The sequence below is a fragment of the Taurulus bubalis genome (assembly GCF_910589615.1).
Source record: "Taurulus bubalis genome assembly, chromosome: 17".
Taxonomy (NCBI): Eukaryota; Metazoa; Chordata; class Actinopteri; order Perciformes; family Cottidae; genus Taurulus; species Taurulus bubalis.
In genome coordinates, this window is record NC_136605.1 from 6587357 (window position 1) to 6721127 (window position 133771).

A 133771-nucleotide genomic window follows, 5' to 3' on the forward strand; every position below is an offset into this window, starting at 1 on the left:
CCTCAGTGTTCTCATCGGGGCTCTTGGCGTCGCCGCCAACGGCTGGAAAACGGGGACGCGTGCGGCCGCGAAGGCCATACGAGAGACTGAATCAGCCAGAGCCCGACTGTTTACAACCCTCTCCAAAGACAACAAGTAGCGCTTCATTCCCACGAAATGAACATGTTTGACCGCTAGTTTTGTTTTGGAAGTGGATGAATACATGAATGAACAGCTTGAAATGTGTTATTTTTATATAACATGGGGGGGGGGAATTGGAAAAGAAACTATAAAATTATATATATTCGATATAATTTATTGCTGTTATATTCCCCTATCCATTGTTTCAGAAAAGAAAGAAAAACAACAAGATCTTTTAAATGTCAAGTGTTGCTGTTTAAACTATGGAAGACAATTTGTGAAAACCGAATTAAGCTTGACTGCATTTCCCTTAAGAAGCTGTGGTTTATTCCTTGAGCCTCTCACACACTGTGCCAGGAGGGGTGTGTTAACAGATGTTCAACACACAATGTCCTCTGAGTGCCATAATCATTATTTTAGAATGAAAGATATCGAGCGAACCCTTTAAATTCTACTGATTTCATTCTGGAGCTACACACACACACACACACATGGTGGTGTGACGTTTCCCCGACTAGCACCGTCTCTTTTTTTATTTTGTAACACTTTGTCATTTGTAGCTGGGCTATATCAATGTCACTAGCATGAAGCCATCCCATCCTTTTCTACTGGTATTCTGTTTCAGAAGAGTCCAAAGGCCCATCGTCGTCTATTTCACGCTGCCTCCACATTGTTGTTGGGGAAAAAACTCAAAACAAACCTCTACTACCTTCTCGCCATGTGGTTCTAAACAGCATTAACGGTTGTCTGATATTGGCAACCTTACTCACTGACATGCTCCTGCTTAAGGTGCACACTACACGGCTCACACCTGTTTGTGGCCACAACCCATTGATCAAGAGCTCTAGCCACATTCTCAGGAGATGTCATGTAGTTTGAAACGTGTCTTCTGATTCAACGACTGACGAGGAAACTATTTCTGACCGTTTGTCTTTCCTGAATGTTACAAAATAAAAAAGTCTCGTCGCTTAAATTGTTTTTTCCCAACGCCGACCATTAACGTACCGCAACTGTTTGCATGTGAAAGGGAACTGAGTGAGAGGGATCTGGTTTTAGCCTGCTGCACGGCCCCATCAGTGATGTGTGTTTAATTCGAATGGGGTGGGAGGGTTGTTTTCTATGATTTAAAAAAATGAAATGATTGAATGTTTTCCCCCCCCAAAAAAGAAGAAATGCTGCCTGTCTAGCAATCTCTATGACCGTGGACTGTTCTTAACATTTGCATACACTAAAAGGAAGAAGAGGAGAGAAAAAAGAAAAGAGAGTAAGCTGTTCATTTTCATTTTTCTACGTGGACAAGTGTATGCAAAGTGAAGTCCTCAGATGGTGCTTTGTACAGTAATAAGATATTGTTCATATATGTGGATCAGACGACCTGTAATTTATCGTTAACTTAAGTGGAAAAAGGAAAAGAGGAATTGCACACGAGCAGGATGAGGTTGCTGTGTGTATGTTAAAGGTGATTCTTTTTTTTAAAGCAGATATTAATTCGCCTTTAAGTCCAGTGCACAAGCTGATGGCTCTACTGGCCGTTCCTTCACTACAGCTCACATCGCTGAAGAACTTGTTCCTGAACAAGTGAAAGCTGAGAGATGCTCTTGTTTTGGGTTTTAGTTTTAGTTTTTTATCGCATGATCCACTAGCAGGACTATATCTCTCATAGCTGACTGATGCAATTTGATGTATGTTAACACTATCATTTTGTAAGAGTATTTTATTTTTGTGTGTCATTAGTTCTAAATAAACTTGCCTTTGTCTAACAATGTAAGGCCTTATACAAATGTATGTGCTTTTCCCCTCTTTGATTGGTTTCATATGTCATAAAAGCTTCTTTTTGTTCTCAATTTGAATTATTGCTAAGTTATTTACAATGGCCTCCTGGGAACTGAGGGGAAATAGTGTCTTCCAAATTCATATTTTTGTGATTTCCTACCTATTTAGAGTTAAAAAAAAAACATCTTACAATTTAGACTTTTGGAAAATTATTTTAATTTGTTATTTTACAGCATGACCACTGTAGCAGACCACAGGACAATTTTCGTGTGAAAAGACAGCCAAATATAGAAGATAAAAAAACTAATAAATTATGGCTATAGAGTGATATTAAACCAATAATACATTCAACTTGATTATGAAACAAAATTATTCTTCATCTTTGAATGAATGTTACTAAATCTTCAAATACTTTGTAGTCAATGTACTTGAAAAAGTATTGAATTGGACTCCAGTCTGCAGGTTGTAGAGTCATCTTGACACTATGGAAGCCCAGGTAGCACAGGTGTGAATCTATTATGATGAGAAATAACACCATTAAATGAAAGCTAATAACAGGAATAATAATTAAACCTCAGACAAATCTATTTGGATTAAATGCAGTCAGGTCGTAGTGCATCATTGGGATCAAACATCAGCCTTCGTGCTGCTCCTGGCCCACAGAGGACCACGTCGTTTCTGCTCATCCCCGTCTGTCTCTGAGTCTGTCTGCTCCTCTGAGCCTCCTGTATCTTCTTCCTCTTCTTCTTCCTCACAAGGCTCAAACTCATCCTCATCTCTCTCATCATCTGAAAGCTCCAAATCTGATTCTCCCTCAACTATCTGGTACAGCATCCTTTATGCTTGAGTTCTGTCTCCGACAGCAATGTTGAGTCATTAAACACATTAATTTTGTCCTGGTGTCCACTATAATTGACATTCATAAAATGACTATTATTTAAATAAACAAATAATTGAACTGTTTCAGAACTAAATATATCTTTCCTGACATGTTAATAAACAAGAAAATATATGAATATCATAGTAAAAACGACAATAATTTAGCAATATTTGACTTACCCTTTGACTTTCCATAAAATGTGCTGGCTGATCTTGTGTCGAAAGAAAGAGGAAGTTGTCATGATCCCAACCCTACCCATGTGGTATCAATGGAAAGCCCAGGATGTGCTCTGTATAGTACAGCAGGAGTTGATAGGATAACTCAAATGAGTAAAAGATGAGATGCAAAACCAAAGTGTCCACCACAGAGGACACAAATGAATGGGCTGGGTCTCAGGAGGATAGAGAAGTCCTTTGGTCCAGCAATTATTCACATTACATCCATAAATCAGGGGATTGTTCGCAGTGTACTGACTGAGAGTAAGTGTCAAGTGGGGGATGCAAATATTCTTTCTTTAAATCAAGATGCCCCACGTCCCTGACCACCTACTTTGGATTAAGACATCTGGCAGATGGGGGACAGAGGTGAAATGACAATGGATGCAGCTGTTGGAAAATAGATGTCAATTACAGTTTGTAGTGTTTGTAGATTTGCAATGGCATCATACTTACAGAAGGTCTGTCTACGCAGACTGGAAGAAGGGCAGACTTCATCAGGGTAATAATGGTTCATATTTTGCGGGTCTATATTAATATATTTTGAGGCCTATATTAAAGTATATACGCATTCCAACATAAGTTAGGTGAAATTAATTTGGTCTAATACAAAATAAAAAAGTGGCCTCTTTTCAACTTTGGGTTGGTCCTGATGACGTCACTTGCCGTAATAGATCCGAGAGTCGTCCTAGCCGGATTACCAGTTTCTGTTTCGTACATATCCTTCCGCCTCACTCTGCCAAGCGTTATTGTAATTTCTATCAAAAGAAAAAAAACATGAAACAATGTGAAGTGTAAGAGGAAGTGCAAATATGCATATTTAGTATCCTAGAAAAGAGTTATAGTTAATCTAAAGTATAGTTTCACCGGTCCGCAATGGGTCTATGTTTCCAGTCGGTAGAAGCTGAAGTAAACCGTGGGGCGGATGAATACATCGGAAGTGGGACTTCCTCTTGCAATATATACCGGGCCTAGTTTTCACATTACCGGCATACAGCACCACTGTTGGTCGAGCGTTTTAGTCGGTGGTCCAACCTCAAAGAAGGCTATTTATATTTTTTATTTGTACAACTCGTTTACAAAATGCCTGGATATTCCGACAGAGACCGCGGCAGGGATAGAGATAGAGGGTGAGTAACGTATATTATTCTGTACGGTTCCTTCTTCGTGTGATTCGTAGAAATGGCGGACGAGACTCGTAACCAAGAAACACCAACCGATGGCCGAAATAGTGTCACATATTAGAAAAATTATGATGTGGATATTGGCTTTATGTATTTATTTATTTTTCTATATGTATTCATTTAAACTGAGATTGCGCATTTTAAAAGCAGACCGTTGTCATCCACCCAGGCCCGGCAGTTTACGGGCCCGTTGTCTTTGGCTCGAGGCCTAGTTTGGCCTCGTGCCCCCGCACAGCGGCGTCTAGTTAGCCGACACGTAGCGACCTGTTAGCTCGGCCTTACCGCGGCCACACGAGACTCGATACAGACAGCGGGTATCGTTGGAGTACGTTAGTAAAACGGCCTCAACAAGGCCGCGCTGTAATATAGTCACTCTTCGGCTTACATAAGTCAACGTGCCGCTCAGCCGGCTAGTCTGCATTTCGCCATGTGGCAGCAGCGTGAATGCGGATACAAAATGCCGGCTGTTTTCCATTGTTCCTCTACTGGCTGGAAAGTATATAACAGCTAACGTAATACATTTTCACAGAATGACGCAGTTCGGATGGACTTTTTGTTCAATATTGCCGTTTTCCGTATTTTTCTTCTCCAAAACTCGACTCAACGGTTCATGTCAATTGCAGCTATGGTAGCGGCGGCGGCAGCGGTCCTCCTCGCTTTGGAGGGAACCGTGGAGGTGGTGGGGGAGGAGGAAAGTTCGGCAATCCAGGTGAACGACTGCGGAAGAAAACATGGAACATGGACGAGCTCCCGAAGTTTGAGAAGAACTTCTACCAACAGCATCCCGACGTTGCCCGGAGGTCTCCGGTATGTAGCGAGTCAGCACGGTCCAACGTTATGTAACGTTGACACTGCTTGAAATGTGCTCCCTCCTGCACGTGTTGAATTTATGTAATCCATCTTGACCGCAGAACTGAACCCGCTCTTCATTTTTGTCTTGCAGCAAGAGGTCGAACAATACAGAAGGTCCAAAGTGATTACATTCAAGGGGAGAGACTGCCCAAATCCTATTGCCCAGTTCCACGAGGCCAGCTTTCCATGTAAGTTTAAAAAAAAAAAGGATTGTTTGAAATGTATCCCAGTGATGGTATGGTGCATCCCTGTTAACTGGGTCCATCTTTCCTCCAGCTTATGTGATGGATGTGATCAACAAAATGAACTGGACTGAACCAACACCCATCCAGGCTCAAGGCTGGCCCCTGGCGCTTAGTGGCAAGGACATGGTCGGCATTGCACAGACTGGCTCCGGCAAGACACTTTCTGTAAGTTAAATATATGTATATAATGCGTTATGATCCCCCTTCAAAAAAAGCACTTTCTTTGTCTGCTAAGTGACTCGGTGAGTTGTCGATGAAGGGAATATTACTTCATCGCTGTGGGTGAGATGGCAGCATAACTGTGGCTGACTAATCTCAATCAGTGATGAGACAAATGCAACCATCAAACTTCCTGTAGAAATGCAGTGGTATTTGATAAAGAGAGTTGGCTTGTATCTTTAACAATTGAAACCTGGTTATCGAATAGTTGGCGTCTAAGCACAACTAACTGCTCATTTGAATGTTAATAAGTAATGTGAAAAAATCATCCGTCTACGGATTCCCCTGGTGTTTAAGTTTTATAGTCTGGCTTTAATTCATCCATCATGTAGCAAAGTTCTCAATTTCAACATTTGTCTAGCTCATTGAAGTGACTCTTGCATGTGTTTGTCCTACAGTATTTGTTGCCTTCAATTGTGCACATCAACCACCAGCCCTTCCTGGAGCGTGGAGACGGCCCCATCGTAAGTATTCACTGTGCAACTGTTCACATGCATATATATTAATTATGAACCCCCTTCAAAAAAGCACTTTCTTTGTCTGATCAGTGACTTGTGTGAGTTGTCGTTGAAGGGAATATTACCTCATCACTGTGGGTGAGATGGCAGCATAACTGTGGCTGACTAATCTCAATCAGTGATGAGACAAACTCACAAATACAACACTCAGAAACTCTTCCTGTTTTTCACTAAGTGGACTGAAAAGTGATATTTTCCCTCTCCAGTGCTTGGTGTTAGCCCCGACTCGTGAGCTGGCACAGCAGGTGCAACAGGTGGCTGCAGAATATGGCAGAGCTTCTCGCTTGAAGTCGACCTGTATCTACGGAGGAGCACCCAAGGGACCCCAGCTCCGTGACCTGGAAAGGGGTATTTAAACCTTCTTTTTTTTTTCTATAATACATTTTGAGAATTAATATTTTCGTGAGTTGAGTTCTGATCAACAATCTTCCCTTGTAGGTGTGGAGATCTGCATCGCCACTCCAGGACGGTTCATTGACTTCCTTGAGTCTGGGAAAACAAACCTCCGTCGCTGCACATATCTTGTGCTGGACGAGGCCGACCGAATGCTTGACATGGGCTTTGAGCCGCAGATCCGGAAAATTGTCGACCAAATCAGAGTAAGTTTTGGGTTTACCTTTTGATGGGCTGCAAATGTACAAGCAGTAGTTGAATGCCAGGTTAGTGTGTTACTTGGCGGTTGCTAACTGATGTTGTGTTTGTAGCCTGACCGACAGACTCTGATGTGGAGTGCCACTTGGCCCAAAGAGGTTCGTCAGCTGGCAGAAGACTTCCTGAAGGAGTACGTCCAGATCAATGTTGGTTCAATGCAGCTCAGTGCCAACCACAACATCCTGCAAATCGTGGATGTGTGTAACGATGGCGAGAAAGAGAACAAGTGAGTAAAGTGTTGTTGAAGCAGGTATTTCTATAATGGCCTTAGGTGAATTATTTTTGGAGTTTATCCTCTAACTTATTTTTTTAAACTTAAGACTCATCCGTCTGCTTGAGGAAATCATGAGCGAGAAGGAGAACAAGACCATCATCTTTGTAGAGACAAAGAGACGCTGTGATGATCTCACCAGGAGGATGAGGAGGGATGGGTAAGTGTTGACATTACATTACGGATTCTTTTGTACTGCCTTTATAGTTCTGAAGGTATTCTATAATATATTATGATCCCCCTTCAAAAAAGCACTTTCTTTGTCTGCTCAGTGACTCGTGTGAGTTGTCGTTGAAGGGAATATTACCTCATCACTGTGGGTGAGATGGCAGCATAACTGTGGCTGACTAATCTCAATCAGTGATGAGACAAATACAACAATCAGAAACTTTTCCTGTTTTTTTTTTTTTTTCCTTTTGGAACACTTGTCTTTTTTGATAACGACATTTTATTAGAAATTATTGACCCATATGATGTGTTGAGTAACAGTGAAACCTTTAATCCTGTCAGGTGGCCCGGTATGGGAATCCATGGAGATAAAAGTCAGCAGGAAAGAGACTGGGTTCTCAATGGTAAGCTTGCATCACCAGTTAACATCATGACATGTACAACATTCTGGTAATGTTTTTTTTATCATGTCTTGATTTTCTTTTTCTTATTTCAGAGTTCAAATATGGAAAGGCTCCGATTCTCATTGCTACAGATGTGGCCTCCAGAGGTCTAGGTCAGTACCCTCCCTGAACCGTTTTCTGCTCCTAAAGTATTTAAAAAAGAAAGTATTTTGCTTTCTTTAACTCTTCTGCTTCTTTCTGAGTTTCTCCCCTGACCTGAAGGAGCAGGCTGTATGGCAAGGCCTTGGCATGACAAGCCCAGGTCTCCAGAGGGGGAAGGAGGATTCTTGGAGGTGTCCTGACTGGCGAGGCACGGGTCTCCCAGTTGTGCAGATATACAGAGGTGACCAGGCCCAAGTGCAGCATAACGCACTGGCCTGCCTAAAAAGGGGGGGTGAGTTGAGGGCTCGCCACAGTTCCTCCCCCACACGCTCGTCTGTTCCCTGGCAATGGTTTCGACTGCTTCACACGCACCCAAGCTCTGTAACTGTCCCAGCTCAAAGCCCAGCTACACTGTCTCCTATTGTCTTGCATGTACGTTTGGCCACTGCATTGCAAGCTGTTCGAGCCATTGGAAAGGCGCTTTCCGTTGCATAGACTCGTTGTAAAGCGTGGGTGGCGTTAACGTGGCAGTTTCTAAACTTCTGTCGGAGGAGCAGGCTGTCAGATCGATCATACCTTCACCTCTGTAATGACATGGCTACTGGCGCTTTTGGTGACAGTGGGACATGCTAGTTGGACACTGGGACAAAAATCCAAGCTCACACTCCTCCCTCGCCTGCGTTTCAAAGTCATGTCGAGACCTGCCAACGAGAGACATTATGGTCACATGAACACTGAGTCTGGAAAATCTTGCCATGCCGAGAGGGGGTGCACTGTTTGTAGGCATCCTGCAAATTGGTTCAGATCTTCAGTTTCTTGGCAAGAGACACTTCAGTGAGCTTTAAAGCAAGCATCTCGTGAGCGCGTGACTGAGGGACCTTTTTTATACTAGTTGAAGCACACTAGGAGGCAGTAGTGTGCATAGCAGCCTGTGTAGCGACGTTTGACATTATGTGGAGTGTGCTGCAATGGGAATGGACTAGTGAATGCATACTCCAAAAAATGGTAAGACTTCTGATCCCTTCTTTCTAAGGGTGGCAGTGGTTGAAGAGGGGCGGGTTTTATTTTATCCCACTGGATTGGAAGCCAATGGAGTGTGCATCGTTCCTCTTTTCCCACCGTAGTTTCACCGAGGAGTAACTGTTATATAGTTTTGACTAATGCAAGTCTCTGTGGATTTTTACCACCAGTCGTACCTCATGACCACACTAACATGGCCTTTTTGTTTTTGATCTGGTTGTTGTGGTGGCACTGGCGCACATCTTTGTGTGCTGTCCTCCTTTTCCTTTATGCCACACCGCAACACAATCTTACAGATGTTGAAGATGTGAAATTTGTCATCAACTTTGACTACCCCAACAACTCTGAGGACTATATCCATCGCATTGGCAGAACGGCTCGTAGCCAAAAGACAGGCACAGCTTACACCTTCTTCACTCCGAACAACATGAGGCAGGCCAGTGACCTCATCGCTGTCCTCCGCGAAGCCAACCAGGCAATCAACCCCAAGCTCCTCCAAATGGCGGAAGACAGAGGAGGTAAATCTAATTGGTGAGATACAGAAACTGTGCCGTTAATTGCAGCCCCTCTCTTTCTGCTGCTCTCTTTTGTTCTCAGAAGTTGATGGGTTTACCATTGTGAACTTCTGTATCTCAAACTATTTTCACTTCAACTTTTGTTTAAAACCCAAAGATGATGGCGTCTGTTTTTTTAAAGTCTGTTTTTCTTTCCAGGTCGTTCAAGGGGAGGCAGAGGTGGTGATGACCGACGGGATAGGTATTCTTCTGGAAGGCGTGATTTTGGCAGTTTTAGGGACCGGGATAATGGTAGAGGGTTTGACAACGGACCAAATAAAACTTTTGGCACAAATACGCAGAATGGAGGCTATGGGGGTAACAGCAGCAGCAGCGGCGGCGGCAGCAGTGGCAGCAGCTTCCCTGCAGCCAGCTACAACGGTAATGGACAGTCCAGCTTTAACAACCAAGCTGGAGCCTTTGCAGGCCAGAATTTCCAGGCCCAACAGTTTGCTCTCGCTAAGGGTGCCGCACAGACTGGTGCGAGTCATCCCCCATTCCCCTTCCCCCAGGCACAGGCACCGCCGCAGCATCCTCCACCGCTGGTGCCATACGCCATGCCCCCACAGTTCTCTCAGTAAAAACACCATACACTTGAAGTAATGTATTGCTTTTTTGTCTTGTTGAGTTCTACACTTATTACAGATTTCTTTTTGTATTTACACAACAGGGTTACAAACGACTTAAGCCTCCTCTTTCAAGCCTTTTAAAGATCTGCAGTGCAACAGTAGTGGTGTTGCAGTTTTTGTTTCCTATTATTTAATTTGTTACATTCCCTCAGTAATGTTTAGTTATGTTTTGTACTAGGTAATTACAAATGTATTGGTTTTTTCATGTGTATCATTGAAAGTGATGTTCAGCTCCTAATTGGAAGTGCACTGCATGATCTTTCAAATAAAACATAAAAAGATATTTGCCTTGTTGTTTTTTTTTTTTTTTTTTTTTTTCTCAGCATGAGCATACCATCTAGTCTAGGAAACAGTTTAACACTGTCACTAACTCTTCAATGCCACAGGCAGTTGTTTTCAGCAACGCTTTGCAGGTTAATCTGGTGAAGTCTACACCTGATCATTATATTGACCAGTTCTGAAACTGCTGCTTTCTTTATCAAACGGTATGGAGGAATTATTTTTAATGTTTCAGTTATACGGCTCTGAAAATGTAACTAAAGATGTATTAAAATGAAGGCTCTAAATTAAATGTGCAGGGTCACATGACCAGAGCAGTTTACTTCCTCGCTCCATCAAAAGTTAATTAGTGTTCAGTGGGCCTCAACATCAACCCAATCGGGGAAAAGGCCCACCACAGGCTGTACTTCCTGCGCCAGCTCAGGAAATACAACTTGCCTCAGGAGCTGCTGCTCCTGTTTTACTCCGCCATCATCCAGTCTGTCCTGTTCTTCCATCACTGAGGTTTGGATCGGCCACCAAACGGGACAGACTACAGCAGCTAGTCCGGTCTGCAGAGAGAACCATTGGTTCCAGTCTGGACTTGTACACCTCCAGAGTCAGGAAGTGGGCTGGAAAGATCACTGCAGACAGCTCACACCCTGGACACAAGCTGTTTCAGCTCCTCCCCTCTGGTAGGCGCTACAGAGCTCTGGACGCCGAAACCACCACACAGGAACAGCTTCTTTACACTGGCCGTCACTGAACAATTAACCAGACCCCTCCATCTGCACTTACACTCTTCTGACTACGCTGTCTTTAATGTCTTTTTTTTAATGTTTAGAATATATATATATGTACGACGATAGCAACATGTAACCAAAGTCAAATTCCATGTAAGTGTACACACACGGCCAATAGAGCGGATTCTGATTTTAGTTTCCCTTTGAGTCAAAGAAGTGTCAGACTGGCTGCTTTGAGTAATTCACAAACTGCTTATCTCCCCTATAGTTTATATAAACTGTTAACTGGGCTGGGGTATATCATAATTTGTATTACTGCATACTAGGAGAGATGTGACCGAACATAAAACGGACTATTTCATACATTTTCATTAAAAAATTACAAAAATGTAGATAACTTTATTTGATTATTTCAAAGCGTTACTAATGACACAATTTGGATATGTTCATGTCTGGGAAAAGTTTGGGATTAATTGTGTTAATAGAAAAGTGTTAAGATAAACATTAAGATGTGTTGCTACACCTTTATAGTGTCTAGTATTAATATGCATTTGAAACTTAAGTGAGTAACGACAAGAGACCGGCGGGATAACACTGCATTACGTTCTTATACACACAAAGCTCTAGTTCTACCCAATGAGGGGAACAAGAGGGATAATCTGCTTTTATAGTAATGCAGGTTGGTGTACAGATGTCAGTGTTAAAGTAATCATGCAGCCCTCAATTAAACACTTTTAATAGACGGCAAATCATTCTATTCACCGCAGGAGTTTTCCCTCATTCATTCTGGCCGGTGTTTACATCCCACCTCAGGCCTGAGCAAACCTCAACAAAGAACTGTCAAAATACAGACAGCACATTAAGTGTAGCACCAGGGACATAAACACACTCGGCCACTAATACACTGTACTAAAGGACGCATATCGCTCAGTCCCTCGTGCAGCTTTGGGACTCTGATCATTGTCTGGTTCATCTCCCGTCTTACAGGCAGAAATTAAAATCTGTGAAGACTGTGAGAAGATGGACCAATGAGCTACAGTCCTGCTTTGCCTCCACTGATTGGAGTGTTTTTGAGGCTGCTGCTCCAGACCTGAATGAGCTCACTGACACTGTGACACCGTACATCAGTTTTTGTGAGGACGTGTGTGTGTGCCGACTAAAACCTTCTGCACATACAACAACAATAAACTCTGGTTCACTGCAAGACTTTGGCTGCTTTGTCGGGCTAAAGAGGAAACCTAGTAGTGGGGACAGGATTCTGTACAACCAGGCCAGAAACACACTGATGAGGGAGATCAAGGTAGATAAGTAGAGCTACACTGATAAGCTGGAAAACAAGTTTTCAGCCAACGACCCCTCTTCAGTTTGGAGAGGCCTGGAGGTACTCATGAACACTGAGGACATCACCCACCGGCTGATGACCTGAATGTCTTCTACTGCAGGTTTGAAAGGCCCACTTCCACCCCGCCCAACTGCCCCATCATCAAACAACCAGCTGCACTCTCTGCCTCACCTCTTCCATCCGACCCCCCACCGGCACTGAGGATCTGCGAAGAGGATGTGAGTTGGCTCTTTCACGGACAGAAAACCAGGAAGGCAGGAAGGAGAACACAAGGAGGATCACAAGCCACAGCAAAGCTGAGTTAGAGACCCTTTGTTTCCTGGAGGACACTCACAAAGACCTGCTTTCTCTTCAGCAGTGCTCACTTATCAAACTCCTTTTTGTTTGATTTAACACAACCCTCCCCTCTTCAGCTCCGGCTGAGAGACTTCTCGTTTACAGGAATAATATTCCATCCGCACAGGAGGCGGTTAACACCAGACATATTCGAGAAGTTAGTTGTTCTTAAAGCCTACTAAACTGGCTACTCAGTCGTTGGGTCTCAAGAACCAAAATGGAAGGATTATTATGTCATGAAAATGTCAGTGTGAACCTGTATGAGACACTTAACACTGTAGTGTAGAACAATGTGGCCAATGTAAGAGAGAAAGAAGTAGGCTACTCACTTGTTAAGTTACCTGTTCATGTTTGTATTGATTTACTATTTTGTTTTTATTTTTAATAATTTTTCTGTGCAGCACTTGATGTACAGTAATTTATCCAGACTCTTTACCTGTGTACAACTGGTTTTGATTCTATATTTTGCTTTTATAGTATACATAATAGGCCTAATGTGTGATGCTATTCATATGTGATGAATATTTTCTTGTTGATACAAAGCCAAAGTTTAAGTCCCATTATATATATATATTTTTTTTATTTTTTTTTGTGCCTATCTCTGCCTGCCCTCCCCTCAAGTTGGCACTACAGAGCTCTGTACGTCGAAACCACCAGACACAGGAACAGCTTCTTTACACTGGCCATCACTCTAATGAACAATTAACCAGACACCTCCATCTACATCTGCACTTGTACTACTCTGACTACTCTGTTGTCTGTTTTTTAAAAATATTTATATTGTTTATTGTATACAATATGTACGACGATAGCAACGTGTAACCGGAGTAAAATTCCATGTGTACACACACTTATACACACACACGCCAATAAAGCTGATTCTGATTGGTTATATTAGTTTCCCTTTGAGTCAAATTCGAGAAGAGTGCCAGACCGGCTACTTTGAGTAATTCACAAACTGCTTATCTACTGGGATTTGCATGCAAAACCACCCCTATAGTTTTTATAAACTATGTTTTAACATGGGCTGGTGTGTATAATAATTTGTATTACTGCATACTTGGAGAAATATGTGACCGAACATAAAACAGACTATTTCATACATTTCCATGAAAATGACAATAATAGTGATTTTTTATTTGATTGTTATTTCAATGGGTTACCAATGACACAAGATTTGGATATGTTCATGTCTGGGGAAAGTTTGGGATTAAATGTGTTAACAGAAAAGAACAAAAGTCTTAAAAAACATTTTGTGTCAGTAATGCGTTGGAGTGTAAATCCTCACCTCCTGGCTCTGACCCCCAGGTTCTGTGCAAAGTATAGGAAAACAAAATATGATATAATACTTTTTCAGGAAGCCAGTGATGCAGGTTATCTTTTCAAAGCACAGATGCTGTTCGTCATAAGTATTGGCAGACACTCAATATTAAAGGACTGACACCCTCTGGGCCTCTGGTAGTCATGTATTTGATGTCATAGTAGAACTGCTGCTCCACCTTCAAACACTGAAACCACCTGGCCACAGGTTTCAGTGTTGTTCTAATTAGTGGTAGGTTAATTTAGAACACAAATTGTGTTTTAATTAGTTTTAGGTTAGTTTTCTAATCTCTAACCACCAGGTTATTGATTAGGTTAGTGTTACACAAAAAAACTAAAAACTAAAAAGTGGCCTCTATTCTTTCATCTTTGGGTTGGTCCTGATGACGTAACTTACCGTAATAGAGCGTCGTCTGAGCCGGATCACCAGTTTCTGTTTCATACATATCCTTCCGCCTCGTTCCGCCAAGAGTTATTGTAATTTGTATCAAAAGAAAAAAACATGAAACAATATGAAGTGTAAGAGGAAGAGCAACACATGTACATATATCGCTTACATCACGTTAGACACGTATTCTGGATAGGCTCTCACGTTACTTAAGTGGTGATATGTTTTTTCTTCTGCCCTAATTTAATGTATATACTATATATATACATACATATATATATATAATATATATATATTCGGTGGAGGGATAGGGGATCCATATGTAGTATTCTCGGAAAGAGTTATAGTGAACTTAAAACTATAGTTTCACCGGTCCGCAATGGGTCTATGTTTCTAGTCGGTCGAAGCTCAAGTAAACCGTGGGGCGGATGAATACATCGGAAGTGGGTCTTCCTCTGGCAATATATACCGGGCCTAGTTTTCACATTACCGGCATTCAGCACCACTGCCGGTCGAGTTTTTTAGTCGGTGGTCAAACCACAAAGAAGGCTATTTATCTTTTTTATTTGTACAACTCGTTTACAAAATGCCTGGATATTCCGACAGAGACCGCGGCAGGGATAGAGATAGAGGGTGAGTAACGTTTATAATGTTTTACGGTTTCTTCTTCGTGTGATTCGTAGAAATGGCGGACAAGACTCGTAACCAAGAAAAACCAACCGATCGGCGAACTAGCTTAATTTGTTTTTATATATCAATATTTTAATTGAGATTCTACGCATTTTAAAAGCAGACCGTTTATCCACCCAGGCCCGGCGGTTGAACGGGCCCGTTGTCTTTGGCTCGAGGCCTAGTTTGGCCTCGTGCCCCCGCGTCGGCGTCTCGTTAGCCGACACGTAGCTAGCTGTTAGCTCGGCCTTCCCGCAGCCACACGAGACTCTTATCCTCAATACAGACAGCGGGTATCGTTGGAGTGCGTTAGTAAAACGGCCTCAACAAGGCCGCGCTGTAATATAGTCACTCTTCGGCTTACATAAGTCAACGTGCCGCTCAGCCGGCTAGTCTGCATTTCGCCATGTGGCAGCAGCGTGAATGCGGATACAAAATGCCGGCTGTTTTCCATTGTTCCTCTACTGGCTGGAAAGTATATGGCAGCTAACGCAATTAACAGAATGACGCAGTTGGGATAGACTTTTTGTTAAATACTGCCGTTTTCCGTCTTTCAATTTTTTCCCGCCAAACCACGTTTTAACTATTAATTAAATTGCAGGAGCTATGGTGGCGGCTATGGTGGAGGTAGCGGCGGTGGTGGTCGCTATGGAGGGAGAGGAGGTGGAGGAGGAGGAGGAAAGTTCGGCAATCCAGGTGAACGACTACGGAAGAAAACGTGGAACATGGACGAGCTCCCGAAGTTTGAGAAGAACTTCTACCAACAGCATCCCGACGTTACCATGAGGTCGCCGGTATGTAACGACACACGTTATGTAACGTTGACACTGCTTGAAATGTGCTCCCTCTGCCACGTGTTGAAGTTATGTAATCCATCGTGACCGAGGAACTGAACGAGTCTCTTCATTCTGGTCTTGCAGCAAGAGGTCGAACAATACAGAAGGTCCAAAGTGATTACATTCAAGGGGAGAGACTGCCCAAATCCTATTGCCCAGTTCCACGAGGCCAGCTTTCCATGTAAGTTAAAAAAGAAATGTATTAAATGTGTTGCAGTGACGGTATGGTGCATCCCTGTTAACTGGGTCCATCTTTCCTCCAGCTTATGTGATGGATGTGATCAACAAAATGAACTGGACTGAACCAACACCCATCCAGGCTCAAGGCTGGCCCCTGGCGCTTAGTGGCAAGGACATGGTCGGCATTGCACAGACTGGCTCCGGCAAGACGCTTTCCGTAAGATAATCTTCTCTTACGTTAGGTCTGCTCATCAAATACTGCATTAATCTGTACTGACTAACATCTCGGTGTATTAGATCCACACAATATATTTGTGTAAATGAGAAAGTATACATTTGGAAGTATTGTGGCAAGACAATGCTGATTAAAATGAGTGGTATTGGCTAGAGTTTGCCTGTAGCTTTTTACACTTGAAACCTGGTTATCGAATAGTTGGTGTACTTTAGCACAACTAACACTGCTCATTTGAATGTTAATGAAGTGGCTCTCTTACTAATGTGTGAAATAAATGTGCGCAAAGGATCCATCTATGGATTCCCCTTGCACATATTTATCCTACAGTATTTGTTACCTGGAATTGTACACATCAACCACCAGCCCTTCCTGGAACGTGGAGACGGCCCCATCGTAAGTAGTCATTGTGCAACTGTTCACATGTATTTTATCTGATGTATACATACACACATATTATGACCCCCTTCAAAAAAGCACTTTCTTTGTCTGTTCGGTGACTTGGTGAGTTGTCGATGAAGGGGATATTACTTCATCACTGTGGGTGAGATGGCAGCATAACCATGGCTGACTAATCTCAATCAGTGATGAGACAAACTCACAAATACAACACTCAAACTCTTCTGGGTTTTCACTAAATGGAACACCTAGAATAAACCTATTTGATAACTATGTTTCTGCACCATACATTATTCATTTCCATTCTGGGAACTGAATGAAATGCGTATCTGTCTGTTGCCTTAAGTGGACTGAAAAGTGATATTTTCCCTCTCCAGTGCTTGGTGTTAGCCCCGACTCGTGAGCTGGCACAGCAGGTGCAACAGGTAGCTGCAGAATATGGCAGCGCTTCTCGGTTGAAGTCAACCTGCATCTACGGAGGAGCACCCAAGGGACCCCAGCTCCGTGACCTGGATAGAGGTATTTAAACGGTTAAATAAAAAGAAAATGCATTTTGAGAATTAATATTTTCATGAGTTGAGTTCTGATCAACAATCTTCCCTTGTAGGTGTGGAGATCTGCATCGCCACTCCAGGACGGTTCATTGACTTCCTTGAGTCTGGGAAAACAAACCTCCGTCGCTGCACATATCTTGTGCTGGACGAGGCCGACCGAATGCTTGACATGGGCTTTGAGCCGCAGATCCGGAAAATTGTCGACCAAATCAGAGTACGTTTTGGGTTTACCTTTTGATGGGCTGCAAATGTACAAGCAGTAGTTGAATGCCAGGTTAATGTGTTACTTGGCGGTTGCTAACTGATGTTGTGTTTGTAGCCTGACCGACAGACTCTGATGTGGAGTGCCACTTGGCCCAAAGAGGTTCGTCAGCTGGCAGAAGACTTCCTGAAGGAGTACGTCCAGATCAATGTTGGGGCCCTGCAGCTCAGTGCCAACCACAACATCCTGCAAATCGTAGATGTGTGTAACAATGGAGAGAAAGAGACAAAGTGAGTAAAGTGTTGTTGAAGCAGATGCTTTCATAATGGCTTTAGGTGAAGGTGGGGAATTCTTCAGATTTTACCCTTTTTTTAACTTGTCTTTTAAACTTTTTAGACTCGTCCGTTTGCTTGAGGAAATCATGAGCGAGAAGGAGAACAAGACCATCATCTTTGTAGAGACAAAGAGACGCTGTGATGAGATCACCAGGAGGGTCAAGAGGGATGGGTAAGTGTTGACGTTACATTACGGATTCTTTTGTACGGCCCTTGTAGTTATTGTATAATACATTAGGATCCCCCTTCAAAAAAGCACTTTCTTTGTCTGCTCAGTGACTCGTGTGAGTTGTCGTTGAAGGGAATATTACCTCATCACTGTGGGTGAGATGGCAGCATAACTGTGGCTGACTAATCTCAATCAGTGATGAGACAAACTCACAAATACAACCATCAGATTGTCACTAAATGTGTGAACACTAAGAATAAACCTTTTTGTTTTGATAACGACATTTTATTAGGGACCCATATGATGTGTTGATTAAATGTGAAACCTTTAATTCTCTCAGGTGGCCAGCTATGGGAATCCATGGAGATAAAAGCCAGCAGGAAAGAGACTGGGTTCTCAATGGTAAGCTTGCATCACCAGTTAACATCATGACATGAACAACATTCAGGAAATATTTTTATCATGTCTTGATTTTTAATTTTTGTATTTCAGAGTTCAAATATGGAAAGGCTTTAATTCTCATTGCCACAGATGTTGCCTCCAGAGGTCTAGGTCAGTACCCCCTAAATGGTTTTCTTCTCTTAAAGTATTTCTGCTTTTGGGAAAGGGATAGACTCGTAAAGCGCGGTGGCGTTAACTTTGCAGTTTCTAAACTGTCGGAGGAGCTGTCAGATCGATCATACCTTTACCTCTGTAATGACATGGCTACTGGTGCTTTTGCTGACAGTGGGACATGCTAGTTGGACACGGCAGTGAGCTTTAAAGCAAGCATCTTGTGACTGAGGGACCTTTTTTAATACTAGTTGAAGGACACTAGGAGGCAGTAGTGTGCATAGCAGCCTGGGCGTGTGCTGCAATGGGAATGCATACTCCAAAAAGGCAGCTTTTATTTTATCCCACTGAATTGGAAGCCAATGCACCGTTCCTCTTTTTCCCACCGTAGTTTCAGAGGAGTAACTGTTTGCTTATATAGTTAACTAATCAAATGTTTCCAACCATTTGTACCCCATGACCACACTAACATGGCCTTTTTGTTGCAGATGTTGAAGATGTGAAATTTGTCATCAACTTTGACTACCCCAACAACTCTGAGGACTATATCCATCGCATTGGCAGAACGGCTCGTAGCCAAAAGACAGGCACAGCTTACACCTTCTTCACTCCGAACAACATGAGGCAGGCCAGTGACCTCATCGCTGTCCTCCGCGAAGCCAACCAGGCAATCAACCCCAAGCTCCTCCAAATGGGGGAAGACAGAGGAGGTAAATCTAATTGGTGAGATACAGAAACTGTGCCGTTAATTGCACCCCCTCTCTTTCTGCTGCTCTCTTTTGTTCTCAGAAGTTGATGGGTTTACCATTGTGAACTTCTGTATCTCAAAACAATTTTCACTTCAACTTTTCTTTAAAAACCAAAGATGATGGCATTGCGTCTTTTTTAAAGTCCGTTTTCCTTTTTCTTCCCAGGTCGTTCAAGGGGAGGCAGAGGTGGTGATGACCGACCACGGTATTCTTCTGGAAGGCGTGATTTTGGCAGTTTTAGGGACCGGGATAATGGTAGAGGGTTTGACAACGGACCAAATAAAACTTTTGGCACAAATACGCAGAATGGAGGCTATGGGGGCACCAGCAGTGGCAGCAGCTTCCCTGCAGCCAGCTACAACGGTAATGGACAGTCCAGCTTTAACAACCAAGCTGGGGCCTTTGCAGGCCAGAATTTCCAGGCCCAACAGTTTGCTCTCGCTAAGGGTGCCGCACAGACTGGTGCGAGTCATCCCCCATTCCCCTTCCCCCAGGCACAGGCGCCGCCGCCGCTGCAGCAGCATCCTCCACCAATGCACCAGCAGCAGCATCCTCCACCGCTGCACCAGCAGCATCCTCCACCGCTGGTGCCATACGCCATGCCCCCTCAGTTCTCTCAGTAAACACACCATACACTTGAAAGTAATTTATTGCTTTTTTTGTCTTGAGTTCTACACTTATTACAGATTGTTGTTGTATTTACACAACAGGGTTACAAATGACTTCAGCCTCCTCTTTCAAGCCTTTTAAAGATCTGCAGTGCAACAGTAGTGTTGTTGCAGTTTTTTTTTTTTTCTATTACTATTTAATTTGTTACATTCCCTCAGTAATGTTTTGTACTAGGTAATTACAAATGTATTGGTTTTTTCATGTGTATCATTGAAAGTGATGTTCAGCTCCTAATTGGAAGTGCACTGCATGATCTTTCAAATAAACCATAAAAAGAGATCTGCCTTTGTCTTTTCTCAGCTTTGACCTTACCCTCTTCTATACTCTTGAGGAAATGGATGATCACTGTCACTACCTTTTCTGTCCAGCAGGTGTCGTGGTTATCTATTGTGTCGTCCTTATGGTACCCTTTGATTTGTACAGTATCTTATTAATCTGCAGTACCAGCAGCTGACGGTAGTTTTCAGGGTTTGTGAAAACGTATGTAGCAAACGGAAATATTTAATATGAAAAGAGCTTCCTTCGCTCATGCATCAAGTAGTCTTCCTGCAGCAGAAAGGGATCACTAACTAGTTTAGTCTCGTAAGGGAGGTGTCTTGGCAACACTAAATTGCCTTATGACAGACAAGTTATGTTATCCCAGTGGCTAAAATCATCATACACATTCCACCAGCTGTAGTTGCACACAACAGGACAACTGTTTTGGGGAAATTAAGTTTTTGTTAAGGATTCACTGAGCATGCAGTATTCTAGGTCTTTTTCAGCAGCACTTTGCAGGCTAACATCATGGCAGTAATCTAGTCATGGTTAACCTGATGGTAGTACTAGACTACTGCCATCAGGGGAAATCTACACCTGATTACAAAAGGAGAACAGGCCCCAAAACCAGTTTTGTAAATCCTTCATCAAACGTTCTGCAAACTGTATGCAGGAATTCTTTAATGTTTTCAGTTATACAGCTCTGAAAATGTAACTAAAGATGTATCATATTAAAATGAAGGCTCTAAATGAAATATATATGCATGGTCACATGACCAGAGCAGTTTACTTCCTGGCTGCATCAAAGCACTCAAGGTAATTAAAGTGTTAAGATAAACATATTAAGATGTGTTGCCAAACATCTGTATTGTCTAGTATTAATATGCATTTGAAATTACTAAACTTAAGTGAGATCATAGAGTGAAGTGACCGGTGGGATAACAGTGCATTACGTTCTCATACACACAGAAAGCTCTTGTTCTTTCTATCTTTCTACTTTAGTCTTTTAGTTTCACTTTGAGTCAAATTCTAGAAGTGTGCCAGACTGGCTGCTTTCAGTCATTCACAAACTGCTTATCTACTGGGATTTGCATACTAAACCATCGTTTATGTTTATACACTGTTTCCTGGGCTGGGGTGTTTAAGAATTTTGACAACTGCACACTGGGAGAAATATGAAATATTAAACATAAAACACACTATTTCATACATACTTTGCTATTCCGACAAGGCTGCATGAAGAAGCTTTGCCTTTAAGTAGCACCTCTACTAGATATTATCAATGTGCGCTACGATCTTTCTAGCTCGCTTCAGAGTCCTGGAAGCGAACAAGTCCCGGAGGGACGGCAGATTGCAGCCAATCACCCTCTGAGCAGAGCGGATGATGCGCTGCAGCCTGGCCTTGGCAGTGGCTGCAGCGTACCAGACGGTGATGGAGGAGCAGAGGATGGACTCAACGATTGCAGTGTAGAATTGCACCATCATTTTCTTTGGCAGGTTGAATTTCCTCAGCTGCCTCATGAAGAACATCCTCTGCTGGGCCTTCTTTGTGATGGAGCTGATGTTCAGCTCCCACTTGAGGTCCTGGGTTAGGATGGAGCCCAGGAAGTGGAAGGAATCCACAGCATCGACGGGGGAGTCACACAGGATGAGAGGGGCGGGTAGGGCTGCATTCTTTCTGAAGTCCACAACCATCTCCACTGTCTTTAGAGCGTTGAGCTCCAGCTTGTTCTGGCTGCACCAGGTCACCAGGTGGTCAGTCTCCCACCTGTAGGCGGACTCGTCCCCACCAGAGATGAGTCCAATGAGGGTGGTGTCATCCGCGAACTTCAGGAGCTTGACGGACTGGTGACTAGAGGTGCAGCTGTTGGTGTACAGGGAGAAGAGCAGAGGGGAAAGAACGCAGCCTTGGGGGGAACCGGTGCTGATGGTCCGAGAGCCTGAGACGTGCTTCCCCAGCTTCACATGCTGCTTCCTGTCAGTCAGGACGTCTGTGATCCACCTGCAGGTAGAGTCGGGCTCCTGCAGCTGAGACGGGATGATGGTGTTGAAGGCAGAGCTGAAGTCCACAAACAGGATCCTGGCGTAGGTTCCCGGTGAGTCCAGATGCTGGAGGATGTAGTGGAGGCCCATGTTAACAGCATCGTCTACAGACCTGTTGGCCCTGTAGACGAACTGATCCAATATGAGGTCCCGGGACAGTGTACAGATCGTAAAGCCCTCCGAGGCAAATTTGTATTTGTGATTTTGGGCTTCACAAAATAAACTGAATTGAATTGAAATGAACTGTTCCATGAAAATTAGGAAAAATACTGATTATTGTTTTTTTATTTTATTTTAAACGGTTTCTAATGACACAACATAAGTTTGGGGTTAAATGTGTTAACAGAAAAGAACAAAAGTCTTAAAAAACATTTTGTGTCAGTAATGCTTTGGAGTGTAAATCCTCACCTCCTGGCTCTGACCCCCAGGTTGTGTGCAAAGTATAGGAAAACAAAATATGATATAATACTTTTTCAGGAAACCAGTGATGCAGGTTATCTTTTCAAAGCGCAGACATTTGTGACTGACACCCTCTGGGCCTCTGGGAGTCGTGTATTTGATGTCACAGTGGAGCTGCTGCTCCACCTTCAAACCCTTGTATTATAAGACACTGAAACCGGCCCACAGGTCAGCACCCGGTGGTTAGAGATTAGATCTCGGTGAGCAGGAGTGCTTTGGGTGCGGCTGATCTAAATTGCTTTCTGCATATTTACGGATCCGAGGCCTGGAAGTATGTGTGGAACGCTCGCTGTGTAAATACTCAAGAGTCAATTGCTTCTTTCTTCTTTTCTTTTTTTTTTTCCACAACCAGATATGTGACAGCCACACCCTGCAGTTAACATAACCATTTACATAAAGAATAAAAACACATGTTGAGCTTCAACTCTTGCCAAAGTGACAAATCTTATTCATAATGTGATCAATGTAATTTTGATCTGAGTGGGTTCGAGCCGCGCTTATCTCAGACGGATTGCGCAATGTGGAATTTAAACAGGTGGGTTGTGCTTGGTTGAATTGCAGGGGTGTACACAATAACGTGAATACCACGCCTCCACCATACATACGAGGCCTGGCCTGGACTTTGTCAATATGAACTAGTCCATATGTCCTATTTATGAACTCGTTCTGGATTAACAGCAAGTCGTCCATTAGCTGGGGAAAGTTGATCCAGCGGTCCTTATGTGGACCGGACCTCAGACCAGACACCCCTCATTGCTGCCGAAGGCTGTGCTCGGAAAGACCATTTTAACAATAGATCCTGTTGAGAATGAGGGAGTGTTGCCACGTAGTGTCCAGAGGGATTTAAAGACTATCAAGTACATTTACCACTGTGTCTCTTTGTGGCCCCTTTGTCTCTTTCGTAGTTATTTTGCGTCTCTTTGTCGTCGTTTCACGTGTCTCTGTGGTCGGTAGGTGTCTCTCTGAGTGACATTTTGGAGGTAAGGGTCAGTAATCAGGGGGGTTTATTATAAACAACGAGCTGAACGTCTCTCTAAAGAAAGCACCGTAAAGCAGATTCATGTAATAAAGCTCTGTCTCACTCCAGATTCACGTTGTCATTCTGCGAGGGACGAAGGTCAAGGTCGAGGTCATTGCGTCTTCTGTTCTCCATCATCACCGCTCTCTTGTCCTGTCACTCACCCACTGTCTCTGCATTATCTTCTATCTTTCTGTTCCCTCCCCGTAATCCCTCTCCCACCCCTGCAGGTATGTGTGTGTGTGTGTGTGTGTTGGTTTGAGTAGTAACTGCCCTGGGCGTGCGTCGGACGCACCCACAGCAAGCATGAGACGGAGGCCTCTGGAAGTCACATTGTTCTCCACACCAGCAGCGACGCCTCCAACTCCCACCCACCCACAATACTGTGCGTGTGTGCGTGTTGTGTGCCAACAATGACACACACACCCTCACATGAAATGCTATGCGTGCACTAGGGTACATACTATCTTTCTTATCAGTCGCTTTTTGTGTTGTTTTTTTTGGCTGCAGGTGACGTCTGCGTTCTTCTAGACCTTGACTTGTATACCTAAGGGGTGATTTCACAGGGTGTGTGTGTGTGTGTGTGTGTGTGTGTGTGTGTGTGTGTGTGTGTGTGTGTGTGTGTGTGTGTCCGATAACCACTGATACTCAGAAATTAGTATCTGAGGGCCGTCAGGTGTAGCAATCCTCGAGGTTACAGGATAATTATAATGATTCTCATAATTAATAATTACGTAATTCATTTATCATAGTTCTGCTGCATTTGCCAAACCTGTAACACGTATGTTGGAAAAACAAGTTAACCCACCCGCAATGAGATCTCGTGCTTCTCTGGTTCAGAATGAACAATAAGAGCAAGTGTTCGCTAATGATGCTGCATTTCGAGGGAACTAGTTCCGCCGCATTCCTCCGCAATCACACATGTCGAAACAGTGAGTGCTTCATAATATCCTGCCGCGGCTGAGTAGTATCATGCATGACGAGAACATGTCTGTAAGAAAACACAAATAGTGCGCAGATAATGCAGAAAAACTCGTTAAAGATTATTTAAAAACATGATTCTGCTCTCTCGGGGTTCCATCAAGCTGTTTCCTGGTCATGCATCTAAATAAAAATGCTTTTCCTTGTGACCATTTGTGATCAGGCAGACCCATTAATAATAAAACAAACAAAACCATGAGGATGATCGTGCTGGAGGAAGAGTTGTAAGAGCCTTTAAAAGTTTACAGGCAGAGCGGAACAGGTCCGCCCGGTCGGCTCCTCTACCGGTGACACACCTGCTGCTCCTGGGTGGAGCTGAGACAGGTGGACGCTCCTTAACTGGGAGGGAGACGAGAGACCAGAGGGCGTGAGAGGGAAGAGGAGAAGAGAAGAGGAGAGGAGAGGAGAGAGAGAGAGAGAGGTTGGAGGAAACAACACTCGGACTCCGATTACGACCCGAAGCAGGCTCCAGAGATGTCGAACAATAAGGAATACAGCTCTGTAAAGCTCAGCAAGTGAGTGTGCTCTGTGTGTGTGTGTCTTTATGTGTGTGTGTGTCTCTCTTTCTCTCTGTGTGTATGTGTGTGTATGTGTGTGTCTCTCTCTCTCTCTCTCTCTGTGTGTGTGTGTCGGGTTTCCTATAGTTTCATGATACTGTCCCCTCTCCACCGCTGTGTTCTCTACCTGAAATCTGCCTCATGCTGCATGCAGACTGCTCTTTTTTAATACCATGATCCCATAAATACAAGTATGCATAAATACACATATGCATATATATATATATATATATATATATATATATATATATATATATATATATATATATATATATATATATAAGAATCCATCACAAAATATATATAATATATAATATAATATATAATATATATGTATGTATATATGTATGTTTTGCACGGGGTTTCGTTTCCCGGGACCACACAGTCCATCCACCACAGCAGCAGGTGGTGCATACAGATGATTCTGCTTTGGGAAGCGATGGGACGAGTTCCTGTTTACTCTGGTGTGACCACTGTTCGTGGCTTTTACGTCATCCGTCGTCTTCTCGTCGCCTCATCTGACTCCTCCACCCAGCAGCACTTGTATTGGTTCTTATGGTGGGGGTATGACTCGCTAAGTCCGCTTCTGGTGCCACTCAGTGAGCTGAAAGATCAACAGTGTGCCTTTCAGAGCTCTAATCCAACACCGAGCCGCGCAATAACAGAGCTGGGCAGCTTGTTGTCATTGCGCTGTTTGACTTGCGACACAGGGAGTCGACTCGTGATCAATCGCGTTTTATGAAGTTACACATGGCAATAAATGCGTAGTTGCGCAACCTTTCACCTGGCTCCGGTGTTTATCTCCCTCACCGCGGGGCGTGCCGCGCGGCCAAAGGCTCCTGAGTGCTCCCGAGACAAGGATCGGGCTGAAGGAGTGGCAGCAGCAGCATCTCTCTCTCTCTCTCTCTCTCTCTCTCTCTCTCTCTCTCTCTCTCTCTCTCTCTCTCTCTCTCTCTCTCTCTGGTCCATTCAGTCTGAACCGGCTCAGTGAAACTTGCGTCTCAATGGAAGCGAGTGAGTCAGAGTGCGTAAAGTGGAGAACAGCTCTCGGTGATCATGCTGATGGGTCATTTATTATGGCGAGAAACGACAGCTGTGTGTGTGTGTGTGTGTGTGTGTGTGTGTGTGTGTGTGTGTGTGTGTGTGTGTGTGTGTGTGTGTGTGTGTGTGTGTTTAAAAAACATCTCTCAGCAATGAATGAACTCACACACATGTTTGCAGCAGATATAAGAGCCTGTTTGAGTGAAGGAGGAAGTATTCAGATCCTATACTTAAGTAAAAGTACCAGGTACTCAAACCACAAGTAAAAGTCCTGCATTGAACATTTTACGAAAGTAAAAGTATGGGAACAAATTATCAGGAAATGTACTTAAAGTATCAAACAAAGTACTCAGAAATGTACAGGGGCCTTTTTATAAAGGCCTTCTGCATCATAGGTTATTATTACTGTTGAAGTTGAGCAGATATTGAACTAATGATTACTTCCATTATTCATTCATTCATTGAAAGGAATGGCAGCATGAAAATGCAGATAATCAGCAAAAATAAATCCTCTCAATTTTCTTATCATTTCAGCTCTACTCCAATATGCTGTTGGGTATTAGCATACTATATGAGGTTGGATGTGTGTAGCATACAAAAGAGCCTGTAACGCGTAACTAATGGAAGTGTGTAGGAACATAAGAATAAAATACTCAAGGAACAGTATCTGGCTACACGTGCAAAGTCACATTCCACCATTGGGAGTAATAACAAGAAGTCACTGCAGGAAGTAATCCTACTCCGCCTACTACGAGCTACAATGTCTGCTAAAGTTGGATATTAAAGGCACTGATAAGCGCTGAATACCGCAGTGTGACACGTTTGCTCTGTCACACGCAGACCACATTCCTGCTGTTAATTACAGGGAACAGGGGACAGCCCCCTCCGTCCCGTCCTCAGCGTGTCCCCTGGTCCTGGTCCGGGCGTGTCAGAATACATAGTTGGCTTTCATATCACAGCTGAGGAGGAATGACAGAACAAACAATCCAAAGAGCACAAACAGGTCTGCAGAGAGCGGCTCATGAGTGACATGCCGCTGAGGAATTGAGTTGAGTGGGTGAAGGAATCTTCTTTGTTGGTGCCCTCAGTGGGTTTCATGTCCTGGAAGCAACAGCAACACGTTCAAGTTGAAGTGCAAAAGCAGCTTTAAAAAAAAAAGTTTTTTAGTATGAAAATACATTTGAAACCCAGAGGTGGGAAATAACTAACTGCGTTTACTCAAGTACTATACTTAAGTACAACGTTGAGGTATTTTATATCTTGTTCAAATACTTTGTCATCAATATAACGTCGTCATAGATATGTTCTCTTTAATATTGTGAACATTATTTAGGTTTAGGCTTCAAATAAGCCCAGTGGGGTTTTCTGCCTCCTCCGTTTGAGTATTTTTAAATAGTGCAACTAAACTTGTATGCTACTCCACTACACTTTAGATGGAAATATTGTGCTCCACTACACTTATTTGACAGCAGTGTTTAAATGAACAGTGTTTTATACACACAAAACCGCTGATTCACTTACAATATGAACTATACATATATAAACTACTTATTAGCATGGAAGTAGATTTGCTGATGTAAGTATTTAAGTACTTAAAAATCTATTTCCTCCCATTAACTAGTAAACCTTCTGACCATCACCTCTCTGTGCTCTAGGAGTCAGGCCAATGACCTGGCTGTGGTGGTTTCTCGCATGCAGAACAATGCAGACCAAGTCGAGAAGAACGTCCTGGGATCAGAGGGGCTGCTGAATGTGGTAAGAAGTCCATGTTGGACTTATGACTCGACTACATTGACACTGGCTTATTATTTTGATACCCGAAAATCGTCACTAGATCAGTTTTGCGCCATAAAATCGATAGTAGTACGACCACCTGCAACATTTCTATATCATTTATTGAACATACACTGCAGGGAGTTGGTCCTTTTAAAGTAAATAAAGCGGCGTTGGAAGGAAAACTACTAGTACTAGAGTCATGCAGCTCTTGATGTGATGCTGTATATGACACTTTAAATCAATTCCCCAAACCAGCTTAAATAAGACATGATTCAACAGCAATGTCAAAGCTTTTGAGAAATCAGAAGAGCTCAGACACACGTGATTGTTTTCCCTCCCCAGGACACGGAGCGTGACGGGAAGAAGCTTCCCCTGATCCACCAGAAGGAGAACGCAGACAACCTGGCGCAGGCGGAGGGGCTGCTGAAGGACCTCTTCATGGACGTGGACAAGGCCAAGAGGCTGCAGCACCCGCAGGCCTTCGAGATCGAGCGAGAGTGAGTTTGTTCTGGCGTGTCGCTCACGAATGCACACAGGCGGCGTGCCAACGGACACACCTAAAAACTCACATACCTTCAAGAATCCTGTGTCATTTCCACATTCCCCTTAAGTGCTCTCCACCCATCGACTCACCAGTCGCTGAAACCATTTTGTTTCCTCCTTTTCAGCGTGAAAAACCTCCACGACCGCTGGGTGAAGGACTGCGGCATCTACAGGGAGCTGTACGCCCAGGGGCTGGTTTTGGACCTGAAGCCAAAGATCGGCTGGGGTCCTCTGCTGGATGAAAAACTGGTGGGTTCAAGCTCAGTCCAATCTTTTGTTTGTTGTTTGTTTGCAGCTGATCATCCCCAGCTGAGTCACAAATGTCGCAGGTTGAACAACTTTCTGCTTGGCGATGCCGTGATTTACAGAAACAGTTAAAGGCGGATGCCTACGGGCCCAACCTGACGGATGTGGAGAAGCAGACGGCGGTGCACAACCTTCTGCACCAGGAGATCGAGGCCTACAGCGCCCAGCTGCAGCCCAGCACCACCGCCTCCAAGGTATAGCGGCACACACACGCGACACGCAAACGCACTCGGCAGGACTTGGTGCAGGATGAAGCGCTCACCTGTTGTCTTTTCCATATTTGTTCGGCAGGAGCAGTACGCCGCCCTCAAAAAGAAGTATGCTGAGCTTTATGTGAGTTGAGTTTTTTAAGGCCTTCGGTGTGTTTGAAGATACAGGGTTCTTACGGTCATGGAAAACCTGGAAAAGTCATGGAATTTTAAAATGGTTATTTCCACTGGAAAAGTCCTTGAAAAAAGGGCTTAAAATGTTGTGGAAGAGTCATGGAAATGTGTTATATTCATGTGTTCATGTCGTTCATTTACGCTGAGTTTGAAATAATGAATATGCTTTTAAAAGAAAGACGCTCAAAATATAAGCAGGCATACATACAGGCATCTATATAAATGTTTATTCTTTTAATCAAACTATTGTCTCATTCATTTGTGTCATTTAAGGTTTACTGTATGCTTTGTATTCTCATTGTTTGGATAAATACTACATTTACTCACTTTTTACTGTTTACACCGAGATTTCACAAAATGTTTGGTCATGGAAATTTGGTTTAAAGTCATGGAAATCCATTAGTCAGAATGTGTATGAACCCTGAGTCACTTTAAAAGGATGTGTGTGTGTAATGTGCACGTTGTGCGTTCTGCAGGAGAGCTCCCAGCTGAGGCGCAGCCACCTGGCCTCTCTGTACGAGTACGTGCAGAGCTGCAGCAAGGAGCTGGGCTACCTGTCGGGCCAGCAGGAGAGGATCCTGCAGAGAGACTGGAGCGACCGCATGGTCGACCCCCGGGGCGTCCGCATGGAGTACGAGGTGAGGGTGTTATCATTATCGACTGAATTCAAACTGTGGCGCCTTGGGATTAGAGGAAGGTGCAAGCAGAGCGGAGATATTTTGGAGGGAAGAGTACGACAACTTTGTTTGTCACACTATCACACCACAGGGACACAGCTGGTGTAACCAGTATGGTGCACACTAAGCTGCGTAGCTGCTGGCAGAATTTGATTTGAATACTTGAAACACAATGTCACGTCTTCCACGTCCCACTTTCATGTTGTTTCTGCTCATCAACAGAAATTTAAAAACAGCGGCCTGCTGGCGCACGAGAGTGAGATCAACAAGCTGCAGGAGGAAGGAGATCGCCTTGAAGAGAAACACCCTGGCAGCGCAACAATAAAGGTTAGCTGCGTCCGACACACATCTGTATGATAGCCATGATACGTCACGATAGGGCCCTGCATAAAGATAGATAAATGGACTTGAATGGCTTTAATGGAGGCGGTTGCTTTTGTCAGGCGCACAGAGACGCTGTGCAGACCGAGTGGCAATCCTTCCTCAACTTGTGCCTGGCTCAGGAAACACACCTGGACAGCATTGAAGACTACAAGAAGGTACGAGCCTCTGGCCCTGCGCCGCACTGGGACTTTATTTCTTCCAGTAAGTCAACCAGTTCACTGACGCGGCTATTTGTCCAATGCAGTTCCAGCTGGATGCGGAGACGTTGTCCGAGTCCCTGGAGAGGCTCAACTCCAACATGGACCCCAAGTCTCTGGCCGAGAAGAGCAACTCTGAGGTCCTGATGGCGCTGGAGGTACGGATGTTTTATTATGACGTCACGGTTTCTGTGCAGCTCAAAAGTCTTGAAGGGGATGGAAAACGTTGAAGCAAAGCTGTTATCAGCGTGTGAAGAATCCGACAAGTTTGTGTCACATGGTTGATGACAGGGATGCTGGGAAGAGCCAACCAAACACTACATATTGTTTGTTCTGCTATAAAAAAGAAACCAAAAAAACCTGTATATTTACTCAGTGAGATGTTATTCTGCATTTGTTTTCTAATAATTCTTAAGTATAAATTAACAGAGATAAGATAAGATTCAAAGTAATCTGCTATACATAGCAAAATATTAATAGAATAATAAAATACTTTAGTTCCATGTTGGCAAGTGCAGACAATGAGGAGGCAAACAAAATTAATGCCAGCTTTATTTATGTGGTTCTGACGAATAGATCACACATAAAACGACTTGTACAAAATTCATTACTTTTTAAATAATGTCAAACCAAAGGAAGTTTATAGGCTGAACCATTTTTTAATTGATGATTTTGTAAAATGTTCTTTAAATTGATGTACAACAAACAAAATGAAATATACTTATGTTAAATATTCCCCAAATGTCTCAAACAAAAATGTATATACAAACAAGTATTCATACCTCAGTTTTGCATTTGTTTTATCTTTGCATGCAAATTCCTTTTCCGTCGAACAGACTCATCTAATTTGGAACAACTTCTGAATACTGGATCCACCGGATCTCTAAACTTGCTTCATGCTCACTGTGTTACAAACATAACTAAACTCATAATTCACTGTCCCATTATATGTGCTTCAGTATATTGTAGCGTGCAGGAGGAAAGCTTGGAAAGATATTTTCATGTTGACAATGTTAATATTACAGTTGGTATATAGGATTTGATCCATAAACATGTTCTACGAGTTAAAGAATGAAATATTGTAGTTTTTTTACAGAGCAAGGAATGCAACCTTTTTGTAAAGTGTTTTATTATTTAGTGTCTTTGAAACCTTTCTGTGCTTCACAGCTCGGCTAATGTTCCTCTGGTACCTCTCGGGCTTCAACAACAGGTTTCAAACCTGCTTTCACCCGCTGAGCGATAACCAGTTCTCCCTCTAGAAAACGCTAAAGTTGGGGATATACGTTACATCCGTGTTTGTTTGCGTTGCTTCTGTTCTAATTCAACAACACCCCCAGGGAGACGAACCGGCCGTGAAGAGGAACGAGCAACGCCTGGCTTCCCTCAGGGAGCTCAGCAGCATCATCGTGCCTCTGAAGTTACGCCGAGCGAAGCCCACCAGAGACACCACTGCAGTGTCCCTGTGCGACTGGGCAGACAAAGAGGTAACGGTTAAGGCTTTGATGTAAAAACATGATGAGGAACATTCTTCTTCTATGGTCTTTATTTCATCATCTTCTCCGTTTGGTTCAGGACATAGTGAGGCGTGGCGAGTCGCTAAGCCTGAAGTCGAACTCTGACAATAAGAACTGGGAGCTTCAGAGCAGCAGCGGGAAGACCAGGACCCTCCCCGGGGTTTGCTTCATGGTTCCCCCGCCTGACGCCGAGGCGCTGGAGAAAGTAAACAGGTACAGAGTGCAACTCACCACCTGCATGCATGTGCTTTCCGTACGTTGTTTTGCTATGTGATGACAACAGAGACTGTGATGGATTTTAATGAAACGATGGGATGTGTATGTGTGTTCAGTCTGGACAGAGCACTGAAGGACCTGAAGAGCCACAGAGCTGCAGTCATGGCCTCCTTGAAGAGCTCCACTGTGGAGGTGGTCCGGCCTCAGAAGGCAGGTGAGAACAAAGACGTCTCAACAGGACAGCGTTATTTTGTCTTGCGACGATGGCAGAATTTTTGATCGAAGATTTGGGCTCATCTCAGACGTCATTGTAGAGGTGTTTTCTTGCTCCTCCTCAGTCGCTGTTCAAAGCGCTCCAGACGATCCCAGAGCCGCCGAGCTCGCTAGTGACATAGACAAGCTCAACAAAGCCCTGGATCAGAGCGAAAAAGAAGTCCTGAGTCGACTCAGAGCCCCGCTGGACAACCGCAACCCCACACAAGACCTGGCAAAAAGACTGCAAGAGCATGAGGTAAACATGATTTGAGCAAAGATTCCTCAAGTGGAGATTTTAGCGTCCCTAAATGAGGCTATCTTTACACAATCTGCTTTTTCTTGTATTGTTTTCGTACCTGTCCAGGGGCTGTAGATGGAAATGACTTGGTAGCTAAATCTGATACAATGCATCTTTTCTCTTCTTTTTTTTAGATCAATGGGATTTTGTATATGAGAAGCTAAAACTAAACACCTCTGTCTTGTAGTGATCCATAACACATGTGACTTTGTCCTCCAGAAATCTGCCTTGACCGTGAGAAAGCTGGAGTCTGAGAAGTCTGCGATTCAGAGAGATATGGAACCTATTCTGGCCAAGAAACCCCTGGGACCCATCGCCTCGACACTGCCTCTCAAACTTAGCGCTGCCAAAAACAAGATCGACAACATCAACACCCTCATGGATCTTTACAACAAAAAGTAAGACCAGTTTCCCTTTCATTGAATATTTTGAATTTGAAGCACATTTGTATTTTTTAAATCTTATCTTCTACGACCTTTTTGGATGTTTACCTCCCGTGTTTCTTTCCTCGTAACCAGAGCTACAGCCTCCATGTTCCTCGAGAAGCAGAAGCAGAACGTGGAAGGCATCGTCTCTGGGTTTGAGGACCAGCTTGTTAAAGATGGCGTCATTCTCGATCAGCCGAACGCCCTACCGAGTCGCTACCAGCAGCTGCAGGTGTTGTACTTCATAATGCAACCAAAAACAGTCAAAGATTCAACAATGTCACGGTTTATATGAGGGGATAGAGCATGGGATGCCCTAAAAGTAACGGACCACTGTCGGCCCCTCGCGGCTCCTGGATTAATTACAGTTTAAGTTAACGAGCACAGTGTGAAATAAAGTTGTCTATATGATCGCTATCTGCCAATATTCAGTCAAATATGCAATTAGGATATCGGCATTAATGCTTTTCTAGTCACCGACCTCTGATAGTGCTACACTGTAAACAAACAACACGTGTATAAATCAACAGGAGAGCTAGTAAGGTTAGCATCACCGCTAACGGTCAACAAACGAAGGCTACGTTATGATGCATTCAGGCTCTGATCAGGGAAAATGAGTACTGGGCATAGATGTTATTTAATTATGATGTTATCATGATGTGTTCTCATTTAATCTTGTAAAATGTAGTGTCGATGAGAAACATGATTAGTCAGTCTTGAAGGAGATGTTTTCACAACAACATAAATAAATATTAGAGATTAATTATGGCCTGTTTAAAATACCTCAAAGCAGTTTATGACAAGATTTGTTTTAATCCATGAAAATACAATATTGTTTTTCCTGATCATTTGAATTGTGTATTTTCATGAAGAAGAAAAACACCATACACAACCAAAATGAAGTAAAAATATAACATTTAGAATTTTGGATGGTTTAAATCATTTTTGGGACAGTGGTAAAATACAAAAATTGTCCGTAGCCTTGTAGATCAGCTGTATAATCAAACACAAAGGGATCTGTATCTGCCAATATGGATGATCAGATCCGTGACTGATCCGTGATCCGATCCGAGCCTGTAGTCTTCTTCATCTCAGATCTTTCTCCTTATGCCAAACAGCTTACGCGTAAGGAAGTCGCCTCAAAAAAGGACGAGTTGAATAAATTGGGCAGTGACTTGGACCAGACAGAGCAAGTATGCAGGACCTTGCAGCAGAGTTTCAATGAATACTGTCCAGACATCCGCCGCCAGGAGAATGAGGTGAAACGTCTGAGGAGCCGTTACATCAATGTCAACAATCAGCTCCAGGACCGGTGAGCAAAACAGGATTCAGGAATGGTTGTAACTGTATTTGTGGTTTTACTTTTATTTAAAATGGTTGTTTTTGATATTTTGCTAAAGGTCTGGTCTCATAAAGGAAGCAACCAATAAAAACCAAGAATTCCAGAATGCTGCTCAGTCACTGGATTTCTTCCTGGTAAATTTGCCCAATAATGCGATCAAACCTACAGACGACGTGGCGCAGATCACAACCAAGCAGAACGCTCAGAAGGTTAGTAGAAGTATTTCTGGACATACATGAACCTGTCTCCAACTGTCCATGCAAACTAACTCAAGTCTGTATGGATTACATGTGTTGTTTAGAAAGTGATCGAGGACATCAAGAGGAAATCCGGCGATTTGGACCAAGTCAAGTATCTCTCCCGCGATCTGCAGGGCGTTTTGAACGTGAGTTCAGAGAATATGATTATTCTCATCTACAGTTGATTAGGTATGTCCTTCAATGTTTAATTTTCTTTCAGGAGTATGGTGTTAAGTCAAACACTTACCGTAGCACTCTGAATGATGACGACGATGATGACGACGACGACGATGATGACGACAATAATGGACCTGTCCTAAAGAAACGTAATAATTCAACTATGACTCAGGCTGTACAGAGAAAGGTACACTCATAGACAAACACCTAAAGTAAACTAAGTACTCAAGACAACATTTTCAGTCTCTCGTCTTCATTTCTAAACTGACTTGTCCTTCTGCTTCTATGACAGGAGCAAGATCTAGTGAACCTTTTCTCTGAGATGTCTGCAGAAAACAACCAACTACTCAGCCAGTTGGGGACGGCGAAGAACATCAAAGCCATGGTAGGATATTATGGAATCAAAATAACGTCAACAACTCTCAAGTAATAGAAGAATAATTCCCAGTGTTTAGTTCCCAAAATAATCCTCTTCTTTTTATTCATGTGCAGAATGAAGATAAAGTTAGTCAGGTGGTGGTCAATCAGCAGCTGCAGCTACAGAGCCAGAAGACGGACTTCGCAAAGAATGATGTTCTGAAAAAGGAATTAAATGAGGAGATTGAGAGGCGCTTACATGCTGAAAGAGACCTGGAAACATACCGTAAGAGGTTTGTGTCTCTGAAGAATAGGAGAGGAGTGGAGAGGTTGGAGGAGAAGGAGGTGGTGCAATACTACCGTGACCCCAAACTGGAGGGGGAAATAAAGTCCTTTAGAAATCGGATCCAGGATGAAACATTGACAAGGTCAAGAACCCATTCAGAGATAGAAATTCTACATGAAAGGATTATCAAGATAGAAACACAGCTGATAAAAACCGAACCCAAACTGGTGACCAAGCTCCTGTTTGAATACGAGAGAGACCCACAGCTTGACAAAGATGCCGTCAAAATGAGAGAGGAAATGCGCAGGATACAACTGGAGCTCCAAACAAGAGATACTGAGACAGTTCATGTGAAAAGTGAGCTCACGGTTCTGTCTCAGCAGAAACAAAAAATCCGGGAGAAGATCGTCAAGAAGGAAGTGGTGAGGCTTGAAAAGGATCCGGAGATGCTGAAAGCTGTTCTCACTTTCCAAGGTAATATCTCGGAGGAGGAACTCCGGTGCAAGTCGCTAAACGATAACATTTTTAGCACAAGGAGCCAGATAAACACACTAGAGAGGATCATTCCCACCATCCAACCCAAGATCATCACCAAGGTGGTGAAGCAAGTACAGCAAGATAAAGCAATGGTGGAAGAGTCGAAGAAACTACGAATAGCCTTGGAGGAGGAGAAGGATGAGAATGCAATCTTGTTGAAGGACCTGACCACCCTGCAGCTACGTTACAGTGAGGTGGACCACATCAGGGCCAAAGTTGAGGTCAAGGAGATCATCAATGAGATCTACAGAATTGATCCTGAGACAGAAGTTGAGCTGGTGCGTCTGAAGAAAGAGCTGCAGGATTCCAGCCGTAACTGTGCAGACCAGGAAAAAAACATCAAGGTACTGATAACGACTCTGACTACCCTGCGTGCTCAGAAGCCCAAAGTAGAGTACAAAGAAGTGACCCAGGAGGTGATCAAAGAAGAGAAGAGCCCAGAGGTCACCAGGGAATTGCAAAGGCTGAACAACCAAGCCTCCCGTCTGCTAGTCAACTATGAAAGCACCCTGGAGCTGCTGACCCACCTTCGTAAAGAAAGAGATGAGCTGAAAGCTGAAAAATCAAAGGTGGAGACAAAGCTAGTCACTAAAGAGCTCATCAAATATGAAAACGATCCACTTCTTGAGAAAGAGGCTGACAGACTTCGGAGGAATGTGAGAGAAGAGACTCAACAACGTCGCAATGTGGAGGAGTGTGTCTTTGACCTCCAGAACCAATACATTGTCCTGGAAAGGCAGAAGCCAGAGGAAAAGATTGTCATGCAGGAAATGGTGCGTCTTCAAAAGGACCCCAAGCAGTTTGCGGAGCATGATAAGTTGAACAAGAACCTGGACGATGAAATGAAAAGCCGCAGAAAGCTTGAACTAGAGGTCAGACAGCTAAGAGCCCTAATTCAAGACAAAGAGAGTACCCTGGCTCAGATGGACGATCGTCAGAAGAAGATTCAAGTAGAGACAGAGCTAAGACAGATCAAATCCCGCATTCTTGAACTGGAAAACTCTCCGTCGCCCGTTGAGGAAAGGATTATCATCGAGGAGGTCCTCAAAGTGGAGAGGGACCCTAAGCTGGAAAAACTTACTGATGGTATACGTCTCGACATGGAGACCGAGGGCACCAATATGAGTCGTCTTGAGAGAGAAATCCGCAACCTGAGGGTCAAATTGGAAATTCTACAAAAGGAGAAGTCAATTGAGAAGGTTGTTTACAGAGAGGTTGTTCGCGTAGAGCCCGACCCGGCAGTGGAGGCTGAAAGGGAACATCTTAGAGAGCTTGTAACGCAGCAGAGGAACCTCAGGCGCAACCTGGAGGAGAGCACTCAGAGCCTCCACATCAGAATTACTCACATGCAGTCAACGCAGTCTGTAACTTCTCAGGAGGAGACCATTCTCATCGCCAGCAGAGATGCCCTGCTGAGAGAGAAGGAGGATGCGCTCAGACAGCTCAAGATGCTCGAGTCCCAAAGACAGACCATCAGCATAACGTTCCAGCAACAGTCGAGGCTGCTGAGTGAGAGGAACCAGACCGTACGGCAAAGGAGTATTAAAAGCTCCTCTGAGATACAGCGGCTGGAGAGCGAAATCCTCAAGGAGAAAGATAAAGTACACCAGAGAGACTCCCTCATCATGGAGCTGCAGAGCAACATCCAGAAAGACGAGCACTCTGAAACTCACACCAGGGAGACAAATATGTCCACGAAGATCACCATCCTGGATCCAGAAACGGGTAGAGACATGTCTCCCTATGAAGCCTACATGCAGGGGCTAATTGATCGCAACAACTACATTCATCTGGCGGAGTTGGAGTGCGACTGGGAGGAAATCACCTCAACTGGTCCAGATGGGGATACAACAATCATTCAGGATCGTAAAAGCGGGAAGCAGTACTCTATCAAGGATGCTCTGAGGGAAGGCCGCTTGACCCAGTATGACGTGATGCTCTACAAGGATGGGAAAATGCCCATTTCTGAGTTTGCCCTTCTTGTTGTAGGGGATACTAGAAAGCCCATCATTCCTCCAATCCCAATCCCAATCCCCAAATCACCCACCAGAGCCAACCCACCCAGTCCCTTGAGCTCCATGCCAACCTCCATGAGGTCCTCCTATACCAGCCTCAACACTCAACACAGTGGCAGTTTGAACAACCTCAGTGTTTCAGCAGGCGATGAGTATTTCCCCATCTCTGGTATTTTCGACATCACCACTGAAAGCCGCATGTCTGTGCGAAGTGCCCTGACCCGCAAACTCATTGATGGCGACACAGCTCTGAAGCTGCTGGAGGCGCAAGCAGCCTCCGGGGGGATTGTCGATCTCTCCAAGAAGGACAAACTGTCTGTCCACAAGGCAGCTGAACGTGGTCTCATTGACTCCAGTGACATGTACAAGCTTCTGAACGCCCAGAAGGCCTTCACTGGAGTTGAGGATCCCATGACCAAAGACCGTCTCGCAGTGGGAGAGGCTGCCAAGAAAGGGTATATTCCCCAAGATAAAGCCAGGAGGTACTTGGAGGCGCAGTACCTGACTGGTGGGTTTGTGAATCCCGCTAAAGCCGGCCGCCTAACTGTCGAAGAAGCTCTCGCCAGTGATATTATTGACAGCACAACAGCCAAGGAGCTGCAAGATGAAGCTTCCCACATAAAGGAGCTGGTAGACCCCATTACTAAAGAGAAGATATCATACAAGCAGGCGATGGATAGGTGTCAGAAAGACAACAGCACGGGCCTCTTGCTGCTTCCTGCAGCCTCTACTGACGGCACAACGGCCCCATCATACTCAAACTACCGTTTCAATTCCTACAACAAATACTAGATGTGAACTCTGAGATATTTTATTTGCTGCAGCTAATGATGCTCGAGGGTGTTTGTAAGTGATCCACATAAAGATAGAAATGATGTTTTACACACTTTTTGAAAACACTGAAAAAAACTAACTACATTTTTGGGTAAAGCTGTTTACGTGGATCTGCTTTTTTTAAAGTGCTGTTTTGGGCTCTGCTGTAAAAATGAGGGTAATGTTTGTTTTATATGGCAAATTGTGTTCTGGCAAAGCTAAATCCTGCATGAGTGCTTATTAAACGCCACAAACCTCACATTTATTTTTCTGTCTTGTTATTTGAAATATCAACAGTCGATTGGTGAAAAACATTTATGTGTAAATAGAGTCGTTTGGGGTGTTAAGACATAATAATGTTGACGATCAAACGATCTTCATTCTGACCTGCATGTCTGTAGACTCTTAGTCTTGCTATTAATATTAATATGGGTTTAGATCATTTATGACACTTGTTCCCATTTCCAGGAACACCTTGCTCCACTAGACAGGGACTCCTCTACTGTATCTAATACTTCAGCTGTGATGTACGATGCTCGTAAACCCTGGCGAGTCATGTGCTTGGAAATGATGGATTAAGGATAAAGATTAAATATGACTCAAGCATGTAGTGTGTTAAGGTAAACAAGGTCAAACTCTCGGGTTTACATGAATGTGTATAATTACATATATATAACAATTATTAAAGTGAAATCTATAACACTAGGACAGCGACCCACAGAGTCCATTTCCCTTTTAGCCGGCATACGAATCAGTAAATGACCTCCGTAGAGGATTTTACCCTCGTGGTCTCACAGAAAAAGGTATACAAAGGTCTGAAATCCCTTTTTCCTGGCAAGGGGTCGAAAGGTGATGTCGGTTGGGGAATTGTCCGAAAGACCCGATGTGACCCTACGGTGGAGTTTCCAGTAAACAGTGTTGATGTGAGCGTACGTTTGAAGCCTCTCTGCTGGGACGTCTGCCTGCCAGATTACCCGATGACTGGAAAGGACTTTATGGGATTACTGCACATGAGCCGGTCTGAAGGCTGAAGAGGCCCCACTGCGTCTAGAGGTGGTCAAAGTGTACTACTTGTAGGCTGGAATCAAATTCTGGATTATTTCCCCCACCTGTCAATCAATGGCACAGAGATCTAAACGCACGTGTGATGTCGTCCTTCCTAATAAAAAGCCTGCTAAACAGCCCAGAGTGCCACAGCGTCACATATGTGGAAGCACAAAGGGCTGACCACTGCCCGGGTGATGGTAATTGGCAGCTTCTTGTTTCACTGGATAATACTACACTGCAGTGCTGATGGGTTTAACCCCTGACAATGAGCATTTGCACATTTGTCTCTTACTCACTCCGTCTTTTAATGACGACAGCGACGCCTCCTGTGCGCCTGCCCTGCAATCATGCCAACGCCAAATCAATTAGTACTATTTTCCCTCTTCATAGCAATATCAGGAGCAGTGACAATATTCAGTGATGAAAGAACGTATTTGTTGCTGGGTCAGGGAGGTGCTTTATTATTGCTGTTCAAAACGGATCTTCAATACAAACATACATACAAGCACATCCACGTTAGAACAGAACATATGAGTCATAGGCATCAATCTGGCACTAAAATGCATTTATTAAAAGTGTCTTTTCATTGGTTGAATACGTCTGCCAGAGGAAATAAACTCCAGGAAAGCTCATGATTTCCCCGACAGCCAACTGTGCCGAGATGCCAGCTGGCAGCATCAGCTTGAACCCAATGATGCTGCAGGCCATCTTCATTCTGCACATTTCTGTCTATAACTTCATTTATACATCTACGAAATAAACCTCCACACAGTCCACTTGACCTGTGAGATCTACAAAATGAGTCTCAACCTGAGAGAGTTTAGATTACCGAGAGAAGCCAGTTGATTTGTGCTTTTTATGAATAGTACAGAGATGTTCTCTGACTTGTGTCATGATGTCCCAATACTTCCGGATACCACCCTGGTGAACAATGTGTGAAAGGTGGTGAATAAGTAACATTGATCCCTTGTTATTGTATCTAAATGTCAGATATAAAAGATACATTGACCAGTTTGTCTCTGACTTCAGCTTCATGAAAATCAATATATTAAAAAAAAGTTAATTTGTCATTTTCCACTTGACTTTGGAAGTTAAATTGTTTCCTTTCTATTTGTATTGCGTATACTGGGCAACATCTATTATTTGCTGGTAATATGATAAGTATTTGCTCACTATGTGCTGATACTGACAGAAGTTCTGGGTCATTTTTCCAGGTGACATTAAATCCGCCCTTCAGAGGAGCGGGAGCTGCTCACCCTGGCACGTTAGTGGATTAGACGGTGACTGTGTCATGGATTAAAGCGGCATTCAAGAGCATAAATAAGGCTTCCCACTGGCTGGCCTCCACAGGTACAGGTCATGTGAAGATATATTATACTACAGAAAAATACAAGTTAGTTAATGAGGCATGTTAGGGAATGTTTGATTTGATAAACTCCTCCATCAGTGCGTGTACAAGACTTATATTTGGGATCAGACAAAAATCGAAATCATAAATGTTTCATCGTAAAAAAATCAGTATAAAACATTTTATTGATATTGCGATAATGTAACAGACACACAGTTTTAAAAAACAAAACAAAAGAAACATCACAATACAAGACTAACAGATGAGCGGTCCTCTAGCTAAAGCCCCTAATAGAGCTGCAGGATGGTTGAGCAGCTAAAGCGCGGCGCTGACGTCCGTAGAGCCCAGGAAGGTGATAAGCAGCAGACGGCTTATGTCCGAATGTCTACACAAACACAACACAGCATCACCGGAAACTCAGTGACAGTCAACACACTGTGTACTCTACTCTGGGAGGAACAGGAGATACAAAGTGGACTAATACATCACATGTCAGTCTAGTACATTATCGTCTTTATTGTGCACAATAAGATGATTTCACAGGAGATAGATGCAGTGTGAGATTAGAGGAAGTCCAATTAAACAACCAGCAGCCGCTCAAAACTGAGAAGCACCTGACACACCCTCCGAGAGAATACACAACATGATGCTCCACCAAAGACATCTCAGAGGTCGGCGTGTTCGTCCGTCTTCGCCAGCGGCAGAGTCAAGGGATGCTGCGGGAAGCGGATGGCCTCGCTGTTGCGCCGCATGTAGGCGTGGCCGCTGATGGGGTACCACATCTCCGTGAAGGTGAGGTTGGCCACGGTGATGGCGCAGCGGCCCAGCACCTTGAAGCCCGACTTGTGGTAGAAGGGCACGAGGACGTCCTCGCACATGAGCACGGCGCGCCGCACGCTGGGCAGGCAGCGCAGGTACTGCAGGTAGCGCCACATGAGGATGGGCCCTTTGCCCTGCTGCCGGAAGGTGCGGTGCACCGCCAGGATGTGGATGTGCACGGTGGAGCCGCGCGGCTTGTGGAGGATCAGTGCGTCCTGCGTGGGGCGAAGGGGTCGGGCATCAGAATGAGCGGGTGATGATCAAGTGTGGTACATGTGTGATGATCGGTGGTACATTTGGGAGAGTGCGGTGCGCCTTACTTCAGTGAGTCGGTCCTTGTCCCAGAGGGAGCCGATGATGAACGCCACCAGCCGGCCCTCCTCGAACCAGCCCATGGACAGCTCTGGACACAAGGTGAGGAAGTGACGCACCTCGTCCAGGTGGAGGGGACACTCACCGGACACTGAGATGAAGGCTGAGAGGGGGAGGGAGAGAAAAAATAGTTTGGCACTACTTTTTTAATGTTTTGGCAATATTGTATTTTTTTTTTTAACATTCATGCAAGTAAGGCACTTTGAATTTGAGAGAGAGAGCGAGAGGGAGAGGTGGGGAGAGAGAGAGAGGGGGGAGGGGGGGAGAGAGAAAGAAGGAGAGAGAAGAAGGGAGAGAGAGAGAGGGGAAAGAGAGGGAGCGAGGCGGGGAGAGAGAGAGAGGCAGGGAGAGAGAGGGGGGCGGGGGAGAGAAAGAGGGAGAGAGAAGAAGGGAGGGGAAGAGAGAAAGAGAGAGAGGCGGGGAGAGAGAAAGAGAGAGGGGTGAGAGAGAGGGAGAGAGAGAAGGAGGCAGAGAGGTGGGAGAGAGAAAGAGGGAGAGAGAGGGAAAGAGAAAGAGGGAGAGAGAGAAAGAGAGAGGAGAGGGGGAGAGAGAAAGATAGAGAGAGAGGAGAGGGGGAGAGGGAGAGAGAGCTTTCTTTTAAAAAAATAGTTTGGCACTACTTTTTTGTACAATAAAGGCGACGTAAATTACTGAATAAACATGTACTATATGTTGAATACAGATTTTAAATATTTATATTGTGAATAAAAGAAAACTGATTGAATTAAATCCACAAAAAAAGCTAATTAGATCTTCTGAAATGAAATATCTCGACGTGGTTTTACGCAAAGACCCTGGACTCATTGCTTCCTTTCCCCTCAGTGGTGAAACTTCTCAGCGGACTCGCAGACTCTCTATATATTTATATATTGATATATTTCCTCTTCTTCACTCACCTTCTCGCTCGATCTCGAAGACGCTGATGGCGTCCTGCGTGTTGAGCGGCCGGACCTCGCTGGCCGGCAGCGTGTGTCTCCTCTGGATGCCCGGGGACACCGACGGGGTTCTCTGCATTGGTTTGATGGTGAAGGGCTGCGAGCCCAGCACGGACATCACACGACTGCTGCGCTCCGCTTCCCGCTTGGGAAGAAGAAAAAAAGAAGAGGAAACTTCTCCTCCTGACTCCTTCTCCTCCTCCGCTCAGCTGTCAGGCCCTGCGACGACAACAGGATGGTTTGTCTCTCTCTCCGTATTTATAGGATAAGCTGTCCCTCCGGCTGTGATCCGAGTCCGACAGCTCATTTGCATTTTGAATATTTGAGGTGTAATTGCAGGGTTCAGTAAATTGCCGACGACTGTGAGGGGCAATTTACTGAACCCTGGAATTACACATCAAATATTCAAAATGCAAATTGCGGTTATTTTTTTTTTGTGTCTTTATTGACTGATAACAACAATGTATATGAATATTTTTGCCACGCATGTTTGCAGAGAGGCCCGCTGTTCCAGGATGAGCACACAAAGTGAGTGGACAAAAGTTTGGGTAAAGTGCATGGATTTCAAGACAAACGTGCACGTGTTTCTCCCTCCATTTAAAAACCATTGCCCCACTGTGATGGGCTCCAACCCGCCGCCGGGCTCCGGCACACTTACCGGTGGTGAGGCTCTGCGGATCCGACCAGCTCCTCTTCTCTCTCTCTCCCTGGTGCCCGCACACAGCTCTTCATTATGAGGTGATTATTAGTATGAGTCACTGGAGGAAGGATTACAGGTGCACAAGTTGTTTCCACACCTCTGCGCATTACCGACACGTTGCGTCCTCTCTGACAGAGCACAGCGTGTTCGTGACCCGCTGCCTGCTTTCTCCTTTATTCTGCCCTCGTCTATTTAACTAATCTGAACAATTATGATTGAGTTATGGACAGAAACGTGATGGGTGTAAGGTCACAGATTTGAATTAGTTCCTCCTTGAGTTTGTGCCACATTTTTTAAAGAAAATTCTCTGCAGGTATTCCTTTGATGTCGTGTCCATGAGAATGGGAAGGAAGGACATCCCAAAACCAAAGATTCAGGCCACAACTGTTGCTGGAGGACGTTTCAGTAAAAATGTCAATAAGACAGTTAACATATACGTCAACAAGTCCTAAATGTCCTTCAAAATGAAGACAAACTACCATATGATGTCAAAAAATAATGCTAAAAACACATATTTTTCGGCTATACCTTGAATAAGGAAAGTAGCACTTAAATGTCACTGATAGCACTTTGTAGTTTAACGTTATTGAAGAAATTGTACTTTCTTGATTCTTGTTGTTCTGAGTTTGTACTCATGGTTGAATGCACTTATTGTAAGTCGCTTTGGATAAAAGCGTCAGCTAAATGTAATGTAACATAATAAAAATCAGTCATTCATAAAGTCTTTTCCTGTAGTGTTTGGTGGTTTAGTGCAGTGGTTTCCAATCTTAGGTTCGTTGACCCAAAGGGGTCACAAGATGAAACTGAAAGGTTGTGATTCATGACAGAGAAGTTAAAGAAAACTCCTGTTCCACAAATTTGTTTGATTTTATTTAACTTGTCTCTAACGAGAGGAAACATTATCCAATATATAATAATGTTAAATAAATGTGTAAAAACTACAATATTTCCACTGTAATGTTACAGCACTACTACAGTGCTGTAACATTACAGTAAATGTACTTAGCAACTTCCGATCACTGGTTTCTATAATCTGGATTTAAATGAGTGGAATCTGGAACACACACACACACACACACACACACACACACACACACACACACACACACACACACACACACACACACACACACACACACACACACGGTCAAACCTCAACTTGAGAATTGAAGAATCCTGGGAAACCTTTCGTGAAGCGTCGGGTCGTGCTGGCAGAATGGATGACATCACTAAAGTGATGACTCATACAATGTAGATGACATCATCAATGACTAATTCAAAGAATGGAGTTAGGACTCAGTGAATTGGGCTCCATAGACTTTAATGCATCATATGGCTCCTAAATAACTCAAACTGTACATGTCATGATAATTAGCGTAAAATGCAGCTGATCAATGTGCAATACTGAGCATTTTGAATAAGAATGAGTTTATACTGTATACAATAGCAGAGATATAAATACAGTGGGTGTCTATTGGATTGTTTTAAAATCTTAACTCAAAAAGTATAAAAGTTATCAATAAGAAAAGTCATAGCACCCGTCTACAAAGAACCCCGCCCGGTTTGACATGTCAATCATTGTGGTCACATAGAAACTGAAGCAGGACGTACGGAGACAGAGAATCAGTCCCTCCACTAAATAAGATCATTACAAATGCAACTGGTAGAATATTGAAGTTAGTCATGGCTCAATATATGAACAGTACATGTGGCATAAATGGGGTTTTGAGTTTCAAATGAGTGGGAAAGAAAGGCACAGAAGAAGCAAGCGAAAGAACGTGAGCGTGATCGCTGCTTTTGGCTCTCGCATCCCATAATTACAAGTCATCACAGACCTACTGTCGAACATCATCGCTAGAAACAGAAACCCTTCAGAGGAGCAACGTATTGCAGCGCTGCGTCGGCTCACGGTCACATTCCTAAATTCATATGCAAGCAAATAATCATCGGACTGGAGAAACACTACGCAGTTACATCACTACTAAACTGATTTATGTGAGGGGCAACCTGGAGATCGATGCAAGAAAAATAGTCAGAAAATGATTTGCTTTCTTAATAATCTGTTTCCGTTCCAACGTTGCGACGCTATCATTTTAGCATTTGGAAGCATTTTCAATTACGATCATTATTTTTTAGCTAACGTGCATTAAAAAAAAGAAAGAAAATCACCGACATCGGTGATGCAGCTCATCTCTCGTTCAGGTCACTGAAGTTGCTGATACATGATACAGGCTGCAGCTGGAGGAGGAGGGTAAGGCAGAGCAGGGCCTCGCACCACTTCCTGCTCAGGTTTGGGTGGAGGAGTGAGCTCAGGGATACAGGTGTGCAGCCGAGGTCATGCTGCGTGTGTTTGGCTCATGTCTGTACGCTCGGTTTTCTCCAGAGGGGCAAGGAAAGGGTCCGTATCCAAGTTGGGGAGAATCTAAGCATTGCCGTTGTGACTGAGAGGCGGAGCGTCGAGCAAAAGTTAAGGCTCCTCTGTTTCTACTCCGGCTGAGGCGCCGGAGTCTCGTTGGCATTGTTGTCGGTGGTTTTGTTCTCCAGCTCGTCGTCAGACAGGAGCTCCAAGGAAGTTCCCTCCACCTGAAGCGGGCGCCGGCCGGACCGACTGGAGGAGAAGCTGATGGGGCCGCCGCGTCTGCAGGGAGAGGACCGGTAAGAGAAGGTCAATGAGAAGCAAAAGGTTTCTACTTCTCTCTCAGAACTTAAAGCTGAACTCATTCCCACTCAGTGTTCTCATGCTTTAATGCTCTGAAATGTTTATTAAATTCAACACATCGCTGGTTTAATGTTTTTTTTCTTGAGACAATTAAATTAAATCTTATATTACCAACCCCAAATATACATATGTATCAGGGTTCATACACATTTTGACCAATGCATTTCCAAATGTAGTATTTAAACTAACAATGAGAATTCCAAAGCATACAGTAAACCTTAAATGACACAAATGAATGAGAGACAATAGTTTGATTAAAGGAATAAACATTTATATAGACGCCTGTATGTATGCCTGCTTATATTTTGAGCGTCTTTCTTTTAAAAGCATATTCATTATTTCAAACTCAGCGTAAATGAACGTCATGAACACATGAAAATAACACATTTCCATGACTTTTCCATGACCGTAAGAACCCTGATATATATTATAAATTATTCAGGTATGCCTAATTTAGTTTGTACGTTTTCTTCAAAAGGCTCTGTACATCCACACAAGTGGGGGCGAATACTTTCAGCGCTACAACTACTGACTTCATTATGCCCTTGATCAGGATGAAGAGATGCCATGTTGGACAGCCGGAGATATACAACCTCGCGGTTGTATATCTCCGGCTGTCCAACATGGCATCTCTTCATCCTGATCAAGGGCATAATGACGTCAATGCTCATCTGCTCCCGCGCACCTGAGGCGGTTCTTGAGGGTGTGAACCTCGCGGCTCAGACCCTCGCTGGCCTCGGTGGCGTCGTCCAGCTCCCTCTGCAGCTTCCTGCGTGAGGCGTTGGCCCTCGTGGCCTCTTCCTCCGCCTCCTCCAGCTGGCGCTTCAGCTGCTTCATGCGAGAGCTGGCCTTTTCCACCTTCACATACAGACAAAAATATATATATCACTCAAGAACAGCGCTTTAATGTAATTAGATGAGAAGGAAAAATCCCAAAACGGATCAAAACCCAGTGATGAAATGGGATCTTTGTGGGACTAAACAATTTGTGTAAAACTCAAAATCCCGTCAGTGTTAATGTCAGCGGTGTCAGACATACTTGTTCTTTAAACTGGTCGGCATGGCGGCGCTCATCCTCCACTTGCATGCAGATTTCTTTCAGCTTCTTCTCGGTCCTTCTCACGGTCTTGTTGGCTGCTGCTCGCTCCCTTTTAGTGAAGAACGAGTGAAGGTTAGAGGTAAACCCGCAAATGTCTTTCCACATTTTCGCCTCACAGTTAATCTATATTCTCACTTGGCCTCCTGCTCCAGCTGTTCCTCCAGCTGTCCTATCTTGGCCTCCAGGGCCGTGATGGAGGCCTTGAACCTGTTCTTCACAGAACCCTCCAGCTCGCCCAGCTTGGCCCGCAGCTCCTTGTTTTGACGCTCCAATTGCTGGCGAGCGTTTTCGCTCTTCTGGCCGGTGCTGCGCTCGGCACTCAACTCTGTCGTCATGGTGTCCACCTGAGGCGCAGAGAGGGAGGAGGCAAGCGGACGTCATGTTAGTGCAAAGATGTAATATTATGGAGGAATAAATGATCAGTGGAGAAGACCTCACCTGCAAGGTGGTCTTTCTGAAGCGGTCGTTGAGCAGCTCCATGTTCCCCTGCTCCTCCTCCAGCTCCTCCTCCAGCTGAGCGATGCGAGCCTCCAGCCTCCTCTTCTCATCCATCAGAGCGGACCTGACGCACAAACATATACTGGCTGGTACTTTGATTGTACATATTATGGAATTGGATGACCTTTTGACTATTTTAGGCTGAGCTGCTTTATCTCCTTTTTAATAAATTCCCCTTTTTTTCTCATGTTGTTGCTGTTTACCACTATTGTTATTATTAGGTTTTTTATTTTCTACATCTCGAGGACCAAAAATTATTGTCTGGTGCTCGCCAAGCAGGTTTAGCTTGCACAGTAACTTTGGTAAGAATGGTTCACCTGCCAGGTATTGTTTTTTTAAGGTACCTGCCCTTTTCCAAACCGTTTACAATGACGGCTTCTCGGATGGTTCTGTGTGACAAACCATCTGGCCGGTCAGGTTAAGAGCAGATTAAAATGAAAATAAACAGATAAGCATCTGTTGACGGATACTATGGTGCGGTCAAGCGGGTGAATGTAACTTACTTTCCAGAGGTGCTGTTTGAGATGTCATCCTGCAGCTCATCCCGTTCCTGCTCTGCGTGGCGGCGAGCCCTCTCCGATGCTGCCAGGTCCTGCAGAATAAAAAAAGTCAGTACTTCTTTGTGTACCATAATGCTGAGTAAATACTTTTTATCGTGAATATACAGCAAATACAAAGACATATCAAACATAAATCCTCCCTCCAACCCTAACTATGCACAGTGGCTACCATGTGACACAAACACTGTCCTGTACCTCATGAAGCTGTACAATCTCAGCCTCCAGACTCTTGAGTTTCTTCTCATTTTCCTTGGATAGGGCGAAAATATCATCTCTAGAAGCGCGGGCGTCTTCCAACTCCCGCTGGTAGTCCTTCGTCTGCGCCTGCAGGACAAAACATATGGCAGAGAATGGCTGGTTGATGTCGTGCTGAGACTGGGAATGGTTTGAATGGAGATTCAGACATCATATCCGTACCTGTAACTTGCGCAGCTGTTTGATGGCCTCGTCTCGAGCCTTGTTGGCTCCTTCTATGTGACCCTCTATGTCCTTCAGATCCATCTCCAGCTTCTTTTTCGCAGCTACAGCCAAACCTCTCTGCTTCCTCTCGTCCTCCAACTCTGTCTCCATCTCTCGCACCTGAGGGGGAGCCAGCACAGGTCGTTAGTGTGGTGGGAGGCAACTGTTGTTGAAGTGCTGCTTATGTCGTGTGGAGTGTGATTCTGCACCTGCTTGACCAGCGCTCTCTTCTTCTCATCGTTCTGGTCGTCCCGGCCCTGGAGGTCCCTCTCATACTGGGCTTTCATGGCCTGCATGTTGACTTCCAGACGCAGCTTGGCATCCTCTGTGGCCTGCAGCTCGTCCTCCAGCTCCTCCAGCTGAGTCTTCATCTCCTCCAGCTGCTGCTCCAGAGTACGCTTGGACTTCTCAAGCTCGTGGACCTGACGGTGAGGAGGTGACTGGTGAGAGTACTGCTCAAATGTCCCAGCAAATCAAACATGCGTTATTGATCCTAGCACTCACGTTCTTGCCCACGTCGTCCTTGGAGCTCATGAGATCTTCCATTTCAGCACGAAGCTGCTTGTTAACCCTCTCCAGCTCCTCTTTGGCCTCCAGCGCCTCGTCCAGAGCTCTGGTCATGGACAGAGCTTTGGTCTCCTTCTCCCGGGCCTCGGCTTCAGCGCGGTCACGTTCTTCAGCGTAACGAGCCGAGATGCTCTTCTCCTCGGCCAGCATCTGCAGAGGAGGACGACGTCAGGGTGCGGATCAGCATTTTATGACATTTACATTTGTATATTGTCAGGAATAAATTAGAGTATTTCAAAAAACATCTAAGCTTATATCACAATAAAGTGCGCTCACCTGGTCAAACTTCTTCTGTTTCTTCTCCAGGCTGGAGACAATCTGTCTCTGGTGATCCAAGTCTACAGTCAGATCATCCAGCTCCTGCTGCAGACGGGTCTTTGTCTTCTCCATCTTTTCAAAACCGATGGTCTTCTCCTCCAGTCGCAGGCTGGCCAGCTCAAAGTCCTTCTGCAGCTTCTTCTTTATCTCTTCCAGGCCCTCTATTGTTCCAACATCGTCCTCCAGCTTCTTCTTGCTCTCTGACAGCTTAAAAAAGAAAAGGAAAACATTATTTAGAATAACAATCAACAAGAATATTATTTAAACATAGTTTCAGACAGTGGAGATCACAAGTCCTACCTGAGCCTGTACGGTCAACATCTGTTTGTCTAGATTCTTGCGTGCCTCCTCGTCCTCCTCCTGCTGCTCCTGCAGAGCGTTCTTCTCCTCCTCCAGCTGGCGTATGCGACTGCTGAGGTTCAGTTTCTGACGCGTCTCCTCCTGAAGCAGCTCCTAGAAAAGAAGTATATATGTCCAGTTAGTTTGATAGAAAGAATGCATCGACTGTGTATTGATGATTACTGCTCAGGGCTACTGAATGTCACCTGCGTGTCTTGTAGCTGACTGTCTAGTCCAGCGACATCTTTGGCCATCTTGATACCCTTCCTTTCTGAATCTTCCAGAATGGCAGACACATTGTCCAACTCGGTCTGGATGGAGAGGTACCACGGTGAAAGTCAAAAGTATTTGTCAAAGATTTTAATATCACATATATTTTTTAACACCTGCAACTGTCAGATGTCAACTTTGCATGCAGTTCTTCATTTGAACCATTAAAGTAGCTCAAATAACTGAATAAAAAATGGTTTAGAAATGAAGTTATATAAATACGGAGAAGAGTAGGGTAAAGATGCAAATACATTTTTGTGTTTTGGCGATCTTATTAAGATGAGCATTAAGCGTCGTTGGAATCAGTGCACATTGTGACAAACAGCCGTGGTGTTGCGCAAGGGCTTGGAAATAATGGTGCCGTTGGAAAAGCCCTTTATGAATCTACAAGTGTTCTCTATATGTGCACCTGCAGTTTGTGTGCCCGGTCGGCCAGTTCTCCCTTGATCCTCTCTCCCTCAGTGACTCTGGCCGTGAACTCCTGCAGCTGTGCCTCCAGCTTCTTCCTCTTGTGCTCGGACTCCGTCTTTGTCTGCTGCAGGCCCTTGACCTCGCTCACCAGCTCCTTGTTGGCGCTCTCCTGGCTCTGCTTGGCCTTCTCCAGGTTGGCCTTGAACTAGACATAAGCAACAGCAAACATCAGTGTGGTCAGATGACGAAGTGATGTCCGGATTGTTGATCCTGTGATATTAGACTGTAGATGGTGGGAAGGCGTTACCCTCTTGGCCTGTTCCAGCTGTTCGGACAGCTCTTCCAACGCAGTGCCATGCCTCTGTCGCATCTCCTGGATCTGAGATTCATGGTTTTTAGTCTCCTCGTCGATTGTCTTCTTCAGCTCTGTGACCTCCTGTTCACGCTTGGTCCTACACAGGTACACAGAAAAGTCTAGAATATCCTGTTGACTTAATAATAATAATATCATTGGCCAAAAGCCACGGTCCACATTATAAATGTAGAGTGCAGTACCTCAATTCCTGCTGGGCAGCGGTTGTATCAAGGGTGTCCTCTAGTTCAGTCTTCAGGGCCTCAAGCTCTTCGCTCAAGTCCCTCTTGAGCTTCTCAGCCTTATTCCTGGACACCTTCTCTGACTCAAGGTCCTCCTGCAGCTCAGACAGCTGGGCCTGCATCTCCCTCACCTGTTTCAGAGCGTTGTTCTTCTGGCTAACCTCGTCTTCACCCCTGTTAATCACCAAGAACATTGAGCTCAGATGGCAGGTGGGCACAATATTGTGACTGTGATGGTTATGACACTGAACAAATAAAACCTGGAAAGAAGCTCAGATTTCCACCAAAATATGATGCGCCTGAGACATTTTACTAGTGTTAGTATTTATTTTTCGTCATATGTTAAAAAAACTTTGGTGTTTTATAAAAAACTATTGCTTAAAAAACATCAAAACACACATTTAGTCCCCTGAGTGAACTCTGTCATTGTGCAAAACCTCCACTGGGTGGCAGCAGAGACACTGTTTCAAACAGCAGACGACCCAACGGTTATCTTTGGAGGGACACTCCAAGGAGCTCTATGTTGTTAGGACCACCCATTATCAAGGTCTTACACTTACCAATGCATGTTAATACCTAGAAATGGCATGCACACCAGTGATAGGGCCACACATCACAAACACATTCCAATGCAGTTAGAATCAGTAAATAAATACAGGCAGCATGTGAACAACAACTAAAAGTTTTTATAAGATGATGACATGACTGCTCTGTACACTTGTGTGTAGTCTTGTCAGTCCAATAAAATGTTGGATGTAAAACAGCAGGTGTGACCATTCTGTACAGCTACGTAGCGCTTATCTCAGAGTGACTCACTCCTGAAGCAGAATCTCAGTGACTCAACATCTGAACTCTAACGTCCATATTTGGCTCACACATGTGTTATGCCATACTCAGCCCAGTATCGCCTACCTGGACAACATCATCTGCTGCTCATCTTCTTTCTTCCCCAGCAGAACCTTCAGCTCCTCTGTCTGGGCCTGCAGCTCGCCTATCTGGTCCTGGAAGTCGGTCGTCTCCCCGTCCAGCTTCCTCTTAGCCTTCTCTAGCTCCTGACGGGTCTTCTCCTCCTTCTTCAGTCTCTCTAAATTAGAAAAGAGAGGATGCGATGGTTTCACAAAACACCAAGAAACGTCTTTTCCTTGAGGATTATCTCTGCGGGTTATTTTTTCCCCCACTTTACAATTCTATGAATTCTGTATTTGACATCACTCATTTACCCTCCAGGTCGACCATCATCATCTCCTGCTTGTTCTTGACCTTGCCCAGGTTCTTGGCCTTCTCTTCCTCGTCGGCTAGCGTCGAGGTCATCTCATTGATGCGGTCGTCCAACAGCTTCTTTTCCTAAAAGAGAGAGATGCAGGAAGGTTAGCGCACAGCTAGCCTCTCAACTCAGCGTCAACATATTCTAATGATATGAAACTTCTGCCTGTATCTTACTGTCCAGTGGAGAGAAAAGCCTCCAGGAGAACAAGACCCTCCATCTCTAATTCAAAACCAACCGTCACATTTTGACACAATACCTCTTTCCATCCAAAACCCTCAGCTTGAATGTAGACCTTCAGATTCTCTGTCTCTCTCTCTCACCTTGAGGAATTTTGAGTTCTGGTCTTCTAGTAACAAAATGTCCTCTTCATATTTCTTCATTTTGGCCTCAGTCATCACTTTCTCCAGCTGCAGCTTCTGCCTGGCAGCCTCCTCTTCATCCAGCTGTTCTTCCAGGTCCTAAAAGTATTTATTCATAGTCGCAAACATATTTTTGTATTTCAGTCATTTGAAATAGCAATATCTTTGAAATATATTTCCAAGAGTGCAAACATTGTTTTTCATTAAACAGGTAACACACCTGGATATGGGACTGCATCTTCTTCTTCTCGTTCGACATGCCCTGGGTCCTCTCCTCTTCTTCCTCCAGCCGGGACTCCAGGTCATGAAGGATCTCCTCCAGCTCTTGCTTTTTGGACGCCAGACGAGCTCTCATCTCCTCAGCCTCCGCGAACAGCTCTGTCTCTGCCTGCAGCTGCTCTGCTAGGATGTTCTTCTCCTCAGCTAACTACATACCCCCCCCCAAAAAAACAACGTTTAATTGTGCATCCTTAAGAAAAATCTCTACAGTTTGTTTTAATTGGGTCCCAACGTTGCAGTTGTGACTGACCTGCTGGTGTTTCTTTTCCATCTCCACCAGCTCTCCCTCCACCTTGGTCTGCTTCTCCTTCACCTTGACCAGCTCCTCATCCTTAGCCTGCATCTCCTCCTCCTGCCGGGTCACCTGCAGCAGAGGCTTCACCTGCGGGTGCGGATGAACGCAGATGTTTCAGAGGATTCATTTAGGAGATTAGAGTAAAAAAAATGGCGTCTGTTGCACAAACACACATGACAACTAACACGTACAAACACACAAACCTTGGTGAAGAGTCTCCACCACTGCCAGTGACGAAGCTTCAAGTAGGCAGCGCAGTTCCTCTGGAGAACCTTCAGAGCACTGAGCTGCTGCTGCTTCTTTGCAAAGGCCCTGAAGCGCCACAACAAGCGCGGAAGAGAGACCAAAGACTCAGTGAGACAACAGTAAAATCTCCTTTTTATGTTCAGACATAGAAATAACTGTAGAGCGACCCTTACTTGCGTGCCAGGTACCCCCGGCAGACGGCCTGGAAGTAAATGATGATGTCGGTGATCTTCAGGTCCCTCTCTTCTTCCAAGTGGGCCAGGACTCCGGCCCTGAAGAAGATCTTGCTCTGGCCGATACGGAACAGGTTGCTGTCCAGCTCCAGGGCTTTAATCTATCAAAGACAGGGAGGCATTGAACTACTGCCGGTAATTGAAGGAAAAGCAGCTCAGTGTAACTTGAGTGCATAATTCACAAGAGTAGATCATAATAAAAGAGGGCGCTTGTTTCAACTGTGAGCCTTGTGACCTCTGAGGGAGCAGTCGAGATCATTTCATTTGTCCTGAACAAGTCCTTACCATTCTCTCACAGGCCTGCTTGCCGTCCATGAAGCCCTTGGGAATGGCATTCGGGGTGAGGATCTCATACCTGGACACAGAGAGACGCCATGCATCATGTCAGAGGAAGTGGAAAGGGGGAGACATTTGTGACTCTCTGAAACACGTTTATACACAATCTCTGTGACATTCTATTTACGAAAATTCTGTTTATCTAATTTTCTCTGTATTTTATATCATATTAGTTAAGTTGACATGACAACGTTACCTCTGTCTGAACTCCTGGAAGACGATGCGGTTGGGGAAGCCCTGTCTGCAGATGCGAATTCCCTCCAGTACACCATTACACCTCAGCTGGTCCAGAACCAGGTGAGGGTCCAGTTTACCAGCCTGGAGAAGAGGAAGAAGAATAAGGAGATGAAGAAGAGAGTGATGGGGTAAAGGTGCTGGATTAATACATTGGACTTAAACTCGAATGGGCTGCATTTTATGCTGTAAACAAGATTGTTGATACAAATCCACAGAATCTATAAATGTGGTCTGATTAATATATAATTAAGTTATAAACTTCAGCCTTGCTAGGTCAACAGATTTAGTTGAGCAGTTTCTCAGTCCAGCAGGTAGTGAGGGTCGCTGTCTTAAAACTCACCCTTTTGTCATGGTTCGGGATGATGCAGCGGACAAAGTTGGGGTTGGTGTTCCTCAGCGTGGCCATCAGCTTGGATAACTGCTCCTTGTACAGCTGGCCCACGGTGCGGAACATGCCCTTCTTGGTCTTGTAGGCGGCGCCAAACGCCGTCTCATTCATGCCCGCCACCTGGTCCAGACCCACGATTCTGTCGACTGGAGATGAAAAACGATATGAAGAGATATGCAGTAATGCAGAGATAGTGTGGCGCTGGTTTTACTGGTAAATGTGCGTCGTGCTATTGACATGAATGTAGAAAAGAGAAAAGCCAATGACTTGTACGTCTTTTATTTAAATCCAATGTGGATATTCATCCATAACGTTGCCAATAAAGGCTGAAGTCTTCAACTGAGCAGGATTTGCTCTTTTCTTATGTTGTGATAAAGCATGAAGACAGACAATGATGAGACCATCAGCTGCTTTTAATCTATAGGCGACATAACATCAGCTTGTTTCTCTCTGCTAACCCCTCAATATGTAACATACACTAGAATATTACATAAACAGGGAAGCTATAAAACTATTTTACATCAACCCCTGGATATAACTATTAAATCACAGCATTTAGCATGATTATTATATTGACTTGTTTTCTTAGTTTCCTTATTATGTACAAATAAATCAAAGCCAATAACATCCTAGAGAATTTTAAAGCTGTGTACTATCGTAATGTAACAAATAATTAAGCAAACAAGTAAACAAAATAATTATTCTTACATTTCTCATTAACCAGGCAACATGTGCTTGAATCAAGGACACGACCCCATTAAGATTTGAACTGACAAACCTACAACTGCAGTGGCTTGTCTGTTAATAAAAAGGATTGATGAGCTGGACCAGATATCTGGCCTGCAGGTTCCTCAGATATTCCATTCTCTCAGTGCGTATAAATACCAGCACTAAGTAAGCATGAGTCTAAATCAATTCTGGAACCACCTCTTCTTTTTCTTCCTCAAAATGAATTTGGACACTGCTATCTCTTTCCATCTGCTGTAGGCTTTGACGCACATGTTCTGGGTTAAGCCTGTTGAAAAGATCTTTTAATATAACTATATAATGTATCAGTGTATGGGTGGACTGCAATTGACGGCAGCTTTGCATAGACTAAACATCTATTTAGTGGATATTTTTCCTTTATTTTGTAGGTGTGGTGACGTCTTCTCTAAGCGTTTTTGTATAACCAGTCCAGTTTCCTTACTGTACCCCCTTTAGTTGGCCTAAAAAAAGTTTAAAAATCCATCTGCCCAGGCAGATTTTAAATTCTAAAGTTTCCTCCAAATTGTTTTATAGGGTTGTTTTTTGTTGTTGCTCTAGTACAAAACGGAAGGCTTTGCCTGGCTTATCATTCAAACAATAGCTTTATTCTTTTATTTAGAGTGACAGTTAGCCACCAGCACTCATGAAAGAATGAAATGTCTTTTTTTTTTTTTGCCATGCAAAGCCAGAGGGGAATCTTTTTGAGGGGTGCAGAGTGCAGCCAGGACAGGACAGGGAACAATGCTCCCTCCAGCACAGAGGATGAGGAGAAGCCAGCGGGACACCGGGTTAAACGTTACTATCGTTCACCTGGAGCTTCATGGAGCCCAGACACATTGTCATAGAAAGAGGCTCTCTGAAACGTCTGAATGTCTACAGCAACAGAGACACGGACACAGAAAGAAGACAGGAGAGTGAGAGAGGAATAAAGTGGTCAGGAAAGCACATGCACCCATCATTCAGACACCCACAAACATATAACCTTCCAGAAGCATTAATTAGCTTAAAAAGAGGACTGAAGAGTACATGTCAGTTCATGCACTGTAACAATACAGAACAAGGATATTATCAAAGCCAGTGTTGGGTTAGCTGAACATTTATCAGGAGAAAGATTAGTACAGAAAGTGTTATATAACCACTGTGCTTTCCATTTAACCTGTCTGGGACTCAATGGGGGAGAAAAAAAACGGATTACCAATACATCCGCCATTCAGCTCTGAGAGATGAATGTCGTTACACTTCATGTTTTTGCTGGCACAACTCATCCCATATTAGAGGAACCATCAAGCACACTGCTGAAAGATATTTCATTAAATAGTCAGTTGTTTCTAGTGTGCTTTGTAGAGTCTACAGCCATGCTAGTGGCTCTGTAGGGCTGTATTTAGGCACAACTGTGTCTCAGCTAACTGCTAACAGCATACCAACATGCTCAAATGTTAACATGCTGACGTTTAACAGGTATGTTTCTCATGTTCAGCATCTTACTTTAATGTGTTTCAATGGTCACATTTCGTAATTAGCACTAAACACAACCTGCAGATGAGGCTGGTGGTAATGCCGTTAGGTCTGCAGGATAATTTTGTCATAAACTAGAGAATTAGACAAATTTACATTTTGCCTTAATGATGAAAAGTTAAGCATCACCAAAATGATTACAGCTCCTACTGCAGGGAACATGAACATCTCAGCCAAACGTGGTGACAATCTATTATAAAGCTGTTGAGACATTTCTCTCAAAGCTCAATGCTTTTACACCAACATCCATGTTCAGAGACTCACCGTCTTTCCAGAGCTCAGCCACAAACTTGTCAGTGGACTGGTGCAGCAGCGTGGCCACGTTGTCATTCAGGGGATCCATGTTCTTCATGAGCCATTCATCAGCTTTATAGTCCACCTAGAGAAACACAGACACAACACAATGTTCTGCTGTGTTTCCATTGCAAAGCTCCAACGCGTACAGGCTGAGCACCAAGGAATCAAGTATTTTCATCTGACCATAAGGCTCCAATCTACTTTACACCTGGTGGATGTATTGCTGAGGACGCCTCGGAGTGCATTGTCAATTTTGGCGCAATTGCAGCACGTGACACGTTTGAATAACGAGCAAGACGGCTGCTCAGCAGGTCACTTTCTGCTGGATCCTGGATATAATCCATATAAACCAAACTGTTCCTCACTTCCCCAGAGCCAAGGGCCGCTAGGAGGACGCCTACAAATCCAGCGCTACTCTGCCATTGCCACTCAAAATTGTGTACGTTTTTTTTGTCTGAGAAATACCTCCTCTTACTAAATCCACGCTCTACTTTATACCCTAACCCTTTTTGGAAATTAGTGCATTTCACTGCGGCTTCTGCCACGAGTAACCTCGACCAGAGTGTGTGTTTCAGTGATTTAAGGGCTCCATTCATTCTCGGCCTGGCTTTACTTTTCAGCCGTTCTCCAACTGGGAAAGGTTTCTTAAGTACAACTATTACCTATTAATAGTATATCAAATAATACCGCGCAGTAAAAGTCTTACATTTGAATGTTTACTAAGTGAGGAGTGAAAGAGAGACATTTTCAGCACAATGTACTTAAATGTACTTGATGCCTATTCAAGATGAAGCTTTCAATATATGATGAGGATAGTTTAATGAATAATTATACTTCATATTTTGTGAGTCAATTCTGAATCTTCAACATAACCAGTAACATGTCTCTGTCAAGTAAATTTAGTTCTACAAAGTTTTCCTCAAGTAAAAGTACACAAGTAATTTTTTGATAGTGCTTTAAGGGCATTTTGTGAGTTTTTTTGGGGTAAAATGAGTTAGAATAGCAACATAATGCAATAAGTTTTATATAAACATCGTAATGAATCTATAGGGTGAAGTTGAAGTGTGAAGAAGTTGTTTGTATGAGTGGATCTCAGGAAAGGGACTTTGATACATGTCATCCACTTCTTCCCCTTCATTACTGTTACACCGCAGCGTTAATAGTGTAAAAGAAAAAAATGTGTTAAAGGTCTGGTTTGTTTCTAAACACCACGGGCAGTACCAGATGTGCTGTGTGTGCTACGTGGGACAATAATAGATACGCGTGGTCGAAAGTTCAGGAAATAAGTGATACACACCACTGAAATAACAAGAATCATTGTTGGGTTATACCGCAACTTAATATAAAATTGCACTTAGGTTAAAATAAAGAATTTATATTATTTTCACATTATATATTTGACTGACAGCACAGTCTGGTCTGACTGGACCAGAGAGTGTTGACAGGATTGGTCTCAGTAACATGATGATGACTTTTACTTGGATGTGTTCCTTTAAACGTCTAATGTACTACGAAGAGAGCAGAACATAATAAGAAATAATTGACACGGTCGGCAATCCGAGACGAGGAATGTAAGAATTCCATATGGGTTTCATCCGAATCCGGGAAAAGCAAACTCACTGTGTTTGCACTTATTTTCATGTCATGCAAGGTTTATTTGACGAAGTTCAAATTTAATGCTGGCTTCAGTATTGAATACTGGATGCTTGACATTGGGCTGAATCTGAGATGTTCACCTGTTTGTCATGGCACGGCTCAGGTCCAGGACTGACTGATGCTCTCCACTGTGTTCATATGCACACACACATGCGCACGACAGGAAGAAGAAACAGGTAGACCTAATTAAACCACCACTCCGGGGATGATCTCAGCTTTCATGCTGCGACTGACAAGCGTTCCTCTCTGGAATGTAGCGGGGTATCGTTTTCTCTTTACAGATGGCAGACCAACACACAGAGGTGAAAGTTGAAGAAAGCGTCACGTTATGTAACCACCAGGCACCCAAGACTCAATCGCACACCAATGAGAACCAGATGTGAGTTTCCTACAGCAGAAGCACGACAACCGGGCTATTGTTTCCAAGCAATGACCTGCTTCACAGCGCCTTCAAGGGAGCTAAATCTGTGCCTCCGAGAAAGGCTTCAAAACAGGCCAGCAACAGAGTTGTTGCATAAGGAAAAGACTTGGATGATCTGAGGCGATAGAGAGGCCTTTTTGTTAAGAGAGTAGTAACAAAGTCCAACAAGCTACCATTCCCAAGAGCGCAGACAGAATGCAACGCACCTCAATGGGCCTGAAATACACACCTTTCCTGCGTAGTGGAGGACGCAGAAGTCGGCTTTGTCCTTGAGCTGTCGCGGCTTCTGAAACTTGGTGTGCGTGCCCTGCTCCTGCTGCACCTTGTCTATAAAGGTCTTGTCGGTTGCCTTGGGAAACCAGCACTCCTCATCCAGCAGAGCGAGGATACCAGGGGGGTTAGTCTGAGAAGAAGAAAAAGAAATCATTCAACACACGCATTCATAGGCAGACACACAGACAGTCACTCACACAGATGGGGTTCACTGACCGGCCTCTCAATGAGGTCGATGCAGGGCTGCAGGTCCAGGCCGAAGTCGATGAAGCTCCACTCGATGCCCTCCCTCTGGTACTCCTCCTGCTCCAGGATGAACATGGTGTGGTTGAAGAGCTGCTGCAGCTTCTCGTTAGTGTAGTTGATGCACAGCTGCTCAAATGAGTTCAGCTGAAAGGAAGCGCGAAGAAGACGTTGTTAGTGGTGACATGTTTTCTTGTTGATGATTTTCTGAATCTGTTTTTCTGCAGAGAAACTAAGGAAAAATCCAAATGATCAGATAACCTTGATCACTGGATTCAGTTTTAATCTACAGTTAAAGAAACAAAACATCAACATCCAGAAGGTAGTTTGAGTTGTGTTAGTATTAAAAACTCCACAATCAGCACCTCAAAGATTTCAAAGCCAGCAATATCCAGGATGCCGATGAAGGATGCCCCCTGGCGTTTGGTCCTGTCCAGGGCCTTGTTGATGCGGTGGACCAGCCAGCGGAACAGCCGCTCGTACGTTGCCTTGGCCAGGGCCTCAACGGCAAAGTCAGCCTGAAGGAAACAACCAGGTTGAGTCACCACGAAAGACTTAAGACCCTAAATAATACTTAGCCCACTGTACTGAGTGCAACTACACAAATATAAACTTTGTGTTGCTGTTACAGTTTCAGTGTTGATTATTTATCATGTGCAAAAGTGAGGTGCACTACAAACAGAGAGATATCATAGCAAAGATATGAATACACGTTTATCAGAAACATAATTCTCATTGACGGAGTTAAATGGCGTCTTGCCTGTTCTTTGGTCTGTGCCTTCTGGACGTAGTCTCGTCCCACTTTGATCCTCGGGGTGAGGATCGCTCTGGTGAACTCCATAACATTCATCCCAAGCAGGTGACATAGCTTCTGCGCCACTGGGAGTGTAAGGAAGCAGGAGGCATGTCACATATTGCTCGATATAAATTTCAGATTTTTTTTATTATTTTTTACTATATTCAGAATCTGATTTAAGTTTGGTGTTAGGTTCAACAAAAAAAAAAAAAAAAGTATTCTAAAAACAACAAGGGCCGAGCTCTGTTTTAACAATCCTGGCCAGGTGTTAATCCAAACATTCCAATATAAGGAGTCAAACACTCTAACTTTAGTGTAATCATGCTCCTAATACAGTATGTGCTCACAGTGAATGTGCATATGTATGTATGTATATGTGGAAATGATTGTGGCTCTTCTGCCTCCAACAGGTGGTGGAAAACAGACAGTCATCTCATTTTCTGTATATGTGAATCATGACTAACACGAGTGAGGAAGCGCGCGTGTGTGTGTGTGTGTGTGTGTGTGTGTGTGTGTGTGTGTGTGTGTGTGTCTGCATTTTACTTTGACTGGATGTTGGATGTTTACCTGTGTTCTCGGGCATGGAGGCCTGATCCGTGTTTCTCTCTTTCTTAAAGATAATGTTCCCAAACTGCAGCACTGCAGAGACCACCTTCAACATGCCTGGCGACAACAAGATAACATCTCAGTGATCCCCAGAGGGGGACATTAGGTAATGGAACAGTATGAGAGGAAGCAAACGATTTAAATTATATAAAGCGTTTCAGGGCACATCTGGAAAGGTCTACTCACAGACAATCTCGTCATGGGAGAAGCTCATGATGTGCATGGCATCCAGAGTCTCCTGGAAATTATCCTTGTCCTGCTGGCCAGGGATGGTAACGTTACCATTGGACAAGAACCGATAGTTGCTAAAGCCTTCGAGGAGCAGGTCCGCTGCAAAAGGAAAGGAAAAAGATGATTGTTAAGTTATTTCATCAGTAGCCTCTTGTTCATGCTGTTGAATTAGGATACTTTATCTTTGTAGAGTGTATTGGATAAGAGTGTATTTGATATAAAAGAGAGTATTGGATAACAAAGTGTCTTTGCCCCCTGCCAAACACATAACTGCCACACATCATATCTTATCTACCATGATGCATGTTGATTTACAAGTCATTTAAATCGTGGAGTATGGAGTAAAAATACTCCATGCTCAAAACAGACAATTCGGTCTAGACTCAAAGGTGGAGTTCACAAGACAAACATGCTATCTAAACACGCTCTGCATCACCATGAAACAATGCACTAACAAGCTAAATTACAAGTTAACAAGGGAAATATATTATTTGGCCGGTGCTAATTCGAACCAGCTTCCTTTAGCTCTCTTTCTCGCCTGAGGCACAAACATGAAACCTTGTTGTCATTGCCCTGGTGCTTTTGTTTATCCGGAGAGCTCCACACTCTGCACTCACTTCGGAGGTGCTCTCCAGCCCCTGCCAGCAGCCGGTAGAAAATGTGGAAGGTCCTCTCATCTTTGGCCTGTCTGATGGCTCTCGACTTCTCCAGGAGGTCTGAGAGCAAAGTTAAGGACTGGCCAAGAAACGACAGCATAAAACAACAGGAAACTGATACTGTCCCTGTTGTTGTAGTAGTAGATGTTAGAAAAGATTACCACATTGTTGCAGAATTCCTGCTCATGCGGAGCAACAGGTCAAAAAGCAAGATCTTAGAAGAATCAAAAGTTAATCAAATATGTATTCCATGTGCAGGTGTCACCTGTACTTAAATAAAGAAATATTACCCAAAGGATCTATTATTTTCCTCCCCAGGCATGAATAAACAAATAATACTGATGAGTAACAATCAAAAATGTGGTTTCTATTGAGCCCAGTGCCCTCTAGCTACGTCTGCTCTCTAAACTCCATGTGTACCCCGTCTTTCAGCTCCACTCGTCGTGCTTAAAACAATCCTCTGACCTTTCACCAATGAGGATACAAGTTTCAATATTGGCCCCGACAATGTAGCCTGTGACGTCAAAGTTGACTCTGATGAACTTCCCCTGCAGAAGACAAGATGCATGTTTGTGTTAAAACCCGTTGTTCAACTTGCTAAAACTTCACAGGGCAATACAAAAAAGTTAGAGATTCTGTCATATATTTCATCTCCCTTTCAGCACGTTGCATTTGTAAATATCATTTTGTGGATTCACGCAGACAACCGAGACACTGTGGAGAACAAACAGCCTATATTAAGAAGAGCCGGGTAACAGGTCAGACATAATTTCAGGCATTTCTGTGGTTTCCTGACAGTGAATGTGTGGATGTAAGAGTGAGAGTGACAATAACAACATACTAAAAGTGCAGCATCAGTCAATTTTTAAATAGTTTTTTCTATGGAAACTATGGTATTAGAGGATCAGGGACGTATTAAAAAAAACAATACTGTTGAACAATTCTTATTTTTTTTACAGTTTTCATCAATTACCTTAAAGTTATACATTTAAAATAAAAACCCCTAAAAGAAATATTTGCAAAATGACATGAAGCGTTGTAGATATCTGTTCAGGCATCCGCACTGACAGATTTATGTTCGCTCCACATTGTCTGTTTCCCTTCAGAAACAGTACATTTGGTCGCAATGTCAAACAAATGATCACTTCAACAGGAACGGTGAACTCACGAAGCGCGATGAGTTGTCATTTTTCACCGTCTTGGCATTGCCAAAAGATTCAAGGATGGGGTTGGCTTGCAAGAGCTGGCGTTCCAACTCGCCCTGCGGAGAAAGACAGAGAGGTAAGAAGCAAAGTAGCTGTCAAACATTTATTATGTCTGGCACCACGGTATTAATCTTTTCGTAATTTATTTCATCACTGTTAATCTTGTTTTCCTGTTTCTGCCAAAAAAAGGCTCAAATCCATCTTTCGAAAAAGAGCAGCAAGAGAAAAATGAATGTAGCCATGTTAATATGCTCAACCAATCTTTTAGAGTCAGCAATTGATCAGGGCTCTGTTGGCTATACTTTAGTCAACTGCAGTACAGTGTGATTTTTGTCAGAGGGACTCGACATGTTGAGTCGGCCAAGATTACCAAACAGCTTGACGGAACTCGTAAAACCACAAGGGCAACACAGCGAGCGTGTTTCCACATATGCTCGAAAGCTGCGGTTAGTTTGGGTTGATTAGCGAGAGCCTTCGTCCGGTCTGCACATTCCTATGGTTATGATGATATACCCTATAAATACACAAAGACTACCGCCATGGCGGTGGAGAAGGCTTCCTCCCAAATCTCAAAACCTGGATAGATAGGTGGTCGGGACATTCCCTACAGCCCCAAAAACCTCAACATGCCCTAGACATGATGCAATATCCCCCCTCCAGTGCAGCGGCAGTACAGAAATATCCCCCACAGTCCATCAGAGCTCTAACTGCTCCAGGATGCTCCACAGGACTCCAACTACGCAGGGGAACAGAGGGGATGGCTGATGTTGTAGGCCAGCTAGAACGGCCACTGAAAGAAACACTGGACTACAGTGAATCGTTTGTCCTGCAGCAGAGATAGAGTACGGAGAGATGGTAAATGGACTTGGCTTTTTGAGTCCTATGACCACTGAAAGTCACCCAATCACACTGCAGGCCCCATCTTACGGGCACAATTTGAGGTTTTGCCCAAGGGCACATCGACATCCCCTAAAGAGAATGACCTCAATGTGATCATATGACTTTCATCATGCCCAAAAGGTCACGGACAAAAGGTCCTGCTCCAACAAGGAAACATGTGAATGTCATAACTGAAAAACAACATAATTATTTTGTGTTGACAACTTGTGCTCTTGTGTCCGGGTTCAGAACAAAAGCTTTCTGACTGACAAGAATCTACTCTGCTCGAAGTCTACATACAAAGTTTAATCTCTCGGGCCGGATGTCAACAATATCCAACATTTTGACATATATGTGCAGACTCCTCTGTCTGTCTGAATGTGTTGATACCAGAGTAAGGAGTAACTATCCTCCTCCTCATTCTTTTCCTGAATCGTTCAGGCTGTGAATGACATAAAACAACACAGAATAAAAAGGCCGTTTGTCTTCCTCACTGAGAGAAATATGAAAGTCCGGTCGCCCCCGACTCAGCTTTACCTCCTCTCCACTACTTCACCCCCCCTTCCAGACCTCTCTCCTCCACCTTATGGTTCTACATTCCTCTGGCCTCTGCTCAGAGGAAGCCGTAATGCAACGCAGAAGGAAAGCAGCATTAAGGTCAGTGAGGATGGTGTACTCTGGCCCCGAGTTAAAGCTACTGAAACACAGCACATTAAACTAGCATTCACCCGGATTGTGTGCGCTCAGAGCTGCAGGTTATAGGTCGCAGCTAAGACTGCCTCTAAAGTTATTAGATTTAGAGAGGACGCAGGAACATCAGGTATTGGTTTAGGGGCGAAAGGAAAAATAGCTACCAGATACATTTCGCTGAGAATAGGTGAGCCAGAAAATATCAAGTTTTGTAGAGAACACATCCACAAAGAAATACCCCCTGTGTTTCGTTATTGTCCAGGCAGAAAAAGCCCCATGTGGATTGAAGGACAGTGTTGGTTATTGGAATAATATTATCACAGCCAAGGCTATACAAAAACGCCAATGAATCATTAACTGGAATGCTGTTCAAACTAAACACATGCATCACCAATGGAAAACATGCATGAAGAATTGAAAGGTTTGGTCAACTGCCATCAAGTTTCGTTATTGATATTTTCATTTCCCATATAATGTATATTATATTCCCTTCACTAAAATGTAAAAGATGAAGCTCGGCGTTAGACATTGGAGAGATGATTACTGTGGCCGTGGTCTGATTTCACAGTTCGTGTGCTCCTTCTAAACCCAAGAAATCTGGGATCCTAAATCCCAGAAAGAGGACTGATGAACCGATGAAAATGTGCCACCTTTTATATGCATGTTGTTGTCCAATCAGTGTTGATGGTAAATGCAGTCGATTGAAGAGTGCGTGCTATATTGACCCAGGAAGTTGTTCTTTCGGCATCCATCATTTGACTTGACAGTGAAGTCCATGAATACAAGATTGAACTTCGGGCCGCTACTTCAGCTTGGATTTATATTGCGCTGCCGTTGACGATGTGGAAAAATAACAAAGAGTCGTTGCAGTCTTGGTTCGCGCTGGTTTGGACTACAGAGCCTGTTCACTTAATGTGAACAGTGCAATGAATTGGTGTGACTATTCTTTTGAATTTGACTGACATGTGTTCCTAATAAAACATCTCAATTTCCAACTGTCCTAATAAACCCAAAGCAACTGATAAAACAAAGTGTTTTAGTATTATGAGCCTGCTGGTTTAATGGGAGAGTCAGCGGGGCTTCAAAGACGGAGCCAGCACAAACAAAGACCTCATGAAGACGGAAGCTGAGATTAGTCTGTCAACATCATTATGTAGGTGGCCAAGACTAAGAGAGAGAGAGGGGGCATGCACATACACACTCGAACACCAAAACAGACCACACACTGGTTTTAAAGAAGAGGGAGAAACACTTGCCTGGAGCTTGAATGCTTTGGGAGATTCGGGCTGTTTGTTATGGATAAACAAATGCAAGTGTTAAAACCTGAGGCCGTCATGTCAGACACAAGCCACAGGAAACAGAACACACTTGGGCCAGCGCTGGGTTCACTCTCGCAGAATGACATTGGATGACACAAAGCGGGAGGAGTGACCAGTCAGGCTACGTTAAAACCAATTAGGTTAGTTGTGGATTAATACACAACTTGTTGTCAGATGAATAATTAACACAAAGCTATGCGCTTCAATTTTAAACCAGAACACAGTAAGATCACATTTCGTTAATTCTAAACAAAATAAAATTATATTAATTACAGATATGAGAGTGGTATTGATCTGATTGCTATTGTCTGGCATTAACTCTCTGCTAAAAAGCGAATAAGAATGTTTTCCTTTAAATTACAATAATGATGCACAGAGGTACTTCACAAATACCAACAAGGTCTTTCCGTTTAAGAGGTGAGGAGATGTCAGCAAGGATAATTCAAATATGATATATGGGAGAGGAGAAGAGGGGAGAAGAGAGGGGAGGAGAGGAAAGAAAAGTAAAGGAGAGAAGAAGAGGGGAGAAGAGAGGTGAGGCGAGGAAAGTAAAGGAGAGGAGAGAAGAGGGGGGGAGAAGAGATGAGAGGAGAGGAGAGAAGAAGAGGGGAGAAGAGAAAAGGAGAGGAGAGAAGAAGAGGGGAGAAAAGAGGAGAGGAGAGAAGAAGAGGGGAGAAGAAGAGGGGAGAAGAGAGGAGATGAGAGTAGAGAAGAAGAGAGGTGATGAGAGGAAAGGAGAGGAGAGGAGAGAAGAAGAGGGGAGAAGAGAGGAGAGGAGAGGAGAGGAGAGGAGAGGAAAGGAAAGGAGAGGAGGCCCATGCTTGGCCAAGGATAGAGTAGGAGAGGTGTAGGCAGTGGGGCTCTCACAGGAATGTTGTGGTCTTTGCGTCCTTTGTGTGAGGAGGCAACGTGGGCCAGGTACTGGATGACCTTCTTCGTGTTTTCAGTCTTGCCGGCTCCTGATTCCCCTCTGAAAGCAACGGGGAGAGACCGCATGAGCAAACACATGGACAGACAGAGGCAGCAGGAGTGTGAGGGAATAAAGAACGAGTGAGAAAAGAAGAGACACACTTTGCTTTCACTTTAGTTTCCCTTCTAACAATTAATTACAACACTATTTCTGAGCAATCATGAATAACAGGTGATTAGTTGTGAGGCACCGCAGCCACAGCAGTCGGTGTAAACTGCCCACAATTTAGCAAGGGACAGACAAACCACCGTAAAAAACCCTCACCAAAATAACTAGTCATTACGATGGATAAACCTTAGAATAAACAAAGATAAATGGAAGAGAGGTATTGAGAGCGGACGGCCATCCGGCTGTGTTGTTGTTTTCTAAATCCATCCATTCGTCTGTCGGCTTGTTTTACTGGAGAGCCTTGTGGTTTGCTGGGCTAGTCTCCAAAGTTTCCAGGCTCTGCTTTTGGGCCGTCTCTAATGATAGCTGTTGTTCAGGCAGAGCCGTCCACGGCTCCCGCAGTCGGGTCCCAGAGCCCAACAAAACGGGGCCAACCTCGAAACCAGGCCAGCAACACTACATCTATCTTCATACCGGTGGCTTTAGTCTAGCTGGCTATTAGCTCTTAGACCACTGCAGTTTGAGCTGCCGCACTAGATGGGCGAGTCCTCAAAGCGCAGGATACAGACATAGCATATATAGGTCAAGTCAGTTACACATCCCAGTTTGGCTTGATGTCTTCATAAGCTCACAGAGTCGGAATATTTCTCATAGAAATAACCATCCGCTGACCTTCACATATCCTTTTTTTCTCATAGGAAAGATGTGAACATGGAAGGTGACAGGGTCTCTCACAACTCTCATACGTCAGAGGGTCAACAGTTTTCTCAATTCAGGTTTCTGTCTCATAGGACGCTCCATGTTTGGTTCTTTCAAAGTCCTCATTCTGTCTTTTAGATCTACTATTGTGCGTGGTCTTCAGATTGTTCAGCAAAATTTAGCTGAGTGGGGCCATTTGACCAAATACTGGGTCTTCTTTGTTGCCGTTCTAATAATTTCGTTCACACACTTCCAACTGGTTGACCACACTACCTATTAAACAGTAGGGTAACGCTGCTAAAATAGCTCCACTGTCACCAGACTTTAGGATAGATTATGCAACAGCGCTCGCCCGTTCATTTGCAGCGTTGACTCGAGCCAAATTGAAAGAGCGTGGCACTTAATTACTCTCTGCCAAAGACGACGAAGGCACGGCACCAAACCACACTCATAACTCCCCTAGTATTGGGTAGAGCCGCTGCACAACCCAGCATCCGCAAGAAGCTATTTGAAGCCAGTCTTTAAATAAAACAGCAGGACGATGGGAGCCGGCCAACTGACTCAGGGGGAGAGAAACAACCAGGAAACCTCGTAATTCAGAGGAGATGGTCCTGAGACGGGCTCTCATTGAAGTGTACCTGTCTTTGTAGAAGATAACCCCATTAAGGTGCGGCTGTATAATCGTCGCCTTGAGACAGTTTCATTTTCCAGCCCCTTAGTGAACCGATCATCTGTTCTAACAGAGAAATTACCTCAGGAGAGGAGAGCAGGACAATTAATAGCAGAGAGAGTTGAGAGTTGTGGTACTTACGTGCAAAGGATTGATTGGTCCTCACGATCTGTTCAGAGAAAACAGAAAAAACACAGTCAGCATCCTTTCCATCCTCTCACCCTGGAGAGACTAAAACTAGAATCATTCCAAAGGCTGCATTTGGTCAAAATGTTGGGCTATAATGCATCCCGGACAGTTATTTTTCTTGGTGCAGGGCAAAGCATCAACATGGATAAAACAGGAGCTGCAGTATGCTGAGTAGGATTGCTCCTAGATAAACACAACTGACATTAACAGTGCATTTAACAGCCAACAGCTCATTCCTCAGCCTCCTCGGCCAGACTGCCATGCTGTGCTATGGCCATAAACTGACACCCGGACCAGGAACCGAAGCTGTAACACATTTCAACACAGAGGGATTCAGACTGAAGTCCAGATGACAGGATTAGCTATGCCCACTGAAGGGTGTGACCTCTCAACTTTGAAGGCCCTGCTGTGCACTACAAAGAACTACAAAGACCAGAACTCCGAGGGGAACTGACCCGTTTACCAGCTTATAGAAACTGTCACAATAAAAGCGTGTCCTAATTTAATATATCTACTGGTAAATGTTGTAGATGTTTGCTAGATATGCCTTTCATAATTAGAGAGGATGAGTGTGCTCTGGGAATATGGAAGCTTTTACTTTAAGGTCCCGCAGAGCTGTGTTTTGTCTGGCGTAACCCCATAGCTTATTTATCCATAACTTTCAGCTAGTTGAATTTAATTCAGTTAGTTGAGCTCTACAAGTACAGAAGTATCCCTGGTTTTAAAAACGTGGGCCTACTTGACCAAAGGTCAACAAGCACAGTTCATCTCATGACACAATGTACTGAAGGAACCAAACACAAACTCAAAAATGTTCGTTCAGGAAATTCATTTAAATTATGTAAATTTTAATAACCTGATTTCACGATATTCTGTTCACTTTTTCCCAAGCCATCAAACAAAAACAAACGGACAAATAATTTATTAAGTTTGCCCGTGAGCCTGGAAGATAGTGTTTGCCCGTTTCTATCTGTAAACCATCAATGGAGGAAGGAGATTGAGGGAGGAGAAGCCCACTCACTCGTAAGGCTTAGGGCAGCATGCTCCATGGCCAGAGACGAAAACACATTAGCAAATATAATATAATATATAATATAATAATATAATATCATGTGCAAACAGGCTCTGTGAGATGAGATGGTATTTTGGTTTCCTCGTGACTCAATGAAGGGCCTTTTTTAAATCGTGTCACTGCAACAAAAGAGTTAAGAGAAATACTTTGTGACACTTTTTGTACTTTATGTATGTGTGTATGTGTGTGTGTGTGTGTGTGTGTGTGTGTGTGTGTGTGTGTGTGTGTGTGTGTGTGTGTGTCCTCCTGCTGTTCTTCAACCTTTTCGGACATTCTTGTTGCAGGAAATAAGATGATTTTAAGCTTCCTGAAAAAGACAAATTTGGGAAACACCTCCACATTCCAAAAGGAAAGGGGCCGCAACCATATGCCCACACATCTGACACAACCACATTGCTGAGGAATGGGAGCAGATTGTGGTGTTAGATATGACACTGTGTCGGTGTTAAATGTTTTCTTTTGTTCCCATATGAAGCCCTCTTTGAGCTCCTGACCATGATTACCTAGAACCTCTCATGAATAATATAAGCGGTCTTTTCGACAGGGATGAAGCGTTCGGCTGTGGGCTTTGCCACCGAATAACACGTCTGCCTCCAATAAACCATTAACTTGTTCAGCTTGTTGATGTGGGTCAGTTCTCACAGGCTGCATGGTGTCATCTTTCAACAAAGAAATTACCTTTTGTTTCCTGCACTTGTGAACCTCGCTCAGGTGACAAAAGCTGGCGACAAATGAGTTTGGCTGTACGTGTGTGTGTGTGTGTGTGTGTGTGTGCATCTGGAGTCTGAGAGTCTATTTTTGAAGATGATGTATGCAGACACCAATCGTACACAAATATGCAGAAACAGAACAAATGTTTGCACACTTATGCTGGATGACAGTTACTGTAATAACGGGAATGATGAACGATCCGCTCTCTTTAACTCCCTTGAGGCTGAGGCCGCCTTTGAAACACGGGTCAAAGTTTGATTACTCTTCCTGTCTGTGTTTCACAGCCACGTCGACATAAACCTTTTGCAAGAGCTTACACCTCCAGCCTCACTGGACTGAGGCACGCAGCAATGTGCGATCGATCGTGAGTATGAAAACCAAATGCACACTCAGGAAACAGCCCCATGGCAACATCAATTCATCTTTAAACATCACAGAGAGAACCAGTTTGCATGTGTGACTTCATGCTTCTAAAATTAGCTCTTGACTGCAACAAATGGAGAACAAAAAAGAAATCTGTAACAAATTGGGATTTTGTAATTCTCCTTTAAAGTGCCACTCTGGACCTTCCGAGTGCCCATAACTGCAGGCAGCCCAAATGCACATACCGTTACCTCATGTGTTGCTCTGGTGCCTTAATAAACACCATGTGACCGATAAGTCTTTCCTGAACAAACAAAAACAATCCTCTGGTGCACATGCTCTGTCTCTCTGCCAACAGCAGCAATCATTTGTTTGGAGTTGTGTCAGCATGAGAAGTAATTAATAACATGGCTTTAAATGCAAAAAATACAACAAAGAGGAAGGTTCGGAAAAATGAGCTTTTCACATATCGTTAAGAAACCCCTGTGTGGGCCGACCTGTCACTGTGAAGAAATCTCTGGTCAGTGTGGGAGATAAGATGACCTCAACTGACCCCTATTGATTGATCTGATCACTGACATGAAATGGCAGATTGGCAAAAGTCCTTGTACGGTAAATTACAGACAGATGAATAGTATGAAAGTGAGATTGGGATGTGTTTGACTGAGTGTGTACACACACTCACACACACACGCCCTTCATTCTCCACCTGTCAGACATCAGTTTGCCCTCTTCATACTGTTCATTTTACCTTATATTCCTCCAAATCTAAACCTCCCCCAGCTCTTTCTCCGATAGACAATCTTCCATCGCCGTTGTGATTGTATTCTTCTGTAAAGTCACACAGCATAAAGTAGATACTAAGGGCTCGTGACATCACTTGCTAGAACCAAAGGGAACTTTTGTGCATGAGTCCTCTTCTGCTGAACACATTTCTGGCCCTTCAAGTAGAGCAATCGGACAAGTTTGTTTTGTTTAAACATTTATTTTGAATTATACTTTGTATCATCCTGCTGTGTTGTTATTCTTGTGCTGTTTGAGTGGGTAAGTGTGTGTATCCATCTGATCCGTGCTCCCACCTCGGCCCTCTTGGCAGCTGCTGCTTCCTCGATCACCACGCCAACTAACTGCTGGGTCATATTTACCCAGGGGGCCACGCTGGCATCGGCGTAGGTGGACCAATCAAACTGAAATGTGCCCTTCCAGTAGCTCATTACTGCCTCACTAAATCTGTACCCCCTTCGCGTTTCCCCGTTCTCTCTGTTGCTCTCATTTCCCTTTTCCTCCCCTGAATGGTGGGAAGCCAGATCACGCAGACCACTACAGAGCAGGAACTTTACTGGAGACAAAATCCCTTTTCCACACTAACAGATGTTTTTAATTTCATCACCTCATCAGAACTTTTAGCGCTGTTATTTCCTCCGCAACAACTCCCAGCCAATCACTTCGGTAACGTTAATGCGAGATGGAAATAAGTTGGCCCTGTCGTTCATCAAGATTATTTCGGGCCACAGTTCACGTCTCCGTTTGGATACAAGCTACAAATCAAAAGGAAAAGGCAGTTCTCACACCAATCTGTCACAGTTCACCGAAGGTTGAAATACTTTGGTTCTCCTCCATGTTCAAATTCTAAAAGCAACACTTTCTACTGATGGAACAGCCGGTCCTCTAAAGTAACTGTTATTTCCTGAGCTTGCTGTCAATGTTATCATTTCGAATCAAATCAAAACGGCTGAAAAAACATTAAAAAACATGTGAAACTACAAACGATGAAACTTTGTGTACTTCTTTGTCAATTTTGCACTCTAATCTATTCAAACAACGGCACACAGTCTCTCTCTCCCATGGTAGGCGCCGGGCCTGTCCGGCACAGCAGGGTTCCCTTTGCTGCTCATAATTTATCCCCCATGAGGATTTTTAGAAAACAGCCTCATTCTTCACATTCCAGAGCAATCCCCCTCTCCCTCCATCTCCACAAAAACCCCAATCGTTACAATAACCCCCTGTTATCGACCTCATCCTACCCTGTACAGCCTCAGTATCCCTCTCCGGACTAACTCTCAGATTATTGTTCTGCTTTAATACCCATACACACACCTTCCTTCTATGGAGTTTCCCGTTCGTAGTAAATAAGTCGTTTTTTTATTAACAAGAGGCTAAAAGATTGGGACGATATACGGTATTCTCAAAGCTCCACACGGTCGGAAAACATGTGACACAAAGCAAAGCCCCGCTGTATGCCGTAGTAAATGATCAGCAGTAACGGTAACTGTATACAAATTGTAGTTAATGGGCAAAGACAACAGCACAGTGAGCGTAACGGACTTTAACGAGTCCGAGTGTGGAACGAAATATTGTTTTTGCTTGAGGATTCCTAAACTAAACCACCAGAAACTTTCTCCTCATCGCCTCATTTTGTTTAAACCAAAGCCACAGTGTTCAAAAACATTCCAAGCACAAATCATAATTACGTCTATTTATTGTCAATGGTCCTCAGTAATATGGCTCCAGTTCAATGCAGTTCAACCCAAAGTCTAAGCCACTAACTGCACTCCTAATTGTGGCAAATTGCTGGTTCAGTGTTGAGTCCGTGCATGTGGATCAGCCAGCTGTCAAACAATCCATAATTACATTCACACGTATGCTCATTAATCTTATGCTTGTGAAAACATTGGCAAAGATAACTAAAGGAAAAGTCCTCGCCCCATCCTGTAAATGTATTATTTATTTAAGTATAGACACTCACTGACCACTCCATGTCCATGCACACACAAAACATAAGAAAATCACAACTTTTTGATGAGCAACGTGCAGCTATAGAAACAACACACAGTGGCACAAAACTGGGAGTTAGTTTGAAAGCATGATTTTCAAACTTCCGGGGTCTTTGAAGATGGATGTAACACATTTTTTTCCACATTGGGGCTCAAGCGCTCACAATGCGCTTCATAAAAGAAGTTGTAAAACGCAACTGCGCCCACAATGAAAATTCTGACGTCATGGCAACCACTTCACACCCATAAGAAATCCTGAGTGATCGCCGGTGAGCCGCTCTCTCATGAACCGCTGCTATACGTTGTGAGAAATCACAAACATTTACACACTAACACTCGTGCACACACAGCTCCCTCGACACAGTAGAACATGGTGATTGTATTAGTGCAAAGATTAAAAAATTGAAACGTAAACGGCGGCCTGCTTCCTCATAAAAGCCGAGAGCTGAAGAAACAATCCAGAGCTACTCGAAGCAGAGGAACAAAGCTCCAAGTGTGTGTGTGTGTGTGTGTGTGTGTGTGTGTGTGTGTGTGTGTGACAGAGCTCGTTGACATTCCCAGACAGTGGAAGTAGCAACTGGGAAGTGTTCTGCTCTGTGGATACCTGCAGTGTTTCAATGTCACGACGAAGCTTCCGGACAATTATGATGAGACGCAAATTAAAACGCAGTTAAGTGGCGGGCTGAAGGAGTGATATCACATCCTCCAACAGCACTTTTGATAAGATAAACAGACTTAACACGCAATAAATCCTAGGAGGATATTAAAGTATCACAGGATGAATCTCTTTTTGTATTTACAGTACTTAGTACTCCGTGCAAAGCAATTAAAACATGAGAGATGCTTAAGTTTATACAAAACTACTAAAAAAATCTATTTAGTTCATTTTACCAGGGGACTCCAATTTAGTTTTGTGCTACTTTAAGTTGGATGTCTCACAATAGGCAGAATAAAAATGATCATGTCCAAAATCGAAGCAGCGGAGAATGGGTTAAGCTCCAGGAATGCTAGATCCTACATTTCCCATAATGCAACTCAATAGCACCCAACGCCTCCTCAATTCCCAGGCATTTGGTGTAGCAGCTCAGCCAATGAATCAAAACTAATCAGAACCCTGATTCATTCTGTCGTGTCCCTCCACTCTGCTTTGTCCTGTGTGTCGTTTATGAAGCAGCATTATGAAACCCAGCGATTTGAATATTTGGCTCAATTTGAGACATTTCCATTCACAACGACATGTCCTTGCCTCAGTTCACGGCATCTTATTATGTTCACTTTGCATTCTGTCTGAAAGCAGCTTAAGAGCCATTAGAAGATATTGTTCAACAGTTTTTACATGTGGAGCAGTGCATGATGGGTAAACTGAGCGTTGTGAGAAAAAACGAGGAGGTAGTGCACCTCTAAATTGAACTGCGCATCCAAATACGTCATTCACTTTTCTGAAGGGTACTTTGACTGAAGTCACAATACTTTATTATTACAAGAATAAATAAGTTTCACAGTGACAGAATTGAATTCTGGGATATGAAGATGAGAATATAGTCTCTCATTACAACAGTGCGGGTCGTTATAATGAGCGCAAAATGAGTCGCTGGACCAAACTGTTGAGTGTCAGCAGTTAAAGATTTAATGATCAGGTTCACTTATCAGCTGAGGAAACAGCAGCAATACTAACATATACTTTGTCTCAGAGATCAAACTGTGTTCATTAGTACACTGTATTCTGTACATATGGCCATTTGCCACCGCTGAGTAACTAAACAACTCAACTGCGTTAGTCACCGGGATGCTGTTGAACCAGCTGCCAGATAGGCATTCATTCATTCATGCTACGAACAAATGGACAGACAGCCACATGAGCCGACTGGCCGTGTGTTTGTGTACTGGAATTCAGATGCCCTGGTTTCCCTCCCCTCCTATCTGCACTGGGGCCTCTTGGGTGTGGAACAGGCGTCGTGTTTTCAGCAGGCTGGCGTCGCAACAGCAGTGACACTAACGGAAAATGGGGCGCCAAGTGTGGCGGTGGGGTGAAACTTCCCAGATTCTGTCTGTTTTGATGGCTACTACCTTTTTATGTTTCATCACAAGCCGTAAATAATACACTCTCGTTTTGTGCCAGTTGGTAACAATAAATAAATAAATCAAGCAACAATGCTGACTATGCAGGTGAGATGCAGCGTTTTTAAGGCATGAACGTCCTAAATCCCCCCTGCCAGTCACAGGAAGTCGCCCTGTGCATCTGGCACATGTGAATACTTCCCAGGAGAGGGAAGAGTGTTGGGCACTTTAGGAATGTGGACAGCCAGACGGGACGAGAGGGGTGTGGTGGGAAGGGACCAGATAGGGGAATGAGAAGGGGAAATGGAGATAGCAGAGGGAAAGATCCATGGTGAAAACAGAGGACAGACATGTGAGCCGAGGAGCTATAAATAACATCACGTCACCCGCTGACATACTTGCCGATGAAACCCCAAGTGTGTTTCAGTAGTTCTGATTCAGTGTGGGGATAGCGATGTCAGCTGGCAGCTGAGATCACAGGCACTATTAGACCCACGTCATTGGCTTGTGAACATCCCCACCCTCCCGGGAATGACAGCAGTGTGTGAGGGACCACCTGAGTGAGTGTGAGGGTAGAGAGAAGATCCAACTCACACACACACTCACACACACAGTGGAAGCTATTCTCATAATTTACACCTTGGCTTGAACTTTGCCTTTTGAAGCGTTCTAACCTCTCCTGTTTGTCTCTCTCTCCACCTCTTTCTTTCGCCCCCCCGTACCCTGGGAAAATCTTACACGAATCAAAAAAGAAAGTCGACGTGCAAAAAAAAAGGTTTTACCGGTCAGGAACGCTGCGGGATTTCATAACAACGATACTGCATCACCCGATCCTGATAAAACACAACCTCAGCTTAGCCCGCCCTCCCATCCACTTGAGCACACTCACTACAGTCTGTTTAAAGCCAAGACAAATGGCCTAAACCCAAACAAATGAATGGCCAATAAATATATGAACAGACATCAGCAGGGGGGGGGTTATGGGGTTATGTTACTATTTCTTGGCTGTTAGCAGTAACTTCCGGGAACCAAGAAATAGTCTGCCATTTAACCCCACGTAACAGCCACATGTATTCTTTGTTATTTCGTTTTTGGGCAAATTATACAAACAATATATGCATCCCCCTACGCATTAATTAGGGAGCTTTAGAGGTGTTTTTTGCTAAGCTAAGCTAACCAACCGCTGGCCGTAGATTCATACATGAGCTACATCCGTGTCATGCATGGCACAAGAATGCCATTGATCTTCTGGCTAACTTTAGTAGGAACACTGGAGGTTTTTCAAACAGCGTCGCACACATATGGAAGTTAGAGTCCTTTGTATGTTCAATTCAGCTTCTCAGCCCCCGTGTCCTGTGGGCTTGTGCTTTACTGTCTGAGCTGTACTCCACTGAGAGCAATCAGACGGGACTTTGGAGTCTTTCCATTTTTAAGTCTCACAAAGCACATTTTTCACATGCTTTGGAGGCAGGGGTGAAACGAGAGAAGTCTGGGAGGGAAGAAAAAGAGGGATATCAAGATAGAAAGAGCGATAAAGAGAGAGGCGTCGAGGACCAAGTGTTCCTCAAGGAGAGGTGCTGGGCTTGAGTGGTACACATTCTTGGGATAATCAGAGGATTCTTTGAAATCTAATATGTCTATTTCCCTGCATTAACTGTCTGTTGCCCTGAAGATATGTGCCAGGTATACGGCAGCACAGCAGAGACAACATGGAGGAATGGAAATCCACGGCTCAACATCCCAGTAAGAGAGTGAGACGAGAGCGAGACTAGAGCGCCTGGTGTGGGTGGAAGGGAGACACTTCAATGCGGTTACACCAGCTGAATCATTTACTGTGGATGAGGAGAAGAGCCATACACGTCGGTGACGGAGAGCAAGAGGCAGTGAACAGCCCGGGAAGCGGGCGACATGGCAACAGCGAGACGTAATCTGCCCTTTTGGTTCACTGAGCACAGTGGTCGAGCCAGACAATGGACCAGTAGCTCCCAAACAGCCCGACACAAAAACACGCAGACACACTCGTGATGTCATTTCCCACAATAGCGAAGAGGTGTGGGGTCTATTCTCTGCTTCTGGTAGACTCTCACTATTCAGACCACTGATTATTAGCCCGGCTGAACAAACTTTAGTCGCATTCCACTCATAAACTTATTAGTCCAGATAAACACGACTCTGTTGTCTTTAACTGTCTGATCTGTCACCATACAGATAAACATTCTTAACAGAGTGTTTTTGTTTTCTCTGCTCAGGTAGACATGTAGAGGAAGCCGCAGAACTTTCAATCTGGTTCTCTACTTTTTATGGCATCTGCCTAGATGCGGCTCCTGTTCAGCATCGCCGATTCCCAGACCGCCTGCTGCTGTCACATCTCATCATGTCCATCCATTCTCCATGCCTCTCACTGTCAACAGGGATTACCTGCTAAGGGTCCGGCGGAAACATAATACACATTATCACTAACGCCACTGACTGGTCAATGACCGATTTTAAACACTTATCAGGCTGGAGTTATCCCCTGAATACGTACAAGACAGTTTGCACCGTTTTGTTTATGCTAACGGAGCGTAAGTGCTGCACAACAGAGAGTAAAATTAGCCCTGTGCTGTTGGGTGTTGTCTTTAGGTCAATGAGAGGGGAGAGAAAGCAGTTGCGGGAGATATGGCAGAAAGTATTTGGCAATGTAATTGATTGCAGATGGCAGGCCGCCGGGTGGCTTGTTTGGTCCACAGAGGTTCTTTGTGATGGCTGGGCCTGCCGTAATCCAACAGGACAAGGCTGTTTTCGGGTGTATGCCTGTGAGTTTATGCTGGCACCTCCAATATCACAGTGCTGAGCTCTGCAGCCCCGTAGGAATCCAGACATACACAGGAGAGCAGGGTTTCAGTCACAGGGGGGAAGCTGTATCAGTGTGAGACTGTGTATGAATCAGTGAAAGAATATTAAATAATACACTGAATCGAAAAATTGGATACGGGATAAAAGGTTACAAGAGTGTTTACGACTAATGGAAGTGAAACTAGGTCACTGCAGCAGCAACAAGTAGAGGTGAAACAAAGTAAAATAGCTGTGAGAGTAAAAAGAAAAAAGAAAAAGTGATACTATTTGCAGTCTTGGATAAGCGCCAGACTTATGTGAATGTGTTCAGATTAATAAATACACATATGTCATCAGTAGCTCATTAAACAGAGTGACGGAGTGGATCAAGCCAGCACAGTTAGATGCCCGGCTGTGCAGCTGGTGGCTTGTCTCCCCGCCCTGCAGTGGGTTGGAACGTTTTGGGTGTCAGTGAGAGGGCCGTGACAGCATCAGTCAGGTAACCCTATCTGTGGTGCTGAGGCTTCTGGAATCGATGCTATGCGTCTGTCATGACAACACTATCCAAGAACGAGGGCAGTGCATGACACGACAGAGGCTCTCCCTTAAATCATCTCACCACAACCTCTCTCAGTTAGACGACTGTCTCTGACACAGACACACTACACACAAAGTCATATGGATCAGCTTCCAATCTGTGGACCTGGATACTCGGACGTTTCCCCTTCATGTGCGGAGATAAATACAATACTCTGAATAACCTGATGCAAAAGAGTTAAATAGATGTAGCCTCTGAAATCCATCAACTTGTAATACCTAAAAAATGTGTGAACTGAGGATAACACATTAAAGAAAGCCAAGACTCAAGTTTCTTTCCATGAAACCATCACATACATATGCATGACTCTTGACAAACCACAGCTATCCCAATCATCGGTCTGTCCAGGTCGGGTTGGAAAAGTCTCTGTGTACATGTGGGGAGGAACGTAACCATACATCAGACCTGATGTCTGACCCCCAAGCAGAAATATGATTTTATCCTGTATGAACTCCACAGCTGTCTGCCATTAAAGATGCATCTGCTCGCGTGTCTGTGTGTGTGTGTGTGTGTGTGTGTGTGTGTGTGTGTGTGTGTGTGTGTGTGTGTTTGCACTTCACTCATGAAACCGTGTTGTTTTAACAGGCTTCCCCATTTGTCTGAAAGTCATCTCATGAACATGTAGCCAGTACAGTCATTTGGAAGACCAGGAAAAGGTCTTGCACGCGCACACGCACACACACACACACTCCTGACTCCCATCGCCCCTCCACACCTGTCTTGTCACTCAGGCCCTGTGTGTGCCCTTGACCAGCCCTCACTGTCCCAACAAGAGGCCTCATATCCCAAGAAAGAGCTTCAACTCCAGGCCTCCCCCTACACACACACACGCACGCACGCACACACACACACACGCACGCACGCACGCACGCACGCAGAGACACAGACGCACAGCACCCTGGTCCCAGCCCCCTTCAGACTGCACAAAGCCCCCATTGTGAGGCCCAATGCTGGCCGCCCCCTCTGCCTTTCCCCTTGTACCCTCTGCTGCGTTTCCCCCATAACTCTCTGTCCCTTCTGCCCGAGTCCATCGTTCACTGCTACTCAGTCTTCTTCACCTTCCGTCCTCTCTACCCGCTCTTCGTTATTCTTCACTACCAATCCTGTTGATCGTGTCTGTAGCGGCCTGCTCTCTCTTATCCAAAGCGTAGCCCCTTTTTTCCCACTCTCCCCTTCAACATGCCCTCTTCTCTCCCAGCATGGCCCTCCCTCTCGTCTCTGTGTTCCAAGACATTTTCCACTTCTCTGACTGTTGTGTTTTCTCCTATATCCCCTTCTTGCTCTGCTGGTTTGGAGATATTTCATATCTAGGGGTAGGCTGTAGTTCATGTGTGCCAGGATTCTTACTGGAAGCGCCGTCTGTGTTATTTGAAGATATGTTTTAATACAATTCTGGTCATTTACAACCACTAAACTATTTTGCTGTGGCTACATTGGCATCTATACCACGCATTATCAGGGGTCCAATAGTCTGCCTGCCTTTTCAGTGAAATAGCTCCCAACACTGCAGGATTACTTTATGTCTCTTTACCAGTAATGAGAATATTATTTAATAAAGGGTTAAATTAATTCCAAAAACCACTGCTGTTGAATATGGCACAGCAAGCAAATACCGGAACATTTACTGCACCTACAGGTCTCATCTAATGATGTCCACACCAAGAGGACCCGTGAAGGATCTTGCAAAGTTACCGTTTGGTTTGTCCACACGAAATGTTGAACAATAACTATAGTATGAAAGATATACAGGGAGCAACCTATGACCTGACAGTGTTGACCAGTAGTAGTTAAGGTCCCAGTGTACTGAGCCAAATGTGGCTCCTCTTCCTGGTGTTAAACAAAGTATTTTGCCACAATTTCACCTCAAGTATTTGTTTCTTCAGTATGTGGTCAAACAGCAAGTCCACCTGCGTTTCATGCTTTACACCAGAAACAGACAGTAGCTCATGTTTTCAGTGGGACCCGACATGTGCAAACTGTGCATGAATGTGGACTTACATACATCTTTCTCACAAATCTTGCAACCACATGCCTGAAGCACTTAAGCGAACGATGTCAGAAAATGTTTGCCATCCACACCCTTCTGTGAGATTTGAGTGGTTTTTGCCTTCTCTTTATTCTAACATGCTGTGCCTACAGTGCCATCTGTGTTGCTCCAGAATCCTGACCATGGGGTGGAGTCGCAAGACTGGCACTAATCTAAAGAAATCCCACTGTAGTATGTGCTTTTCTAATCTCTCTTTGTGGAGCTGCAAACCAAAGTCTGTCAATCAAATTTGGCCTTGCCTGTTTCCAAAAGGGTGCACACGTATGAAACATGTTTGATGCATTTGAAGAGAGGTCTGCTGCTGTACAGTGGAGGTGGTATGTGCAGAGCTATCTCTGGTATTCACCTAATGACCGGCTCTGTTAAGCCCCTGTGGTTTCTTGAGTAAGCTCAAATACAGTAACACTACTGTACAGTGCCACCTGGGTGAAAATCGGCCTAATCCGTCTTCCTGAGAAACAGCAGCATGAGCCAGAAACAGACAACTAATGTCAGCGGGAAAGGAATGAATGAAAACTGCTAAACATACAAACACAAATGCATAGACGGAGACCCAGTGAATCTGGGACTCTGCCAGACAGTACGCCTTTTGGTCTGGCTAGTTGAGGGATGAAATAGGAGAAAATGGTTGTCAGTTAAACACAGGCCAAACCATGGCAACCCTGGCTGTATCCCGTACATGAAGGGGCGATGACAAGGTGGACATTCCACAACGCTTGTGCTCCTGTGTTTTCTGATCAAATGAGGAGAAGGAAGGAACAAAGCAAACTGAGCCACCACGAAGCTTCCAGCAGGCCCGCGGTTTTTTATGTTAAGTGAAAGGCGACCAAAATGCCTTCAAGGACGCAGGGGAACTTTCCTCTTCAGTGTTTTCTGAGCCAGAACATTCTGGTTAAAAGAAAGAAAGAAAGAAAAAGAGAAGACTGAGCGAACTAGTGAGCGAAGCAAAGAAAAGGGGTGGAAATGAGGAGAGGCCAGCTGCTCTCGTCACTGAGAGAAGAAAGGGAGCAATTATAAACCGGTAGGAGATCCGTAATAGTTTACAACATCTTTGGAGAGTTAAACGACGCAGCTTTTCTCACCCTGAACAGGACATTAGGCCTAAACACACTGAGGGAGATTCAGTCAAGAACACACACAAAAGTCTCTCATTGCTGCCGCCCGAAACACCGTCCCTCACCAAGTGACACCTCCATTTGAGGCTATTTTGGTCGCACACACTGATGGACACACACACACACACACACACACACACACACACAGGTATCCATGGTGACGCACCCTTGCTCGGGGGTAATGGGCAGCTCGGACGACTGCAACAACGTGACGGTGACTCAGCTCGTAGAATTTAGCACAGCGTCGCATGGAAAGCCGGGACAGAGATGACCTCATTCCACAGGCTGCTCTGCCCCGGCCCCTTGGGGTGGGGGTCAGAGAGAAGAATGGTGGCACAAGAGAGGCGTCCCATATCTAGGCAAACATCTCGCACTGTGATAATAGGGCGAGGAGTGTGTGTGTTTGTTCTTTGTGGTTTTGAGTATTTTCTAAAAGATAAGTACAATAAAAGAGAAAATGTATGACTCCTTGATTTGGACAGTAGCGTCAAACGACTTGACAAATACAGAACTTGGGGGCTCGTGTCTTCACGAGAGACACACTTTGAAGTCCTGAACCAAACTTTGAGACCGGCGCCCAGAAAACAGCCGGAGGTCATGTAATGACAGCGAACACACCAGTCAAGACGCACAAAACTCTGGAGCTTTACTGATGCGGCTGTGGAGGTCCACCAGACAACCGGTGACAATGTCACATCAAGGCTGGAGTACGTTGGGAGTTGGGACGCGTACAAAAATCCAAGGGACACATTGGCAAACAGGCTATTTAAAGAATCAAATCCCTTAGAAACAAAAGGGAAGAACTGGAGCTGTTGTTTCACGCTTTGACAGTTTGACGGCACACAGCAGAGAGGTTCAAGCTCTCTACGCATTGACGACTGTGATAAAGATTCTGCTTATTACAGTGGCTCTTCTCTGCCAAAGACTCAAAAACAATTAGTCAGACCCAACATGGGTCACAGTCCTGTAACTTCGTAAACACGTTCAAATCTTCATCAGGGGGATGACTTGATAATATAAACTGTAAAAAGACTAAAACTCTGAGAATGAAACGACTGCAGTTGGTGGCATGGACCAGGTTTGCAGTGTGTGTACAGGGTGATGACAACTCTATATATATATATATATTCTGTGCAGCAGGTCCAACTAATGACAAACTAAAGGCTGACGATGGTTGAACCTGCCGTCTCTCTTCGCCTGCTCATCTGTCTCCCTCCTCTCTCTCCCTCCCTCTCTTCCCTTTGTCCCAGGGCATCAGCTCTCACAGACAACCCTCTCGCCAGCCACGCCATCAGGAGCTTGTAACAGATCCACAAGGAACAGTAGACCCTTTGGTTTGGCTACAGGAGTACACCGGCATTATAATGTTCTTCGCGATTAAACACAAAATCAAAACGTACAGCTGCACAAATCGGCTGTTCTGAATTGATGACATCACTATGAATTTGACTTGTGTCTGAACGTGAACGTGAACTTGTGTGCTTGGAAAAGAAGTCACACTGGTTCAGAAACAGAAAAGGAAGAAGAAAGTTCATGGTTTGGAGAAATAAACTGAAAACAGAGCCAGAAAGTTACATAAGAATAACACTTTTAGAATGAACAATGCAACTTAACACTTCAATCCTAAATCCTTTGCGGCATTGATGATGATGATGATGGAGAGTCTCTTAATAGCATGCAATTACCAATCAACCAAAGGACACTGCTGACGCCACTGGAAAACCCACCAGATACTTGACGCCCTTCGATAAAAGCAGACCCCTCAGACATAATCGATGATGTCACATCCTCTCTGACCTTGTGACCTTTTGCACACTTCACACACTTTCTTCCCACACTAATCTCCTGGGCTATGCAGCTGAACTCCACGCTGCCTGCAAGTGAGCTAAACCCCCAGCTAAAAGAACACACACTCGCATAAAAAAAACTTGCCTCAGTTTCCACCTTAACAGCACCCAACGATACCAGTCGAAATAATGTTTGAAAGGTTAAAGTAATGTTTGTCCCTGGAGATGACGACATCTGTAAGATCACTTATATAACCTAATATTTCATTTGGTAGCATCGTGAAACACTATAATTCACGCCATGGACACGGTTTTCATAAACCTGTCAATTAAGACCAATACATATAGCATAGGAGCTTTATAAATGCAAGATAAAAGGGTCAATCAGAGGTAAACAACTGTCCGTCATACCTTGCAGCATGCAGCGGTACGCTGCCTCAGAGATGGCATAGATGTGTGGCGGCATCTCGTGCCTCTTCTTCCCTCTGTACATCTCGATGATGTTCTCTGAATAGATGGGCAGGTTCTTGTAGGGGTTGATAACCACACAGAATAGGCCAGAGTATGTCTGCAATTAAACATACAAAACAGACAAACATGGGGAAATCAATAAACGGTGAGGAACAAAGCGAGGCTGCAGCTCAACATCTCATTATCTGTATATTCCAGAAATATAAAAACATATAAACTTACATGTCAGGGCTATTTTTCAATGATCTCTCTCTAGCCAGAATCCGAAGTGGATATCAAAAGAAAACACTAAAAGGCAGCGTGCAAGTTTCTATCTGTTTAAATCATCAAGTCTGCATTCTATCAGTGAAGCAAGACCTGCCATTACCCAGTTTTTAGGAGCTTACATCATCATTACGGGTATGCAGATAGATATAGACCAGACTTCAGATTAGAGAGTCAGACTATAAATGAAACACTGAACAGACTCTTGTCGCCCGTGCAGCAACAAAAGAGTCATAATGTGTTCAAATCAAACAGGCACTGCACAATGTGAACAAAGAGTCTGAATCATAGTATTATGAAGACTCATGGTGCAGCAAAAAGGCTGTAAACGTTATTACTTCCCGACTTGTGGTGGTTGCATTTGGCTGTGTAATTAAACCATTTCTCCCCAGAGAGTGTCTGTGTGTTCTGAACGTTTTGACCAGGATGAATCGACCAGGAATGAGTGAGAGGCCCTGCGGGGCAGAGGTGCTCACTCATTCGGCAGATGCTGTAGCGGCTTTGCATTCCCACTGTAGACAACACACAGAAAGAGCTGCTTACTTTAATCACCGGCATGTTAGGCTAATCCTATGGGCCTGTGCCTACTGACTAACTAGCTACTCGGTGCTTACTTATTAAGAGTAAACCTTAAAAAGGTGCAGAATTCAAAATGAGGATTAATTCAGCAGCAAACATCTCATTTGCTATCTGAAGACATAGCGGAGGCAGCTGGCTCGCTGCGGGCTCCGAGGTCAGAGTGACGGACATGTTTGTGTGTTTTGTCTTCTTCTGGGACCACGCATGCACTCTGCAGTGACATCGTTTTTCAAGGAACACTACAAAGCTAAACCATTAAGGAAAGTTGGAAGCATTGTGTGTAAACTGTTTGGTGATGGGATTGAAAATTGACCCAGGAGTAGTCTCTTCTTTCGACTGCCAGCATGGCTCTTGGAGATCATAAAAGGCACATGTTCGCTACAGACTGCAGTCTGTAAAGAATGACTGAGCCTCTGTTTTAAGGAGCTTTAAGTTTCAAAAGCTGTCTATTCCGTTATCCTCTCCCGTTACTCCCGCTGCCAATGAATGGCATCATACCATAATAAAGTAAAGTCAAAAACAGATGGAATATTTATGTGCCCTGCGGTGATCTGTTCTTATCGAAGCATCAAAGATTGTGACATCTGCCTCATAATTAAAACTACTCCAAGGCCGAGTGAGGCACCGTGCCACGAGTGACTCAGCAGCCAAAGATTCACAAAGGGGGCAGACAGCATATTGTAACCGTTACGTAAGCGCTCAGGTAGGGCCCTCAGTCAGCACCGAGCAACTGATGCTCAAGTACCGCTGAGGCAGACAAAGAAACAAGAGGACGGGGAAAGAGAGCGAGGCCGACTGAAATGAAGAGGGGAGCAATGATCCGGCTGACGGAGCTCCCTCTGGTCCAATCCCGCCGAGACGCAGCGATGCAACAAACAGTGAACCGAGTTCTTGGCCGTCCTGTAAACTACTCCCAACCTGAGGGGAGGAGAGGTAGGAGAGAGAGAGAGACCCACCGAAATTCTAACTCTCCACTCTCTATTTTCAAGTCCAATTAAACATTTATTTCCCCCTTTATCTGGAAACTGGAGCTGCTATAAATAGGGGATGTGTTCTGGTCTCTTCAGTTCTGCAACATGCAGCACCGGGGCAGCTGAGAAGACTGTAGAGAGAGAGCTGGACTGCAGGTCCAATGCGGACCGTCTCATGCAGCTACAGGGTACAAGGGGTCCTTGTAATTTGCTGCATCACGTCTCTAATATGCATGATGATGACGGTGCATGAACCTGCACAGTGCACTTAGTAGTCTCGAGAGATGAACTGGAGCATCAGGGTTTTATTTATTTTTATTGCTTGAGAATTTCAATCCCACCTCTAAAAATAACAACAGTGGTTGAATTTGAATGTGGCTTTTATATTAAGTTAGATGTCCCTTATTATTCCGTCAGTCAAATAAAAATGCCTCAAAATAGAATAATTTAATACTTTTCTCCTGCTTGTTGTTAGGACTGCTGTCGCTTCCCTTACAAGACTTATTGTCAAATCTCTTGCAGGATCTATGTAGCGTCAAGAACATTTAAAGCCGCTGCTGCCAGCTAGCAGAGCATACGACCAAACTCAACGGCGCCTGCCAAAAGCGCCGCGCCTGGCCCACGAAGGAGAAGGTGATATTTCCACTGTGAAATTAGATCCAGGCAAGGGGAAGCCGTGGCCTCGTAACAGCTGAGCAACACACAGGCAACAGCAGACACGACAGCCGACCCCATCTGCCATCTCTGATCAGTCAGGCGGCGTGCCCACGTGGAAAGGCCATTCTCCGCCACCGAGGCCGGAGAGGGCCCTCTGTTCGCAGGGGCAGCCATTGATCTGTGTGGAGGAGAGGAGACCTTGACCATTCCCCCGACCGTGGTTCACTCCAGTGATTTCATAACAGGCTTGCGAATTGCGAAGACTTCTGACTGGGCTTTGAAATATGATCAATACACTGAAACGCATTGGTGTTAAATCACATCGACAGCAGCAGGACACCTGCTGTTCTCCAGCTTTAACAAGTTGGAAATTCTTGCTCGTTGAATTTTAGAGCAGCATGGCCATCAAAACGTACACGGCAGTGCAGTTCATTGAAATGCAGCAGGACTCAGTAGCGTTCGAGATTCACGTCTCACATGCTTGCGTTTGTCAAATAAATCATGGTGACCGTAAAAGCAAACAGAACGCCAGAGGTTACACCAGGGACCTGCAAACGTCCAGCTGTAAAGAGAGACCACATGTGGCTTTAATGCAAACAAGTAAAAACTCTCTCCGCAGGGTTGGGAGAATGAGAATGAGCTGTGGTTTGCCCTGCAGCCGATCCAACATTAGAAATGAGCAAAACACGTTTTGAGTAGGGAGACGGGCATTTGAATCACAGAAATATAAAAAAGTCTTGATGCAATAAAATAAAGACACAAAGTCCATGTCATTATTGTCCAGGATCAGTGAGGCAGGGGAGAGGAGAGGAGCAACAGGAGTGTGGGAAAAGGAGTAGACTAGGTGGTGAAGACAGGACGGACACTGAGCAGCAGCAGAGCTGATGTGGGCGGCCGGCGGGAGACAGACGGACGATCTTTTTGACATGGAAAGAATGTTGAGGCTTTCTAACAGCTGAGGCTTATCTAACGACACAAAGGCCTGCTTGTGGCCCCGCTGGCGTGGCGTAGCCTGGTGTGCAGCATTGCGGGTAATGGCCTGTGATTCACCACCTCACAGACAGCAAGCTGCTACAGTAAACGAGTTGGCTCAACAGGCTGACTCACGGCACACGGATGAAGCCCTCCGATGGGCAGAGAGACCACAGAAGGAGCCGGCGGAGGACAGCTTATAGATCAGAGGCTTTAAAATGCTGTGGTGACCTGAAGGTTTCAATTGCTGGACAGTAAATGTGTTTGATCGCAATCCACAAAAAAACCACAAGCGGAGAGAGAGTTTAATCACAAAATAGCCAATATTACTCAGACATGGCTATTTTTGTTGATAATTAATTCAATATATGCGTGGGGGGATGGATAGAGACTCTTAACAGATGCTGATCATGTTATGATTCGGATATTGAGTCTTCCCAACCACCTCAACTAAGAACACCTGGGGGAGCCATTATATTATGTCTGCAGTAGATGTAGCTGAGCTTTGGAAAACGTTTTAAAACATAGGGGTTTCTTTTTCTAAGAACCAGCTGAATAGGGAGATTCTCTTCCTGATAGAAAACCCAACACTGTTGGACACATGTTTTCAATTTCTGTTAGCCATGGGGTAAAATAAAGAAGACTCTGTGACACTATGGTATTAGAGAAAATAAATGAAGAAGAAGGAACTGAGAGGACTGGCATGTAAATGTAATTGTTAATACCCCCTTCACTGAAGCATTCAAGTATTTACTTCTACTAAATGACTGAACTGAAACACTCACATTTTGACTTAAAGCACATACTTGTAACGCAAGAAAAAAGGGCAGGACTTCCTCCGAGAGACAGTTGTGAGGGTTTTATCATGTCTTGTGAGGAGGACAAATTATAAGTGCAACAATTCCCTCTGCAGTCCCCGTCTCAGGTGATAACCAACCCACATTCTATTCCCGGAAAACATGTCACTAAATGGGTCAAGATCACATCACAGAGCATCTCCATCTGTGGGGAAATTGCACATTGGGGCAAAACTGAGCTTTTAAAACACAGATTTACTCTATGGTTGTCTTGTGGTCTGGGTTGTAGCCAATTTCAAATGCATCTGAATTAAAGTGTGTGGAAAATGTTGAGGCTTAAAAGACAAGATGACGTAATAATTCAAGTAGTTTTTTGGGGTGAAAAAGAAAAAGAGAGAGAGGTCACGCCATCTCTGCGATCAAACCCGGTCCACCAGTAGGGCACAGGGGAGGACAAACAAACGGAAAGCAGTAGTGTTTATGGAAGAGGCCTGCCTTTGGCTTAGGTGAGAGAGAAGCTATGGGGGGGAGGTAGTGATTTGTAACCCAGAAGCACTAAAGACAGACGATCCAGTGGAGGTGAAAGTCTGGCAATGGTTAAAAGACAAGGGAGATCTGTCCCACATACTGTGTGGCCGTGTGTGTGGGGTCAGGAATTCATACAGGACAGCAACGAGCTCAATGCCCTCTCTGTCCTCAAACAAAAACTAATATCAGATCTCACTTTGGCACTAGAGTGCCAAAGTGAGATGGCTAAAAGTTAAGACTAGTGTTCATACAAGCAGAAATACTGCCCATCATTTTTTTTATTATAACAGCTAGGGGTGAAATTCAATCTATATCTGTGAGAACCTGGGAATCTGTAAGTTTTAAAGGTAAATTGTCCCCCACCCCCCTGTGTGGAGCGAAGAAACCATGACAAAAACACAGTCACTCACGTATATGAGCCCAGAGTAGTAACGGTCCTTCAGGTTGTGCAGCACCGACGCCTCGTTCAGACAGGTGAGCTCGGCCATGTCCTCCACCTTGCTGAACTTGGGCGGGTTCATCTTCTGTATGTCGTCCTTGTTGATCACCACCTTCTTTCCATTCTCGGCCAGCTCCAGCAGCACCTCCTCGCCCCGCTCCTCCCGGATGCCGGCCGCCTCGAAGCCATTGCGCTCCGAAGGTATCCACACCAGCTTCTTGGCCGTCCAGTCGGCCTGTGTGGCCGGGTTGTAAACCACAGCCCGGTCCACAAACAGGTACCGCTCTGGGTCCTCTTGCCCACTCCGATTAGACATCTTACTTGGGGTTTACCAGAGCAACGAACAGACACCACCTGGAACAGACAGGGGCGCAGGGATTGGTACCTTAGACACCACAGGATTTAAATAACAGAAACACCTCTTGTACCCTTTAAAACTCTGATTTCCTTCTGTAACTACACTGTAATACACATATTTAACAACTGGTAGAACAATCACATTACATTAGAAGACATTCATATAAAATAAAACTCATAATGTAACAAGGAAGGGGTGCCATATGACACCAGTTCAGAGCATGACTATACTGATATAGACAGTGACACAAATTAAAAGTTAGACTTCATATTTTTAAACTAGGTGTTCGTGCAGGTCTCAGACAGTCTGCACGAAGCCATTGCGCATACTGCGTAGCTTCATGCTCCGATGAGACGGAGCGACGTCGTGATGACCACCCGTCCCACGTCTTCTCCTACAGAGCTGCGCTAAAGAAAAATAAGTCCCCCGTACAGCACACATACATATAACCTAAATATAACGCTACATATATAGCCCCCGCAGTTCAGACGATACAGGTGGAGCTTATATAACTGATAAAACGACATTTTTAACGGAAACCCGCAGCGTGGGAGTGAGGTGATACTGGTCCCCGTTTACGAATATGAGGCTAATATCTGCAGTATTTAAGCTGCGCACCTGACATGCGTTAGCAAACAAGTAACTAACGGTTACCGGGAGTGAGCGCGAGACGGTATAACGTTACAACGGCAGCTACAAAGCAGTTATCACCATGAGAACGACCGTTATGAACGATAACTTCAGCCGTTTAAAATGATAGAGCTACAACTAATAATATTTGCAGCAATGTTTAACACAAATAAAAGTGTGACGTTTCACACGTAGCTTGACAAAGCTAAATAGCACTTATTATGTTATCTATTAAGAGTTTATTCGACATTGGTGTGGAAAGAAAGGGGAGTCCGCTCATTTAAAAGTGTTTTCTGAACTCACGCGCTAATGTCCGCTAAATACGGACCACCGTATTATGTCAAACTAATTCAGTTCCCAGAGACCTCCGTCCTGAAGACCCACGCGCTGCCCGTCTCTCGAGCCCCGTCCTCCCGGCTCATAGCTCACTTACCTGGCGTGTCGTTATTCAGCAGCAGCAGCAGTCCGAGCCTGTTCACCGAGCAGTCCGATATCTTCCTCCCTCCGGACGACAACGACGAGCTGCTCCACTCAACCAACTGAACCGCGGGCACGTGCACTGGGGCTCCGGTATGCGCCACACGCACGGTGCTCCCTCGACACTGGGGGCCCCTGCTGAACGGAGCGGACTTCACCGTTGCTGCTCCCGCCTATGACGGACTGAGCTTCATAGAGCGGGACCGCGCAGATCAATACGCCACACCGGGGCACCCTCCGAGGTGACTCACTGGGACTCAAGCGGGGATTGCGCGCGTGTGTCACGGTCTCTTTTAACTCATAAACAAGGTGGTGACGCGATGCACGAGGACATTGTGCTTCAGCAAACGCTTTTTAAAGAAATCTATGCAAACATATCTATGCATTGCACACACACACCCACTAGATGCAGCCCAGTCTCTCTCTCTCTCTCCCCGCTCTTCCTCATTGGTGGAGAGAAACCAACCCTCCAATTTGCAAACCAATGACATGCATGCAATAATGACCGAGAGCAACTGGTGCTTACCTGCATCACAAGTAAATAAAAGTACCTCACACGACAAGAAAAATACTAAAACTATAAAATAACTTGTTAAAGAAAGACACAGGAGAAGCAAAACAAATTGGGTTTTACAGTGGCATTTTATTACAAATGGAAAACATGTGTTCTGTAATTAAATAGCTTCTATACCAAATGCTGTGAAATATGCTGAAGGCATGATCGAGTTTTACATCAAAAACAAGAAAGGCATTGTATTGTTATGTACAATCTGTTTAGATAGGAGGCTTCAGTGTCCTCCTCCCCTCCAGGCTGCTGCACCCCTCTTCTTCATCCCACCACCTCTTCCTCCTCCACCACCTCCAAATGCTCCTGCCGCCCCTGCTCCTCCTCTCACTTTCTTCCTCACACCGCTTGCTTGTTCTGTGTCATCCTGGTCTCCATCTCCTCCTCTGGGCCTTTTCCTTTTCTCACCTTCCTCCTTCATTTCCTGAGGAAGGAAAATATTTTTTTTTTCGATATACAATATAGATATGACATCCATCTTTCAGTTTACAATACTTCATACCCATTGACATCCATATCCCTGTTATCTTTTTAAACTGGTAAACAGGTCGTTCGATGAGGCGATTCCTGAGTCTATTTCTCACAAAATAGAATATTCTATGTCTCTTTGAGGGGACACACATGGTTTTCCGTGTTTGTGGTGACATTTGAAACACATTCAGAAAAGCGATGACTTACCAGCCGGGCAAATCTCTGGGCCTCGCTCACTCTCTCCACCAACATCATCACTTCATCCTCCTGGGTGGGGAAGGCCGGAAGCTTCTTCCCAATCAGGGTTTCAATGCGCTGGAAAAGCTCCACGTCATATCTAGGGGTGGGGGGGTGCAACAATGTGTCAGTTTGATGCAGTCAAAGATTTTACTGAGAACATGAACGGCAACGCATTAACAAAAAATGGCAACAGCTGAGAACACGTCTGCATTTGACATTAAAAAAGGTCCCAATTAAACCGGCAGCTCTTACTGAGTAACAAAAGTGATGGATTTCCCCGAGCGTCCTGCTCTGGCGGTTCGTCCGACTCTGTGGATGTAGTCCTACGAGGGCAGACAGATCCAAAAGGTCCAATCAAAAATCGACTCAAACCCATGAAACCATCAAACAAACGGGCAGCGCTGAACACCAGCAGCTACGCACCTTGGAGTGGGTGGGGATGTCGTAGTTGATGACGCAGTCGACGTGAGGGATGTCCAGTCCTCTGGACGCCACGTCCGTCGCCAGCAGCACCGAACGGGACTTGGACTTGAACTTGTTTAGGGATCCGAGACGTTTGTTCTGAACAGGAAAGGGGAAGATCCAGAGAGTGAATTTGATGGACGGACATGCCGGGAAAAAAGGAAATAACGAATTTTGCCGTGTGGTTTGGTTTTACCGGCACGCACACAGCACACCGTGCTTTCATGTCCGATTTAGTTAGGTAAAACAGTTGCATTGCTTTATGGCACAGGAGCAGAAGAGGGCGCTGTTCTTCCAGCCAGAATAGAGCCAAAGATATTCAAAGTTCACACAATGGCTGAAAAAGGATGAGCGTTTGTCCTCGTCAGAAAATATCTGTTGTGGCGGATAATGTAAACGTAGTTTATCGATTGCTTTAAACATGGCTCATCAGCTGATGGTAGACTTGAAACAAGAGACAATGATCTGCCGTTTAGGTCACACAGAGGACTCAAAGAAATAAATAATTTACATTTTGGATGCATAAATGTATTTCACTGTGTCTTAAGGACGCAGCAAAGAATGTTCTGTACTTCAGTTTAGTAACTTGAATAGAGCTGCAAATAATGATTTACGTCAATTTAGCAACCCATTATTTTCTGTATTCGTGTATAGAATGTCAGCCTGAACAAAACAATGTCAACACATACTCATTGTTGAGTCAAACTATGCATCAAACTAACATCAAAATAGTTAACATTTCTGTCAATCGACTAATCGATCGCCTCTAAATAAAATACACTTCTTTTAATGATTTGCTGCGGGCAATGCAGAGGGCAGCTCTGCAGTCTGCACTAGTGTTGGTTACGGCTTAGTGACATTATGATCGATTGTGTTTGGCAGAAGAAAAGTCTCTGCATCAGCAACATTTTTTTTTCATGTTTCATCAAAAAACAGCGAGAAGCCGAGCCTGCAAATAGGTAATTGTGACACCACTGCATCACGTTATCATGGATGTTACTGAGGAAGTGTTTGCATGGATTCGTCCGAGTTAAAGAAAGGGCTGTGTTTGTGTGTGTGTCTGAAGGTCTACCTGACTCATTTGGCCATGAAGAGGGATGGCAGTGATGCCGAGGTTCCTTAACAACAGCGCCACCCGCTGGGCACTGTTACATGTGCTGCAGAAAATCATAAACGAGTTGCCGGCCAGCTCGTTTATGATGGACACCAGGTAACAATCCTGCCACAGAACACACACACAAAACAGTGTCAGAAAGTCCAACCAAACACAATTATAATGTGCCTGTGATGTTCAGAGGACGCCCAGCTTGCGGCACGTAGTTTCAGACATTAAAACATGAAAGGACAATGTGCCGTACCTTGAACTTTGAGGGAATGAAGACGTAATACTGCTGTAGTTTGTCCACGGTGGAGTATTTGGTGGACACCGCACACTTCACGGGATCTTTCAGAGCTGCTCTCTGTAGCTTCTGGACCTTTTTGGTCATGGTGGCGGAGAACAAATAGGTGCGCCGTTCTCTGGGAATCACCTTCAAGATTTTATCCACCTGGCAAAAGAAAGAAGACATATTTAAAAAGGAAATATAATCACTGCTTCGTGGTTGAAGGCCTTCGCCAACCAGCCACGGTGCACTTTACATCCATGTTTCTCCAAAGTGTCATCATTTTATCATGTGTGAAATTGTTCTAATTAGCATAATGTGTCTTGAAAGAACTCTGGATCCAACTGGATCTTTGACAGATTCAATGGAATCCCTTCATGAGAATGGGCGGACAACGGGAAAACATAATGCATAATCACATGGCCTCATGGTGTCACATTTAAGTGATTACGTTCCTTCATGCTAAAGCAAAATGCAAGAGGGGGAAAACGTTGCACTGACATCAATAACTCACCTCAGTCTCAAAGTCCATGTTGAGGATTCTGTCAGCTTCGTCCATGACCAGGAACTTCAGAGCTCGTAGGGAGAAGCCCTTTGTGTTCTCCATGTGGTCGATCAACCGACCAGGTGTGGCTATAACATATCGTGTTCACGTCATCACATTAATGCTAAAAACATCTGTTTAAAATCAGTGCGGCAATAGTAAATACACGAATGCAGAGGATCATGCGTTGTCTGTTTGATTTTTTTTTGTGGCTCTTACCAATAACAATGTGTGGTTTCTTAGCCAGTACCAATGACTGGGACATCATGTCGATTCCTCCGACTATGACCGCTGCAACGGAAAACACGTTTTAGGAACAGACCCATGGAAAGTCATCTGCCTGAAACCCGTAACCGGGTCGTCGACCGCGAACCGACACTCACCACACTTGACGCCGATGCTGGAGCCCAGGGCCTCAAACTGCTCAGCGATCTGAAACGCCAACTCCCTGGTGGGGGTGAGGACGAGGGTGTGGAGCCTCTGGGGCGAGGACAGCAGCGACTGCAGGATGGGCAGAGCGAAGGCACCTGTCTTTCCAGAACCGGTCTCTGCCAGGCCGATAATGTCTTTCCCTGCCGGCACAGATAGGTGTTGAAGACATTATTATGTGTACCGAAGTAACCCAATGCACAACGAAGTACTAAGTACAGGGTTCATACACATTTTGACCAATGGGTTTCCATGACTTTTAACCAAATTTCCATGACTACATTTTTTGTGAAATCTCTGTTTACATAAAAAAGTGAGAAAATGTAGTATTTAAACTAACAATTTGAATTCCAAAGCATACAGTAAACCTTAAATGAGACAATAGTTTGATTAAAAGAATAAACATGTATATAAAGTAGAGCGTATGACTGCTTATATTTTGAGCGTCTTTCTTTCAAAAGCATATTCATTATTTCAAACTCAGCGTAAATGAACGTCATGAACACACGAATATAACAAACCTCCATGACTTTTCCAAAACTTTTAGGATTTTATTTTTTCCAAGGACTTTTCCAGGCCTGGAAATAACTATTTGTATACTATATCCATGACTTTTCCATGACTGTAAGAACCCTGTAGGTGTTGAAGACATTATTATGTGTACACAGCGGTGGAAGGAAGTAACCCAATGAAGTACTAAGTAACAGCACTTTAGTTGAGAATGCCCATTTCATTTTGCTTTCCAATTCTACTCCATTACCTTTCAGGGAGGCATACTGGCATTTCTATTCACACGTGTATTTGGGTGGCAGGAGTACTTATACACGGAGGTGTGCAACAGATCGGAATGCTTCTTCCACCACTGGTTTTAAGGGGAAAGCACGTTCGAAAAACACAAACACACAACCCTGAGACAGAGCCTCCTGTGGTCCCTCACCTTGCAGGGCTAGAGGTATCGCTTCCACCTGGATCTTGGTGGGACTCTTCCATCCCAGCTGGTCGCAGGCCTCACACAGGACCTCGGTGACACCCTGCGGACGGGAAAAGACAAGGAGACGTTAAAAAGCTACAGCCTGTGTTTTGCAACCAAATCACAGCGTCAGGTAACATGCGTAGTTATACGATACGAATGCCACCTAGCTAGCTTAGTCCGGTTAGCAAAACCCGCTATGTATGTTTTTGTCGCTAAAATGGCGTCGCTGTGAGATAAACCTACCAAATCCTTGAAGGTCTTCGCTACCGCCTCGATTTCGTCTCCTTCAAGAAGACCGTCAACATCGCCGCTACTCGAATTTGGGAGAGTTTCATCCGTGTTTGGCTTCACGATTTCCACAACGTCGTCCGCCATGCTTTTCGCCCCAACGTGTCGTCAGCTCCGGAATGCGCAGATGCGGAAAAAAAAACTCGTTTATGCCGCACTGCATGCCGGGATTTGTTGTTCTTACACACACACCGAAGCAGGGTTCGTACACATTTTGACCAATCGATTTCCATAACTTTAAACCACATTTCCATGACCAAACATTTTGTGAAATCTCGGTGTATACATGAAAAAGTGAGAAAATGTAGTATTTAAACTAACAATGAGACTTCCAACGCATACAGTAAACCTTAAATGACACAAATGAATGACACAATAGTTTGATTAAAAGAATAAACATTTATATAGATGCCTGTATGTATGCCTGCTTATATTTTGAACTTCTTTCTTTTAAAAGCATATTAATTCAAACTCGGCGTAAATGAACGTCATGAACATTGGAATATAACACATTTCCATGACTTTTGGGATTTTATTTTTCTCAAGGACTTTTTCAGGCCTGGGGAAATAACCATTTAACATTCCATGACTTTTCCAGGTTTTCCATGACCCTAAGAACCCTGTGAAGGCGCCACAAACTAGATAGATATAAAGCATCTAGACAAGAATTGCTCAAATGTGTAATTATTTTTTGCGTGTGTCGTCTCCTTGATATCACGTCACACTGAAACTGAAGCATGAGGTAAAAACGTATTTATTTCACTGTAGATCCAATCGTTTCAGACATGTGTACATACAGTGGTTGACCAAACAGTCCACACCTTTTATTTTCCTTTATGTTCATGTTTAGGCGATAAAATAACAATCATACAAAATGCTTTTTCTGGTCATGGCAAAACAAACAGTTGGCCGGAAAAAAATTGCCAGTTGTAGGAGAGAGATAGAGAAAAAATGACACACTGGTGGACAAAAAGCACGAGTAGACTCCGGCAGACAATGTTTTCACAGCAGAGAGTAGTGTTCTTTTTAGGAGTCGGGTCTTAATAGCAACCGATTTAAATGTTTTACCAATTTCATGTATAATCAAATTTCTTTTCAAACAAATTCACATACTCCTTGATACAACAAATAAAAATCCAAAACAGGTGAAGATGAGCCTGTGCCGAGTGTAGCCGGCTTTCCTCGGTTTCCTGAAAATAAACTAATCTAACCGACTGCCTTGAAGACAGCTATCTCTAGCACTCTGCACAGAAAACAAATACACCTTTGTACCCCACTGAAGATCCGCCCCAAATACCCTCCCAAGTCTCAGAGGAGTCCCTCCATCTCCCTCATGAAGGCTTCATACATCTGGTCTTTAGTCTTCATGTTGGACTGAGACACGGGACCCATCTGGACATGGTGGACCAAGCCCATCGCAGCAGCTGTCGCCTGCTGTTTCTGCCCATGTCCACCTCCCATGCCGTCATCTCCCCGCCTTCCTCCGCCACGCCCTTTTTTCTCCCGATGCCCAGCTGATGCCCCGGGCATCCCTCCGCCCTTGTCCCTGCGCACCCTCAGTGCCGTGGGCACGAAGCGGGTAACCTCTGTCTTTGGATTGATAATCTGAGGTTTGGCAGAGATGGTGGCCCCGCCGGAGCCGGCTCCCGCAGCCAGACCGCCTCCGGCCGCTGCGACCGAGGTGATGTTGGGCCGCTTTTCGATGGTGGCTGCGTGGTGGTGGCCGGGGGGGTTGCCGCCAGGATTGGGACCCGATGGGACGGCGCCTGTCCCCGGGGGAGGAGGCATCTGCATGACGCCCGGTCGCATGGGCATAGGCATGGGCATGGAAGGGGGCGGCATGTTGCCTTGTGAACCGTCCTGGTTGGATCCAGAGCCTTTTTGTCGCTGGACAATGTTGGGAGGAGCACTGAGCACGTTGGCGTTGAGCGGTGGAGGAAAGAGGGAGAGAGGCGGGGCGAGTGGACGCGGGGGTCCTCCTGCTCTTGGGGGAGGAGGTGGGATGCCTGCAAAAAGACACACAAATGTATTTGAATGAGAAATGTATAACATTCATCTTTGCCACTCCACAGATTTAAAAAACAAAGTATTGTTTACGCTGTATATTGAATGATGTATGGAAGTCTATTTTTACTGCCTTAGTTTGAGTTTCACTGCAGCTGAGCAGTGATGGCATATCAAATAAATATAAGTTGTATTGTGTCATGTTAACTCAGCATGTGTTCACACACACACATATATACAGCATATACACACGCACCGAGTTTACAATTGGATTGAAAGTACTACACCAATATGCGCATGCGCATGCGCATGCACACACACACACACACGCACGCACACACACACACACACACACACACACACCTTCATTCACTGTACGCACACATATGCCTACCTGGTGGTGCAGGGAGTGGGATTCTGGGAGGTGGTCCTCGTGGTGGGGGCCCTGGTGGGAGGCCAGGAGGGGGGCCTGGTGGGGGGCCCGGGGGCCGACCTGGAGGAGGTCCAGGAGGCAGAAGGCGAGGCATTGGACCTGGACCCCTCATGCTTCCAGGCATACCAGGAGGCCTCAGGAACGGAGGAGCACCTAAAGACAGAATATATCCTCTAAAACAGTGTTTCCCAAACGATTTTTTCCCCTCTGGGCCCACTTTAAAAAAACGACAAACCCTTGTGACCCAATTCACTACAGGCCTTATCTATAAAATTGTGAATTTGTGTGTAAATAAACAGCTCTGCCCATCTTTACTGCCATTTACACATCCTTTCATATGATCTTGAAAAGGTAAACCGACCACTTTGAAGAGATATACATGTAATAAATCACATCTTTGTTTTATGCATTTGTAATTGAAAACAGATACACGTGTTAAATAATTTATAAAGGCGACAACTAACACTTGAATGTATGAAGACAATTGCAATGACAACGACAAAATGTAAACACACTTTGGTGTTTCAGCGGGCGACTCATCTAGAGATTCAGCGCGTGCCGCCTATTATTTTTGGCGTGTCATACAATAAGACAGTGAAAATGATGCATTGAGGGCTGGCAGCACCGGTCGCAGCAGCAATGCTGTCTGTGTGTGTTTGAGCTGCAGCAGTTCACCGGCTGCGGCCGTGCTGCTCACGCAGGCTGTGAAGGTTCATGAAGCGAATGGAGAGGCGCCGCTTGCCCGTACCTAACTATAGACAGTATACACTATCTGGGAATGACGTAGTTCATTGAGTGTTGTATCTCCCTTGGCCCTGTGTGTATGCCCTCCGCTGTTTCCGGAGTGGATGCATAAAAACTAGGTTAAGATATTTATTCTAGTATCGAGTTCAGAGCCGGAGCTTAGTATTCCAGCTCATAAATGTTGCAACTAACCTGGTGGTGGACCTGGAGGCGGGCCAGAGGGTGGACCAGGAGGCCTCATGGGCGGAGCTGGGGGTGGGCCCAGTGGTGGAGGCCCAGTCATTGGAGGGCCTTGCAGGTGTGGAGGCCCTTGCTGTCCCACTGGCCCGGCAGGAGGGGGTAGACGCTGATTAGCCATGAGGCGAGGCGGGTTTTCCCCTGGTGGTCCCCTGTCCTCGATATCTGAGCCGCCTGATTCATCAGTGTATTCCTCCTCTACCTCTTCTTCTTCTTCATCGTCAGGAACTGACTGACCTGGAGACAAAAAAATATATATATAGCACCATCAGAAACAGAAATTAAAGCTAGCTTAGCAAGAATGTCGAGAAGACACTGGTGTACTACAGTACCTGCCATCCTCAACATCATAGCCTGCAGCGGGGTAATGGCCTTGGTCTTCTTCACCACCCTCTTTTTCTTCTTCTTCCCTTCACGGAGGGCCTCTGGAGGCATGTCAGCGAACCGTACACTGCGACCTACAGTAATTAAACATTCAAACGTTCATTAAAAGGAGGAATAAGTTGAGAACTTAGAGCAAAAATAGGTTAAAACACTTTTGAAACACTCACCAGCATGTCTTTCATTTCTGTCTCTATCCTCCTCCCTTTCCCTGTCATCATCAGGCCGGTCCACACTCATTCTCAGGTCGCCATCTGCTCCTTCATCTCTCTCGTCTTCACTGTCCTCCTCGGAGTCGCTTTCGTCGTCGTCCACATCATCCCGATCTCTGTCACTGTCACTGCCGCTGTCCCGATCTCTTCCCAACTCCATCGGAGAGTCCTTTTCTAAACCAGGAATGCCAGGCTCTGTTCAGGAAGAAAAAGAAAAAAAAGTAAGGGCTACCGGCAGAAATCTGAGCAGCAACACAATTCTGAAAGCAAAGTTTTATATTCATTCAGTGTCTATAATGGAGAGAATGTCACGCAAATGGCAGCTAGCCTGCAAGTTCAACAATCATATTTTTGCCATTCGATCAAAACATGAGAAAATGCCACACTAGCAGCTACGAGGTCGCTCAGCTCACTGCGCGACACGGAAAACCTCTCAGACGCGACTTCATAACAGAGCCCCACTAAAGTGGCAGGAATAATGTGCCGGCATTCAACAACGTGAGAATGTCCAGAAACACGAAGTCTTGTCAGCTAACTTAAAGCATCAGGTGCTCGTGCTTTTGATTTGTACTCCATTGTGTGCGATGAGAGCACAGACGCCGCTCAGCTGTTAATGTTTTTGCGGGGAGTTGATGATAACTTTTGCATTACGCAGCTGCTGGATCTGAGGAGTCTCAAGGGCACATCAACAGGGAAGGACATGTTTGAAGCTGTGTCAGATCCACCACAGAGAAGTTGAAGCTTTCCTGTCTGATGTTGAAGCTGAATACGGGACCTACTCTCTCAATCTGAGGTCGCTGCCCCGTGTTGCAGCGGGTTTATTCCCAGAGGTCCGAAATTGACCCGTTTTTGAAAGAGGACCAACCTCTTCATGAGCTGAGTGACCCTCTATGGTGGGCAGACCTGGCATTTCTAGTCTATATCTTACTCATCATCTCAACACACTGAGTAAGAGCATTCTGTGCAAAGCTCAACAACTAACTTCAACGTTGCGCTCTTCCCCACGCTGTCTGAAATCAAAGTAGCTTTTTCAGAGGTCAACCGTTCTTCTAAAATGTGGAAATATGTCTGCCATCACATCTCAAGACAGAATTCAGTCAACGCTTCCAAGATTTTTCTACCATTGACAAAGAAATTAAAGCTGTTCTCTAAAGCTGTTCCCTTCCTGGTCGATGCAGAAGAAGTAGAAGAGAGTCTGCAACTAGAACTGGTGTAAATACAGTGCTTGGAAAAGGCCAAATTCCCTCTGATGTGATTTTTTTATATTAAATATATTTGATTCATTTTGCGATATACCTCACCTCTAGTGAGTGGCCCAGACTTTCGTATATTTTTCTGTTTGCGGCCCTCAGTGGAAAAAGGTTTGGACACCCCTGATTTAAAGGAAAGTTTGCGTTCATAAATGTAGTCATTAAGGGTTTGTGCGTTACCTCCGTCTGTGCCATAAGCTCGTCGAGCAGGAATGCCGTACAGAGCCAGAACCTGAGGAGGTGGCGGCCCAGGTGGGGGTCCTGGGGGCTTCTTCCCTGGAGGTAAGCGTGGCACACCTGGCACTGTAGCCAGAATCGGACCTGAAGATGCTGGTCCTTTACTGAGAGATGTATAAAAACAGAATTCCCATTAAAAAAGTATTATCTCAGTAGCACAGTAATACACAGCAGTATTACTTAAACACATGGACGGCCGCCTGGTATGCATGTGTTAATAACTACCCAAAAGAGACGTTTTTCTTCAGTATGGAGGGAGGCTGAGCTCCAGGTAGTGGGATGTCCTGGATGTGGATATTGGAGGGTGCATGAGGCATATCTGGCAAAGGGATACTGTCAACCTCCACGGACTCTGCATTCTGAAAAAGAGGACATAAAACCCATGATAGTAAATAGTCACCACAAAGCCTTAAGCAATGTAAAGAAACTAGGATATGAAGGGGTGGAGCTCAAAAAATTGTGTAGAAATTTCCGCCAATGTAACAAAAGACACAAAAGTGTTGGTGCTTCCCGATGAGTCAAGATTGATATATATATATATATATATTTACATCTATGGAGCTGTATGCCTGCAACCACAATAACCTCCCTATTGATGCATATCAGTGCAGCCTTGGGTAACCACGCTGTCATCAAAGTGTGCATACTAAATGCCCTGGCATTCAAACATAAATGTAAACACACCTTGACTGAATCGAAATAGAGAGCCAGCTGCCCTCGTTTGGTCTCATAGTCTAACTCAAGTTTGCGTAGCTCCTTGTAGGTTTCTGGATTCTCTCGCTCGTAGAGGCGGACAATGCGCTCAAAGGTCTCGCGTAGCTTCTTCCTCTTGTCCCTCAGCACTTTCTCATTCAGCAAGGGCTGCTGGACTGGGTTGAACTCTGTTGAGGTTGTTACAACAGAAAGCTTAATATTTTTAACAAAATCAGCAGCTTTTGTTATAGCTAAATGAGTTAAAATAGTCTAATGCCTTGAATCCTGAAAAAACATATAAACATCTTATAAGAATAAGATTCTAACTTTATATTTAAGGACAGTAAACCTATGTACATACACACAAACGCCAGTTTGACAGAAACAAACATATTCAGCCCCCTTACCCATCTCATCCAGCTTCTCCATGTCTTTTATGATCTGTCTGGGGTCCTTCATCTTCAGCACAGCAGCTCTCACCATCATCCTCTGCTTCTTGTTCTATTACAATGATTAACAAATGAAGCAACATTTGATTAAAACAACAACACCGCTGTGAGACAGCACGTTGAGAGTGAATATGTTCAAAGACCAGTCGTACCTTTTTCAACTCCCTCTTCCTGGCCTCCTTTCCTGTAAGAGAGGTAGAAAACAAGGGTACACTAGTTATTGATCTGGCACATGGAAACAATAAATTGCTCATTCATCAGGTGTTATCCAGCAGGCCGGTACGGAGGAACCAGCTGTCGGTTATGGTCGGTACTTACGGGCCTGGTCGGTGGGGTTCATGAACTTCCCACTCTTGGTGGAGGAGGTTGAACGTCTCCCCATGGTGCCGGTGTGTGTTCTTCACCCTGCAAAGTAATACAACACTTGCAATTAAGACACGTACAAAAAAAGAAATTAACCACCTGTGTCCGCTGAGAGACTACACACATCTCCACCTTATATTTTACATTTCACAACCAATTCAAAGATGTCCCCAGCAGATGTTTCAGAGCATCTTTGAGAGGATGGTCCAGTAGTAGTCCTCCTACTTATTACATGCTCGTTACCTGCGCATGTGCATACATGACATTTACATTGCAACAGTATTATTAGTGCAACTGCTGCTAAATGTAAATATAACATTATTAAGAGAATTAAACACTGTAACGTTGCAGTTTGTAGACTACATACTACTTACTAATTGTGAAGGTTAGCTATAAGCTACGTTAGTTAAACAACGTAACGTGCACGCGAACACAACCTCACACCTCCCTCTCTGTTAACGTCAGATGCAACGTGTCTAAACACAGCGGGTGTTTTAGGTGTCTATCGAACAATATAAAGCCGGTGACCTCATGCACGTGATGGATATCAAACAGCTAACAGCTACATCTTCTCATAACGGGCCATGCTACGCTAACGTGAAGCTAAATGTTGACGTTAGCTTGCTCTGTTAGCTTTTAGCTCTGGGCCGCGCGAGCGCCGACAGCAGCAAAAAGTGGCCACATTTGACTTTACCTTTTATTCCAGAAAGTTAACGCCCCACACGCGCACCTCTGCGTCCCCAGACTGAAGTAAAAGGTATAGTTTAATGTTACGCTGTGAAAGAGAAACCCAAAGCCTTCGGGAATGAATGCATGCAGAGGCTCTGCTTTAGCCGGGCGCCATGATTACTGAGAGCGGAAGAGGCTCGTGTGACGTCATCAAAAGGTCGCCGTGGTTGACTTTTTCTTCAGATTAATGTTATTTTAGTCTGATTAAATAAAATTCGATTCATCATAAATCGTGTATATATGTATACACATATGAAACAAAGAAAAAATAAAAAAATAAAAGCATAATTGAACATACGAGAAAGATGTACACATACATTATGCATTGTATTTCTTCAGAGTATGTGTCCAATCATTTGAGAAGTCTTAACATATATGTTTTATTAGTTGGTCTCTTAGAAACTTGGTCCAACAGTTTAACACAAACTAGTCTGATATTCGGTCTACAATGTGATCTGAAGCGCTCATGTGATTGTTAGCCTGTATAAAAATTCAGAAACTCTTCTAATATTGGTGTCAATCTATTAAAACTTAATCAAAACCATAGAGCAACTTGAATGCAGAAGCCGCATTTGTCAGTCCCAAGATCGAGTTTTCAATGGATCGGTTGTGTTCAACATTATTGGAGAAGGGAAACTGGTCAAACTAAATCATTTATTATGTTTTGAAGGAAATGAAAAATAGCTTATTTTTTCTCTTTCTTTCTTTCTTTCTTTCTTTCTTTCAGTTAATTTTATTTTGGGTACAATTTTACATTTACAAGAAGAAGAACCAGAAAAAAAACAAAAAACGAACAGATAAAATGACAATTCAAATTAATTATGTATTGGATGGATCTGTTATAGACCAATAATACAGTATTTTTAACTTGGTATATACAATTCATTGTAAGGACATTTCTGTAATGTATCCCTAAAATCTACACTGAAACTTAGAAAAAAGAGAAACAACACGTTTTGGTTGAACAATTGAGCAGAAAGCAACACAAAAAGTAGAAATACCTGAAATAAACATTAATCCAACGACTCTAGTAATACAGATGCTTCAAATAACCAAATTGGTATTTCATTCATTGTTTCAGATCACAGCATTTAACTTCTCAATGGAATCAGTGATGAATTATTGGTGTATACTGGGGAGATGATAAAATAAGATAATCCTTTATTAGTCCCACAGTGGAGAAATTGCAGGATTACAGCAGCAGTGGACACAAGAAATAAATAAATAAATAAACAGTAAAACAGTAATAAAAACAGTAAAGAAGAATACAGTAGCAATATTAAATATACAGACGTAATAAAAAAGTATATAAAAGTATTTAAATGTATTATATATGGCACCAGATGAATGTAATTAAAGTGATTAAAGTGTTTGTGGTCTACTGTGAGCACAGCTTATTATGCAGCCTGACAGCAGATTGAATGGAGTGAAGATGTGACCTCTGAGAGCATCAGTTCAGTTTGAAGCTTTGCATTCAGACAGCAGGCCAGATGTTTTGAAAAGAAAACACACCAGAATTAAAACGATGGAACCTATACAGAACCGTATTAATATAGGAGAACCCATCTGTATGATGGTATGAATGTTGTCACTGCAAACAATAGAACATTTTATGCTTTACTGTGCAAAGGTATATGATGCAGCGAGAAAAGATTTTATTTTAATCAGATTAAAATAAATAAATGAAGTTGAGGTATGATTTACGTTATCTTTCACAAAGTTCTGGGGAGAAGTGTTGTCTATTTTTTGTTTCATGATCTTCTGAGTGACTATCCGACCCATCCCCACTCCTCACCGCGTGGTGGCGGTAATGCACGTGAAGAAACATTAAACACGAAGAAGAAGCCGTGCGTTTGCAACCAGAGGACTCGTTCCCTCCCGGCCAGCAGAGAGAATGCGGCTTTGAGCCACTTCCGGCTTGGCTTCACTTTTCGGACCGGGCCAAATGCCTCGTCCGCTTCTCACAGGCGGCCTGCTGGTGTTTTCTAACGGGCCTCTCGCAGACAGCCTGCGGGTGTCATCCGTGTTTTGGTGTAATAACGTTAGCGCTTCCGCAGAGCGTTGTCGGTGCATTAAAGTTGAGTGTAACATTGCGGCTCGTTGTGTAGGATGTCTTGCTCAGCCTACGGTTGTACGAGGAGACACTCGAAGGGCTCGGACGTTAATTTCTTCCGGTAAGTAGTTACATTGTGATTAGAGCCGGTTGTTCGCCAGCTAAACAAGCATCCCAATTTATTTTAATTTTTAATAAAAATAAATGTTATACCGTGAATTACAGATGAACCTTTTCTAACCAAGCTAACTCGCTCGCTTAGGCGTTTGTTTCTTTTTTTGTGATTGAACATTTCTTCTACTGATGCATTCTGCGACAGAAGAGACGCGGTGCTGCCCCCTGCAGGTCATCTGTAGAACTACACTGATTGAGTTTAAGGCTTTGGAGTTAATTAAAGCTTTTTGTCACTTACATTTGTATTAATTTAAATATATTAACATTAAACATTAATACAAAAATAAAGGTTTGTCAAACAATAATGAAGTACAAAAAAAGAAGAAACAAAACAGCAGACAAACAAAACAAGACAAAAACAAAAAAAATACAATCACCCCGACACACCTCTATTATCTTTTACATGTAAATTTGCATACACAGCCCTGTATTTATTCCTGCATTTTCCTGAACACACTTCTTTTGATGTTTTGCAATCTTCCGCGATGAGTATTGCTCTCAGTGATCTCTCACAGACTTACTCCATATTTCAGACAACTCTGCATGTGCAAGGTTTCTCGCTGTGTGATATTTGGTGCATTCTGTCAAATTGTGATTCACATGCGCCTGGCTCCCCAAAATAAAAAAAGCTGCCTGTTTCCCTCCTCCCTTTTTCTTCTGCCATAACTTAGCTTGTTTTTAACCATTAATCTATCCATGCACTACTTCCTGATGTAATTCCTACCTGTTGACGGCTCTTTTTGATATGTTATCAGCTTTTTTCTCATTTCCTTTGTGAGCCGAATCCCATTTAGATAATTGTCCCACCCTTCAGTGCCTCTCGTGCTGCAGTAGAATCTGAGCATATCTCTCCTGGTGTGACTTCCTCCACCCGCCCAAGTGCCCATAACATTGCCAAAAGCCCTGCAGTGAATACTTACACATGGTTTGATATCCACTTTCCATGCATGTGTCTGTTTATAATATAATGTTTGAATGCACAACAGTTAACTTCTTTCTTCTTCTTCAAACAGATTTCCTCTCGGTGATAGTGAAAGGCTGAATCAATGGCTGCTGAACGTGAGAAGAAGGAACTGGATCCCGTCTAAAAGTTCGCGTCTGTGCAGTACGCACTTTAAGGAGGATCAGTTCTTCATAGACAAGGAGGTAGACGGATACATTTCAGTGCACTAACTCACACAGGGCATTTTCTAAACGTTCCAATACGTCGTTGTGAAAGCTGTTGAAATGCCAGACCGGACATGGAGATGACTTATCAGTAAAGACGTATCTGAAAGTGTGGATAGCAGCTTTTAATGAAACCACCGCTCACCCAGATGACGTCCGTGATCCTGATGGCTCCCTTTTCATTTTTACCAACATCTACTCAAGTTTCATTACAACTGCCAAAACTTGGTGCGCATGCAAGTATAATGTAATTCTGATTTCAATGTTCCTGTGTGTGAATAATCTTTTTATTATTGGTTACACAATTTGTGTTTTTATCTTTTCTCTTGTTCCTCGGAAAACCGCCATTAAAGTCTGAACTTAAAGGTCCAGTGTGGAGGATTTAAGGGGAGCTATCGGCATAATTGTAATATAATATCCAGACTTGTGTTTTCATTAGTGTATAATCACTTGAAGCTAAGAATTGTGTTTTTCTTAGCTCAGGATGAGCCCTTCATATCTCTTCACATGTTGCACCGCCATGTCTCTACAGTGGCCCAGAAAGGACAAACAAACACCGGCTCTAGAGAGAACCTTTCGTGCTTTTGCGTTACCTGAAGGCCACCGTAGTTCTCTGACACGCTTGGAAAAGAAAGGGATGAGGGAAAGGGGTATTTATTTTGGTTGCAATCTGCAACCTCACCGCTAGATGTCACTAAATCCTACACACTGCTCCTTTAAATCACAATTCATTCCATTAATTGTAAAAAAAAAAATCCTATGTATCACAACTTACCTACTGATGTCTTCTGTATTTATCTTCAGGGCAAGAGGAGGCTGAAGGAGACGGCCGTGCCGACCATCTTCGTCTTTCAAAACCACTGGTTGATAGAGGATGTGACGAACTCCACCACACAGAACAACCTGCTGCGTTTGACCAACATTGACAATGGACCTTATAACATGGCCCATGCGGAGCAAGCGCCTATCGAGGAGGACGACGTCGTGGACGATGTCGTGTACGTTGTGGACGACGTGGACGATGTCGCGGACGATATTGTGGACGACGTGGACGACGTGGACGGTGTTTTTGACGACGTCCTTGACGATGACATTGTCAGGGTTATTGTCGGTGATGACGTCGATGAGGTCGTTTCCGATGACACGACCGAGAGTGCGGCCAGCGTGAGCTCACAATCGGCTTTGCACGATCACAGCTACCGGACTCTAAAGCAAGAGCAATTCTACGTGAGCACCGATCACAACTACATCGTCTCTGGTTCTCCCAGGACGCTGAAGCGTAAAGTGGACGCAGTGCAAGATCAGCTCGTCTTGACTCACAAAAAGCTGAAGTTAAAGTGTCAGGAGACGAGGAGAATGAAGTCGAGACTCTTGTCTATGAAGAATCTGACAAAGGAGCTGAAGAAGAAGTTGAATGCAGTTGAAAAAGCTCTTGCAGCAGTTCATAAATAATGGAGGTACGATGCAAAAAGTCCAGAGGCTGTGAGCGCAAAGCTTCGGGGAAGAAGCTGTTTGGAAGTCTCTTTATGTTGAAAGTCTCTTGTAGAGATGTGCCAATTGCAATTGTATAGACTGCAAGGCTCCAGGCTGTGTGTGTGTGTGTGTGTGTGTGTGTGTGTGTGTGTGTGTGTGTGTGTGTGTGTGTGTGTGTGTATATATATATCTCATTTTTATTTTCTACCACTGTCTCCGAACTGTCCTGAAAATATTTTTCAACAGTCCTGAAGTCATTGTGAACCGTCAAAAACTCTCATTGTTACTTTTTTATTGTCCTCTATAGTGGTTATTTGCATACAACACACATTTCAAATGAATTGGAAATAAATTATTGTATTTTATTTAAAAATACTTGCTATATTTTGCTGTTTGAAGCTGGGCTTTAAAGGAGCAGTGTTGCAGTGCAACATGGCGGACTCCCTATGTAGATATGAAGGCCGTATTCTGAGGTAACGACAACAGAACCATCACTAAGTTTCAAGTGGGTATACACTAGTTTCAACAGTTGTGAATATTTTATTTCACATCTCTGCATAAATCTCTCTAAATCATTTATTATTATTATTATTATTATTATAATCATATACATTGTTCTTTTAATTGAAGCAGTAAACATTGTATTTTCCCTTTGTGGTAAAAATGAACCCAGGAGTGTCAAACCTTACTTGAGGGTGATGTACGATAGCTGCCATTTCAGCAATGAATATATATATATATATATATATATATATATATATATATATATATATATATATATATATATACACACTTCACCAATGGGACAAAAGGACCAGACTGACTGACTAGAACGTCGAAGGCCAGACTGAAAACTGAGCTTCTAACTGGATCCTTCTGGATCCTTCTGAGCTTCTTTGAGGCATCTGGCCGTCTTGTTCCTCGCTGCAAAAGCCAAACGTGACACTAGGTGGCAGGAACGGTATTTATTTACAGTCCAGCAGACGCTCAGCAGTAACATCTGCTAAGTGCTTGCATTACCCCCAACTTCAAATGATCTAACCTTATATATGTTGTGAAGCTTGTTTTCCTCTTTTTTTCTTATTTTTTTCCTGTCTTTCTGAACACTTTCTAACAATCTAGCCTTCAAAATAAAATGTTTAATTCCAGATTCTGTACTCTACCGGGCTGAGTCTGACCAATATGTTTGTTGCGTGTATAACGTCCTTTAGTTTATTGATTAAACACCTCAGTCATCATATTCTAACAGGTACGTCCTCAAGAGGCTCTGAACTCTGATCTGCCCTGGAAGCACATTTGGGATGCAGTACAATACAGGTGGGGTGCTTCATAGTCATATTTGTGGTGCTGTATACTAATATTTAGGGGAATAATTTGTCTTTGGAGGAACGTGATTCACACAGAGTAGCGACATTACCGTTTATTGAACTGGAAGGACAGACTCTAGATGATATTCGGGCCTTTATGCATCGGACAAATGCTTATGGATGACAGTATTGATTTTAGTCCAGTACAGAGTGCACAATCTGCCTTAAACGTATTCAAACGTTTTATTTTGAAAGGTACTTTGGTGGAAAGTGCTCAGAAAGACAGCTTAACATATTCAGATAGTTTTAAGTCGTGTGCAACACAAGCATGTGCACCTGCTGTTATTGTTGACTACAGTAAAATGAGATCTTGGTGAAGAGTGGCTTTTGGTTTAATAAGGATGCCAATCTTTCAGATATTATGCAACCATCTCTATTCCAACAATGTTCTTACAGCCGGTGCCTTCAAGTATACTAAAATGTTTGGGACTCAGCAGATTTCAACCCTGTGACAACTGCTTCTTGAGACAGAATAAAATCAGACTGTATTTGTGGTGTAAAGTAGGAGCTGTAGAGAGACGAGAGCACGTGGGGGTTTCCGACAGTGAAGGTGTCATAGCATCAGTTAATTTATAAGGAAATATAAATGTTTGATTATTTCACAAAATCTCCAGAAATAAAGCAGTCAAAGTGAAAAAGTTGGACATTTGAAGAGGAGACTTTTCTGAGAGAAGCTTTCACAGTGACTTTAAAGATTTGAGCCAAAGAAAGACATTTATTTCCTGCTCAGATACAGAAGTGCGTCATGACGACATATTCCCAAAACCACACCAATTGGTTCACCAGTTCTATTTAACCAAACAATAACCAAATTAGCTCCTACATATACAAATACAGCTCCTCTACACTTACAACGAGAACAATACGATGATTCCTTTACCGGAAAACAGGCAACACTTCCTTGTGCGGGCAGTCAGACAGGTTTGACGTTACATTCTCAGAAGATGGTCACGCCAAGATTAGAAACAGTTGAGCATTGAGTTGTTCATAAAAGCTATATTATATATTAAAAAAGCAGATTTTGCCGTCTGTCCATAACAATAAAAGTCCACTGCTGTGATTGTTGAGCGCGATGGACTACTGCTAAACGTACAGCTTATGCATCAACACAATATGTCTTTAAATGAACAACAATGCAGCGTCACAAACCTCCAGGACCAATCAGATTCAAGCATCTCGTAAACAAGAGCCAGCCTCATGGACACAGAACCATAGTTCAATATTAAATCAATTAAAGATACATTATGAAGTACACAATATTAAAACTCAACTCATCATTATGTTGTTAAGTGTTATTTCATCATAATAACACAATAATATTGGATGTAATTGTTGACATTTCATATCAAACTTTTCATTAAAATGCCATAATGAAAGAGAAGCACTCTTTGAAAAAGGGCATTTTGAAGAATAAAATCTGTTATAAAATAATAATGAAGTACTCGGAAACGCTGTTATTATGAAAATAAGGATTTAATAACATTTTATAATAGCGATAGCGTTACTACAAGTTGAATTAGTGCATCTGACTCAATCTAATAATCACCAAAGACACAAATCTTGTGGTTTTGAGATCATTTCAAAGCAAAATAAAAAAGTAGCCAAGTATAAGCTGTGACGATGTTTCATAACTGCATACACTGCTTTTCTCAACATCCTCTGACATCAGATCATGTGTGAGAAGATAATGGTGTTTTTCCATGGATCGAGGAGTCTAAAAACTCAGTAATGACGGCATTACATAGGTAATAATACAAGTTCTCTTTCAAGGCTTTTAACTTGTAAACCTATTTGATTACATTTGTGTCATCTGAGCCCATTCAGAGGGCCACTACTCTTTGAATTCATTGTCTGAGGCCTCCTTGGTGTGGTAATATGTCTGATTGGGGCCGCTGATTCATCGGCCTCGGGTAAACGTAGGTGCCCATTTTTCCACAGGTGCTGCTATGGGAAACCAGCCAGCTGCTGTAAGTGTGGCTCTGCATCATCTCCACTCTCTCCTCTTCATCGCTGGATGCGGCCTCATTGTCCTCCTCTGAGCTATTCAGCTCGTCCTCCTTGTTCCTGGCGTCGCACAGGCTGCAGACCCTCAGCAGCTTGGTGGGGTGGATGTGGCGGATCACCGCTCGCTTCGCGGAGCACGCGCTGCACACCAGAAAGCCACACTTTCGGCAGTGGTGGCGGCGATTGGTGGTCGTGAACTTGTTGAAGCAGCGCATGCATTTGAAGGCGGCCTTGTCCGGGATCCAGGCCACGGCGAAGGCGGAGCCCGGCTGGCTGCTGGCGGCCTGCAGCAGGTCGGACTGGCACTTGTCGATGTGCTCCATCCACGCCCGCTTCTCCTCGTACGAAGAGGCCGACACGAAAAAGGACTTGCACGGCGTACGCATCAGCCACTGGTTGCTCAGCATCTCACTGTCCTCCATGTCCTCGAGCTTGATGTCCTCTGAAATGACAGTCAAGATGGCATATTGAGAACATTGCAAAACACATGTTATATGGTCTGGCCAACACGCTTGTCCAGAAAGACACATTTCTGCACTTTTCTACATGCAAACTTCCTGTTTCTGCACAACAAGGCTGCAGGCATATATTAGAGTTGAATGCAGTCATAAGACTTTGTGCTATTTAATGATACAGATCATTTTATAATATAGGCTCGAATGCAATGAAGGTATATTTTAAGGTGGGTTTTTTTTGGTGTTTGTTTTCAGGATTATCTGTAGAAATATTTGCTCAAGTGAAAGTAGTTGGGTGTGTTTATGGGTCGGTGTGTTTTCAATTTATTATTTGAATTAATTTTTGTACTATTATTATTATTATTTGTATTTGTATTTCCTCTTATTTTTTATTTAATTTTTTGTTTGTTTGCTTTACTTCCCTGTTATTTTCTTCCTTACTATTTTAGAGTGTTTAACACATATACACAAACATTTAAATACTTGTTCTCTGATGATCCTTGTTTGTCATATTTCAAGATTCAAGAGATTGAAGATGTTTTTACTGTCATATGCACAGATAACCGACAGTTATTCTATACAATGAGAAGCTTATTTTGCTGGGTCCTCCTAACACAGAATTAGAATGAACTTAAGGTAAAAAATAAATACAAATAAGGCACAAAATATAAAAGATATAACAATATTAAAGTGTATAAAGTGCACTATGCATTGCTACAATGTCCAAGTATGGTCGTGACATGAAGTCACAGCAGCAGCAGTCATATTGTGCATACTCATCAATAACATATATTAAAACTTTTTTTAAATTTCTTTTAAGAAAGTAGTTTAAGTGGATAGACAAACATAGGTGTCCAGAAGCCAGAACAACAAACACACATTGGTATAAATACAGTTCAGTCTCTTTCTCCCGGGTCTGACTGCATTGCTCTGCTCACCCAGAGGGATGACCTTCTGGTTCTTGTGCCAGCGGCCGTTCAGGATGACGCTGCCGTACACCATCACGTCGTTGAAGAGGAAGAAGTCCTTCGGCTGCGGCTTCCGGCGGCCCTGCTTCATCAGGCGGCCCTGTCCCATCAGGACCCGACCCGGCTTGGACAGGAGCGCCCCGGCGGGACCAAACGAGCTCTCCACCGCGTGGATACGATCACGGTTCTCCTTGGCAAACGTCGGCAGGTCCATCGTGGCGGCCGAACACCTGCAGCAGCACCTGGATCACAAAGAAACGAGGTGCCGGCGGTATCGGCTGGGGGGCGGAGTCAGGCTCGCTTCGGGATGACGCAACGGGACTTACCGGCTCAAGACCAACCTGTTCAACGAGAAAGAGGAGAGATTTAATGTGCGCTGTGCAAGTTGCTGTTTATTTTATTTTAAAAGTGTATTCAGTTTTTCAAGTTTAAAAGTTACTCTGCACATTTTGAGCAAAAAGTAACATGTGTTACTAAGTTGTGTTGGTATTCATTTATACTTTCATTGTAGAATGGCACATTTCAGAGGAAAATCATGTTTTTTATTATTATTATTTCTCCTACAACGTTATTTAACGGAAGTTAAATAACGTTTAATAAGAAGTTTAATAGAAGTTGCAATAGTTGCAATTTTAGATGAAAGTAAAATACATGGCTATAATAATAATAATTATAATAATTATAATACATTTCATTTTTAAACACACCTTTCTTTCAATTCAATTCAATTCAATTCAGTTAATTTTATATGGCCCAACATCACAAATACAAGTTTGCCTCGGAGGGCTTTACAATCTGTACACGTGACATCCCTGTCCTGGGACCTCACATCTGATCAGGAAAAACTCCCCTAAATAAAGATAGTAAAAACCCTTTCACAGGGAAAAAGGGAAGAAACTCAGAGTATCACAGAGCCAGAGTACACAGGTAGGTACTAATCATGCAAATCAGGTCAAAGACACTTCAATCAACAGTGATACTATACATGAGCGGGAAACACAGGCATGGAAAAAGTCTCCAAAGGGCACACCCTTTGGAGATCCCCTGACTGTCCGATGAGGTCATACTTAATACATTAGCATGATACAAAACTTTCTTTGGACTAAACAATGCTTGCCAGTATCTTATGCAGTATGATTAAATATACTTAGGCTAACATAAAACATATTTTGAGAGTGGCATCAATCTTCTCCACTAACCAAGCTTCATTTTGTCAAAATTTGACATTAATAATTTTGTGTTCAGCGCGCATCAAGTGTGGGCTTGGTTTCATTTAGCCTTTATGCGAATAAAGTAATACGCTTCCCAATCTTCTCTGCCATCGTTGAGTCCATCATCTGCTCCTCCATCACCGTCTGGTACGCTGCAGCCACTGACAAGGACAAGGATAGACTGCAGCGCATTATTCGCTCTGCTCAGAGGGTGATTGGCTGCAATCTGCCTTCCCTGACCCAGGACCCTGAAGCGGGCAAGAAAGATTGTCGCCGACCTCGCTCACCCAAACTGTTCGAGTCCTTTCCCTCTTGAAGGAGACCAAGACCCACATTCTTTGTATGTGCGCACATACTTGGCGATAAGCCGTTTCTCATTCTGATAAACAACAACATTGATTTCGAGACGTTAGGGAACCAGAAGCACTCCATAGAAGTCGATGAGAAAATGACCCCTGTCGCTCAATTGATTTATGACCTCAGTAAATATCGTAAACAGGAGTTTAAGGCCTCATTTGGCAGATTATGGTCCCATTGGGAGTAAAAAAGAACATAAAGCAGGGTGTCCTGTAGGGCGTTGCTACTTTCAAGGTGTGTTTTCAGTCCATGAAAGGCAACTGTTCACCTCAAAATGCCGTATTCAGCGTTCTTAACAGCTAGCTCCACCTTCTCGAGCCACTTCAGGTCGCAAACAAAAACGCAGGACGACTGCACAACAGGGGACATGCAGCGGCCACAACTTGTCAAAGCAGTTCTATTCAGTTTGTGAATGTTATGTTAATCTATCCAGGGTCACGGGATGTAGAAGAGCACACACACAGCAGAGTTGTATTTGTCTTTATTTAGTTTCATCACACTACTCTACAGGCCAACAGCAATTATACATCTCTAGAGAGACAATTCTGTGGGTCTGAGTAGGACGGAAAAATAAATCCCAGTGCAGATGTTACTCCCTCATTGCTCCAGTCTCTCACATCTGTTTGCATTTTTTATCCGTCAAATCCCTCACTTTTTAAGTTGTGTAAAAAACTTTTGACACTGGCACACTTTTTGGAATTATTTTGCTCATGCGGTTTTTGGCTTGACTTAATCACAGACGGTGCTTCAGCACTACGTTAGATTAAAAGTCCCATCATGTTCATGCCGCTGCTCCTTCTCGGTGATGTGAAAGTGGAACCTCTCCAGCAGCTCTCTTCTGCCTCACCACGACGGAGGCCTGCTCCCTCTCCACAAACACACCTGCACATTTAACATGACTTTTGTTACTGTGTGTATACACAAGATGTCTGCCGATCAACCCACAACCCAATGCATGTGGAAGATTCAATGTATAAACAGCAACTCAGCAGAATTGTGTTAAGCCATGAAATAAAGTCCAGATGCTGCAAGTAAAATGTGGATATATAGAATGTTCAAACTGTGTTCATCGTCATTTTATATATATGAAATTAGACTATTAAACTAATAATCTGTTTATTATTTCATTAATTTGTCTAGAAATGTCAGATGTTTTCCAGCCAAACTGTCGGGATCTAGTTCAGTATTCATCCGTTAGCCAAATATAACTTTGATCATAAAGTCAAAAACAATATTTCTGAAAGATGATATCACCCTCTTGAGCAGCAGGCTGGGAGCCGGTGGAGGCATCTGTCAGATATATGTGGGGAAAACATGAATGATAGCGATATATTATAATTTAATTTGATCATATTCAATCCAGGAAAAGTCACTCTTTCAAGTCACTCCTTTTAAAGCAAACCTCTTTCTTTACTTGAGCCAGTACTAAATAAATCAGCTGGCCAGACCTTTACTGTTTTTGCGGAGCAGCATGTATTGAAACCATGTAACAATATCCTATAATAAAGAGCTGTGTTGGATCGCATACCGTTGTGCAGCTCTTACCTGAAGTCAAACAGACTCTCTCTCTCTCTTTCTCTCTCTCTCTCTCTCTCTCTCTCTCTCTCTCTCTCTCAGGGAATCATAAGTCACACACCCACGCGAGTGCAGAGACACACACCTCTACAAAAATGATGGTTGCAAAAAACACATTTTAAGTTGATTCATCTTTCATAGTCTGCTCCCAAAAGGCAGATGTTTGTTTTAAAGCATAGGTGATGAGAAAGGAAATGTGGGGGTGGCTCCCAAATGTCAAATATCCCTGAATGTCATTCAATGAAAACATATTTGGCACCTTGTTTAGCTCATTTTAGCTGCTGCCGAGAAACAAGATTTCTTCTTGTACATCTTTAAAAAAAAAAGTGTATAAAGATGAAAGCAAAGAAAAGAAGAAGAAATGCTGAAACACTGTAACAGGGATGTGTAATGCAGTGACCGGAATACTTGCTGCCAGTGATCAAATATTTGATGAACTATTTGGGATGCAGTGCCAGCTGGCAGCCTGGAGAGGAACCAGTTTCACATCACACCCACACACTTCTACATGCAGGCCGCTAAGTGCACACAGCAGAGAAAAACATGCACCACAAACTGAAACGGGAAAAACCACGTTATGTGACATAATTTAATCCGAGGGCCATCTCTTTTATTGCAAACCACGGTGATTTCCTCCAGAAAAGAAAGCAACATTTGGAAACAAACCCGCTGTGTTTGAAGATTCGTGGAGGGGGAATTTGAAATGTGGAAAGTTTCTTTTTTTCTTTTTTAACAAGTGGGTGGTTTGCCAATAAAGAGCTGGGAAAAGCTCCATACAGTTGAGTGGGACGTGATAATTAACAATTTACTCGCCTCTAGAAGGGTGTTTTTGTAAGCTTTGACCATTTAAAAAAACAAAGACAACTAATTCTTCTGTATTTTATTGGTTTATTAGAAAGTGACTGGTCATGTTGAAGCTGAATGCGCTAACAGCTTAATTTATGATGTGAAGGCGTCCTCCCAGATTGTTTTCTCCTTTTGTTGCTTTTCCTGACTGGATATTTAGATTCTGCACCGGCCCCTTATAGTGTTCCATGGGCCGTAATTTGACTGTCTGGGTCAACGTCGGTCCCTTGACAGAAGAAGGATTCGTTGAGCTGATCTGAGGAATTTTGGCACCTTGACTAAACAAACATCCAGTATGACCACACTGTGCCATGCAGACGTCTACGGCCTTCCGTGTGAGTCTGCAGCATGAGGAGGATACCGACGCATTCCTCCTGAGATTACAAGCCAGATCTTCACTCAATAACATAGTCGCTAGCCAACGATAAGAAATGCATCCTTATCTGACTGGCTGACTTTATGTTATGATAATAGCTTGAACAGATTGCTGCAAGTACGAGCTAGTTGGCTCAAATTATTCACAATAGGCAGCTGTGGAGATGTTTGTGTTATGTAACATTTATGTTGCACTTAACGTCAAAGCAACGTATACATTTGAAAATCGCATTAATCTTATGCATAAATTCCAAGTTTTTATCCATCAAAAAGGAGGCAAGATTTAAACGGAAGAGAAGATTTTGTTTTATGATAATGTGTTTACTTGACCATAGGCCTACTTTGTGTGTACATATTGTGGACATTTATTCCACAACTATTACTATAGGGATTTTGCATTCATCAAAAACATGAGATTTTGAGTTTTTATCCCTTTTTGGCGTGCAAGTGTCCATTTTGGGGCTCTTTGCCTCGTTTCAGATGTCTTTGAGTTCCACCAAAGAGACATTTCCCCACGAAACGTCTCAGTCTGCCTAATAATGAATCCTTTGTACTGATTTCCAAACCCATTTATCATCTGATTGATTGGCCTCAACTAAGCAACGGTTTATAAAGCAGAGAAAAATGATGAAACATTACTTGAAATCTTTTATTTATTTTATGAAATTCTTTCTTAAAGGAGTAGCGTGTCGGATTTTGTGGGAGTTTGCGGCTTCGTTGCAACTGTAGAAGCATGGCAGACTCTGATGAGAACCCGCTCCCTAGATATGAAGGGATCATTGGAAGCAACAAAAACACAAGGCTTCCTGGTCCCAGCTGACTTTGCATCAATAAAAAATCATAATTAGGAATATTCAACTTCTGCTAATAGATGCCCCTAAATGCTACACTGTGGCCCTTTAAATGTTCCCCCTGGCTGTTGATGTTAATCCCCTAAAACAAATTAGAAAAATGCATTGCCATTTCATTTCGAGTCACACATATTGGACCAATACTGTCGTTCCAACATCTGCCAAACAGTGACACTGAACGCCAAATGTTCTCACACACCCATGTGGCAAAGAAATTGCATACACAGGATTATGATTAAACCCCAATAAAGGGGATTTTATTTTTTCAAAGCAATGAAAAAAAAAAATCACTGACAGCAGCGCTGGCCTGCATAACAAGGTGGATAACAAGAGAAACGGTTAGTGGATAGTGAGCAAAACACTTCAATGGTGCGTAAAGCGCATAAAGCTCATAAATGCTGTGAAGGTGTGATAATAGTGGATAAAAGTTATCCTGAGATTACACAAGAGATGGGCCGTGCATTGCTCCATGTAATGACGGGCTGTGAGCCGCACTGGAGGCCTCGGTGTTTACAAAATGTGTTTTATTCCAGCATCCACGAGAGGCCACGAAAACAACCACATAAATTATAGAAAAGTCGAGATATGGGGGAATGCGGGACGTTCATTCCCAGACGATAATGATGATTCCGCCTTCGACAGACAGATCTTCTCTGTTTAGTACCGACGAGTCACGGCTGGTCTCTGGGGCTGATTTCGGGAGGCGAAGTACCTCTGGTAGGCCTGCTGGAAGCCGTGGCGGAAGGCGTAGAAGCGGCAGGGAGAGTAGTCCTCACAGGTCTCCGCCCGCCTCTCCGCCGGAGACTTTATGGTCCTGGACAAGATGGAGGAGGCGGGGACAGATATATACATTATAAAAGCAGACAGAGTTAGAGGGGAAGAATGGTGAGAAGAAGGAAGAGGGTGGTAATCAGAAGCAGCTGGTGTCGTCGCTTTGTGGCCTTCCTTCTTACATTCTTGCATTTCTAGCATTTCATTTCCGTCTCTCTGCGTTTGTGTCATGTAGACTTTTTTTTAATAGTGCAATTAGATGTTGCCTATGATGTGTGCCTGCCTCTGTGGTTTTGACATATGTACGGTGCACAGGGCCATGTGCTGTGCATGCATGTCTGTGGTTGTGTCTTCCACCTCATGAAGTTGTAATGGTTGTGGCCGTTCCCTCTGGCTGGGTTGTACACGTTGCCCCTCTGTGGCGTGATGAACGAGTTGGCTCGGTTTGGAGGCACAAACACATCTGGAAGCACAAAACTTTACTCGACAAAAGTCCAGATTTTAATCAGGTAAGGCATGCCCATCGTGCAGCGAGATAAAAGGGGCAGGGGAATGTTAGCGAGGGTTAAATACATGATACTGAGTAACAGGCAGGCGTCTTGTTTGTTAGAAGTACATGCATGTTTTTCCATCAACGAGAGACAACGTTTAATCACCTTCAACGGATTCTGAGCTTTCATGAGACTCTACGGGAAAAACATGGAGTCGGGTTAATCATAAATGATGATGAATGGGATGTATTATATGCGTTATGAATAAATAGTGGCTGCTGAAGGACAGAGGAGCTGAGGATGTCGGGGGAGGAGCTGTACCGTAGCAGACGCAGAAAGACACCGCGGCACAGAGTGCCAGACACTGAAGAAGGCTCCTCATCCTGGGGCTCGTTGGTCTGTCGCGCTGGACCGAGAGAGAAAGGTGTTTTAGTGACACACACCGATTTCAAAGCTGCGTGTAAACAGGAAAGAACCACAAGCAACGTGTTTTAATCTGGGACCGTGGTTTTGTGCATACGACCGGCACACACACATCTATACATGCTGGCAAGTTGCTGCAGTGGATAAACCAAAGTTATATATATATATATATATATATATATATAGAAAACAAGTTTTTTTCGGTGCATTCACAGGACTCGATTGCAGGGAACAACCGTCAGAGAACAGCCGTCTAGCTGCCAACTAATAGAGTCCACATAGACTTAACGCAGGCAGATGGAAGTTCTGGGTGGCTCTGCACACACACACACACACACACACACACACACACACACACACACACACACACACACACACACACACACACACACACACACACACACACACACACACACACACACATCTGCACTCGGTCACCTGCATAAAGTGACATAAGGTAAGGTGTGTAACACCTGAACAAACAGTAAGGCTAGATGTGTGTAACACACACACACACACACACACACACACACACACACACACACACACACACACACACACACACACACACACACACACACACTATTCGCATGCCTGCAGTGCAGAAAAGCTTTCATCCCCATCTTCTGTTTGTGGGATTTGGACGGGATTCGGTTTCAGCAGCCCTCCTTTTTCTCCGTCAATAGCAGCTTTCATTATACATAAACACACGCGCACAACTCACTGACACACACACACACACACACACACAGACACACACACACACTCACTTACACACACACAGCACTCATAACATCAGCCCCTCAGGCAAATCTTGCCTTACAGTCGTATACCCAAACTCACCGTGGGCACAGGAACAGAGAGCCTCGGGCCCAAAGTTCACAAAGACTGGCAGAGACGCGTGTGTGTGTGTGTGTGTGTGTGTGTGTGTGTGTGTGTGTGTGTGTGTGTGTGTGTGTGTGTGTGTGTGTGTGTGTGTGTGAGAAAGGTGCTGACGGTGTCAAAACAGCATGCGTTTTATGTCGGTCTGAGTCTTAGCAGGGGTTCTGGTGGGTTCATTTTCCCCACAGAATGTGCCCACCTCACTGGAAAAGCCACAGGCATGAAGCTGGGCACAGAACCAACCTGATGCTGCTCATGAAGTACTCCTACACATACGGACCAGCACTGTAGGCCTATTGTACTATGAGGATCACATATATATATACCAACAAAACAAAACAAAACAACAAAAATGCATCGTCTAATAGATAAAATGAGAAGTTTCGCCAAAGTTTGGCTTTTTATATAAAAGATGTAAGCTACCTCTACTTTTCAGCATTCAGATTGTTTGTCTTATTGTACTCACCAGGAAAGATAAGTACGAAGTCTTGGAAATATCTCTCTGTTCCTGTATTTTTCTCCCGAGAAATATTCCCCCAATTCCTGACAGCATGTCTTTTATACTCACCTCTCTCTTCCCCCCACCCTTCATGTCCACCCCTTAGCCCTCGCCCCCTCTCTCTCCCCTCCCTTCTCACACTATCGGCCCTCTTTTCCACCGTTTGATCGGCCCGGGGTATTAGCTCACTCTCTCCCCGACTCCCACGCCTTTAGCGAAAAATACAGAGGGGGGGTAAATAAGCAGTGGGGGTAAACAGAGAGGGACGGCTGGCACACGGGGACATCTAACCTGCTTCATTGCAGGTACGTGATAATATTTTGCTGTGCTGTTTGCCATCATGGCAGCATGAAACGAAAAGGCAGTCCATGCAGACACAACACGGTCTGACTTTTTAGGCCCTATTTGTCTCACAACACATTTTGGTTCTGGTATTTTGTCGTTTTTACAATATTGACCAATGTAGAAAGGCAGACTTTGAGGGTTGAACCATCCCTTCAACACTCATGAATGAGAAGCTGTGATCTCATGCAGGTCGTGAACTCTGTGTTTGCGAGTGTAAAAACATGCCAGCCACTGCATCACATGCTGGTCTTCTAGCACACAATGTTTGGGCACGTATTAACCCTTTACTGACTCAGCACCTATGCTGGTATGTACAGATCTGGCTGAGGCGGAACATCTGTGAATAGCTCGGTGAAAGCAGGCCCTCGACCAAAAGCAAACAAACCAGAATAGGAGGACGGGCTGTGCCAGGAATCAGCCGGATCCAGACAGACAGATAAACACTAAGACCGATATAAAAGATGGAGATAAACCCCGGCGACAGATAAGGGAGAGATTCAGACAGAACCCACATGCCGGTGCAGCCGCGGGTGGGTTGAGCAGACACAGCGGTGTGGTCGTGTCAGGTTGGAACCGCTGAGCGGCGGCTTGGCAGATTTTAAACGTCCCACACTGAGAGAGGAAGATGAATGAGGGGGGGACTGTTTAGATGTTTTCAAAGACTTCAGTGAAGGAGTATGAATTTGTTCCAAAACGACGAGGCGAATGAGAAGAAGGTGGAGCGGTGATTGCATGGAACAAAATAGCCAAACAGAAACTTCTTCTTCCAGCTTTCTGTCTTGTTTATGTCCTCTCTAAAGTCGTATCCTCCTCGTGGGCATCCCCCTCTTTTCATTTTATTTTTTACCTTCACGTTACTTCGGTACTTTCCCACTCCCTCTCATGCAGTCAGTATCCTGCTCAGCCTTTCCACGTCTATGTGCTGCTAACAAAACATCCAGCTCTTGAGAAATGTTATTCATGCACTTCAGACCGCTGTGATCTAGAAAAAAATAAAAGAATGTTGTCTAAATGTTTTTTTTAGCTGTTTTGCACTTTATTGTTACAATTCACTTTATGTTGGACAGGAGAGAAACGTACTTTCGAATCTTCTGCATGTTTGCACAAAAGGAAGATTTGACATGAAAGCTGACATTGACTTCATGAAAAGAAGTGTGCCAGAGACCGAGATAAATTATAAATGAAAAACAGAGGGAAGTGGAAACAAAACAGGCTGGGATACGCCCGGCGGAGCAGAGCGTGATGGTTGTGACTAACAGGGAGCGTCTGAGCAGTGCATCTGCAGAGAGAGGTCATCACAGGGGTCAGACTCCACCGAGGCTGGACATGATGATAGTCTGCAGGAGCAATGGGAGGAACGGATAAGTAGGGAGGGGAGAGAAAAAAATTGAAAAGTGCTTGAATTTTGTAATGAGGGCATGACCGCAAATGTGCAAACTATCCATACAGTGTCTGCACAAACACACATCGTACTCGTACCTGTCTGGGCCGACTCGTATTTCCCCCGGTGGTTGAGCAGGTGCTTCTGCGGCGGCCTCGTGGCCGTCGGTCAGAACACAGACAAACACTGATTCAACAACAACAACAACTCCCAGAAACCAAAATTCAGCCCTAAACTGGCATGGCTAGATTATTTTTTTCCCGCTATTTCTTTTTTTTTTTTTACGTTCTTTATGTTTTCTTAATGGTCCAAGCTGTGATTCACTTGCTAAAAATTCAATTGGAAAACAGTGGACGCGTTGAGGAGCGAGTGACTCAGATAGAAAACATCATGTGAGGTTTGCTCTGCCTGTGGGATGAAGGACAGACATTACTCAGGACTGCCCCCCTCCTCCTCCTCCTCTTCCTCCTCCTCCTCCTCTTCCTCCTCCTCCTCCTCTCTGATGGCCATGTTGTCCTGCGGCTGTGAATTTTGCCGTATGAATGTCAACATGTCACATGTCCAGATTGATGGGTGTTGCATAACGCTGACATCCTGCAGCACACATGGTTTTTGTTGGTTTTAATTGACATTTTATACAGATAAATTGTTTAATTATCATTCTTTTCTTTTACCTTCAATTCTTTCTTTCCTTCTGGCGTCTCCCAGGTCTCATCACCTATTAATGAAACCCAGGGCAGTGTTGGTGTCTGGTGAATAAAAGACAACGCATCGCTTGTTTTCTCAGGCTCAACCAACTCCCAGCCGAACCTGCATGCCCACATGTCTGAAGAAATAAAAAAGTCAAAACATGTGGAGGAACACCCGGAGCATTGGATGCACGGTGGTTTCAGTGAAAAACATAACAAAAAGGCATACAAAAAGTATATTCTTTCTCACCAAAACTGTTGTATAGGATTGCACAGTGTTGCATGATGGTTCACTTGGAAAAAATAAATCATGAGTTCAAGGAATTGTTCGTCATTTTATGAGAAGGTCAATAGCCCTCTCACGTCTGCGCTCTGAATACTAATATGGAGCCAGCAGCCGGTTAGGGACTGCACGAAAACTGCAAAAAAAAGGGCCTGAACCTTTTTATTTATTTATTTATGAATTATAAATTTGTATTTGTATTTATGAATACATAAATAAAATAATCTTCCTGCTGATAGGCAGTTTGTGTTACCTGTAAACAGATGCAGTCTAGCTCTCCTCCCTGTTTGCAGTCGTTATGCTAAGCTAAGCTAACCCGCTGTAGCTTTATATTAATTACTGTACTGAACTCTGCAAGAAAATGAATACGCATATTTCCCAAATTCTAAACTATTGCTTTAAATGTACTTATCAATCCACTCTTGCAACTTGCAATCCAACTGCCCAAAGATGAACAATTAGTTTCCTACGTTCCTTAAACGCAACAACGCAGCGCTAACCACGTAGCTCATGATAAAGAACAGCTTCCACTCCGGTGACAATTTAATTATTGTAGCTCCTGCTGTTACATGACTGAGTGGAAATCTATTTGCTGCTAATTCCTCTGGCTGAATCAATGTTTAGAGGTGGATTTCAGATCTCGAGCCACTAATGACTCATAATGTGTGAACAGTCTTATCCTCCAGAGTGTCCTGTTCTCTCCAAACTAATTTCTTTCATGCTGACTGGTGGTGGGGATAAGTGAGCGCTGCCTACCGTCTCACTTCTTCCCCGCCACCTCCGGTAAGCTCCCGCTGCTGTAGCCAACCTGTTATTACAGAGAGATCACATAAGTACATATAATTCCAATTAGGAAATAGTTTGCCTCAGAACGAGGGAAACGCCACGGGTTGAGTCCTGCGTAATTTGGGCTTTAATCCTCAGCGAGGGAAAGGTTTTCGCAAGCAGTCTCTATACGTTCAGCTGGAGCCCACGAGGATCACCCTCACAGGTGTGCAGGGTCGCAGCTCTGTCGGCATCAACAAATAACAACTTTTACACATTTTTTTTAATGATTACTGAAGCTTGAATGCAATCAGCACAACAAACATAGAAGAAAACAGCAAAATATTTTCCACTTATGCTGATAACCACAGCCCTTATTTCAGGCATTGAACCAAAAACCCACTAATTTCAGTGTTCTAGGACTCGCTCCTGCAGCCCTCTTTAAACTTGGATGCATAGTTGTTGTTGTTGTTGTTGTTGTTTTTACTTCATTTAAGTCTTGATATAAAACTGCAACAACCAGGATCTGGATGTGCTCGATGGTTTTTGGCTTTGTGGCACTGTAAATTATTTAAGCATGTCTTCAATGCGTCAATAATGGGGGTCAATTCAGGAGACGCTGCACGTGTGTGTGTGTCTGTGTTTGTGTGTGTGTGTGAGAGAGAGGGAGAGAGTGTAAGTGTGTGCATGTGCACATGCGTGTGTGTATTTTCGTGTGTGTGTATCTGTTGCTGTGTAGCTCAGTATAATCTGCCTCTATTTCTCATAAGAGCACTATCCAACATTTTTTCCGTTTAATGTGCCGTTTACTTTGGTGCCCTTCTGTGGTGCCAACGCTAACAAACTGACCTGCAGGGCATTCGACCAGCACCCACCTACTCCAGTCAGGAATCTCAGACACACACACACACACACGCACGCACACACACACAGCAGAGAAAAGCGATAACAGACGGTGTTTATGAAAGTCAGACGAGTGCGTGCAGTAACACAAAAACGCAGCAGATTGATTCCTCGAACCAAGAGCCCCCACACGACCACAAACACACTAACTACAGGACTCTGTATGAATAAGAATCAACTCTGCATTTTCTCTATTTTCCTTTTTCTGTCTCTCTCCTTATCAGCAAAGTCTCTCATTCCGTTTCTCGACCGTCGGTCTTTCTTATCATCTTATCATCATCCCTCCATTTAAAAAGAAAACAAACTGTGCCGTTCTCCATTCTTGTTCTGCATACTTTCCTCTTGGCTCGGTGTCCCTGCTAATTATACGAAGCCAAAAGTCTTGGACTCTCCATCTTTTTGAGATTCTAAACATAAACGTTACAGCTGACTGAGCTGCAGTGTGTAAGTGGATGGAGGCTCCAGCATTTATAAAAAGAAAATGGATTCTTCGCGTCAAGTTCAACTTGGGTGAACTCTGACTTTTAAATTTGCTTCGGATTTTTACATTTGCTCCCTTGACCGAATAGCGAGCCGTCTTGACCTTTGCTGCTGACCTTTTGAGGGAACGGCTATCGTAGCTGATCGTAAGCCGTGTTGCACTACTTTTATTTAACTGCACTCACAGACAGTTACCCTAACACTGGTCAATTTGTTTAGGTTGCAATCGTGATATTTGATGGGGAAGATTTTCCGTATATTGTCATGCATGCACCTCATCCAATAGGGGCCACTGCATCCAACGAGGTTCAGGTAGGAGGTACCAGGTTCAAGGTCCATCTTGTCATCCACATTCGATGGCGTCCCACCTCTCTTTGTGTGCGTCTCTCCCCATCTCCTCCTCTATATCCACCTGTCTGTATCTTTTCTTTCTTCCTCCCTTCGCGGTTGTCAAAAGCGGTCAGCGTAATCACAAGTATGAAGCCACTAACACGAGCGGGCAAAGCATCGAACCAACACGACGTCTGCAACCAGGTGGTGACACGCGGGTGGCCCGCACCCAGCCGCCCCTTCAGCTCCTCTCAGACTCACTTTCCCTCGGCTGTCGTCCTAGTTCAGGGTGTAGCGCTGAATGAAAACCTAAAAAGAGATGTATCCCCGAATGACCGAGGCAAGGTGTGATGATGACGTTCCATCATCTGAGGGCCGAGCGGCTCGTTCCCCAGAGAGGAGACAATATCAGGTTCATACATTTCAAGTTAAAACTCATCGTTTCTAGTTTTTATTTCCGGAATGTATGAACTTGAGCTAAACCGAGTTTAAGGTCTATTTAAACGGGGATTTAAGTGAATGAACTGTTGAGTGTTCACATGACTCACCGATCAAAGTTTGAAAGAAACACGGTCATCTTCTTCGCAGACTTCCCAGCATGCATTGCTTGATAGTTAAATATCTCCAGAGATCATTCTTTCTCTGTAATTTGAAGAAAACATGCCCGCTGTGCATCTTCTAATGTTTCCTCAGACACTAATGAAAACCATGCTAACCCTGATCTGTCCCCACACACTGATGATGTTTATCAACATGCGTTTCTCTTTAATTTGGCACAAGCTGAGGAACAAAAGAGGCTACTGCAGAATTATTTATAGAATCTTCCATGAATCTAATGTTAACAAAACTTCACAACTAAGTTCAACTGCAACCCTCGTCAAATTTAAATGAGCTGGTTTAATCTTTTATTTCACAGCAAAGATATAGTTGCACATATTAAAAGGCAGCAGGGAAACGTGTTTTTTTTCTTAGCGATGCCAGTGACATCACATCTAAAACAACGTGCTTACATTATTATAGTCTGCGTGTTCATATTAGCATTTATCACTAGCTGCATGGCTCTAGTCTCTCAGTATTGGGAAGTTAGACCAGATTGTAAAGTTATGTTGCAAAGTTTGTTTAAACGTGTGTCTGCCCCCTTGTGGTCAAGGAGAGAAGCTACTGTATATCATACTGTTGACTATACAGCCGTAAACCAAATCACTGAGAGGTTCACACATGGAATGTAACATGTCATGCACCAACGTGTATAGGTTTATTATAACTAAAGCAATTATGCATAAGCTCAGGCCTTAGCAGAGGAGCCTCGAGCCTCTGCAGCTAAAGCCCACATTATATTATCATGCAGAGGATTAGAGGTCCACACACGGAGAGCACTAGCCGCAGAACCGCACACTAAGCCAACTTCATGCATGGTGTGCAATGCATGGCGTGTGTGTGCCGCAGAGCCGTGGGTGTGAAACCATAGTTATCTGCCCTCTTTCACCCTCTCTTACCACAGACACACTTACACCAGACTAAAGCAGCAGAGGGTTCACCTGAACCAGCAGTGAGAGACACCTGCCCCCTGCAGGCGGAGGAGAGCGATTACAGGCTGAAACGAACCCTGTTGTTCACATCAGAGACCGGCGTGTGCACACGTATATATGTGTGTGTAGTTATATAGAAGATATGGCCCTTACCAAACTCTATATGGGCTACTCCTTTATTCTCATTTTTGGGCTTCTCGGTTTCTCATGCTTGTGGTCTGGAGCTGTTGCCAAATGCTGTAATTCTTCACTTAAAACTTAATTTCCTGTCTCCTCTCCTCTCCTCTCCTCTCCTCTCCTCTTCTCCTGCCAAAGCAAATCAAATACCCAACATTAAAGTAAGATAGACACCGGCGAGCAGTTGGAAGTGTGTCGGCCTCTCCACTCATTTGAAAACCACACATGAATGGGCATATTCACCCAGAGTGCAACCTAAACCTCAGTTCCCTCAATTAGCAATATGAAAGCATCTCCTCATGAATCCTCTTCTGGTCTTTCCTCAGAGTCGTTCCGTGTCTCTGGACTTTCATGCTACTAAGCTCAATGAGAGCCTCACTGTTATCCCGCCTCTCTGGAGCTCCACTGACCTCTCGCTGACTGCCTGAGAGCCGCCAGCGAGGACTAGTAATGGGATATGGGCCACGCCGAGGAGGTGGAAAGGTGCTACTCCCTCACCTCTTTTCTCTCCCCTGGTTTTCTACACCATCTTTATATATATTATACCAGCGGGTGGAGTCCCACTGGCTCCACAGCTGGGGTTTAAAGTGAAGAGGAGGCCGGGCGAGTTCACCGTGATGTGTGTTGGGCAACAACATGTACCAAAGCAGAGTAGAGAGTGGAGTCCCGATGGACACATTGATCTCTGTTGTAATAGCAAGACATAGCACAGAATGGAAGGCCGGCTGTAAAAGGTTTTGGCGTCCATGTTTTCTAGCATCACTTTGTTGGAGCTGTATTTTGTTCAGTTTGGCTCTTTTGTTTCTTTATGGTAATTCTGCGTCTCTTTTTGTTATATTTTCTTCTTCCTTTTGTGTTCCTTGTAGTTGTTTTGTGTCTATTTGTCGCCACAAAGTGTCTCTTTTTGCATAATAATACAAAAGATTATTGGAAACCATAAAAAAAAGATGATGCAGCGTTAGTCCGCTGTTCTGATTTAAACTGATAGTTTTACTGCAGTTTACCGTAATGTTGCCGTATCCTCAGCATGTATCCAAACATTGGGCTGGATCTCAGTATTTAAAGGCTCTTCGGAGGTTTCCTACCAGTCAGAGTTGAGCTGAGAGCTCGGTGAGGTCACAGGGTTTGTTCTTCATTTTAAAATGCTCGGCATGGTGTGGATGTGATTATCTCACAGCCAACATAAAGGATCCATAGAGTGTATTCCTTCCTGGGTTTTAATGACTGCCTGAGAGCGGCAATCACGACATCGCATAGTTACAGACCCGTTAAGTATTAATGAGTACATTACTACACTGTGGGCTGGAAATGGGACGCTGAGCTAGCCGAGGGCGGATTCTGTCTTGTGAATGCACACGCACACGCACACGCACACACACACACACACACACACACACAGGACTGTATTATGAAGCGGAACAGATTGGGAATTTATGAGCTGAGACCGAAGATATAAACATATAAATAAGCATTAATCCTGTTCATTAACAGTATATCGAGTTATGCGGCAAAAACAGGCGCTGTGAGCCATCCAAACGTGTGTGTGCGTGCGTGTGTGTGTGTGTGAAAAAAGAAACACCATGCACCAAAACAGAGTGTTTTTGTAATACATACTAGTTCAAACAGATGTTTCTGTTAGAAGCACTCAGGATGTTTATGGCAGTAAAATAAGTAATTTCCTTATTAGTGCTCTTATTGGTAATGGTAAACATACAGATCTGTAATGGAACTTCAGTTTACTCATTCATCTTATATATATATATATATATATATATACAAAGATGAAACAGAACATATGTGGCTGTTGGAAATACACATAAAAAACATTCATTAATAAGCTTTTCCTTTTCATTTGAATGCAGCGTTCTGCAGCCTCGGAGCAAACAGGAAACGTGCACAAAGCAGAAATTAAAGGGAGCCGAGGCGGCGCTCGTCTCTGCACGTGACAGCGCACAGTGTAACATCACATGACATGCACCCGGAGGACTAATCCCCCCTCCGGAGAGGGACGCCTCGTGCCACGCTGAATAACCTTCTGCTTCCTTTATTTCTCCTCAATTCAACCTGCTGTCTTCAATCCTTCAGGGCTTCTTTCAATAATTCACGTGCAAAAACACTATTTTCTCCCTGCAATCATGCCCTTGTGCTACACAGCAGCATATATACATGAGTGTGTGTGTGCGTGCTGGTGTGTATTTCTGTTTCTGGGTTGCCTCAGTTCCTATTAATTGCTATTAATCAAGCCCTTGTGAGCGTCACCCACCTCCTCCATCGCGTCCCGTCCTGTGTCATGACAACGTCAGACTCTCTGATTTGGTGATATCCAATTAGTCTCTCCCTCACCGTTCCAATCTAATAAGTGGCCTCGCTTAATGCCAATGGAAGCCTTAAAGCCCTGATTACAGCTTCCCTGGTCCTTCTATCCCTCTCTTCGTCACTCTGGGCCCACTCCACTCCATTATTCCAGCGTGGGCATCCCAACGTGTGAAACAGTGTTTCAGGAGGATGAAGGAAAATAAATAAATAAATGCCGCCCTCGTCAGGTTCAAGTTTATTCTCAGTGGTTGTCTCTTTCATATCGCTGAACACATTTTGGGCCTCTTTGAGTCTCACATGCAGGTGCTCCTCAGATTTATGATTACACAGTTTTTTTGTGATTCTCGCTGCAGCTTCAGCCCCCAGGGAGCAATCCATTCAAATGTTAGTCATGAGGAAAACAGATTGCGTATCATTCATCTGCTATTGGGTCACGGTGGCAGGAAGAGGCTGGAACGCTTTGGAGGGAGGCAGACGATTCAGCTGTTGCACGTTAATGATGCTGATGCCGGCTCCTCTCCTCACTGAGGCTCTTCAGCGCTACGCAATCTCACATTTGTGTTGTTGTGAATTTGATGATGTCAAAAGATCCGTTTCTCTGTCTGTTGTTGGACTGAATTCTGTGTCCAGCGTTGCATGTACTCTGTTATATTGAGCTACTGGCTTTCCTTTAAACTTGAAATAAAAGGCTATGTGTAGTTATAACTTGTCTTGCGTCTGCCTTTAATTTAGTCTCTGATTTATGTCACATGAGAACAATTGAATAAAAGACCATTTAAAGAATACTTTATGGCGCATTGAGCATCTAAAACAATCACATTCATGACCGACAAAAAAAAAAAAAAGGAGGCTCACAAACAATGCAGCAGAATGATCTAAATCTACATTACCCACAATGCAATGTGAGCACAGAGGGTTCATTTTGAAGGTTCAGGTGTGTTAAGCAAACTATCCTGCAAGCCCTAAAGCGGAGAGGAGGAGGAGGGGTTGGAAGCGCGAAAAAGAAATATAATAAGTTCTAACTACCCACATCCATTCTCATTTCTGATTCATCCGACATCAAAGCCAAGGTCACGTCTGCACCGCGGTCTCCGTAGTATTTCTTGAGGTTTGTGTGATCCTCTGCGTTCAGTTTCAGCCGATATTCTTCTTTCCCCTCGCCGAGATTGAAAGCACCGCTCCTCCGTGTCAGACGTCACATCAGTTGGGCCCACGCGTACATCTCAACATCTTTACAACTATTCATTGCTTTTAGATGCAATGTTTGATGCACATTGTGCCACCAGAGAGCAGCAATGAAGAAAACCCCGGTCCGTCACGCCTT

The 133771-nt window shown here is 44.0% G+C and overlaps 10 protein-coding genes across 20 annotated transcripts; 4 read left to right on the forward strand and 6 right to left on the reverse strand.

Annotated features, from left to right (window-relative positions):
• Positions 1 to 3988: 3988 nt before the first annotated feature.
• On the forward strand, positions 3989 to 10121 carry ddx5 (DEAD (Asp-Glu-Ala-Asp) box helicase 5; the record flags this gene model as incomplete). 3 transcript variants are annotated; one of them, XM_079232611.1, is made up of 13 exons in its annotated part: positions 3989 to 4118; positions 4796 to 4979; positions 5116 to 5212; positions 5301 to 5434; positions 5887 to 5952; positions 6213 to 6354; positions 6445 to 6605; positions 6711 to 6883; positions 6978 to 7088; positions 7439 to 7500; positions 7593 to 7652; positions 8958 to 9179; positions 9375 to 10121. In XM_079232611.1, exons 1-13 carry the CDS (start codon positions 4072 to 4074, stop codon positions 9794 to 9796), a joined length of 1881 nt encoding a protein of 626 aa, XP_079088737.1. In that variant the 5' UTR covers positions 3989 to 4071. The 3 variants fall into 3 exon arrangements, with proteins under 3 accessions (XP_079088737.1, XP_079088738.1, XP_079088739.1); XM_079232612.1 differs by having other exon boundaries at positions 8958 to 9192; positions 9375 to 9540; XM_079232613.1 differs by lacking the exon at positions 9375 to 10121 and having other exon boundaries at positions 8958 to 9196.
• A 5456-nt stretch (positions 10122 to 15577) lies between these two features.
• LOC306750000 (putative ATP-dependent RNA helicase DDX5) lies at positions 15578 to 20056 on the forward strand. Of its 2 annotated transcripts, none has more exons than XM_079233369.1 (12): positions 15578 to 15694; positions 15821 to 15917; positions 16000 to 16133; positions 16479 to 16544; positions 16925 to 17066; positions 17155 to 17315; positions 17421 to 17593; positions 17700 to 17810; positions 18148 to 18209; positions 18300 to 18359; positions 18848 to 19069; positions 19274 to 20056. In XM_079233369.1, the coding sequence occupies exons 1-12, from the start codon at positions 15626 to 15628 to the stop codon at positions 19729 to 19731; spliced, it is 1755 nt and encodes a 584-aa protein (XP_079089495.1). In that variant the 5' UTR covers positions 15578 to 15625; the 3' UTR covers positions 19732 to 20056. The 2 variants fall into 2 exon arrangements, with proteins under 2 accessions (XP_079089495.1, XP_079089496.1); XM_079233370.1 differs by having other exon boundaries at positions 18848 to 19082; positions 19274 to 19440.
• A 4890-nt stretch (positions 20057 to 24946) lies between these two features.
• evplb (envoplakin b) lies at positions 24947 to 39133 on the forward strand. Its single transcript, XM_079232673.1, has 22 exons — positions 24947 to 25051; positions 27790 to 27889; positions 28253 to 28407; positions 28579 to 28702; positions 28822 to 28953; positions 29051 to 29092; positions 29619 to 29780; positions 30042 to 30146; positions 30263 to 30358; positions 30448 to 30558; positions 31738 to 31884; positions 31973 to 32127; positions 32247 to 32344; positions 32469 to 32641; positions 32903 to 33081; positions 33202 to 33340; positions 34227 to 34420; positions 34509 to 34659; positions 34752 to 34835; positions 34910 to 35053; positions 35159 to 35251; positions 35359 to 39133. Exons 1-22 carry the CDS (start codon positions 25011 to 25013, stop codon positions 38851 to 38853), a joined length of 6120 nt encoding a protein of 2039 aa, XP_079088799.1. The 5' UTR covers positions 24947 to 25010; the 3' UTR covers positions 38854 to 39133.
• A 2801-nt stretch (positions 39134 to 41934) lies between these two features.
• Positions 41935 to 43513, reverse strand: LOC306749313 (serotonin N-acetyltransferase-like; the record flags this gene model as incomplete). The annotated part of the gene is made up of 3 exons (XM_079232585.1): positions 41935 to 42303; positions 42409 to 42563; positions 43357 to 43513. The coding sequence occupies 3 exons, from the start codon at positions 43511 to 43513 to the stop codon at positions 41935 to 41937; spliced, it is 681 nt and encodes a 226-aa protein (XP_079088711.1).
• Positions 43514 to 45407: 1894 nt separating this feature from the next.
• Positions 45408 to 91072, reverse strand: LOC306749317 (myosin-10; the record flags this gene model as incomplete). Of its 6 annotated transcripts, none has more annotated exons than XM_079232589.1 (41): positions 45408 to 46733; positions 47500 to 47672; positions 47854 to 47962; positions 48049 to 48257; positions 48352 to 48475; positions 48915 to 49003; positions 49167 to 49295; positions 49389 to 49550; positions 49640 to 49852; positions 49935 to 50147; positions 50274 to 50522; positions 50616 to 50768; positions 50861 to 50965; positions 51334 to 51540; positions 51643 to 51787; positions 51891 to 52103; positions 52842 to 53013; positions 53150 to 53273; positions 53517 to 53654; positions 53776 to 53982; positions 54085 to 54216; positions 54333 to 54441; positions 54549 to 54709; positions 54894 to 54963; positions 55141 to 55262; positions 55522 to 55715; positions 57127 to 57189; positions 58096 to 58210; positions 60435 to 60608; positions 60695 to 60868; positions 61087 to 61239; positions 61482 to 61600; positions 62085 to 62180; positions 62310 to 62453; positions 62972 to 63070; positions 63495 to 63558; positions 64179 to 64307; positions 67971 to 68073; positions 69692 to 69719; positions 85490 to 85646; positions 90728 to 91072. In XM_079232589.1, 41 exons carry the CDS (start codon positions 91070 to 91072, stop codon positions 46580 to 46582), a joined length of 6039 nt encoding a protein of 2012 aa, XP_079088715.1. In that variant the 3' UTR covers positions 45408 to 46579. The 6 variants fall into 6 exon arrangements, with proteins under 6 accessions (XP_079088715.1, XP_079088720.1, XP_079088716.1 ...); XM_079232594.1 differs by lacking the exon at positions 57127 to 57189 and adding an exon at positions 67041 to 67070 and having other exon boundaries at positions 64179 to 64271; XM_079232590.1 differs by lacking the exon at positions 57127 to 57189 and adding an exon at positions 67011 to 67070 and having other exon boundaries at positions 64179 to 64271.
• Positions 91073 to 92856: 1784 nt separating this feature from the next.
• ddx47 (DEAD (Asp-Glu-Ala-Asp) box polypeptide 47) lies at positions 92857 to 97662 on the reverse strand (the record flags this gene model as incomplete). 2 transcript variants are annotated; one of them, XM_079232794.1, is made up of 11 exons in its annotated part: positions 92857 to 93210; positions 93465 to 93594; positions 93750 to 93820; positions 93921 to 94058; positions 95032 to 95178; positions 95318 to 95506; positions 95856 to 95974; positions 96105 to 96176; positions 96269 to 96457; positions 97252 to 97345; positions 97531 to 97662. In XM_079232794.1, 11 exons carry the CDS (start codon positions 97660 to 97662, stop codon positions 93010 to 93012), a joined length of 1482 nt encoding a protein of 493 aa, XP_079088920.1. In that variant the 3' UTR covers positions 92857 to 93009. The 2 variants fall into 2 exon arrangements, with proteins under 2 accessions (XP_079088920.1, XP_079088921.1); XM_079232795.1 differs by lacking the exon at positions 95032 to 95178.
• A 661-nt stretch (positions 97663 to 98323) lies between these two features.
• wbp11 (WW domain binding protein 11) lies at positions 98324 to 105319 on the reverse strand. The gene is made up of 12 exons (XM_079233715.1): positions 105273 to 105319; positions 104534 to 104620; positions 104368 to 104399; positions 104174 to 104267; positions 103758 to 103954; positions 103299 to 103432; positions 103017 to 103177; positions 101545 to 101781; positions 101326 to 101451; positions 100949 to 101230; positions 99974 to 100165; positions 98324 to 99581 (listed from the first exon to the last, which is right to left on the reverse strand). Exons 2-12 carry the CDS (start codon positions 104595 to 104597, stop codon positions 98884 to 98886), a joined length of 2217 nt encoding a protein of 738 aa, XP_079089841.1. The 5' UTR covers positions 104598 to 104620; positions 105273 to 105319; the 3' UTR covers positions 98324 to 98883.
• Positions 105320 to 107416: 2097 nt separating this feature from the next.
• On the forward strand, positions 107417 to 110153 carry LOC306749755 (uncharacterized protein; the record flags this gene model as incomplete). The annotated part of the gene is made up of 3 exons (XM_079233080.1): positions 107417 to 107481; positions 108548 to 108680; positions 109506 to 110153. The coding sequence occupies 3 exons, from the start codon at positions 107417 to 107419 to the stop codon at positions 110151 to 110153; spliced, it is 846 nt and encodes a 281-aa protein (XP_079089206.1).
• A 2852-nt stretch (positions 110154 to 113005) lies between these two features.
• LOC306750274 (pleckstrin homology domain-containing family F member 2-like) lies at positions 113006 to 115182 on the reverse strand (the record flags this gene model as incomplete). The annotated part of the gene is made up of 2 exons (XM_079233675.1): positions 113006 to 113987; positions 114939 to 115182. 2 exons carry the CDS (start codon positions 115180 to 115182, stop codon positions 113386 to 113388), a joined length of 846 nt encoding a protein of 281 aa, XP_079089801.1. The 3' UTR covers positions 113006 to 113385.
• A 5297-nt stretch (positions 115183 to 120479) lies between these two features.
• On the reverse strand, positions 120480 to 123263 carry mgp (matrix Gla protein). 2 transcript variants are annotated; one of them, XM_079233418.1, is made up of 5 exons: positions 123217 to 123263; positions 121767 to 121851; positions 121611 to 121640; positions 121312 to 121417; positions 120480 to 120997 (listed from the first exon to the last, which is right to left on the reverse strand). In XM_079233418.1, the coding sequence occupies exons 2-5, from the start codon at positions 121825 to 121827 to the stop codon at positions 120841 to 120843; spliced, it is 354 nt and encodes a 117-aa protein (XP_079089544.1). In that variant the 5' UTR covers positions 121828 to 121851; positions 123217 to 123263; the 3' UTR covers positions 120480 to 120840. The 2 variants fall into 2 exon arrangements, with proteins under 2 accessions (XP_079089544.1, XP_079089545.1); XM_079233419.1 differs by lacking the exon at positions 121611 to 121640 and having other exon boundaries at positions 123217 to 123261.
• Between the last annotated feature and the right edge of the window lie 10508 nt (positions 123264 to 133771).

What these genes read in the sequence shown, in the direction of transcription:
- LOC306750000 (XM_079233369.1), top strand. Translation starts at nt 15,626, where the DNA reads ATGGACGAGCTCCCGAAGTTTGAGAAGAACTTCTACCAACAGCATCCC. An exon ending in AGGAGGGTCAAGAGGGATGG is followed by an intron (nt 17,811 to 18,147) that starts GTAAGTGTTGAC and finishes TAATTCTCTCAG; the next exon opens with GTGGCCAGCTATGGGAATCC. An exon ending in AAGAGACTGGGTTCTCAATG is followed by an intron (nt 18,210 to 18,299) that starts GTAAGCTTGCAT and finishes TTTGTATTTCAG; the next exon opens with AGTTCAAATATGGAAAGGCT.
- evplb (XM_079232673.1), top strand. Translation starts at nt 25,011, where the DNA reads ATGTCGAACAATAAGGAATACAGCTCTGTAAAGCTCAGCAA. An exon ending in CAGAGGGGCTGCTGAATGTG is followed by an intron (nt 27,890 to 28,252) that starts GTAAGAAGTCCA and finishes TTCCCTCCCCAG; the next exon opens with GACACGGAGCGTGACGGGAA. An exon ending in CGAAGAACATCAAAGCCATG is followed by an intron (nt 35,252 to 35,358) that starts GTAGGATATTAT and finishes ATTCATGTGCAG; the next exon opens with AATGAAGATAAAGTTAGTCA.
- wbp11 (XM_079233715.1), bottom strand. Translation starts at nt 104,597, where the DNA reads ATGGGGAGACGTTCAACCTCCTCCACCAAGAGTGGGAAGTTCATGAAC. An exon ending in CAGAAATGAAAGACATGCTG is followed by an intron (nt 101,452 to 101,544) that starts GTGAGTGTTTCA and finishes TAATTACTGTAG; the next exon opens with GTCGCAGTGTACGGTTCGCT. An exon ending in CCCACTCCCTGCACCACCAG is followed by an intron (nt 99,582 to 99,973) that starts GTAGGCATATGT and finishes GTCTTTTTGCAG; the next exon opens with GCATCCCACCTCCTCCCCCA.
- mgp (XM_079233418.1), bottom strand. Translation starts at nt 121,827, where the DNA reads ATGAGGAGCCTTCTTCAGTGTCTGGCACTCTGTGCCGCGGTGTCTTTC. An exon ending in GTCTTTCTGCGTCTGCTACG is followed by an intron (nt 121,641 to 121,766) that starts GTACAGCTCCTC and finishes TTTTTCCCGTAG; the next exon opens with AGTCTCATGAAAGCTCAGAA. An exon ending in AAGCTCAGAATCCGTTGAAG is followed by an intron (nt 121,418 to 121,610) that starts GTGATTAAACGT and finishes TTGTGCTTCCAG; the next exon opens with ATGTGTTTGTGCCTCCAAAC.